The sequence below is a fragment of the Hydractinia symbiolongicarpus genome, chromosome 7, assembly GCF_029227915.1.
Source record: "Hydractinia symbiolongicarpus strain clone_291-10 chromosome 7, HSymV2.1, whole genome shotgun sequence".
NCBI classification, from domain to species: domain Eukaryota; kingdom Metazoa; phylum Cnidaria; class Hydrozoa; order Anthoathecata; family Hydractiniidae; genus Hydractinia; species Hydractinia symbiolongicarpus.
In genome coordinates this window covers 17417153-17561331 of record NC_079881.1, presented here as the reverse complement: position 1 = coordinate 17561331, position 144179 = coordinate 17417153, and the positions used below count along the sequence as shown (strand labels likewise).

Genomic DNA, 144179 nt, shown 5'->3' with positions numbered 1-144179 from the left:
TGGAGGCTATTAGGAAAATGAAGATTGGCAAGGCTGCAGGAGTATCAGGTATTGTTGCAGAGATGGTAAAAGCATCTGGATATATGGGAGTTGAGCTTATTACAAGTTTTGCTAATCAGATTATAAAGGATGGTGCTATTCAGAGTGAGTGGCAGTCAAGTGTAATAGTGAATTGTTTCAAAGGCAAGGGTGATGCATTAGAAAGAGGTAACTATAGAGGTTTGAAGTTGGTTGATCAAGTAATGAAAGTTATTGAAAGAGTGATGGAAAGTTACTTAGAGAAAGAATTGATATAGATAAGATGCAATTTGGTTTTGTTCCAGGGCGTGGCACTACTGATGCAATATTTTTACTCAGACAGCTTCAGGAAAAGTATTTAGGAAAGAGAAAGAATCTCTATTTTGTCTTTGTAGATTTAGAGAAAGCTTTTGATAGAGTGCCACGTAAATTAATTTGGTGGGCTATGAGAAAATTAGGTGTGGATGAGTGGCTAGTTACGATAATACAGTCTATGTACAGCAACGCTAGAAGTCGTGTCAGGATTAACGATTCACTTAGTGATTAATTTAGTGTAAATGTTGGTGTACATCAGGGTTCTGTACTTAGTCCTTTGTTGTTTGTTCTAGTCTTAGAAGCGCTGTCGATGGAGTTGAGAACAGGTTGTCCATAAGTTATTGTATGCAGATGATTTGGTTCTCATAGCAGAGTCGATGGAAGAATTAGTTGAAAAGTTTGAGAAGTGGAAAAAGGACTAGAAGAAAAAGGGCTAAGGGTGAACACAGCAAAGTCTAAAGTCATGATTGATAGCACTGCAGCCAAGGGTGACCTTGTAGTTGGAAAGTGGCCTTGTGGAGTTTGCAGCAAAGGGGTTGGTAGTAGCTCAATTTTTTGTCAGACTTGCAAGCATTGGGTACATAAGAAGTGCAGTAGTATTGGTGGAAGGTTAAGAGCTGACATCCAGTTTGTATGCAAGCGTTGCAAAGGTGAGATTATAGAGAATGAAGTATTTCCAGCTTCAATGATGTACAAAAGTGGCTCGTTGGATAAAGTTGAGAACTTCTGTTACTTAGGTGATATGTTGGACAGGGAAGTGTTACTTGCAGAATAGGTTCTGCTTGGAAAAAGTTCAGAGAGTTACTTCCTTTGTTGACTAGCAGAGTCTTGTCAATTGAGGTAAAAGGTAGGTTGTATGAGGCCTGTGTAAGAAGTGTTATGTTGTACAGTAGTGAGACATGAGCATTGAAGCAGGAAGATCTTGACCTTTAGAAAGGAATGATATGACAATGGTTAGGTGGATGTCTAAAGCCAGTCTGAGAGACAGAAAGAGTTCAGATGAGCTAAGAGGCAGGCTAAGTATCCGTAGAATTAAAGATGTTATCCAGATAAGAAGAATGAATTGCTTGGGGCAGTTGGAAGGAATGGAGGGGAATAATTGGGTAAGAAAGTGTAGAGACTTGATAGTTCCTGGGGCAACGCCCAGAGGCAGACCGAGAAAGACTTGGCAGGAGGTTATAAGGACAGACTTGATACAGAGGAAGTTGAGTTTAGTTCTAACACAGTCTAGATCAGATTGGAAGAGGGTTATTAATATACCCTGTCCAACCCATGCTAGCATGGAAAACGGACGTTAAGCCGAGAATGATGATGATAATGAATAACATGGTATGATCGTATCGCACGAGCAAAATTTATCCTACGGGGACAGCAATGACAGCAAAAAGAAAATGGTGATGTGAAAAACGAGTATGATTTCTTGCAACGTATCTATATGTTTATTTGATTAAATACACGACTATCACATGTGAAAAAGCAGGAAACGAAAAAACGCACTACAAATCATACCATATATATGGTATCAAGGTATCATAAGAGATTCATGAAGATATTACCTGCTTCGTGACTGCGAGTTTCATTGTTAAATTTCTATGTTTTTCTCATATTTTAACTGACAAGAAGACAAATTTTTAAGACAAAGTTTCTTCTCTAGCTAATAATTCGCAACTTTAATGTCAAATCTTGCAAACAAATCAAAACAAGCATTTTTTTTCGTGATTAGTATACAACACTGAAGTTAATTTTTGGTTTATTTTTTTTAAGTGGGAGGTAAGGTTTAAAAGAGTAAGATATGCTATCTTTGTACTCATTATTTGATTAATTCCGTGTTAGCTGGGGGTGGATTTGAATTTTAGGGATTTGTTTGTTTCTAAGCTATCATATAGGAAATTAATTAACCTCCAAGAAAGTTTCGAAGTTAATAAAACTAGGCTACAACCATTAACAAGGTATAAGGAGCTATGAATTTTTTTTTGTGCATGGTTATCAGGATATCACTGTTAAGAGGGATGGAGTCTGTAATTTACAAAATAATCGTTAAGAACTCAAGTACTCAAACAACTTTTCAAGAAACTCTAAAAAAATTTTTTTTTAATTTTTGTTGCTTTGTTTAAAGTAAAAAATTAGAACTGATATTTTAAAACTTTGCACTAAGAATCAGTTTCGTCATCGGTATCTCCATCTTCACCAATGTACAACTGAATATTGCTACCACAACAATTCAAATTCTTTTGCCGTTATGTTTACCACCGGTCGCGAACACTCCGCCTGTTTCAGCACAAAATAGAGAAAAGAAGAAAGCTGCGACAAGTAGTGGGGAAAATAAAGATATCAGAGAAATATTTAGCATGACAAAAACAAAGAAAGAGGCAAGAGTTTTTGTGTATATAAAAGATTGTTACACTGAAAAAAGGAGATGATTGTATACATATAAATAATATCCATCCATATGTCATTGATTTTTTTAACAACTCTTACAGGGGCTAAGCTCCCCTAGCCGCCACCCCTGCTTACATTTGCTTAAAAAAAGATTTTTTGCATAATAAAAACATTGCGTCTTTTAAATTGGCTATGATTTCACAGAAAAAAAAACTATTGCGTTTTTCTGATGTGAAATTTCCAAAGGCAAACACTTTTGTAAAAAGGGGCCAAAAACGCGAAAGTTTCTGCCCTACAAGTCTGATCACAAACTGTTTTTCAAAGCCCCTCTAACTCAGAACAGCTCACAGAATCTTCCAATATGTTTAGCTATAGAGACCAGCAATGGCTTAGCACATATCTTTCTCAAAAAAAATTTTAAACAATATTTCTAATTAGGCCATTATCAAAAATATATAATGTTCGGGTCCTCCGACTGACTCGCTTGTGGTATTAAAAAACTGAGTCCGCAAGTCAGAAAGAAACACGGAAAAAATTTGAGAGGGGGTGGGCAGTACTGTTTTTTGGTCCTGGGAACGAAGGATTTTACTTGCTCCGATCGGAAAATCCTGGGAAGAAATCTGACTGCCCGACGGAATCACTTTTGCAGGGACTTCAAGAGGCGAACATAACATATTTTTGATGGCAGCCTTATTATTTTGTACAAATTTGTGTTTGAGCGTTCTAAAAATCCTAAGGAGTTGCGAGTTACAGGTAAAGAGTTTACAAGGATGAACTACTAAACATAAAGCTAGCTTGTACATTTAGGTCGGAGAGACACATTTTAGCAGCTAATGTTTAGCAATTTGCCAACCAAACCAAAGGAGTTGTTATTAGCTAGCTAGCTAACAAATGAATGAAATAGCTGGCAAGTATGCCGTGGTAATCATAAAACAAGAATAAAATATTTAGCTAGCTAGCTCTAATTCTATTCATTGGATATTATTACCCTACGTCCCTGCTAAAGGTAGACAATCTCAATGCACAAACAGTCACCATCAACATACTCACATTCAGTATATTGTTTACCACGGTCCGTATATGTGTGATGTGACGTTTATGTTTTTACGGAAACTAAACTGAAGATAATCATGGGTTACCGAGACAAAAAAATGTTTTTTCACTTTTTTTCCAACAAGCTCTGTTTACACTATGTTCTAAAATCAGTTCGCGGTCTCACTAATGCAGTTTCAGGTCTTTTGTAATATAAAGCAAACAAATTCTGTTTATACCTGAAATTCCAGTTTTATAACCGAATGTGTCTTGAATTTTTTTTTCAGGAATATATTGTCATTGCGTGTTTCTCATCACAGACGTTCCGGTTGTTAATGCCGTTGCGGTTCCGGTGAAGAAAGGCCCAATAACTTTTTTATTAGTAGAAATCAATGTAGAAAGTGTTGCGGAGAGGTTGCCAAGGCAAAGGCATTAAGCACGGCAAGGAAAGGGCAAAGGCAGGCAAGGAAATAGGAAGAGGAATCAGGAAGGCAGGGGTAGGCAAGGCATGGGAGCCACAGGCAAGGACATAGTAGGCAGGCACCAGAAAAGGCATAGGAATGGTAGGCAAAGAAAGGCACGGTCAGTGCTGGCAAGGCAATGGAACGGCAAGGCAGGGGTGCATGACTTTAATAGAAAATCTCCACCTTACAACTCAAAGATTGCGTATACTCAATATTATCAAATTTATCTCAGGTCAATATACAGTGAATCATAGCCATTACAAGTATTTAAACAATCGGTCATAACGACATATCATTTTTTGATAAATCTGAGATTAACTTGGTTCCAATGACAACAACATTAAAAAGTCAAGATATAGAAATAATCAGAGAAGTCTTACTTAAAGATTACCTATTATATGAAAACCTGGTTGTTGTAGGTGCAAGATAATTATGTTTTCCTAGCCCTGTCCAGGATTTGAACCTGGATCTCTCATTTGCATGAGTGTCATAGCCATTAGACCAGCAGGGCATAAACATAAATATATATACAAAACTTTACAGGTGAGTATTATATACACTTAGGAATTTACGCTGGTTAAGCCACAATTAACTGTGTTACCTGGTGTTAAACGCTTTATGGAACAATTAATACAAATTTTAAACTGTACCACACAATCATAAATCGAGTGAAACACACAACATTTAAGGTGTGTCGGGTGTGTAATTATATTTTTCAGATTCACAAAATATATATTTCCTTCAACTTTAGCTTGAATAGAAACACAATTTACATATTGTGCCATGTCATAGCGAAAACTGTTTCACAAAATGTTCCCGGTAAAACGTAAAATATATATGTACTTTAATCTGTGGTACGCCATTAGTATAGGTAAACAAACCCTTTCAAAAAAACTTTAGCACAACTTCTGTTAAATAGAAACACAGGTAATAGCTTGTCGTTAACACTAGGCTGAGTGATTAGTACAAATATACTGTGGGGCACATCCGAAAAACTTTGGTTCAAATAAACAGACAGTAAACACCCTGTTGTTATCCTACACAGCTAAAACAATCATGCAGCACTTTTATTTTGCGGAAAAGTTTTTGTAACATTTAAAAATAAAAACACTGCTTAAAACCTGTTTTTATGCTCCTAAAGAATCCTGCAATATTTTATGGGAAAAGTTTGTGCTAGATCAAAAATTAATCATAAAATCGAACAGCCGTAATACATTTTTAAAAAAACCTTTACTGCAACTTCGGTTTAAAAAAACACAGCGGAAACAGCCTGTTGTTAGCCTGTGCAGCTAAAAATCAAATAGCAGTATATGTTTTGTTTGCAAACAAGTTTTTATGACAGTAGGATAAAAATCTCTTATTCCAGACTGAACAAAAACATCATTAGAGCCACATGTGTAAGGATCGGGTCAAGTTACAAAAACAGAAATTATTGGGACATTATTTGTATACATATCGTGAGATTAGGTAAAAAATAATGAATACACTTGGAGATTTTCAATACATGTTGACGATTGAACGAGATATCTATCTACATCTACATCTATCTATCTATTTATATATATATATTGAAATAATTTTCGCTTCTGCAACTTAAGCCGCACTGATGTATGCTCAGTGGCAGGGTTAAAAAAGTTTATTTCCTGACGTGTGTACAATATATATATAGCTAGCTACAACCGTCCACGAAAATATAGCTCTCTATTCCCCCTTAATGTTAAGAACTGCCAATTTGTGGCTAAGCAACGTAAACAATTACACGTGACATACCTGTATATAAACATTTACTATCTGCAAAATATCTAGCTGAACATATGGCTCTCACCCCCTCTATAAAATTCAATGTTATAAAATACCCAACTTGACCTCGTAAGTGGGAAGGGAAGTATCTGTAGAATTATATATAGGTATGTACTTTTGCTGATTTCGCTAAACATATTTTGCCCTTGAACTTTGGTCTAAAATTGGACCATTGTGGATTGTCGCTAGAACAAGCTATGTAATGGGACATTCCTAATCAGAGTAGAATTGTATCACTTATATACTGTGTCATAAGTATAAGCTAGGTGGCCTATCTCATTGAAAATCTGTCCAAAAGAATTTTTCTATACTAGCTATGTAGATAATTTTATGCTAGCCTAATTAGCTAATTTTATGCCAGCTAAGTAGTTAAATTTATGCTAGCTCTGTAGCCAGTTTTATGCTAGCTGTATATGTTATATGTTTGTTCTATTGCTCTATTTTATGCCAGCCAGCTCAGTCAGTAGTTTTATGCTAGCTAGCCTTAAGTGTGAGTGAGAATAAGAAAGAGTTCATTACATGTAAAGGAATAGTGATATACTAGCTAGCTAAAAACATACCCTTTCTTCGTTTTCTTGAACAAGCCCTTCCGTCAGCTGCGATATAGCTTAGATGAACGAAAGTTTGAGTTTGAGGCGCTATGTGTCCGAGAAAAAAGTCATGTGATATTAGTGAAATTAATATGTGTATCACGTGACTAAAAATTGTAAGCAAACTTAATCTCAACTGGAAACAGCACTATTTACGCTTGGTTAAAAAACAACACAAACTCCATCGCCGTGCTAAAACATATTGTCTCGCTTACTAAAAAATGTACTAGAGAATGACCATATTAAATTGCTGGATTACTATGATCCTTTGGACGAAATTTTAATATTTCCATAGTAACCATGATAATTTGGATGTATAGGGGCGAAATCCTATATACTCTCCACCGTACTTACATTTCCTTTATATTTGGCTTATATAATGAGGAAATAGGCTCCGCTTCTCTCCGCAAAAAGAGTATCATTGAAAAGAGGAAATATCTAAAAAAGATTTGTGGCAGTAATTCATTAAACCATCAAGAACCTAAAATAAGTCAGAATTTCTGCTGGTGATTAATTTTGCAAAAAAAAAAAAACGTGACATGCAAACATACTCACGGCGGCCATCAGGACACGCAAAGACACGCAGCTTACGGCAGCCAGGACGCAGTTCAATAATTGCAATAATTTATATAAATGACCAATCAGAAAAAGTTCAATAATTGCAATGAACGTAGATGTAAACCAGGTTTTTAGTCACGTGACAAGCTTAAAACGACTCAAAATGGTAGCGTTATCTGCGAAGTTCAAGGCTCAATTCAATGCACTCTAGTAATGTGAGACTTGTACACCAGAGCTAGCTATAGGGTTTATTGAAATAATACACTTCTTAAGTGTACCTTAAGAACTTATTTTTAATTTATGTAAAGATTTACTAAGGTAACCTCCAGAAAGGAACGCGTTACGAGCACCAACACATCGTCTATTCTGTGTAAATGGATGGAGTACTGCTACTGCTAGCAGGTAAAATGCTATAGCTATAATTGATTATTTTGTGGAAAAGAATTCTTTAGACTGGCACTGACAAAACATAAAGATTAAACCTCTTTATCACAGAGCATGTGTTTTTCTGCTATTCTAAGAAAAAAGCACCAGGAAAATTTAGCAAAGGAATGGGTGTATTTTTGTAAGCTTACTGGTAAGGTAAGTTCATCACTTGCACAATTAAGCTTCCTAAGAATTCCTAACAAGTCTATTTTAATATATTTTATAAAAATAATAGTCTAGCTGTCCTGTAGCTAAGGTACTTGACACAGCATCATGTTTCGGCTTAAAAGCACGCATGTCTGATGATAAGAGAGAAGTCTTTTTGATCGGTTTAATAATTAATCAAAAAGGTGCTAGCGATTATTCTTGCTCACAGTCAGTCTATAACTTATATAAATATATATAAATATAATATTATGTAATAAATATAATTCATGTTTTGTTTGTTTAAAATAACTGTTCTTCAGGGATTATGCATATTCTCTCAAATGAGGTATACTTACAGTATTTCAATTGTGCCGTCTTTGGTTTTAGTAAGTACTAGTCGATAAAGCCCGTGGAAAAATAAACTGAAGCAGGATAAAAATGAATAAAAAAATGTCATTTGAATTTTGATGACGTCAGCAACCTATCTACAAAAATAAAATAGAACCTCGTTTTCAGGTTGCCTCTATTGTGTAGAACTTAAACTGCTGATAAGGAAAATGTATATGATAATATGCTTTTGATGAATAGTTAATGTGATATAACACAGTTTAAAAATTATGCTGACATCAGCCTACCCCAAAAATTTTTTAAAAATTAGTATCCTCGTTGCCTTCCTCGTATAGATTTGGAAACGGTGATCAAGAAAATGTATAGGATCATGTACTTTTGACAAACGGTTGCTGATATATTAGGGTTTAAAGGTTTTTTGATGATATCATCAACCCATTCATTCCGAAACGGATTTGGGGACCCAGGTTTGGGAAACCCACCCAAATTGGTCCTAGGTGGTCCCTAGTTACCCACGCGGAGAAAAATCATTGACGTCACTACCTCATTTCTTAGTTATTTGACCTCAAAGTTTTAGGTGCACTGTAATGGCTTCATTAATTTAATATAGGATATTGACGTTAAAGTGGTGTTATTTTCGTCACACGGTAACGTCAGAAAGTTTAACATATTAGACATGCATTTTTCGGCAACATCAAAGGAAAATGAACACATCCACTTCGCCTGTTACAAACAGACACAGTATCTGTATTATTATAAGAGATCTAAATACCACAGGAAACAACAGGGATAGATATTTTCTGAGCTTCTAACCAGAACCAAACAAGACATTGTCCCACCCCGTCCCATCCATGTTCCATCATTTTACCTAGTGAAAATCTTCTATTATTAAACAACAGTTTTAAAAGGATTGTTGCATGGAAAATTATCAGAAATTCAAAAACTTATACTTTATCTATCATCTATCTATATGGCTATCACATAAACAGCTTCAAATATAACAATTGAGGGATCCCTCAGTTATGCGTTATTCCTGAATGTCTGTTGAGTTCAAAACAAAGTTGTAAACAACCTTGGTCCATGATAAATATGTTTATGGTTGCTTTATTTTGTGAAGTTTGTTCTTTAGTATTAAATTTCTATCATTGAGTCATATTACTTTGCTTGGCAGGTAAGTTCATCACCAACAACATTAAGATTTCCACCAACCACTACCACGTCCATATTTTTATAAAATTGAAAAATGATATTTGTCCCACTGCTATTACCATATATATAGTATGCAACATAGCATATAGCAAGGATTACAGCAAGATGCACTGACGGTCATTAAATATTACATGCTGGATGTATAAGTTTGCTCAGTTCTTATAGCTTATATAGTTTTAATTACTTTTACTGCCCCTTTTCTTGTTATTAATATACATTAATGTTTATTTAAACGATTACATTGTCATTAATATAGATTAATCATTATTTAAACCATTTGAACACAATAAGAGACTGTCAAAAAAATATGGCAAATTCACATGTAGTATGGCAAACCTATAGGTCTTCAATCAGGTAGATAGTTCTACAATTAATGGAAGGCAGATCAGGTGGAGTATGCAACCAATACAAGAGTAATGTCACTCAGCCTGAGTTTATGTTTAGTAAGGTAAAGCGACATTATAAAAGCGTAAAGAATGTTTGCTTTTTCCATTCAATTAAAAAATTGTTTATATACTTGAACGGTTCTGACATATACACTGCCCAGAAAGCAGAAATTTTCCCAATTGCAAAAAATGTTTTTCACAAAATGCTTGTCATGTTAAACATTAACTTTGTTGATCAAAATTTCAAGTATTGTGGCTTAGCTAGCTTTTATTATTCAGGCTATAGTTTTATTTTTTAACTCACCACTGAAGGTTAGTAAACTGTACATTATATAAGTACATTATATTATAGTCATACAAACATTGAGGTTTGGCTACCGTTTTGACAGAATACATGTAATAATATAGGAGATTGTATCTTTCACCAAAAAATATCTTCCACTGGTGACTTCATATTGAATCTAAAAGCTAAGATGTTTTCATATTAGGAAAAGTCTATTTATTTAACACATAAACTTAATTGCTTTCTATTGTTACCTTAATGCAAACACTATATGGTGAAGTTTTTCTTCTCACATGTAACATGCAAGTTTAAAAGTGCTAACAATAACAAGAAATATTAAAGTTTATATATATATAGATTATGAATTTTAAATATATAATTTTAATGCTGCAAATTTTATATAATTTAAATATTATCAACTAAACTATAGTCCGTAAAACAATTTTGCACATAAATTTAGATTTTTTTTAGAGATTTGCGCAAGAAATACTAAAAGAACACTAAAATTTATTATAAAAATAATTTCCCTGTTTTTTTTTTACTATTTCAACTGGGAAGGAGAATAACTGGCTGTTATAAATTTTAAAGAAACTCAAGTATAAATTCTGTACTTTTCATAAGCATCCTTAAGCCTTATTTTGGAATTTCAATTCTAATGATTAAACATCCACTTATATGAAACGCAAAAATTTTTTGTAGACTGACTATTGACAATACCAGTGATTTTTAGAGCTTATGAAATTGATGTTGTCGTTATGGAACCCAGTGTTTTTGACATCTTAGAACAAAATATATGGCAATTTTTCAGCTTTGTTATTTTAAAGAATTGCAGTGTCTTTAAAACACTGTGGGAACATTTTTGTCAATTTAACACAAATTAAGACAATTTTAAAACTCTGTAAGGTAGCATTTAAAAATTATTATATATAAGTGTGCTTCATCTGTTTGTCTACTTGTACGTATTAAGATTTTACCTCCAGCAAAAAACAAAATAAGGACATGTTTTAAAAGAAAACGTATTTGTTTTTGTGCTAAACTCCTTAACAAATGAACAAGAAGTAAGCCCTTGCAACGCTACTAACATGTTTCGAAGATTAGTTAATTGTAATTTTTGTAATTTATTGCTGAGAACAACATTGTAACTAATCAAAAGCAAGCAAAAAATAGAAAGAAAAAATGTATAATAAGTATGGCAACTTGAGATCTATGTACAGATGTTTTGTCAACCTTAAATTTAAATTATAACTCCATAACAGTATAATTTTTATCGTTTTAGCACCTTATGTGCAATGTTGCCACCTGTTTGTTTGTTAAAATTAGGATCACTAACAGAATTTAACAAAATAGAAATATTTTTTAATGTTAAATGTCTTCATTTGTTTTAGGTTTATAGATTTAACATAATGGCAAACACCAATGGTCTAGGTACAATTAAGGTTGGAAGTGTTTCGGAACTTGCCAACCTTCTTACTGGCATGTCACCAGAACAATTGCAAAATGTCAGGTTGGATCCAACACTTTATAATGCGCTCTCCCAAACAATCAATCCTGCAACACAAGTGGAAAATGCAGACATTTTCGATATCCAACCATCAAACTCTGTAATTCTATCAGATAACGGTATAAACCAAGTGCTAACAGAAACTGTTGCTGCAATAAATCAAGGAAATGCTACAAGTCTTATTGAAGCAATTTCAATCAATGAACCAGTAACTGTAATAAGCACATCCAACCAAAAGGTAATGACAACAAATTTTGTTTCAAGTCAGTTAGTTTCACAACCATTAAACCAACCACTTCCAATACTTTCCTCAGTTGATCATGTGCAACCATTTTTTTTGTCACCAATTGAAGCTTCAGTTGTCAATAATCTACAACAGGAGAATCAACCACTTATTATATCAAATATGAACCAGTCCACCTTACTTGGTGTTGCAAATGGCCAACATTTATCAAATACACAAACACCTATCAATTTGCAAGGGATATTACCAGGTCAAGGCTCGTCATTAATTGTCACTCCTACAGTTATGTCACAAGTGCAACCTACAGCCACTATACAAACACTAAAGTTCACAGATATTGTTGAAACTTCAGATTCTACAGCTCTAGACGTTAATTCTCACTTAATAAATCAATCTTACATCACTACTACTGATCCCATGCAAACATTTAGCTTGAATAATCAAGTCATCAACACTTCATTATCCAACAGCATCTTGCCAAGCACTGTCAATATTAATCCGACTATTGTTGCAAACACGTTACAAAGCACTAATGCTGTAAATAATGCAGTAATACCTAATTTAATTAATGTATCTCAAGGTCAACAGATTGTTATCAATGGAGGTACCATTGTTGGTAATATGCTTCCAAACACAGTGCCTACCCAGCAAATGCTAGTTCCGGGTATTGTGGAGACAGGGCAACAAGTTCTTGTTAATGAAATGCCTCAACAAGCAGTTTTGATTCCAGAATCACATCAGCAAGTTATGGTTAATGAAATTCCACCACAAACAGTTTTTGTGCCAGCCCAATCTCTCAACCCCAATCCAACTACTGCCAATCCTATATTGCTTTCTAATAATCTAGCTGGAACTGGGCAACTAGTTCTAAATACATCTCAACCAGTCATAACATCACCACAAAATAATACACTTCAACCACAAATAAATGTGGGTGGCAAAACAGCATCAGCTAATATAATATTTCAAAATGGCACTAAATTAGCATTGTCTGCGCAACAGTTTGCAAGTTTACTGAAAGGTAAACAAGGAGATTTTATGCTTCCTGTCAATCCGAAGAAAGTTCCCCAGTCTTTGAATCAATCGAGCATTTCTGTGAAATCTACAAGAAGCAACATCAAGACATCGATTGTGAGAAAACCTGTTGTTGTTACTTCCACTTTCAGTACAAAGTCCAAACCAAATATTGTTGTCAAAACGGTTAATGTGATATCCAAGCCAGAAGCACATGTCGTGCAAATGAAACCAAAGAGTGTGGAACAAGTGCAACCAGGTGTGTTCAAGTTCCAATTGACAGCAATTGACGATAACGATAAAGGTCAAGATGGCTCAAATATAGTTAATGTTAGTAAGATGGTATCAACAACAAGAATTTTACAACCTGTATTAAAACAGAATATCGTTGAAGGTAAAAAACACAAATTTCACGACTACAGTTTACCTAAAGATGGAGCCTCATGGAAATCTAGTGTTCCATCAATCAACCCTCCTGGACCATCCAATTTAGGTGAAATTAAGAAAAACATGTTGCCATCTCCAAGTAAGAACCAAAAGTCAGCATCAACCTCAAATACTTCTAAAACGGTAAATCCAACATCAGCAAAAACAACCAGCAACAACAACGAAATGTCGACTGCTAAATTGCTTGAAATTGCTAAGAAAATCAATGTTAAAAGTTCAACATCATTACTAAATGTTAAGCCTATATCTGGTAGCAATTCAGTATCTACTGGAAGTAGTACTTTCAAACAATTACCTGGATCAAAGGCGAATATTGTGAAAGCAAAACTTAAGACCAATCACAGCAGTATCACACCTGTTAATTTTCCAGCAACCGCATTAGTTAGGAAACCTCAAACAGATTCAGTTTTTGTTAGAGTTACGAAAAATAATACAAGTCGGTCAACAGCTACTGTTGAACTAATCAAGACAAGTAGTAGTAGTGTCATGGCTTCTGCAAAAGCATCATCGGAAAGTTTAATCATACAAAAACATGCTGAAAAAATACAAACATCAACATCACCTAGGAAAGAGCCGATAAAAATATTAACATCTCCAGAAAAAACTTCTCCTAAACAGGTTGTCAGTTCTGTTAGCACAGCTAAAAAAGATAACTTACCAAAAACACTGGCCAATTCTAATAGCCAAAAAAGGCGATCCAACTCTATAGATAGGGAACTTGAAGAGCCTTTGGATCATCAACTGGAGTGTAACGAACGGGACTTTGTGTCTCCTAGTGAAAGTCCTCTAAAGACATTAACATTATTTAATCGTAGTTTTAAAAAAACAGGATCAAGTCAAGTTGAAAACAAAACTACTGAAGTTGTTACCACTTGTACCGATGCAACACTTTCTAAAGAAGTGACTGAAATTATATCTTTTCGTGAAGCTATTCAGTCATCCAAGGTGGGTGGTGAGGAAGCCATGAGACAGTTAGCAAAACTAGAGATCGAAAACCAGCTGAAGCGATTTCATAAGAGTGTTGAAAAAAATGACGATAAGACAGCAAATACCACAAAACAAAGCGATCAGAAAAAGATGTTGAGCTGTAAAAAAACACATGTAAGCACTGCTGGTGAACATGAAAGAAAATCACTGAAAGTCATTGAAGAAACTGATTGTCTGAATAAAACTAATGCACCGAATGCTAGTCTAACATCTAACCGTCCTGTAAAAGAAGTCCTTATTAAGGAGAAAGAAGAACTTGAGGAAGTAACAAAGAAAAATAATACCAAAAGTGTCGACACTACCAGAGTAAATGTTGCCAAAATGAAAACAGCAAAAGTGAAAATTATGCAAGCAAAATGTAACTTTGAAAGTAGAAAAAGGGAACGGCCTAAAAAATTTGATGATTTTGTTCTTCCCGTTAAACCAAAGAAAGAGAAAAAAAGTAGAAAGTTTTTCTTCCCGAAATGTGAAGATGAGGAAAGTAACAAAGACTTGAGTCTTGATTCAAATGAACCAATAATCAACAAGTCCATGGATTTGACAGATCATGCTGAAACAACCACAGAGATATCAACCAGTGTCCAAGAGCGACAAATTAGTAAGATTTCTGATAACAAAAACGAAAATATAAATAAAACAACAAACTCCAAAAAAATACCAAAAAAACGTAAGCACAAGCAACACCAGTTGGCAATCGAACCAGAAGTTTTACCCGCACATCTAAAAACGAAACCTAAAAAAAGAGTGCTTGAGGATGCTGTGATTGACCTAACAAAAGTGAGATTAAAAAGTGCTTTTGCAGAAACTGTGTTTACTTTGAATGACACTGTAGAATATAAGACATACAAGTTATTGTCAAAATCAAAGTGCGTGTGTACACTGTGTGGCAAGCCGGGGAATCTCGGCAATTTGGACGTTTTGTTTGGGCCATATAAATTAAAGGTCAGAACTAAAGATGTTTCTAAAAACATTGTTATGAATGTGTGGGTGCATCGTGATTGTGCGATATGGACATCCAGTGTTTGTTTATCCAATCAGATGCTGTGTGGCTTGGGCGATGCATTAGAAACTGCAGCCAGAACAGTAAGTTTATGTTGTGTTTAATAACTCAATTTCTTGATGTATCTTTGCGTAAAGGTAACCTGGTTTTCTGGGCTAAGGGTTGATGATATCTGCAGTCTTGATCTTTTATAAACAGCGCCTTAAAAGTGAATAATTAGACATTTTATTTTATTTTAAAATCAGGAATGTATCTATAAATTTCCTTTCGTCTTTTGATTGTTTATTTACTCTGTGTAGAGTTTTGGAACTATTCTGAGTTCAATTCGGCATGATTTTTTTTAGGCATGCGCACTGTGTTCTCAAGTGGGTGCAACATTGGAATGTGGTTTTAAACAGTGCAGAGATGGCTACCATTTTGTTTGTGCAAAGCAGAGAGGTAAGTTGGGTGTTTGTTTTTATTTGTTGTGTGTATTTTATGTGCGTTGTTTGTTTGTTTGTGAGATTTTTGGTCACTACAGTGGGACCTTCGCAATGCAGGCATTCTTTAGAGTAGACACTTCCATAAGCGCTTCAAAATCTACGCTTGTAGCTAAAATGGTTTGTTTAACATTTATGTATGGCTAGTAAACTTCACAATATATTTATCTTAACCTGTAAAAAATATAAAAAACAAAAACTGAAAGGTCAAAAAAAACTTACAAACCTTCCCCATAAATGCCATCACTAAATACATAGATCGGCCAGAACTATCGCTAGAATGTTAACGTTGTACTCATCAAAGGAACTAAACACAGGGTGTACGGGGGTTCATATTTAAATAACTTTGCAACAAGATAAAAAATGCCGCTACTCGGCGTACCATTTTGCGTTGCAGAAAGCTGGTATTAGTAATATAGAGATTACTTCTGGGCCTTCAGAGAAGATATGGTTTACGAGACGGGATATCATAGCTAGCAGGGCTGCAAATGTCAATCTAAGTTATTAAGTTCTGAAGCCACGTTTCTCTTTAATTCCGCACGTTTTTTATATGAAGATAAAAGCAAAATATACAAACGAACAAAAAATTCACGTTCGAAAGTCTTTCTGCAAATTTTGCATAAACCTCGTCTCTTGCAAGAGTTCGTGTCTAGAAATTTGCGGGTTTTTTCCTAAGGAAAAATTTCTTGCCTTCGAAAGTATAATACTATTTTCATCTTTTTTTTTATATAAACCTAGGTTGCTCGTTTAAAATGGAGAATTTTACAATCGTTTGTCCGAAACACAGATAAATGTACAGGTAAGATTTTTGATCATGGATATTTTTTGAGGTAAATTCGAATTATGTCAATACAAGAAAGAAGTTTATTTTAATTCTATTTAGCGGGTCTTGTAAAACAGACCATTCTTGTCTTTATCTGTTGTTTCTGTTTTTGCTTTGAAGTGACAACTTCTTAAGTTTTTAAAAATAGAGCGCTTTATAAATATAAATTTCCTACACTAGTATCTTAAATTTGATATCCCTTGATTGACTGAATCAGCAAAAATTCTGAGTTGAAGTGTATAGTAAACAAGAAATATTAACCTCTGTGGGCTTCCATTTTTACACATTTTTTGAATTGCATATTTTTTTACCTAGTTTTAAACGTAGTTCACGTGGCCAATTTTCCTGGAAACTCCTGAGAAAGACTATATTCTCCTGGAGAGTTTTAAAAAATGGTAAAACTCCTAGGAAATAATTCTTCTGTATCTATTATCTATTATTTATTTTCCTAAACGTTTTAGTCGTCAAATCATGGAGAGCATTTATGTTTTTTCATTAAAATTTCTATTTTGCCGAACGAAATTACATGTAGCAAAATTTAATAAAAGGTCCTAAAATAGTCCTGGAAAAGTCCTGGGATTATTTTGTGAAATTTAATGAAATGTATTGATTTGTTGAGATGAGCAAAGTATTTAGATAATAGTTAAATGGTCATGGCCGTAAAAAATGTATGAAGAAACCCATCATAATCACAAAATTAATTAAAAAAAAATTTAATTAAAAAAAAAATCCAAAAAAGTTTTCAATAAAAAAATGCTTCATTTAGTAAAGTGGAATAATTCGGACACTCAATAAGACGACCAAATTTTGTTTGCACCAAATTAAATTTCTCACTATAAATCTGCCCTAGAAGAAAGAAAGAAAAAAGAATACTTTCTTATCTTCCATAGTTTATTTTTGCTATCTTTAATCTTATATGTCCAAATGCTTATTTGATTCTCGTCAGGTGAAGCTTGAAAAAGATTTTTAGGTCAAAATTCTGCCAAAATTACCCAAAATTCAACTGTATACACATCTTTCAGTCAAGTGTCTAAACTTTTAGACGCTTGACTGAAAACTGCACTGAAACTGATTGGTAAAATATCAATTTCGAAACAATCACTAATTTAAAATTTTATAGATGTTTTTATGAGAAATGGATTCGTTAATTTCAAGGCAGGTGGTTAATTAGTCGTGACTTTAGCAAAAAAAACTTTTGCTGATTTTTTTAAAAATTAAACGAAACGTTATTAACGTTTTGATTAGCTTTTGTATGCAAAAGCATACAAAAGCTAATAAAAACAAATGTTTGCTATCAAATCATCCACTTTGCCTCTTAGAGACAGAACTGGCGTATTAATATAATAGACTAGTTGCTTAAACCCATGGAAGAACAAAACAATTAGTTGTTAATTGCAGACTGCATATAAAACGTTTATACGAAACGAAATTGACAACTAACATGACAAAGTTTGATTGACCGTGACTGTGACCATACCCTAATTTATAACAAACCAATGACACTCCCTGTGTTTTTAAAACCTGTCCCAATAAAACGGTGCATATATAGTTTAGTATGTTTTGCCTTTATTTGTTTTTCAAATTAAGTTGTTAAGTGAACTAATTGCGAACTTGATGTAAAAGAAAAAATATAAAAATTGCGTTTATTTGCTACACGTTAGGTACCCATCGAAAAGAACCTGTCCACTGCAGTAACCTTTTTAGCAACCATATTTAGCCAGTTCGTTTGTAAAAATAACCTATTTGTATATTTTGTTCTGCATTAACAACTGTTTGCCATTTTTGTTGATTCTTTTTTGTAGCTCTAAATGAAAAACCTGGTCGATGGATGCTGAATGCGTTATCTGCCCTACACTAAAAACCGTCCGTCGAACGTTTTCCAATCTATATCACATTTCACATTTTGGAAAATATGTTTATACTTGGACTTTTTTTATTTGCTTGCTTTGTATCTAGCTCTATGGAATTTCTCTCCGCGGTACTTTAAATGTTGGGACGACATATTAACGCCCGTGGTAAATACGCCTTCGATGTTAGCTATTGCACCTTTATTATATACGCCTTTATCATTTACGCCCCGACTTGCGCCAGACAAATGTTGTGTCACCAGGGTGTTCACGGCTTGCATAGCTTGAACTCATTTTACACCTTAAGAGCTATGTTGACTTACTTGACTTCACGCTAAATAAAAATGCTGTTTATACTGATTTAAGATAAACGCATACTAAGTACCTAAAACGTATCAATTTTCGCGAGATTATGAAATACAGGTTTTTTGTGCGTATTAAATTTCGCGAATCAAAAATGTTTATGCATGTATCGTTGTCACTTACTTTTTGGCTATTCATTAGGTGTTTTTGCAAAAGAAATTCTCGAAACGCGTTGTAATTTACGAAACCCGCGAAAATTAATACGTTCCGAAATAAGAACATTGCTATTGTGGATTGAAATGTTCTTCATGAAAATTAAGTGTCACGGAATTTAACGAAAAATCAGGAATACTTACTTAATTTTTGTAGAAACAAGGCAAAATGTGGGAGCTAGGGCATAACTAATATAAACGATGTCAACTGATATCTAATCAGGAGAATGTTTAGACGAATCTGTTCAGTAATATTGATTACCCGTCCTTACCCCAAATTGCTCAAAAACCCCAGCATCCTTGGAATAGGGTATAATATCTGGAATGTATTAAGAGTAAATCAAGGAAATTCAGCCTAAGATTTTAGCAAACAACCTGAATGTACAACAAATGGGTAGTCCAAGTTTTTTCAAACTCTTTGTATCACTAGGACTAACGAAGTCAGCAAAACATACCTCGAATTAAAGTTGCGAAGGACTTTAAGGACACTGTATATGAGTTTTAAAGTGATTTCTTAACTGTGATAAATCAAAATCTGTCCACATAAAACTGACAAAACTATCCCAAGCTTAGCTGTAAAAAAGTAGGAGACTCGGCGACATTTTTTAAAGCGCAGTTCTCTCAAACCTGCTTCTTATTCCATGTGTTTTCCGTTTTATTAATTGTAATTTGTCGAGTTCACGTGTATTTGTATTATGATATATTTAAAAGTTGAAATAATTTAAGATTTCTGTTGTGTTAAATTTTATACGAAAACTTATACATGTATTGAAAATGTATTTCCAAGCAGTTTTATACAAAGAATTTCACAGAAATCATCTGCGAGTCTGATGAAGTTATTTTTTTATTTTTTTCCCCACCAGTTTTATCTTTATCCCGCCAGATAAAAACTACTTTGTAAAAGAACGGTTCTTCATCGTAGAGCGTCTTTAATTTTTTTTTCTGTTTTTGCCTATGATGTTGTATAGAAGATCTGTTCGCATTGTTAATAATGCAATACACGGGTTTCTTATTAAACTTTGTTTTGATGCTGTGTTACGATGCACGAAAATTACGAGTACACATTAGTGGTTCAAACCAGTTTCAAAAGTGAAAAAGCCTTTTATTCTTATACAAGCTTTTTTAAATATTCACGTAATATCAAAAACCTATTTATTTTTTTAGGAAAGCAACTAAATAAATGAAATAAATTTACTTTGTGTGATGGCATCATCTTCAACCAATCAAAAGCATGTTTATTATTTTGCATTCGGTTCGAATATGAATCCAAAACGAATGCACGACCGAAAAGCGTACTTTACAGACCGTTGTTTAGCTAAGTTGACTGATTACGAGTTTGTGCTAAACAAAAAGCGGATTAATAAAACTGCCGCTGCAAATATTCGCCCAAAGGAGGAGAGTGTTGTTTATGGCGCTCTGTATACGTGCACTGAAGATACGTTGAAAGTTCTTGACAAGTTTGAAGGAGTGAAAAAGAAAATGTATTATCGCGCCAAAATTACGGTAAAACTTCAAGATGGTAGCACTTTGGATGCGATAACTTACATTGCGCACGAACACGGGTGCAACAATGAATTAAAATTAGTCGAGCGAGAGTACTTGGATCATGTTTTGGGAGGACGAGACATACTGCCGAAAGATTATGTTGGATTTCTAGAATCGTTTTCTTCTTGGTGCAGTTCTTGAATATTTTAACAATATTTTAATAAATATAAACTATAATACACATGTTTGTTTGTTTGTTTGTTTGTTTTTTACGTCTCATTACCGTTTTTCTATCAGTGTTAACGTAATGGAAATCAATTTCCCACTTGAATGAAAAATAAAATGTCTGCCGTAAACGAAAGAAACGTTTTGTCAGGAAATTTGAAATAATAACAACTTTTATTTTATTGCAGCGTGTTAAATGAAGACGTTAACAGGAAACAACAACAACAACAAAAAAAGGATGAGCAAACCTTTTCAGGAAAAAGGGAAGAGTGTTTATCTAATTTTTAGTTTATAAATTTAACTTCTACCAAAGTTTTCTCCAAAATTCCCATAGTCTAGTTAGTAAGCTTTCTTCGAGGATATCAGTTTCTCTCAAACAAAAGCTCAGACGCAAACAAATGTCAAAACAAATCCTTAAAATTCAAATTCACTTCACAGCAAACCCCTCATTATAATCAACCAATCAGCACAAAGTCGTCGTGGTCACGTCCTAATTTGTCTGAGGTCGTTCACGTCAAAACAAAGGATTTCCCAGTATTGACCACGTGAGCAAAGAACAATAGAATTAACCAATCAAAGAGAGTAATCAGTATTCTGACCGCAGAAAAATATCGCTTTAGAACCAGCGTAATTTTTTCCACCTTAACTTATCCGATTTCCTGGTGGTAAGAAAAGTTATACTGGGTTTGCGGCTACATTTACCATAATTTGCTTGAAAATGGTTGTGCAATAAATTAAGAATGTCTTAATCGACAAATTCAACCCTCATATAATGCAGTAATTTGTATACTACTGTAATACAGTAAAAAGACGTCTTGTACTACTTTTGATTTAATACTGGTGACACTGGCACATGTAATTTTATGAACATTATATTGTTTCTACGCGTTAAGGCTTTTTCATAAGAAGCAGTAAAATTTGATCTGGATATTTTTCGAGACATTTTTAGCCTGATTTGTTTTTAATTCGTTAATAAAAAAAAGAGCCCCAGTTTATTCTTATTTATGGATTTTAAAATTTCTAAAATTTATTTTTATTTTTTCTGTTTACATAAAAGAATAGGGCGGCCCAAACCTTAGTCGACCCTAAAAATCATTTTTGTTTTACCTAAACTTTAGTTAATGAGGGCAAACGACAAATAATTTGGACCCTAAAAGCTCTTGTTATCCATATGCAAAAGTAGAATTCATTGATTCGAACATTGTCGTTTAGGTGGCAAAGAAAAGGAAAAGGAAACCTGTAGTAGTATTCTATCAAAAGACAGGTTAAGGTTTTCCGCTGCTAAAAGTTTCCCGAGGCTAAAATCATCCTCTGGCTATAAGCATTCACTGGCTGAAAGATTTCCACGGCTAAAAGTTACCCCTGGTTAAAATAACAACAATCACGTAATATGTTTATATTTATTTTAGGAATGGGTTCATGACAACCAGTCTCTCATGTTTTTTTCAAAACGCCCACAGCCTGCATGAACATATTAACCTAACCGTATTAGGCCGATAATTTTTTATGTTAGTGTAACATAAAAGCGAAGTATGCATGTCAACCTCGTTTAAAGGGCATTTTTCCTTTTTAATTAATTTTAAAACAGCCACAGGACCCTGGCGACGAGGTTATATGAATGTGTGTAACCTTCGCGAAATTAATGGAACAAATTCGCGGAAAAAACTTTCGAAAATCGAAGAAAAATGTTATTTTTGTGTAAAAAAACTTTCGCAAATGAGCGAAAATAAATATAATATCCATCAATGTGTCATTGATTTTTTTTTTTTTTTTTTTTGATAACAACGAATTTCAGAAAAAGGCCTAAAATTTGCTTGGAAAAAAGAGATTTTTTCGCGTAAAAAGCTTTAGCGTTTTGTTATTTTGAAATTTCCAAAGTCAAAAACTTTTGTGAAAAAGGGCCAAAAATGCGAAAATTTCTCCACGCGAAAGTTTCTGCGCTAAAAGTAAGAATCGTGATTTTTCAAATATTCACGTTAATTTGCTACGTGGTATTTTGTTGGAATAAATTATTGTTTTTACCTGGGTCCCAACTAGCAACTCATTTTATGTGACTATAGTTTTTCCTGATTGACGTGACACGGCCTCGGATAAATCAAGAGGTGATAGAAGAAATACGCTTTTATTACCTGACAACAAGACAATTTTCTTACCGAGATTAACCGATACGAACTATTTCCACTCAAAAATAACATAATAACGCGAGCAGCATTTTTAATCATCTTTTTGTCAAAATAAATGGCTCTGTGCCAGTAATTATTAATACATTGTTACCAACGGAATCGATCGGAAAGGCATTTTATAAGAATAGTTCAAAACGCTTTTATAGACATGAGGCCATAATCACAAATCTAATAACCGCACAATCGATAGTCGACGAGGTTCGTGCAAATAAGAGGGGTCGAGGGCAAAAATAACAAAGCAAAATAAATCAGAAACACACGGATGAAACGCTCAATTCTGGCGTCTTAAATTTTGCAACTTTATTTTGCGTCAGACAGCTTAAAAAATATGAAATTATTGGAAACACCATAAAGGTAAAACCGTACTAAATTTTATACGCACTGTCAGAAACTTTTAGGTAAAAACGTGAGCTCCAGTTAGACTGCCTCTGAAATAAACATTCTTATAAGCTATACAAATATTCCCTCCCATGAAAGCATCATGATCACTCACAATTTACAAAACTCGGAATATCAAACTCCTTGCTTATTCGGTTTTCTTCGCTCAAATGTACGTGGAGAATCCTTGAAATTTGCTTTGGTATATGTTAATTACTATTGATCCGTTAACTGTTTAACCGTACTAAACACGAGTTTTCTTTGTTTAAACATGTTTGCATTTTTTAATTGCAGCCTTCATTTAAATGATACATCTTGTTATAGCTAGTCTGTAGGATTTCAAGGGATATATTCCCCCGTTACTAAAAATACTGTCATTCACTAGCAATCCTAAGAGATTTAACACTAAAAACAAAATGCTAGTCAATATTTTATTGCTCATTCGCCTCACTCAAGATAATAATAGCAACTTTTAATAGATCTTCACAAGTATCCACATGCAGCAAAAATTAAGCAATATGAATGTCAAATTTAATTTAATACAGCATGACTTCATATATTCCATGCGAATCAAAATTAAATTAAAAGTAATGTGGTATCTAACGTGGTGTCATTTATGATCGATATCAATTTTGAATTTTTAAACGCATTGGCATCATTACTTTTAATCTTCCTCCTTGTTTACTGTGACTTGTGTCGCTCGAAAGTTTCTGTCTGTTCTCATTCATTAGAAGAATGATATTTTGTCTTTTCTTTCGGAATGACTTCTCGATTAATTAATGCTGGATGAATAAACAAGTTCGTCAAAACTGGACTAATAAGAAGGTGGTAAGTTATAATTATTTCCATAATGCATATTGTCCAAGCAACAAGTTCAAACAGGAAGGAAAAGAGCTTCGAGAACAAATCGCAACTCTGACTCGAAAATTAGCTACCACAATTGTAGACCCTAATACAATCGATTCTCTTGTCGCATGTAATTTAATCCCGTTGAACAAAAACCCTGGTGTCAGACCCATTGGAGTTGGTGAGACGTTGCGCCGTATAATGGGCAAAGCCATCGGCTGGACTCTCAAAAAAGACATACAAATAGCCGCAGGTCCACTTCAAGTCGCCACAGGTGTCGAAAGTGGCGCCGAAGCTGCTATTCATGCAATGAGAACTATTTTCGAGACCGAACAATGCGAGGCTGTCATACTGGTAGATGCGAGTAATGCGTTCAACACACTAAACCGTAATATTGCACTTCATAATGTACAATATATTTGTCCACACTTTGCCACGATACTAATCAATACCTACAGAAAGGCATCGAGACTTATTGTACGAAATGGAACTGAGTTATTATCACAAGAAGGCACAACTCAGGGAGACAATCTTGCTATGTCCTTTTACGCGATCAGTACCGTTATTATACAGGATCGATTGAGATCTATCGCTTCCGTAAAGCAGGTCTGGTTGGCGGACGATGCTACAGGTGCTGGCACTGTGAACGGTTTACTCCGATGGTGGAACTTAGTGATATCTGAAGGACGCAAATACGGATACCATGTTAATGAATCGAAATCGTGGTTAATAGCGAAGGACGATAGGGTACTCGAACTTGCCAAAAAAGAATTTAGTGGCTCCTCTATTAAATACACAATAGACGGAAAACGTCACTTAGGAGCTGTAATTGGTAGTGCAGATTATAAAAAGCAGTATGCAACGGAAAAAGTGGATCAGTGGTGCAATGAAATGAGAAAATTAGCTGAGATCGCAATTAGCGAACCACAAGCCGCATTTGCTGCTTATACTCATGGCGAAATGCATAAATTCAATTATTTTATGAGAACTATTCCAAATATGGAGGATTTCCTCACACCACTTGATAAAGTCATCGAGGACGAATTCCTGCCTGCTTTGTTTGGAGAGACCATATCTGAAACTGATCGTAAACTGTTCAAATTACCAATTCGAGATGGCGGAATGGGCATACCTGTGTTGACTCAAAAAGCGAAAATTGATTGTAGTTCATCATTGGCCATATCTGCACCCCTTGTTGAAGTGATTGTATCTCAAGGTAACGACATCCCTTCAAAAGAAACTGTAAGACAAGTTCGCCATGACAGAACGGAATTAGTCACAGCCTTACAGAGACAAGAACGTGAGAATGTAATCAGTGAACTTGATAATAAATTGTCAAGAGTTCTTTCTCAGAATTGCGAAAAAGGCGCATCAAGTTGGCTTACTGTCCTCCCCCTGAAAGACCAAGGATTTGATTTATCAAAGGACGAATTCCGTGATGCATTGGCTTTAAGATATAATTGCAAAGTCAAGAACTTACCATCAAAGTGTGCATGTGGACAACCATTCGATACGAATCATGCCATGAACTGCAAAAAGGAAGGATTTGTTTTTATTCGTCACGACAACGTAAGAGATTTTGAGGCAAACCTTCTTAAAATGGCATGCAATGACGTTGAAATTGAACCGAAACTACAACCGGTTGAAAATGATGAAGCCCGACTAGATATACGAGCTCGCGGTTTTTGGCGTCCGGGACAATCCGCTTATTTCGACGTTCGAATTACCAATGTCAACTCCAACTCACAAGCGAACATTCCAGTAGCAGCAATATATAGGAATCACGAGAGCGAAAAGAAGAGGAAATATAACGACCGCGTCATCAACCTTGAACATGGCTCATTCACTCCACTTGTTTTTTCCATTTATGGAGGTATGAGTCAAGAAGGTACCATATTTCACAAACATCTCGCTGAAAAGATTGCTAACAAGACGGGACAAAAGTATGAACGAATAATGTCATGGATAAGATGTAAATTAAGTTTTGTAATAATGCGTTCTGCTTTGTTGTGTCTGAGGGGTAGTCGTTCTGTGAAGGTTAACGTGGAGCCAGCTGATGACTTCAGCTTCGCATGTGACAAAGCCAGGCTTTGACATTCTGTTTTAGTTAATATATTGTTTTTTATATTGTTTGTTGTTTCAATATTTATTTTTGTTGTTTGTTTGTTCTAATCGCTGGCACACATTAGGCATCAAGTCCCCAACAGTCCTCTCTTTTTTCGTTCTCGCAGCTATCTCCTTCTCGAATCTTTTTTTAGTCTACATCATCTTCACGAAAAATTTTTAACTCGTTTTTATATAATATATAAATAATTTTATTACTTTTATTTATTACTGTACATATTAAAATATATTGCCCCGTTGGTCGTTTCATGCGCAATTTAGATGCTAAGGTACATTCTTGATGCAAAATGCTCAACTTGCAAAAATGAAATTGCAGAACGAATGAAAATCAAAAACAGCATGGTAATGGTGGACGTGAGTACATACATGTGAAGTAATTTTATTTGCAACTTTAAAAAATTTTTTAAAGCTTTTTTATTTATTTCATAAGTACTCACACATCACTTATGTTATTTTTATATATTTTATATTGAAAGTTTTTTTTTTTTATCTCTCTTTCAGTTTTTTAAAATGGCGCCAAATAGAAATGAGTATTGTCCAAAGTTTCTTAAAAACGGGAAAATCTTCAGAATACTTAATTTATGACATAGACACTTTATATCAGAAATGCTCTCATTCCAGCAAAATTTGATTTTTGTTGTTTATAAATACACACACATTTGTATAAAACAGCTTTCTATATTTGAATATTTATACACGCGGCCTGTGTTATCAACGTAAATTCTGCATTCTAAATGAAGATGCATATTGGCATTGTCAGCACAAGTTTCATCGCATGGCAGGATTGACCCGTCGTGCTTCCACCCATTCATGTTATGTTTTTTTAACTGGATTTTTTTATCCAGTTTAGTATTAGACCTTTTAACATAGCTAATGTTGTTTATGTGTTATGTTAACCAATTTGATAGTTACTATGGTGCAGCTTGGTTGTTTTGCGGCTTTGATGAACAGTGAAAATAGCTACATAGTTACCTTAAGCTTTAGTTGGTTGTAAAATAATTATCCTATGTTTAGCTTAGCCTATCTTACCCTTGACAGTAAAACTGAGAAGAAATTTTATTGATACGATGAAAAGTGATGACAATTAAAAATATGAACATATAAACGTCATAAAAACGACAACGTTTTAACGACGTGTCGGATGTTTCATTTTCAAGTCTAGTAAAAAATTTTATAATTTGTCGTAAATTTATGTAAAAAATAAAACGCTGATAATTAGCTATTCAGTTAAATAAATACAATGACGCTGATGTGATATTGTTGTTTAGCAAAATACTATATCGTAGTATGAATAAACTTTTCTTTATTTAGAGAGAGAAACGATTACTTCCATGAGTGAGTATGCCAAAATCGCTAAAAGATGATACGTCATCACATATCTGTAGATGTTCCTTAATTGCTGATTGGCTAGATGACGTAGATATCTTACCTGTAAGAGAAGCAACATCCATGTGTTCAGTTGCCCAAACATTGAGTTGTCGTAAAGTTTTTTTGACATAGGTGGCATTGCAGCTAGATGTTCCTTAAGTGCTGTCACCACGACATCAATCTTTTTGACTGTCCTAACGCTATCTAAAAAATGATGAAAAGTAATCAAATTTCAGCTCCTAAAACGGTATGCTTTAGCAGTAATGTCCAAAAAATTTGGAAGGAAGGTGTGGAATCGCGAGACTATGTACATATATAAATATTTGTATAGGGCTTTTGTCGTCATTGTGTACTTACCTTTTATCACGTGACTTTGTTTATTATCGGCTGTGTTTGCCGCCATATTTTCAAACATTAGAAATAGATACGAAAGGGATAACACATGCCTTTTATTTATCAGCTTGTTTACATTTTTTTATTATACAGTCCTTAAAGTTACACAGAGGGTAAAGCGCTAGCCGTTACTGGAAAATGTTTTTAAAATAATGATTCAACAGATGTGTTTTGTACAATAACTGTGCGGAACGATTTCTTGTTTTTAATTAGCGCTTCAATGCAGCTTGTCCATTAATTTATTTTTCCTAGCGCATTGAAAAAATAATGCCTATCTGATATACTTTTATACTCCGACGCAACGTTTATTGTCTACAGACTAGCACACGGCATATGAGTTTTGCTTAGATAACGGTAAAGCGAAGTATGGGAACTACAGATTCATAGCAATGCGTTTACTAGTATTTCTGTGTTTTCTACAAATTAAATAAAAGAGTGGAATGAGGAATAAAAAAAATATACTAATTTACTTTTTTATTATTTATTATTTTTATTATTATTGGTATTGTTATTGTTATTTTTATTTTCTGATTAAATCTTAAGACGATTAAAATATAAAACATGTCAGGGTGGATGAAACTCCATTACGCTTGCTAAGCACATCAATTAACTCATAGTGCAAATAAAAAGGAAAAATATGTTCACAGTTCACAAAAATTGTGTTCTGAGGAGGAGAGGTGGTTATATTGAAAAATAATTTTGGCTTATATCCAAGAAAACGTCTTTAAGGTCGGTTCATAGTAGGTGGGCCTATATTATGGTGGGCTTAAAACTGGATTTTTTTTTTTTAAGTCGAGCCAAAGTTTCTTGAATCCACTTGATTTCTCTTTTTGTTTACGATTATTGAGAGGACTGCATAAAATAAGAGGACTTTTAGAAGAAAGTCATGCAAAACAGCCTCATTTTTCAAAAGTTAAATCAAACAGAAATATTTTAAAACAGAAACAAATATATATATATATATATACAAAGGTTATCAAAGTCACGTGCTTCTTTCATCAATTTCATACGAAAGAGCTTGAAAAGTTCTCCCTATAAATTTGTACATCTTTTTTTGAAAAACCTTGATTTTAAACCTTGGTTTCAAAGTTTTGGAGTTTAAACTAATTATGCGTGACGTCATCAAGTTTCCTAAGTGGATTGTTGTATTTAAGAAAGAAAGTAGAAAACTAGAACTATCAGAAAGCGCAGCGCCGTTGAGAAGCAAATAGTCCTGGGGAGGAGGTTGCTGTTTTGCCAAAGTATATAAAGTTGGAGATATTTTTAGCCATTAAATTTGACGTTTCAAACCTTTTACAAAAATTATAATAAAACTATGATTGATAACAGCAATTGTATGCTTCGGGGTGCCTAATAATGTCGTAATTTTGCACAATTAGCGACAATTTTAAGTCCTCTACCTCGAAACCCAAGAAAAAGTTTAGTAGACAAGTTTTTTCATGAGAAATAAACTTCTTTTAAGTGGAAGGTAACTTTAAAGAATCTAAGTATTTCATCAAAGGCAGTCATTGTGGATTTTACGCTTGAATAAGATTGAAGCTGATTTTCTCGCAATGGCGAAAAAATTATTGTCCTATACGGCGACTGTTTCTGTCCCTTTTGTAAGATTTCTTCAGAATACGTTTAGGTCTTGAAAAGCGAGCGAAGTTCACCCTTTGTTATTCAAGCATGTTTTAAAGCACATAATTAATAACTATAAGCGAACGTAAATCATCAAATATTTCTATTGTCTTTATTCTCCAATATTAAATGATACCATAACAACAGCCTGTTATTGTCTTTTTTAGTTTACCTGAAAGTCATACACCTAAATCACAATCGAAAAGTAACCAAGCACGCATAATTTTATAATCTGTGCAGTATTTATGCGACTTCTATTATTCTGGTGTGTGCATGCTTTATGGTAATTTAGTCTAATTTGTGCTGGATGTTAACGGCTGTCATATTGTTTTTACAGTATGACAAAATAGTGACTTTTCGGGTTTAATTATTTTGTCGATAAAAAACAATCTACTAGTTAACTAGTACCACCATCTAAAATCTTTGTAAATGACCGTTTTTTGATTATCTCCATTGCCATGCGAATATGTAGGCTATGTAAGCAATTTGCGCATTGCACTGCTGACAATTTTGTGATATCCACAACATAAACAATGGACAGGTTAATCAAGAAAATGTCGGCGTAGAAAAATGTAGCTAGTAAATCACTAATCGGTGAAACGAGGGAAGAGTGACTTACAATGTTTAATAATAAAAACAAGTTATTCTATATATTTGTTTTCTCTTGGCTACTTCCCAAAATTTTTATAATTAGTGTTTTAAAATCTTTTTTGTTTATTTCCAGATGATCGTTTGCGGTAACTCGCACAGCATTTTTGCCATTTAGCCATTGAGTAACTAAGGAGTCTCCATTTTCTCAAAATTTAGAAATTCTTGCAAATTCATTATAGCTGGTATACTTGCAATTATTTTTATATGTCAATATTAATACTTTGGACACATAACAGCGTGGCCTTGCGCGGGCATGTTTGGCATGTGTCTTCATCACAGCTACTAGCCAACCCATACCATTTGAGGGAAATTGGGTAGGCAATGGGGAAAATATAATAACTCTTGTTAGGATTATAGTTAACACACACGTGATTATTCCGATTTTTCGATTTTTTTTCGGATTTTACCCGAAAATCGGAAAAACCGGATTTCAGGGCAATTTTAAAATCCCGATTTGCTGATTGATTTTTGCTTTCTTCGAAAAATGACTTCCGGTGAAATCATTCCCTTGATTATAATATGTTCGAAATACCCCGGACCAAACGCAAACTTAAATAGTATTAATAAATATGCAAGCAGCTTAAACATTTCATGACTGTGTAAATACCCAGGTTACACACAGAACTTTGATGTTATAAAACTTTCATTATAACATTTAAAACAATATTTGAACTGAGTTTATTCTTTTTTTTTTCTATTTTACTTATAATAAATTAATTTTTTTTGAATTTCTAAATAACATAGCAATAACAGCGTCATCATTGTTGGACTCCATCTTTTTGTACAACTCTCCTCGAATAAGTACTCCTGTCACGTAATGGTGCTATAAAACTTCTATATAAAGCCTATACTAATTAATTTTTCTGATAACGTTTAATCTCAACATAATCTCAAGAGGCCAAAGTGCAGGAATACACGTAGTTTTTTTATAAACAACTTTGAAATAGTACAATGAAAGCTCAATAATGCATTTTTGAAACAGAGAAATGCTGTTTCGATCTTAAGAAAAGAAGATGTGTATACGCACATCGTTTCTCTCACATAGCAATGGGATATGACAGAAACCTGTTTGGGACCGCAGGAACCAGTTATAGAGGCAAAAAACGCTGCTTAACACACGATGCGGAATTTTTAAGACTAACGCTTATCTGATCTATCTGATGTTGTTCTATTCAAACGGTATGTGTGAGGTTATGTGTGAGGTGGCCAACATAATGCGAATGTTTTCGAGATCTGATTACTCATTGACGCTAAATTAATACCTGAGGTAATGATTGTTGGCACTCTTCCTGTACGAACAATCAACCCCGTAGCTTATTGTTGTTCGCAACAAATTTATAAACCGTGCTGCATGGAACACACGGTGAGAATTTAATATGCAAAGACTTTATCATAAGCTGCAATAAAAGTGTTTCACTGCAATTATTTTTGGCGAAGATAATGAGAATTTAATATTTAATATTTTCGTCATGGCAATGTGTGCAAATAACACTAGCTTTGACAAAGAATAAAAATGCATGCCTGCACAATTCTCTGCCGACTTCCCAAGCTGAATGTCCTTGTTTACGTGAGAACGTTCCGGGTGTTAAATTCCATTCAATTTTTGGTATAAAAGTGGAGAAATTGTCTAACATCTCTCAGTATAAAGTTAAGAAATTCAGATCGATTGAAGAAGAATAAATTTTTGAAACACTTAATTTATCAAGTTCTTTACAGAGGTTAGCATGATATAAATTATTTATCTATTTATTTACTGCTTTGTTCATTTCTGTGAGTTAACAAAAGCTGCGTTGTAGCATTCGTACCATCCTGCGAACATAGTCAACAGCATCACAGACATTACATTATATCGTATGCATTTAAACATTTTATATAGTACTGATTGTGCATAATGGATGCTGCACTGTAGTCCGTAGCATATGCTTTAGAATCGTACTGTAGCATGTATACCGTAAAATTGTATGGGGTATAGCTGCCATAGCATGTGTATTGCACATGTAAATATATATTTCATTTTAAACAATCTTTATACAGGATAAGTATTTCAATATATATAACATTGCTATTAATACCATCCTGTTAAAATAATAAAAATTTAAAAAGGTACAAACAAATGCAAAAAAAGATAAGAATTTGCAGTTATAGCAGAAGTTATGTATCCCAAACGGAACATGACATTGAAACAATGTCCATACAATACGTTGTATAGACATCAGAAATAGAATAGCGTTAGGAACACTATATGGACACTGTTTCAACGGTGTATACTGGTTGGGAATAGAAGAGAAAGACATGTTATTTTTAAAAAAATTTAATTGGTTTTTAGCAAAATGGAGACATTAAAGAATGCCAGCCGCGCCCCTAATCCCTCAAAAGATGCAAACCTATTATCAAAGTTCTTATTATGGTATGTCAATTTATAAATGTTAAATGTTTATTAAAAACGAATCATCTCGTCATGAAAAGTATTGTAATGAAGAATCTGTGAGAGACTTAGCAATTTTCAAACTTATTTTTCAGGTACATGAATAAAACCTTTTCATTGGGTAGTTCTCGTCCACTTGAAAAAGGTGATGTCCATGATATAACAGATGAAGATTCATCAGAACTTTTGTCTGAAGAATTAGAAAGGTACTTTATTAAGGAGTTTCTCTCCCAGCATTTAGCATCCAAGAATTCGCAAAATATTTTTTTTTCTGGTTGCAACGCCTGCATTTTGGCAACTTTGAATGTTAAGATTAGTCAATTGCTAAGCGCTTACAAATGACCACTCCCTTAACAACCAATAGAAATGCCTAAAACGTTACCATCTTTAGTACAATAATTATAGTGTGCAATAATTAACATCTTAAATGGCGACTTTGAAACGCTAAAGCTGCGGCTATAAACGTTTTAACAGAAAGCGGACTTTAATTACTGTAAAACCAAAGGATATCACTCCTATGTGTTATACAACTTTTAACAATTCTTCCTCAAAGATTCAACTACAGTCTTGGTCAAAATATATTGAAGCAAAATAGCTAATTTCGCCACCGCAAGTAATTGCGTAGTCTATTTGTATACTAGATTTAAGCATTTCAAACTTGTTAAAGTTCACTTGCCAATGTTCAGAATGGACTTAGAATCTTAGATTATTTGGTTAAGTTCAAACTCTTAAAATGTGCTTATTGTTGCTGACGTCAGCATGGCCATTTTTCACGAATTTGGGGCCTTCGTGGGCCTCAACATTCGTAGATGTAGTTAAATGTCCAATTATATACATTTAGAATGTGGCAAAAGGAAAAGAAATGCAAAGAGAATCCGAGCCTTTTGAAATGTCTTTGGAAGATGAGAGGTTGGACTCTGTTGTTGTGTGGTTTCTTAGTTTTTGCAATTGTAAGTTGCTCTTAGCTGTCATTTTTTATTTCTTTTGTTATTTGTTGTAATTACATAAACTGTTATAAAATTCAATTTTCCTTGTTCTTCATGTTAGTGTTCACGCTTTTCATTATGAGCATATGAAAATTCTAACCGAACCGATCATTATTCTTATTTTTCTATTGTTGGAAACAATAGACCCATTGTTTTTAACCAAAAACGATCCTCTTATGAAGCACATTCTTATAAAAGAAAAGCATGTATTTCAGTTTGTTTACACTGTTTAATTTCGCAAGAAACAACTTAAGTAAAAACTTTCTTCTTCATAGGAGTCATTAAGGATATGCCAAACTGTTTTCCTGAAACAGCTCATCCAAAGTCTCTCAGAGCCGGATTTTGGCAAAGACAATTCTGCATACATTTGGGCAACATGTCTTACATCGTGTTTCGTGATTGCGTGGGGATTGCTGCACCATACCTTTCTACTTATTGAGAAAACTGGAGCTCGACTGAAAAGTGCATGCGTTGCAATGATCTATAAAAAGGTAGGGAAACTTTCTTAAGTAGGAATTAGCATAACAAGAATAATATATTATAAAATGAATAATATAAAAAAAATACCTGCTATAAATCGCTCTTTTTTTATTTTTAAAAAAGATATTATTTTAAAGCGTGTGAATACATTTGTTTGTATGTTATGTACACATTAAAATATATGAGGTTAGAAGAGGGTACGACTAAGCTCTTCTTCATTATCCATTCACACACTCCTAACATTAGCTTGATAAGAAACAAATAAAAGATCAAGCCACAATTGCATGCACGTTGTAGCTATGACAATCTGTTTACAAATAATTACTTTTGTTATGATGCATTTACTATTTTTTTTCTGATATTAATAGTAACACGAATTATGATTATGTCAACTGGCTTTATGTATTGCTTGTATGCTTGTACAAAAATTTGAAGAACTAGTCGGTGGCTTGTGGAAAAATCCACGGGATACCGGTATTATAATAGAGATATAGCTAGCTAGGTCAAAACAACGGAAATGCTTATATCGATTAAACAATAGACACCAAATACACTTTGAAAACGCTTTTTTATTTTTAGCTATTTTCGGATGTCCAATATAATATTTAAGTTAATTAAGGTCTTATTTTGACTTCGGTGTTTTTTGTCGCTATTAATTTTTGTGTTAATAAAATCAAAAATGAACACCCATTTAAAATTACCAAAAAACATAAAAAAATAAAAACAATACGAAACAAAAAAATAACTTTTGGTATATTTTAATTATGACTTTAATAGTTTAACAAGAGGTCTAATCACGAAAACTATAAGTTTCTTAAATCCAAATGAACATGTAAAACTTTGAAGTTTCTTTTAGGTCCTCCGCCTTAGTAACCAATCGTTGGCAAAAATAACTTCTGGTCATATAGTGACATTAATCTCATCTGATGTCCATAAAGTGCAAGAAGTAAAGTCTTTTGCTTTTAAATACTGGTACTGGTTTGACATGACTGATATTTACCAATTCCATTTTTCATTTCTAGGGTTTCAGATTTGCTAATTACTTATGGATTTCACCATTACAGATAATAGCAGCCGTGGTAATACTATGGAAAGAGATAGGTCCATCTTGCCTCGCTGGCATTGGTGTATTTGTAATCACGATACCGATACAAACATGGTTTGGAAAGTTCTTTGCATACATGAGGTAGTTACTCATACAATACGTTTGTCTCTATACTAATAGATCTTGTGTATCTGTTTGTTTGCCAAAAGTGAGTCATGTTAAACCACGCACAAAGTCTTCAAGCTACAAATAGCAAATGCGATATATATTTGTCAACTTGCCACGAGCGAAGCACTGTGGATATTTCATGGGCTAACAACTAGTCTATGATACTAACTGTCTGTTTGATTATGGATATAAGATGATTGCTACGATGATAGCTACGAGTGCCAACTAGTCATTAGTATGTGTATATTTTCACGGACTGATAGCTAGTTTTATAAATTCTGTTAAGCAGTTTCCAAATCAAGGTAACTTCTGAAGAATCTTTTTCGTTATTACATTAACTTTTAATACGTAGATAAGCACTTCTAGGTTGTCTATAGCTTGAGTTTTTTTTTAAAGATCAAAAACTGTTGCAAAGACTGACCAGCGTGTCAACATTATGAATGAAGTCATCACATCAATGCAAGTCATCAAGATGTATGCATGGGAAGATTCGTTTGCTGAAATGGTCAATAAGGTCCGACGGTAAGGAAAATATTTAGGAAAGCAGGAAAAACATGCGCAATTTGAAATCGAATCATTGTAGTTTGTATGAGATTTATTATTGTTTTAAAGGCGTTCTTCTTGTAAGCATATAATGTTTTGTTTTGATACAACAGGGACGAGAGCAACCGCATTATGAAAACTGCTATCGCTCGTTCCATCAATGCAAGCATGTTCTCAGTCAGTCCGTATTTAGTTTCACTGGCAACGCTTGCACTTTTTCATATTTCTGGAAGGGAAATTTCATTGGCAGTGGTGTTTCTTGTGCTGACGATGTTCTTTACAATACGTTGGGGCGTTGTGTTGTATTTTCCACTTGCCATACAGATGATGACTGAATCTTATGTAAGCTGCAGGCGAATCCAGGTTAGATGATTGCAGTTATCAAACATTTATCATTAATTTGCTATTCCTCTTAAATACCCGTACAAACCTTGTAAGTGAGATGATAACTTTGTATTTTTATTCAGGCTTTCCTATCCGAGAAGGAACATAGCGAAGCACCAGCAACAAAAGCACCTTACCCAGACACACCCTGTCTATCAAAAACACCTGTGGAAATGGAACCTTCGGTACATTTTAAGAATGTAACTGCAGCTTGGAATGATGTAAGTGAATAGTATTGGTAATTTAATTCCCTATGTTTTGTCCTCATGATTAACCTTAATTTTTCTGCTTTATTTCAGGATTCAGAAGATGTAATTTGTAATTTATCTTTTAAAGCAGATTCACAAGTAAGAAATTAATTTGTCTGTCAGTATGATTTTACTATTATGGACACCATGGTTCTTACTTATTAACATTTAAACCGTTTTGCTGTGAGGGAAGAAAATATTTTCGCAAGCCATGTAGACACAAAAGTCACATATCGTATATTCATTGCTCAAAATTAAGACAAGTCTTCTCTTTTATGGTCTTGTTATGTAACATATATATGTACAGGCAAAACCACCACTAGGTTAGGTCATATTATTTTCTATCTTAATACGTTTTTCTTTGTTTCCTGTCTGTTAAAAATAATTCAAAATCATGCTAATACTTTATTTACTTTCAGAACTCGCTAGTGATGATTATTGGACCTGTTGGATCTGGAAAGGTAAATGCGCATAAGCAAAATTCTTTTTCCTTGATTATTTAGTTTCTGTTATTGAAGTAATTTTTAACAAATCCAAAGGCATGTAGTTTAAGTGTTCTTAGCTGGTAACACGGTTAATAACAACAACACGATAATATAATAACTTCTTTTAACGGGAGTTTCTTTACTTTGTGACAGAGTACGCAGGTGATGGCAATTTAGAAACAAGAGCATAAAATTGTTGATAAAAAAGTAAAGATAGATAACAAACAATATATTGAGTGCCATAAAAAAAAGACAGATGAATGTCACAGTTGTATAAAACCATCTAATTTTGTAGTCATCCATCTTAATGGCAGCCATGAACGAACTTCTTGTCAAAAAAGGAAAGATCATAAAAAATGGATCCATTGGATATGCTGCACAACAAGCATGGATATTTTCAGGCACGCTTCGAAGCAATATCTTGTTTGGACAAGTATTTGATAAGAAGCGATATGAGAAAACGATAACAGCATGCGCGTTGAAACAGGTTACAAGCCTTTCTCTCTTTTTTTATGTTTATCTTGAAGTAAAAATGTAATCAATGGTATTTCATTAGTGCCTGCAAATGCGATACAACTCTGTATGATGGTTGTAAATGAATTGCTCTTGCCACAAAATAAACGTATATCGCTTTGTGTTCGTAATTCAAAGAAAAAACAACTTGAGAGTACCTTATCTTTAATTTGTACTAGTGTATGTTTTGAATATTTCTTGAAATAACATTGTGATGGCTTTTAACTTCCAAAAACGATTTTAACATTCATTGCACAAGTTTAAATATGTTAGTTTTCATCAACTTATCCAACAGTTTGATGTTCTCAATATATATGATGAACTGATAATGGTAAGTTGCAGCTACAATTCTTACACTAAATATTATAATACTCTATCTTTGCAGGACATAGAATCGTTTGAAAATAAAGATTTGACATTAGTCGGCGAGCGGGGTGTGTCACTTAGTGGTGGACAAAGAGCTAGAATCAGTTTGGCAAGGTATGTATATTCTATTATATCTAAAATCGCTGCAAAATAAAGTTTATTTCTGCGAGAAGAAACTATCTGGATAGTTACTACTATAATAATAGCCGTATTCTGTGTGTGCAATGGTGCTACGCAACTGAAACACAAAGCAACATTACACACATCAAATTCATCTAGCTAAGCAGGCAGTACAGATGAACTAAATATCAATTATTCAATGTGGGGGTTAATAAACGTTTTCGTTTTTGCTTTTACAAAAGTTGTGGAAAGACCCGGTACCCATGAAAACTCACTCCTTAAATTATCTGCATTGCAATGCAAATAAGTAAAAAAAGAAGAACATTACAAGAAAGTATTCTACAACGTAACGCCAAAACATATTTAGAGCGGTTATTAAGTATTTATTTTTTAATTTCTTCAGGGCTGTCTATTCTGATGCTGACATCTATTTATTGGATGATCCATTAAGTGCAGTTGATGCTAAAGTTGGAAAACATATATTTGAAAAGTAAGTTAAAACGAAATGAAAGAAAGGGAAAAGGTTTAACTTCTGATTGAGGATAATGTATTTTTATTAGGCTGTGTTAATTGATAACAGTAATTAATACACTTATAGCAGTCACCTTCTTATAGGCTGCAAATTCGTTATGAGAAATCTATTGACACAGCCTATGACAAAGCGTTACTACCTTTTGGCATTGTTAACATGCTAAAACTTTTACCTAAAGTGATTTTGAGAAATCAGTTCTGGCAACACCATTTAAATAACCCCATCTTTATAATATTACTAATTACAAATTTTTATATTGTTTTCTTAGGTGCATTGAAGGTTTGCTTCGTGAAAAGGTTGTCATTCTTGCCACTCATCAGATTCAGTATTTGGAACATGCTACTAATATTGTTCGCTTGAAAGAGGTAGGAACACGATGTTGTAATGTTTGCTAGAAATCAGTTAAAATAAAGATTCACGAGTCTTTTTCTGCAATCGATGCGTTAATGTAATACTGCTCCTATCTCTGTGTAGAGTCTTTGACTTTTAGCGATTATGGGTGCAATAAACATGGTATTTTACGTTTTAAGGATGCCAATGGAGTAAATCTTCAACATGAACTGCCGCAAAAACGTGTTTCAAAACCACAACAGAAGAAGTTGGGCGGTGACTTAGCAAAAGGAGCTGAGGAAGAAATGGTATACGCGCACATTGATGGACAGAAAGATACTCTCTCGTTACCAACGTTTGGTATTGGGCAGATTAATAAAGGCTTGCAGGCGTCGTTCCGGTCAATCAATGTAATTTTTTTAATGCAGCAAGCTTGTGTATTGTTAGAGATGATGAGTTGTTTTAATATAACTTATATACGAAAGAAAGGTGTATTTTTCCAGTGTATAGTATTATATGTACCATAGAATTTAATGTTTACACTGTTCGCCTTCTAGAGTTTTCGCATGGACGATGAAATCATAGAGGAGGAAGAAGAAGAAGAAAGCAGAAAGCGAGGGACAGTTTCAGCAAATTTATATATGAAGTATATTATACAAGGTGTTGGGTATATTGCATCGCTGGTTCTCTTGCTGTCGTTGGCAGCTGGTCAGGTTGGTTAAGTAATTTTCTTTCTTCTTTGCAACAGGGTGGCCAACTGTAATCCACTAAGACTTGTTCTAGAAATAGTTTGAATTCAGAATTTTAACAAACGATGTCTTAGGTCACCCAACAACCAGTTTGTTTGCTTTCGTGGTCCATGTGCTCAAAAATATGGAAATGTACTAGAAACCACTCTGTTATAAACACATCGTTGTAACGAACACAAAAACTGTGTTTTAATTTCTACGTATGATAAAATGATTAATTCATAATAAAGCCATCCTTTCTTCAGGTGATGCTAACTCTGACAGACTTTTTCCTTGCTAATTGGTATGTATATTTCAGGAGGTTTTTTTTACTTCCTTCTGGGATCTTTATATTATTGATGTGAAAAGAATTTTCGTCAGTCATTAAGCACTGTTTTATATACCACTAGGCAAATCAAAGTTATAGTGTAAATATTCACTTTCTTTGACATATAGCGCCCGAGTTTTACATGTTGAAAGAAATGTCTGAAAAAAGTATCTATTATAATTTCCGTGTGTACTCACACAGGGAGTATTGTTACATTCATCCTATTTATGTTTTAAGATCTGTAAACTTTCTATAATCTTCCTTATTTTGCTGCGTTTTGCAACAGGAGTCGTGGCTACATAAGTATCCTTGTTTAAAAAAGTCTCAATATCTATACCTTAATCTGTTTATATCAATAGGGCGAGTGGTGAAGAACAAAGCAACGCAAATGTGACAATCACTGCCAGATATTATGTGAAAAGCAATCCTGAAATCAATATTTATATATTTGCTTCGCTTGTTGCTGCCAGCTTTTTGATGAATCTGTTCCGAACGATATACTTTTATGCCACATTTGTCAAGTGTAGCCGGAAATTGCATAACTCGATGTTTAAAGCAGTTTTGAAAGCACCCATACACTTCTTCAATACTAACCCAGTGGGTAAGTCATTTATGTAAATTGATAATTACATGATAGTTACTCATTTTACAAAGAAGATTATATTTGTCAATGTAACCATAACTAAAGAACATTCTACGTAAAGAATCGAAGCACTAATTGGCTCCACACGAGGAGACATTCCACCTATGCCATTATATAATACAATATTTGAAAAAAGACGAATTTTATGCCTCTGAAGGATCCTTTTTTACTTTTTTTTAAACTTAGTATATTCATATCCTTTACATCTAGGCCAAATTTTAAACCGTTTTTCCCGCGATGTGTACTTCATGGATGATGAACTACCTTGGACATTTTTTGATTTTTCTTTTGTAAGTATTTTTTTTTAATCTTGGCATTTCATTGTTCATTCGCTATGCACATATGGCTTTCGAAGTTAATTTGTCAGGAAAATAATAATAAATTCATCTAAGCCTTTAAATATTTTCTTTTCTTGTGTCTCTTTGTGAAGTGTTTGTCAATAATCTGTGTATACCAGTCAATACCTGTAAAATCCTGTTTATTTTATCTACAGTTCTCCTTGCTGACATTGGCCGTCATCATATTAAATTGTATCAGCGTCCCCTACTTGACGATCCTTCTGCTTCCTCTTCTGATCATATTCTTTTTTTCGAGAAGATACTACCTCAAGAGTTCTCGTGAGTTACGAAGACTGGAAGCTGTGTGTAAGTTACGTTTGTTAAACAATCCAGTTACATGTATTGTAGAAAAACAGAGGAATATTAGATGTTTAAGCAAGAAGATTTAACTTATTTTACAGGAAATTCTTTACATGTTTTTCCAAAAGAATTACGGCATTAAGATATTAAGGAACCTAAGAAAATACTAAAAAGGATTAAGAAAAACTTTCATTTACCCATGTGTAAACATCAGGAAAAGTTTTACTGTAACAACAAACCACCAGTATATAATATTGAAAAAACAGCACTGAAAAAACCTGAAATGCAATAGAATCATGCAACAACTATAACAAAGATTTTCTTTTCTGTATAGCACGGAGTCCACTGTATACACATGTTTCAGCAACATTAGCTGGTATAACAACTATCCGTTCCTTTAATATTCAAGATAAGATCCTCCGCGAATTTTACGCATGTCAAGATTATCAGACAGGAGCTTGGATTATGTTTTTGTTAGCAGCAAGATGGTTTTCGCAACGTTTGGATTTGTTGACCGTCTTGTTTTCGATCTGCTCGACATTTGCACCTATCGTTGCAGCTACGTACATAGGTTTGTTAGAAAATTAAGTTTTCCATTCGTGTATGCTATACTAACTGTTTCGACGATTTTCTGCATTTTACTTTTCTTTCGTTTAGTTTATTACGTGAACAAAATGTTACCAGTCTTTTTTTCTCTTGTAGATATCGATACAAATTTAGTTGCCGTGAGCTTGTCGTATATTTTGGTATTATGTGGTATGTTTCAATGGACTGTACGACAGAGTGTCGAAGTTGACAATATGGTAAGACTTCTGAGTCCGTTTTTGTGCTTCTTCAAATGAACCAGGTTACTGCTCATGCCACGAGACCTGCACAGGCTTTTTTATTAGAAGATTTTAATTTTATATATCAAGATTATAATTTTGAACTATCTTCCATCGCCAATTTCGAGTTCCGAAAATGCAATGAAATGCTGCACATTTAACTTAATGTAGCTGCGATTTCCAAATTAGATATAAACTAATGATGTTATCAGACAAAATTTAAATTTTCCAACAGCCAGCAGCAGATTAGATGTAAAACCAACAAGCTAAGATAGAAGATACCTATGTTATTTATAGATGACATCCGTAGAAAGAGTATTTGAATATACAAAGTTAGAACCTGAACCTGATAATGGCAATAGTAAAAAACTGAGGAAAACATGGCCAGAGCAAGGTTCGATATCTGGTACAGGAGCTTCGTTTACATATCATTCTTCACTACCACACGCTTTGAGAAAATTACATTTTGATATCCGACCCATGGAAAAGGTAAAATTCTTATACTTGCAATGCTCGAATGTATCACTAGCATTTGGTATTTTCAATAACGTTTTCACATCTTCAAATCATTTTCATCAAAGTCTTAGAAGACATGTTGCATAGTTGCGTTGCAAAAAGCGTTGGTCATGAAAAAAAACATAAACGAAAATCTTTAATTATTATAATGGTGTTGCTAAAATGCAAAAACTTTTTTCTCAGATTGGTATCGTCGGACGTACAGGTGCTGGTAAAAGCTCTCTATTCTCGATGTTGTTTCGAATGGGTAATGTTTCTGGAACTGTTAAAATTGATGGATATCCAATCGCAGATTTGAAACTAAAAGATTTACGAAGGAACATATCAATCATTCCACAGGCTAGTTAGTTATACCTTTAATGTCTCATATCTTGCATATTCAGTAAAATTACTAGAGGGATGAAAATAAACAGCTCCGTCTTCACTCACTGCAAGTGAGTTTATAAAAGAGCTGTGTTTTGATTCTAAGAATGTTGGGAAAATTTTAGCGTGTTTTGTAGTTAAGACAACTCTTTCTTACTTTTTAGGATCCTGTCATGTTTAGTGGAAGTTTGCGAAAAAATCTTGATCCGTTTAATGAGTATACGGATGCAGATGTATGGGAAGCTATAGAAGAGGTATAAAATAAAGAACAATTCAACAAGTTGTTAAGTTTCTAAGGGGAATGGAATACTTAATTGTCGAGAAAAAAATATTTGAATTGTATTTTGTTATCGCCAACTCTTCCTCAATTGGTTAATCTCAAATTTACCCTAATAAGAAAGGGAACAAACCGATTTTTCTCATTTGGGAAAAAAGAACCACTGGGTTTTATTGCATTGTCTGACTTTTTTAGCCATAGTACATAGACGTATATGATAACAAACAAAAAGTTTACTTTTTCAAAATAAACATAAAATATTCTTGAACAGGTACAACTGAAAGAAAACGTGGCAGAGTTACCAGGCAAATTGGAATCAGAGATAACTGAAGCAGGTTCCAACTTGAGTGTTGGAGAACGTCAACTGCTTTGCTTAGCACGTGCATTGTTGAAGAAGAACAAAATCATAGTGATCGATGAAGCCACGGCTAATGTCGACGTGGAGTAAGTTTTACTTTTACTTACGTGAAAGAAATTTCAAATATGAAATTTCTTCGTAAAGAAAAATGTTTGAAACTGATTAGCTAGTAGCGTTAGTCATGGAATATTTCTGCCTTAAACATATTCTGTTTGAAGAAAGAAATGCAAACAAACCACATTCATAAGTAATACACCTGCAAGAGAATAGTGCTGTAATTGCATTTCACTCTACTTACACAAGAAGAAAGGGTTTAACTTCTTTTTCAGTCAACTAGAATGCAGCTTATAGGTATAAATTTCTGCAATTTTATTCTTGCTTCTTCATAGAACCGATTCTTTGATCCAACAAACCATACGAGAAAAGTTTAAAGAATGTACCGTACTTACTGTGGCCCATCGATTAAACACTGTGATTGACTCTGATCGTGTCATGGTATGTGTGAACACGAATTTTACTTTTTTCTGCAACATAATGAATACTTAAAAGTAAAAAATTAAAAATTGGATTACATGGTTGCAAACAAGCGATGGGTGAAGAATTAAGTGGCGAAGGAACTTCAGTAGATTATTTGTCTTTTGCAATTTTCAACTAAAAAAATGTGTGACAAGTGAGGATATATCCTGCACTGGATATCTCGAAATATGAATAAAAGCTCTATACAAAACTTTGAAGGATATTTTTAACTAGTCACTTCAAATCTATAATTTTATTAATCTTAATTCCAAAATAAAATAAAACAAAATTAAAGATAACATCAACTTACTTTCTTGAGATTTCTATTTAAACTATCAATGGATAATATCTTTAGGTGCTGGAGGATGGAAACATAATGGAGTTCGACGAACCTTATGATCTTCTACAGAACAAGTCTGGATACTTTCGCAAATTGGTCGATCAAGTTGGTCTTGCAAAGGCAAACAAGTTGGAAATACTAGCAGAAGAATCGAAAAACTTGCGCAATCTAAGAAAATCTAATGTAACTAACATTGTAATTCCAACGGTTACGGTGGAAACATTTTAACGAAATTTTCTAGAAAGAAGGATTTTCCGTTTCCGACTGTGGAAATGAGAAATTATGGCGCTTTAGAAAGAGCGTAGAGAAATACGTTTAAAGTTAAAATGAGTTTGGTTGCATTATTTGTAACATATTAAGGTATGGCAACTAACTGCATATCACTAGAAAATAATGGTAGTTCCGAATGCGTTGTAGCGAAGAATTTGTTACATTTCATCACATGGTGAGATATGTGGAGGAGAGCGTTTGTCAAGGTGCATTTTGGTGGGAAACCTTGTTCATTTCGCAGTATTGTGTATTACGTAGAGGAAAGCATTACCACGCTTGTAAAGTTTGGAAAAAACTGAAAATGTCCACTTTATCAAGATAAAAAGAAAATTTTAGTTTTAAAATAGGATGAATTTAATATGTTAGAGTTTATTGTATAAAAAATTATATTTGTAAGTATATGTTTAATTTTATATTTTCTTCTTTCTTTCTCTACATGAAAACGTAACCAGCGTTATTAAAATTTCTATAATGTCATACGCTAGCTGTAAGCCAGTGGAAAAAATCCATAGAATGCACCTGTGGTGACAAAATCAATAAAAGGCGAACTTCTATAAAGTACTATATTGCGTCACAACTCGTACCAACATGAATTTAGCGACATTCTTCCGATATTACTGGGTTCCATCGCTATTATTTTTCCAAAGACTTAAGCTTTCCAACAAACGTGACCGCTGTGCTGGCTCTTTATTTTAAAATTAAGACGAATTAATCATTTTTTTGATGTGGTACAAATCCAATATATACAAACACACATATAATACGACTCGTCTCACTATCGGACTCGTCTCAAAACACGGTTACTACTATAGCGATATGATTCAAGATACTTTAAAACATATTTGACGCCACTTTTATTCAGAACTTTAAATGTATACATATTTTTTTTGAAGTCATACACATTGTACAAAACGTAATATAGATAAGAAAGTAATTAGAATGTTTTTGTAAATGGATCTTACAACGTAATTGTTTCACATGCAAAGGAACTTACTTTGTTAACTTGTATAAGGACCCTCCAGCTGCAGGATGTTGACCAACAGTTATAACATCACAAGAGACGCTACGGAGGAGATTCAGTCATGTTCTTCTACATAGGCTACAACTTTCTCCAATTCTTTTTGCGGAAAATGTTCAAAAGATAATCTCTCCCCGTCACGATAGTAAAATTCGTCATCGACAGTCAAACCAATATTGTTGCGTTTAAAATATGGATCACGGAAAGCGACAACTATTTCCACTCCTAGTTTTATTGAGTACCTTGCAAATAATCCAAAAAGCTGTTTATTCAAACCTTTACCTCTGTGCGAAGGCACTGTAAACCCTCTTTGCATTTCGACAACATTTGTTTTCGATACTAATTCCCTTATTTTCTCGTTTATTGAATGCTTTTCAATATCTAATCTGGCGTTTCCTCTTTTATACGATAACCGCGCACAAGCCACTAACCTGTCGTTATTAAAGGCACCACCCCAAACACAGTTTTTTTCCATAGCATCTATTATATAACTTTGACCATCTGTGTCATATTTTCTTTCCAGTCCTACGAATGAAAAATAAGATTCATATCTTTCTCTGTTTAAGGTCAATTTTCCATGTTTGCATGGGTTTGACGGGGTATACTAATGATATTCTTCTAATTTGATCTAGATCAAGTCTATCCTTATTACCTTCTGTCAATTCTTTTTCTGTCTACCTCTGGGCTATGTGCCAAGAAATATGAGGCCTCTATGCACAAGATAAAGAATTTTATAGCTTCATTGCCAACCTGAAAAATCGTCATAAAACAATGGAAGCGTACTTGAGAAATGTGTAAAGACATACCTGATGGATTATAACTTTCCTCCCATGTTACATTATTTTCATAAAACATCATTGACACCATTTTCTGTGCTTCCAAAATTTCTTTTTGATTTTCCAGCATCTTTAGTTGATAAGATGCATAAGTGATTGGTGTCTGGTTGCGCCTAACATCTTCCCAGAACTTGTGTTGGTCGTACATCATGTCGTGTGTACATTTTCTTATACCAGAGATGTGCTGGATTCTTTTTTGTAAAGAAGGTCCCCGGAAAATAATGCTTGTCAACATTACGGAGATCAAGTTTTGCGTGTTAACTCGTTTCGTTGAAAATTGAATGACGCATTTGCAGTAAACAAGTAATTTACTTAATCTGATATTTGTTGATAACACACAATGAAGGTAGACATATAGATTAAACTCTTCTATGTCTGGTGAAGTAATCAATAATACCATCAGTTGAAAACCTATTCATGCGTGTCAGTTTGTTATAAAAAGCTTTAAATTTCATTGGTCGTGAAAACAATCCATATTTTAATCACTTTATTAATAGTCGTCTTCTGTCTGTCTGTTCAAAAAGGTTACCTATATTCTTTTGATCTTTCCGCGAGTTTTTAGAAACCAGGGGGTTCTTCAATCGAAAATCTAATTATTTATTACTAGTTATTTAAACCCGTGGAATAATCCACTTAAATTTAATTTATTTGTTCGTTTTAAACGAAACCCGTGGAGATATCCACTCAAAAACATTTAAAATTTATTCTATGTTTCTGATCACAAAATCATTTGTTGTCAGTTTCATTTGAAGACGCAAGCAATTAAAACTTTTGAGCGAAATTGACAACTATAATAACAACGTTAATGACTTTACTCGTATAACAATTTATAACAAAGCTCCCGTCACGGTAAATTTAAATTCGCATGCAATAAAATTCCTAACTAATAAAATCACTTTATTTTATCACATGATTTGATTTAGCCGAACAGCGAAATTCATTGTTCTTTTCGTTTTGTTGTTAATTCCATTTAAGTGGGAATAAATAAAACCAATATGTTTTTCATATAACAGTAGACACGTGCTTAAGGGAATAATAAAAATTAATTACCCGTGACTTTTGTGTAATAAAGTTTACATAATTACACAAAGGTTTTTAGGAGAACAATAAAATAAATTAACTGTGACTTTACAAAAGACAGAAGAAAAATAAATGTTTAGCAAAAGTGACATGTTACCGCGGCTGTTTCTTTAGAAAAAACAACACATCCACTTTGCCTTTTACAGACACACGGAACTGGCATATTATTATAGAGACTAGTCGTTGCCCGTGGAAAAATCCACGTGTTCGCCCGTCCTTTATATTTACCCGTCGCAACAAAGCGGATAAAAATATATCGCATTTGATATTCGTGTTTCCGTAACATCGTTTTCTAACTCAGCGGGGGGTCCGCGCAGAGACAGACAGACGACGGCTATTATTATAGAGATAATAAATTTGAGAAATTAATTTATTTCGTTTCCTAAGTTAATTATTTTAATTTATTAACTTGACGAAGAGAAATAAATTAAGTGATTAAAATAAGTGCTTTATTTTAATACGCCATTTTTAATAATAATTACCCCCGTGATGTTAAGCTAAAAATATCATGAATAATCTTGGTCATTCAATGTCAAGAAAAGTTTTGTGGTTCATGCGTTTACCTTCTAAAAAATCGCTTGATGAAAGATAGAGATAAACTTACAGAAAGAGAGACAGCGCGGAGTCCAAATGCCTGTTGTTGCTAATTTGTTGAACCCTCGTCGCCAGGGTTTTGTGCCTTCTTGAGCGATTTTGACCAATACATAAAACAAAATAAAAATTAATTTCATATTTGATTCAGCAACATCAATACACTAATTAACGTAAGCAACCTTTAAAAGATGAAAATGTATTACCGATAAGTGATTATCCCCGATGAATGTTGAGGAATTTGAAATAATATTTGTAGAATAAGTTCGCGGATTTAAGTGTCTTGGAACACTCGAAAAGTTTCAAAGACAGTCTCACTAAATAAAGAGTTTGTAGGGAAATTGCTAAGAAATTTTAGAAGAATACTTAAAAATAATTTTGTTTATCGTATTTATATGTCATGAAGTTCTAAGCACATGCTCACTGTCAATTATTTTATATCAAATTTGTGTTATTGAATATAAAATTGAGTGAGTCGCCATCGATCGGGAATGGTCGCATTTAATTGGAAATCAATTTTAATAAAAACGCCATCGATCGATTCGACCACATTTATTTAAGCGTTAAGACAGCTTCAGATTATAACAGCCTGCCTTCTCTGTCATCAGGATAAATCTTAAGTGGAGTTATGGGTCATAAATCAATTGGAAATGAAGTTTATAATATAGACCAAAAGCTTTTATGATTGGTGTAATTGTCAAGGTCTTGCTTTATGGATATTCAGTAATCTTTGTAAAATTTGTGATGAGCTAAAATTTTAGAGAAAAAAATTGTTTTCAAAAGATATCAGATAGCTCACAGAAGTTTCCGAACATTCTGTTATGTAAAAGAGCAGAACTATTTTCGAAACACTTTAAATTTTTACGAGAACTGTTTTTTTTGTAGTTAGCAAGTTTAAAATATCTAAGTGGGCTATAAAAAAATACTCTTTTGAAATCATACTTTTTGCCAAAAGTAAAATTGAAATAAAGACTTGAAACTTGGTATGAGATGTTTTTAGGCTGGTTTAAAAAAATTGCGTTACAAAATATTTTCACTATTATCATAGTTCCTGAGTTTGTGATTTTAGCCATTTTCAGAGACGTTGATAAACAAATTTTGACAGCATATCAATTTTAACAAAGATACATGGGCAAAAAATGTCAGAGTCAAGAAATGTTAGGGTCTTGATAAAAAAAATGTGTGCCATGTCTGATTTGTGCAACCCAATTTCATATTTTTAAAAGTCCTATCTTACTGATAGACAGTAAAACAAAACCATAATTGTGTTGTAAAATTCTGTTGCAGGATGCCCAATAAAAGAAAAGTCACCAAATGTCAGCTGCGGGTAGGTTGATTTTACTAGCCCCTGCATCAATACAGTTAGGGTAGTTATGAAATGTAGAGATTTCTCAGAGACGCTAGATCCCCCTTCTACAAGTTTTATTATTATATTTATTAAAATTCAACTCTTTTACAAACAAAAAATTGTGACAAAGAAAACCAGCAACTAACACTTCTTTTTGTTTTAATATAACGCATGTTTTTATCTTTTCTGTCCTCTAAAGCTTTTAAGATAAAATTGTAAGCAACATAAAAAATGAAAGAAAATCATTCCATCGCCAAATTAAAAACACATCAAATTTAAGTCAAAATAGCCATCGCTAAATTTTAACATAAGTTTTAACATAATTCTACCATCGTCAAATGAAATGCTCGCCAAAAAAATCAATTTAGTCCATCGCCAAATTAAAGGCTCACTAAAATTTGTACGAATAAGGTAGTGGTCTCTAAATTTTCAAATTTTACTTTGAAAAATGCTAGCTAGCTGGCTAATAGCTAAATGTAGTAAACAAAATACCAAGCTAAATATATAAAGCACGCTGTCATCGAAGCGTCTACATCAGGTTTTTGATCACCTACTACGTGCTAAACATATTAAGAACCTTCTCGTTAGATAGCTAGCTACATACACTTTGTTTTTTTCTTATTTTATCAGTCTACATTTTCATGTCGCTATCTTCTTTCTTATTGCACAACGCGACACCACAAACTAGTCAGTGATACTTTAATTAATCTAACAAAGTAACACCAAACGTTTTTTTTATAAATTTAGCTAGCTTTATAACATAATTTTGTTGTTAAGATATCGGATTATATCCGAGTTCTTAATAAAACGGGTTTGTTCTTCTCCTCCTTCTGCCTGTTCTTGTTCTTGTTCTTGTTCTTGTTCTTGTTCTTGTTCTTGTTCTTGTTCTTGTTCTTGTTCTTGTTCTTGTTCTTGTTCTTGTTCTTGTTCTTGTTCTTGTTCTTGTTCTTGTTCTTGTTCTTGTTCTTGTTCTTCTTCTTCTTCTTCTTCTTCTTCTTCTTTTTCTTCTTCTTCTTCTTCTTCTTCTTCTTCTTCTTCTTCTTCTTCTTCTTCTTCTTCTTCTTCTTCTTCTTCTTCTTCTTCTTCTTCTTCTTCTTCTTCTTCTTCTTCTTCTTCTTCTTCTTCTTCTTCTTCTTCTTCTTCTTCTTCTTCTTCTTCTTCTTCTTCTTCTTCTTCTTCTTCTTCTTCTTCTTCTTCTTCTTCTTCGATCAATTTTTTAACCGATTGCCGTAACGTCACGACTTTTAAAGTCCGACCTGACCTCGCGACCAAGCACTACGCCGGCTGTGTGCGTATCTTGATATTTGTGAAATTGGGAAAAGAATGAAGACTGCGATACGAATTTGATCACACATTTTGTTAAAGACTGTCATTTTGATATTATTTGATGAACTGTATTAGATACTTCTTTAAATTTTCGTTTCCAGTTATGCTTTTACCAAAGCGGGTTTTGTTCAAATAAACTAAAGCGGGTTTTGTTCAACTAGGGCGTTAAGATACAAGTCGTTCCTTTCGAGGCACCGAGTTCAAGGACGCCATATTTATTATACTCCAACTTCTTCACTAATCTGCGAATCAAAAATTTTTGAAGCAAAGAGGAACATTTGGTTGGGTTAGCATAATTATTTAACTGGCTAAATTTCATTTCTATCAACGTTTAAGATATTCTCTTCCTTGTGTCTATGTTTTCACATAATAAGATGAAAATATTATCACGTTTTCTAGTCATATGTAAACCTGAAACAAGCCAATTTCAAAATTTTAGTTACAAACGTAGATTTCAAGGCAGCATACTGCTGAAGCCAGCTAGCTGTAGCTAGCTTTATTTATTCTTATTATTTTAAAGTTTGATATATTATTATTCATTTTTATATTGAGGTTGTGCCCCCCTAGCTAGCTAGCTCTTTAGCTACTTCTGGCTGAAGAGTAAAAGTAGCCAAATTCAATTTGGCTAGCTACAACAAAATTCTTAATCAATATTTCTTATGATAAATGCAGTTAGTAGGTAGCGACATCTTTTATTACTGTCATGAAAACTTTCTCCGCAAAATAAAATTATTGAGTGATGTTTTTAGCGGGAAGGGGTAACGACAGGCTGTTTCCTGTGTTTTTATTTAAGTTACGATAAAGTTTTTTTCCAAAAAAGGGTGTTATGTTTATATGAATATGCGACATTGTTTGCCTGTACTAATCCCTCAGCCCGGAGTAATATTTATATTTGAACTTTTAGCGGGAAGGTTATCTGGAAATTTAAAGAGGTTGGCCAACTGTTTTTGCTATGACAGGGTAGCAACGAGTGAATGTGAACTGTGTTTTTATTTCAGCTAAAGTTGTGGAAAGTTATTTTTTTAAAAAATATATTACACCGGAAACACCGTAATCTTTTGCGCCTCACTCGATTTATGACATACTATACTAAAGTGCTGCACCTGAATGTGTGGCACAGTTTACAGTTCTTATTAATCGCTCTTCCTGGCGTTCAACGCACTTTAACGCCGTGTAAGACAGTTACTTGTGACTTAACCCGGCGTTTCGAGTCCCCCGGGTAGTCTAAATATTAATACCACGGAATCGCATTTTGGATTTAGTCTCTTATTTCTTTAACTTTATGTTCAAATCTTAGATATCTTAAACTTTATAACGATTTTAGTCATATCGCAGGTATATATGATAAAACATTTCCAGAATATCGCCACACCACAAGCAATAATATTTAATAAATTGATATGCTAAAACGTCTTTGTTTCTTTCTTAAGCATGTTAAGTGAAGTGCAGTATTGTTAAAGTATTAATTTTCACCAATTACTTTTTCTGCATTTGAGGAGACCTTAATTCTGCTATAATTTTAAAACTTAAAAGATTCACAATGAGTTGCGTTACGGTGGTGTATTGTTGAGAAAACATATTTCATGGAGAAGGGGATGACCAACAAAAAAATGTGCTAATGCAGTTATTCTGTGGGGCTACATCCACTGTCCGACGTCGGGCCCCAGCTAGTATTTCTAAGTATTACTATAAATATTTAAACTAATAATGTAAAAGTGATTTTGAGAACAGGTTGAAAAAAATCAAAAAATTATAACCTCAAAAGATTTAAGCAATTTGGTTGGCGCGTGGCAAACGGCACTGGAATAGGATTGGATCCTACTCTTCCGCCTGGTCGCTGCGACCAGACGAAATGTTTTTATGAGCATCTGACTCTAAAGTCTGATCGGCTTGTGTTTTTACCGCTTTGGGCTACTTAAACTTATGACTGTTGCTTTGCCCACTAACAGTAACGCGTTGGTTTATTCTAGCCTGTATGTATGGGATAATACCTATTTATTTAAACTGAAGAAACAACATTGTAGAAGTGCTGTACAAAACAGGCTATTGGCAACTTGAAAAGGTATAGGGAACAAAAAATTACACACGAATAAGAATCCAAAATATTTAGCTTGCAAGGGCTTTTCATTTACAAATATAATCGACCACGGTTCTATGCGTCATTTTAATCTTGAACGGAAAAAGTCGGAATAATTATGCGAAATGTGAAAGCCAATAATATTATAATATCCGGTCACCTATACCAGTGTATTTTTCGCCGTCATCTCCCATATCAAGAAGCCAAAAAAAAGGGATCAATCCCTCACGAAAATTATCCAGACTGCAATTAATAAGATGTGACTTGGTTTGTATGATAGCTTCCCCCCTCCCATACCTCAATGTTGAATGTGAAACTAACAGAATGTGTGTAGCGAAGTCAAACCTGCACTTCAGAGACGTCAACTTTAAATTTAGGGAGGGAGGGGAGGCAGGCTCGGAATTTTTGTGAGGGATTGCAGATTGTTCCGTAGACCATCCGCAGCCATTGCCAAAAACTCTATTATTTCACTTTTTCTTATTTGTAGTTGGTGATAGACATTAAGATTAGGATTAATACTTAAATTTTATAAATCGATGGCCCCTTCTGTATTCTGTACTTTTTGCAATTATGGAGTTTTATACTTCGTAGATCTGGGCTAGCAAAGCGCTTGTAGGGACAAATGTTTATGCCCCCCGCAGAGCGTAGGGCATTTGCTAGGGAAAACATGCAGCACGCAGAGAATTAGTCACTTTTTCCTTTGTACTGACATAAGAGTGTATATTATGAAAGTTCAAGACCTAAATGAAAAGTTAGTAGTCAAAAGAGTAGCTAGTTATGACATAGATTTTTACTATTGTCTTAAAAATATAATATGCCTTTATCAAACTTAATTTGTTATTTATTGCCTTATACCCAAGAAAATATTTGCTAATTAACTATGAAAAGGCAAACCTATAAAGAATTCATTAAAAATATCACAGTGCTGATCAAAGAGAAATTGCTAGCATGTCATGCAAGATTTCTATAGCTACTAGGACAGGAAAAATATTGTAGCTCATTAAAGAAAAACCTATAATATTAAAAAACAATTCTAAAAGTTCCTGTTGTGTGTTTACTAGAAACTTTATTCAACTAATCAGGGCTGGGCTACCTACATTTTCCATACACTAAATTAAGAATTGTGAAACCTGGCTGTATCTGTCTCAAATTTTTCTTAGCTAGTTAATAGGGGTCACACTGTGTTACTCATATATATCACTTTTTGATTTTTAGGGCTTATTCGTACAGTAATCGGATAGCTATATAGGTGGGCAAGTGTCTAGATGCTAAAAATAGGATCATAAAAACTCATTTCTAATATCACTCAACTTCAAGAAACTTAAAAAGTGCAGTTTGAACACCAACGTAACCTTAAAAATTGCTAGGCCTCAGTTTTGCATGAGAAAAATACAAAGTTTCAACCGCTGTGAAAAATAAAATAATATATTGTGGTTAAAATAAACAAATAAATGGAAAATAACTTTTTAAACAATTTTAGTGATTTTTAACTGTTTTCATCAAAATGTTTCAGTAGCCAATTCGCAGAATTGTGCAAGATATGTGCAAAAATTTTTCTGTACCAAAATTACAATAGCTGTCACAAATTTAGAAAGTGGACCTTGTCAAAACTTATTCTTGCATTTACCAAAATTAAGAACAAAAAAAATAACACTAACACAGCGTAACATGCTATTATATATATCCCTTCCTAGGTAATTATTTAATATATATATAGTATATCTCTATCTATATAATAATACGCTAAGTGTGTCTGCCTGTGTGTGACAGGCCAGGTTGATGTGGTAATTTTCCTTTGATGTTGCCGAAAAATTATGTCTCAAATTTTAAATTTTCTGACGTTACGGCGCGACATCAATAACACTACTTTAACGTCAATATCCTACTAGCCGAATTCCCGTGAAAGAATCCACTCTATTTCTCATTTAATTCATGGAACAGATATACCATTAAAAAGCAAACAATACAGCAGTGCGAATTTTACAATCTGCAATAATATATAAATGACCAAAAAATTTAAGGTGTCCAACAACTGCAGTATATATGTGATATTTTAAATCTAAATCTACTAAAATACTTACTCTGACCCTCCGACAATGCGAAAATTATTTGCTAAAATTATTAGTAAAGAAGTTTGTCAAAGCATTTCAAAACACATCTTACTAAATATCTCCATGAAATGCGTGTAAGGGATACCAACTAATAACATGCAACATGGTAATTTGAATTTTTAAAACTTACAATCCAACCTCGCCCTTTGTCTGTTTTTATAACGGGACGAAAAAAAGAGAGAAAAGGCCCTGGTATTGAGGTTGTTCACAGTCTGCATTACTTTATATTTATATCCATTGAAATCAAAAACGTTAAAAATATAAGCAGATATAACAAAGAAAAAGAAAGCAAATGCAAAATGTCCAACAAACTCAAAGGCGTGTAACAGCTGTTAATAAAAAGCGAAATCTGCTAAAATTTATACTTGCTTTGCCACGCCAGAAGTACACCAGAAACAAAAGTATGTCAGACAACACAGTAATTTGAATTTTCAAAACTCACATTTCAACCTCGACCCCGTGCTCTTTGTCTCTTTTGTAACGAGATAACAAGAAAAGAAAAGCCCTGGGGGTCGAGGTTGCTCACAATCTGCATTATTCTATGTTTATAACCGCTAAAACAAAACTTCTAAATACATAAGCATGTGCGAAAAAAAATATATATAAAAAATAAAAATGGGAAATGTCCAAAAAAATCAAAGGTGTCTAACAACCGTTGCGTAAAATGTTAAATACGCTAAAACTACACCAGGGAAAAAAGGAATACCAAACGATTAACAAGAAGCCCGATGGCTTGAAGACTTCCGCCATCAACATAGATAATAAATATGGAAGTGAAATAAGTCATATAGTGCGAGACTACCCTCAGAGAACAAAAAACGCGATGCATGCAACCATATTTTGAACGATAAAGTAAACCCAACGTAAATATATTTCATTCTAAGAAAGAAATTGATTTTAAGTAGCCCTTCTAGAAGGTTTTGTAAACATCTATGTTAGAGAAGGTTTAAGCCTGACTACGTCATGATCACTGAAATACACATTTTTGACGAGGGTCTCGACGTCAAAAGTGTTGAGGACATTCTCATGGACATAGATGTGGTCAATAAGCGAACCGTATATATGAGTTGGAGAGGTTACAACTTGTTTATATTCAGTAAGGAAATCAAGAAAATAGTTTTCTTCGCTAAATGCATTCACATTGAAATCTCCGAGTATAACATCAACGTTTCCATTTCCCAGATAATGCTGACTAAGGTATAATGACTGCTCTCGGTTAAGAGAATTTTTACGATATAGAAGTAGAAAACTAATATCGTTTTCATGAAACGTTGTTTTCGTCATTCTAAAAAATATTGCACCTGGAATTTTTACAATATCAAACAATTCTATAGTTTCGTTATGACCAACTAAAAGACTAGAAAACCTATCCACATTGTTGTTTGGAATTAAAGTAAAGTAATCTAGTTTTGTGTCGCAGTATGAATTAAATGATATCTGAGTTTCTGTTAATCATAATAAATCACTTTCCATGAGAACGCGGTCGGACTTAATATCATTTTTATGTTTGTTGTAGGATCTTGTATTAAGCAAAGTTACTATTATAGAATTTTCACTAATTACGCCAGTGTCTTTTGATATCAACTTCGAATGTTCTCGCATATACTTGTATTGCTCGGTTGTTTGGGAATCTGATTTAATAGCTGATCTGGTAAATGTTCCCGTTAGATATAAACCCTCTAGGCTTGTGACTAGACTTAATGCAACATATATCTGTCCTGAGTGAAAGGCTCGTTGCTTTATTAAATCAAAACAGACAATAATTTTATCAAACGTTTTACCTTGAACCTTAAGAACAGTACAGGCTCATAACAGCAAAAGTCAAGGGTTTCCCGATACACGTGATGGAACAATAGAACAATAGAAGTAACTAATTAAAATGCGCAATCGACCGTAGAAAATTCGTTTGCGACCCAGCGTAATTTTCCAACATTCACGTCTTCAAATTCCAGGAAAAATCACGCTGGCTCTCTTGGCTACTTTTGGATGGGTTTATACGAATTCATATGAGCAATTTCATTGTTATTCTAAAATCACATGATTTATTATTACATACAAAAATGTTGAGAAATATCATTCGTCAAAGTATATATTCTCTAAAAAAAATAAAAACTTTACTCGATGTCTTTTTATGTAAAATTTTACTTCTGAACAAGTTCATTGAATGTAGCAGTATTTAGGCAGTACTCTTCTCTTCTCCTCAAAATTTTGAAAATGCTGACAGTGGGTGTTTTGATAAAGGCTGATCTAAAAGAAACATTCAAAGGGTGAGGAACAAGAATACATTTGTAGGACAAACCGAGTTAAAACCAGCTTATTGTCTCTTTAAGACATCACTTCAATAATTTGAAGAGGGCATCTTATAAAAAGAGACAAATTAATACTTCATGTGATGCAAAAGGTATAAAAATCTTTATCTAGTTGATCCATAATTATTTTATCATTTTGAGTAAAACATTGCTAGGAAGTGCAGAATTAATTAGTGCGTTTTCATGGGATATTTTAGCAGTATTTAAGCATGTAACTAATTCAGTTTACGTTAGTGTAAATTTTAATTTTTTTTTGCATAGCGCAAAACTTAAGTGTATATAAATTCCCATTTTTGGGGTGTTTGTGCAGAATAGTTAATGCAATTTTTACCCCAATTCACACAAAGTTCCACACCTTATATTCTACACGCTTTTATTCTCACAATTAATTTTTTTTACCCTCAACAAGTTGACGATGGAGTCTTTGCCCAGGACAGTGGCTGGAAAATCCCCCTTGTTCAAATGCACCAAATTTTTCTTGGAAACTCTGGGGGTCACAGAAAGCGTATTATACATATGGTATTTTACACATATTTCACATGTAACAAAGACTCGTACAATTATGACTACTTGTGAAAATATTTGTTTTTTTTAGACGAAACACGAAAAAAAACATTTTCTTCAAAGTTTAAACCTGCTTTTCATCTTAATAGGGCCACTTTTTTATAATAACGTCTAAATTTTAGCTGAGGTTGGATGTCCCTATCCTTTACGCTTTTCAGCCTCAAATGTTCTTTGTGTTATACCAATTGTAGACTCATTATTTTATTCCTATAGTCTATAAAGCCATTTAGGCTGAGTACATTATTATGTTCTTAATTTTTGCCAAAATCTCAGCCTTAACGTCCTTCTAAACTAGGTTCTTATAAAAAACTGTGTACCCAAATAAACCCCAATTATATAAATTTAAACATCGGCCTTTCTAATTCAATTTATTACACGTCAGCAAAAAATTGCCAACGTTGCCTGCTCTACGTCAGCAAACTTGTGTTTCAAATTGACAATTTATTTTGTTTGCAATTGCATTATCCCATATACGAATACCAGTTAAATTCAGAGAGAAATTAATGAAAAAATGAGAACAAAACTTTTATAAGTTTAAGTCACATCTAAATGAAATAAAAACCACGTCGGCAAATATATGCCGACGTGAATCAAGAATTTTTGTTATCAACTCACCAATTGCCAGGTGTCGATCTGAATTAGAAGGACTTAACGTATCTGGGATCTGGAACCAAGCAGGTTTGACAAAGTCTGAAATTCAACGAAATGAATGAAATAAAAGTCTTGTAAAACTAAAGAAAAAGGCGTACCTACGTCCAGTTGGCTAACTAGTAATCCAAATAAAAACTTTGCTTTTCTGGTAGCTCTCTACTATAATTATTCTATAGCTTAGTGACTAGACAAAGACATGTGCAGATCAGCTAAAAAACAGTAACATAATCTCACTCAGCTAGCTAACCAAAATACGATTCTTACCTGCGAAGTTCCCGTGATCAAACTACACGATTTGAACAGATAATATCATATCGAGTATACTAAAATATAAACTATTCTGGAATTCCCACCAACCATCCAACTCTAAAAGAAATTTCTCACATCCAAAGGACGATTCAGTTCAACTAAAATTCAAGGTGCTTTTGGTCATAGTCCAAGCAACTATAACAAGGAACGTAGAATACTAGAAGATCGTATTAGTTGAAAAGAAGCTTTCCTATTGGCTTATCGGGTACTAATGACCAGGGTCTGTGCAAATGTTTTAGCCTAAATATGACAACCCCGTACGTCCAGCCTAGCTGCACTGTCTCTCCCTGTATTCCTCAAGGCGATTTTAAAGATTCCGCCTCGCGTAGCGGTCGGCGGAAATAAAAAACACCCAACATTTTTCATTATTTGAAGTCGGTTTGTCTGTTCAGTATTTATATTACTTTGGGAAGTTTATCATTTCTTGAACAAGATAGTTTAGTAGGCGACGTTTTGGGAGATCCTTCTCCCATTATCGGGCAAAGTAAAATGATGTTGAGCATGTATTTATATATATAGTGAGAAACGGAAATGCGAAGAAAAACAACCTACTTCCATTATCCTTGTGACTAAGTGGATTTCTCCACGGGCCTAATCTACTGTTTAATAATACCCGTATTCCGTCTGTCTGTTTGTCCGCGAAAGCGGTGTCGTGTGGCGGAAACACAAAATTTATAAAATGCGCACTAATACCAAATGCGATATTTTTTTGCCGACTTTGTTTCCACCGCTCGCGCGTAGTATACTAATCACGACGCCTGATTCTTTAAAAAAACAATCCATGAGTTTCGCGACCAGAAAGAATCCAAGATTTTCAATTCAATATATTTTCGCGGCTCAATGAACGAAGGCCATTTTGATTATAAAAATGGTCATGTACAGTGTGTGTTCAGTGTGTGAGAGGTTTGTAGGTCTATTAAGACTTTTTTATCTTCTGAAAGCTTTATATATTTTTAATATTTGTTCTCTGTTCCTTTTCAATGTTGAGATAAATATTGTGTCACGTTTCTTAGCTACGTACAGAACTTAAACGCACCAGTTTTAAGTTTTTTGGCTAGGAACGAAGATTTTGAAGGCTAGCTAGCTTAGCTAGCTAGAGCCTCACTCTTTACCATTTCGGAGATTATGCGCCATTATGGATTTTCGAAGCCCGGTGGTGCAATTTAACTTTGAACCCTATTTGCCGTAGTACAAAACTGTCTTAAAACACACAAAAAGAAACGAGTTTTGTATACACTCTTAGCGTGTTTAGGTCTTTGTAATGTTTTAATATAAGTAACAGGGGATAACACCAGACAACATTTATTTAAGCGTATTCCTTTAATTTATTAGGAAAATTATAAATAGCAATTAAATACACGTGTAGGACGTAGGTAATACTGAGTGTTTTTTATTATTATTTTTGACTCTTATTTAATACATTTAAAATTTAACGCTAAAGTGGAATATTTAACCCTATTCATACCGTGCCGCGCTGTTGCAGCACATATTGTTTTTAAAAAGCCGCCATTATTTTTTGAGGAGAAGATGCAAAATTTGTATTGAAGGGATGGAACATGGTGTAACTCAAGACAAATTACTAAGTCAAAAATCGTTATGTCAATCGTGCGGTAATAGTACATGTCAGAAACATCTTGTCCGTATTTGCTATAGTAGTATGGACTAACTTTTGAATGCGCAATTGACTGTTTTCATCCAGTTGTCTTGTTTTTTTTTATTTTACTACTTTAGGAACTAGTTTTACTAAATTTCCTCTGCTTTTTATATATTTTACTGATATATAGTATGGAAATTTACTTCGTTTACCCTGATTTTCCTACTTTTTACGTATAAAATTTTGGAAAATGTTGATTTATTTGATAATTTTTCAGACTAATTTAGCTTTTTCTGATTCTTGTGGTTTCATTAGGTATTGTGAATACTTCATACAAAATTTCAGATCAAGAAAAATATTTTTTATTCAGTTGTAGGCCCAATAGTGATGTACCTCAACCGTGCAATATTCATACTTGACCGTAATAATTTTTTCATATTTCTCGCTTTTTCATGAGAGATTTTGGAGGCCTAAAATCACGTTTTCTTGAATCAAATTTGATTTTAGGTTAATTTAGTATATATTATTTGCCTAGAACGAAGTTATATTATTTTTTCAATTTTTTTCCATCCGTCCCGTTGATTTAGGGACGACATAGATATTTTACTGTTTTCGGCTGACCGCGATTACTCCCAGGTCATTTTATGGATAATTTTGTAAGTTTATATGCTTTTTATTATCTCAAAGGATTCATTTTATGTTAAATAAAGTGTATCCAAAATTTCAAATCAAAAGGACTTGTCGTTCCAGAGTTATGGCATCCGTGCTGTTAGAGCGCGGCACGGTACCAGTTAGACCCCGGTGACACGGTATGAATAGGGTTAATCAAATTTAAACATATTTTTACGATCGAATTATGCCTCTTACAACGTATGAAGATTTTAGATCTTTTAGAACTTAGTGTGCTGCTGACTGACTTCTTGTCAGTTCGTGGACTGAATAATAGTTGTTAATCGCCAGAGCTTTTTCTTAATGGAACTTAATAAATAATTCAAGCGAGCTTCACAGAGTAATTTATTTATTTATCATACACTTTAGTAATAAATTACTGCTATAATAAAAATAAAAAAATCATGTACATTGTGACTGAAACAAAAAACATAGAAAAACAAAAAATCGAATACCACTTTAGTCTAGTAAACTAAACTCATCATTTTTCCCTTTTTAATAATTTTCAATAAGGGCAGCGTGCAAAAAAAATTTTATATAGGGCAATAGCGAAAGCAGGGAAGAAAGACAGGTATTCTTTCTAATACCACTCTTGAAAGACTCAAGGATAAGAGTGTTTAAGACGAATCAAGGGACAAACATACAGATTACTGTAATTATCATCGAAAAACAAAATTGTAAAGATAATAAAAATTATTTGCGATTAAAATGACTAATGACTCTATTCCTAAAATCTGCGAATGACTCTGTTCACCGTATCTCTATGGGCAGTGTATTGAAAATTTTTACACCCATCATAGAGAAGAACCCAGATTATTTTGCGAACTTAAGTTTCACTTTAGGAATAGATAACATTGTAGAGTTTTGACAAGTACTTTTACAACGGATTATAACTCTCTAGATCTTTACAAATGTTACAACCTAAACATTTTTTTACAAAAACATAGTTCAAGTCCAAATCCAGTAAGGTATTTCCAAAATCAATAATTTCTCTCTAAAGTAAAGTATAATGCAAGTTAAAAATCCAATGCCAATATCTTTTTAATGCACAAAGCAGCTACATAATTTTAAATATATAAATATAAAATGAAATTACCTTTAACCAAGCATTAATTTTATACTAATTACAGCCTTATAGCTAGCTACAGTACAGTGTCCTAAAAGCAATTTTGGGAGACCTCTAGCTAGCTAGCTAGGTAGTTTAAAGGTTTTTAGGATATATTAAGTTGCCTTTATTGTACAAAAAGAAATTAAAAGTACAAGTAAGTGCCTCATAAAAGTATTTTTCAAAATATATATCATAAAATTAGTGTCACGAAGATAAAAGCAGATAACAAAAAGCAAAACTGTCCTGCCGCCAGCAGTTTCGTAAGGCAAAAAACTGAAAAAACGTGAAGTCCAAAGTTCAACTTGCACCACCGAGTTCCGCAAATTCATAATGGCGGATAATCTCCGAAATGGTGTATTTAGCTAGCTCCTATATATATTTGGCTAAATGTGACAGCATAAAAATGCAATTTGGCTACAACAATATTCTTAGCAATAATTCTTATGCTGAATGCAGTTAGCTAGGTAGCTACAACTTTTATTATTTTCCTGAAAACCTTTTCTGAAAATAAAATGGCTGAGCAATTACTTTAGCTAGAGGGGTAATGACAGGCTATTTCCTGTGTTTTCATTTAAATCGAAGTTGCGATGAAGTTTTTTTTGGAAAAGGGTATTATGTCAGTTCAGCTCTGTTTCACTGTACTAAGCAGTTAGCCCAGTGTGAACAACATACTGCTTTTTGTAAAAGGTTGTTATGCCTATGTTGAACACGGTTTACCTGTACTAAGGGATCAGCCCACTGTGACAAATAATTTTTGAACCTTCTCTGTAATCACATCTGTACGAATGTCCAACACTGTTTACTTGGAGTAACCGCTAAGCCCTGTGTCAGCAATGGACAGTTTCTTGCGTTTTTATTTAAACAGAGTCTGAAAGAAAGTTTTATTCAAAAGGGTATTATCCCTATGAGCCCGCGCAACATGGTTTAACTGTACTAAGCGCTCAGCCAGTGTCACGATAAAATTTTTAATTTTCACAAAAACTTATTCCGCAAAATAAAATAATATTGACCGATTGTTTTTGCTATAATGGAACAACAACGGTTTTTAAACTCTGTTTTTATTTATTTTTATAAATTTAAGTTATTTTTAAAAAAAATATGTTACAGTCGCAACACTATAATGGTGTATGCGCTTCACTTGATTTACGACATACTGTATGCCATACTGTATACCAGTACTAAAGCGCTTCACCTGATCGTGTGCAACTGTTTACGACTACTATTAATTGTTCCACCGGTGTGTTCAAAGCTGTTTTCCTGTACTAGGCGTTCAACCTGGTTGCACAAATAATTTTATATTTACGCCGAAACTTATTCTGCAAAATTAAATAATATTGACCGATTGTTTTTGTTATGACGGAGTAAAAATGGTTTGTAGAACTCTGTTTTTATTTCAGCTATTGTTGTAGCAACGGTGTATGCGTTGCAATTGACTTATAACATACTGCATACCTCTACTAAAACTCTTTACTTGATCGTATGAAACAATCTACAGCTCTTATTAAGCGCTTCACAGAATGTTCAACGCCGGGTCACACCTTAATTTGTGGCTTACCACGGCGTCTCTACGCCGGATTTCCCGGCTAGTCTCTATAATAGTACGCTAAGTGTGTCTGTGTGTCTGTGACAAAGTGGATCTCTTCATTTTTCTTTGATGTTGCCGACAAAAAATCTTTGATGTTGCCTTAAAATATATGTCTTCTTTGTCGTGAAAAGCTGCGAGTTTTGTGCGGTTTGTTAAATGAAGTTCTAGCACAAAGTAACGGAAATTGTGTTTGCAAAAAAGATAGCTGTTCTTTTTAAGCATTTGTCTTTTCTTGCCTTCAAAATAAATCTACAAAAAGCTTTGAAAGAGGGCATGGTATGTAAATGAAGTATAGCAAGGTTTCAAAGGTTTGTTCACGTTTTTTTCAGTTCTAATGATATTATTGATGCGAGACATGTTGGTTAGCTAGCATCATAAAGCCAACCACACCTCCCAATATCAACCTAATAGCTAACCAGCTCGGAATTTATAAATATGTAGCCATGTTCTTTATACCTAGCTAAGTCTCCAGTTTATATTCAACTGACCAGCTATTAGCTCCTGTAACTAGCTCATGTTAGCTTTAGTTTTATGTTGCTTTTTACATGTAAGCTAGCTAACGTAGTTATTTAGCGGTCTTTGCTAAGAAAGTGACTGTAACTTATTTCACTTGACATTTTAAGCTTAAATTACCAAACCACAACAACTTTTAAAAAAGTATTACATAATAATCTATTACATAATATTTAAGAACTAGTCGTTATCCCGTGGAAAATCCACGGGTTCGCCCGTCCTTTTTATACAGCATTGCGTGCTTCTCGCTATTGCGCAGCTAAGCTACCATTTTGCGTGACAGACAGACAGACGTATACGGGTATTATAATATAATTAGCAAATATTTCTTGGGTTTAAGGCAATAAATAACAAATTAAATTTTGATAAATTTTCTCCCTGATCTTTGTCAGAGCATCTTCAGATCACAACTAAAAACGTCTTTTAACATGCATGTACAAAATGTTAAAAATTCTCTTGATAAAAATAAAATGTATAAAAATCGTTTATTAACAATAAAAGTCGTTAAAAATTATAATATGTTTTCCCAAATTTCAGATAATCGTCTTATTTCATCTTTTTTGTTCAATAAATCCGATTTATGTTGTTTAATCGCTAATGCCTCTTTAAATTTTCTTTTAATAAAATTGTTTTCCCTATAGAGAATTTCTATTTTTTCTCAAAGTTCATTTCGTGTTTTGTTTCTTTAATGTGTTTGGACATTCCAGAGACGTTTTCTTTATCGTTTTTTGCGCCATTTTTGTGTTCTTTCATTCGTGTTTTCAACTTCCTTCCTGTTTCTCCTATGTAATATTTTCCACAATCTCCACACGTTACTTTATATACAACACCTGATTCATTGTCTTGGTTTCCGTTTTTCAATATTTTGTCGCCTTTTACAACATTTTTTAGCGCTTTGTTTTTCGTATGTGTTAATTTTACATAAAATTTCTTGCATACTCTGGCGATTTGTTCTAAGATGCCTTTTTCATAGGGTAAAAACAATCGAATTGAATTCGTGTCGTCATCTGTCTGGTTTCTTCCATTACATTCTTTGTTTAATGTTTCTTTTATCGTTTTTGTTACGATGCTCTTGGGAAACTCATTTAATTGCATAGTTTTTTGTATATAATTCAATTCTTCTTTGAGGTCTGTTTCTTCTGTGCAAATGGTTTTGCTCTTCTCGTTAAAGTTTTAATTGTCGATAATTTTACGTGTAAAGGTTGGTTTGACGTATAATTAGTGTATTGTCCCGTATGCGTAGGTTTTTTATACACTTTTGTTTTCACTGTATTATCATCTTTTCTCATTATTAAACAATCCAAAAATGGGATCTGGTCATCCTTTTCTTCCTCCGCTGTGAATTTTACCTTTAAATGAATGTTATTCAGCTCATTTAAGGTGTCCTCGGTTTTATGTTTTGTAACAGTGAACGTATCGTCTACTTTTCTTAGCCAAATTCTTGGTGCGTGAAACATTGAGTAGATACTATTTTCTTCTATTCCTTGATTGTAACAAAAGTATCGTAACAAAAACGATAAAAGAAACATTAAACAAAGAATGTAATGGAAGAAACCAGACAGATGACGACACGAATTCAATTCGATTGTTTTTACCCTATGAAAAAGGCATCTTAGAACAAATCGCCAGAGTATGCAAGAATTTTTATGTAAAATTAACACATACGAAAAACAAAGCGCTAAAAAATGTTGTAAAAGGCAACAAAATATTGAAAAACGGAAACCAAGACAATGAATCAGGTGTTGTATATAAAGTAACGTGTGGAGATTGTGGAAAATATTACATAGGAGAAACAGGAAGGAAGTTGACAACACGAATAAAAGAACACAAAAATGGCGCAAAAAACGATAAAGAAAACGTCTCTGGAATGTCCAAACACATTAAAGAAACAAAACACGAAATGAACTTTGAGAAAATAGAAATTCTCTATAGGGAAAACAATTTTATTAAAAGAAAATTTAAAGAGGCATTAGCGATTAAACAACATAAATCGGATTTATTGAACAAAAAAGATGAAATAAGACGATTATCTGAAATTTGGGAAAACATATTATAATTTTTAACGACTTTTATTGTTAATAAACGATTTTTATACATTTTATTTTTATCAAGAGAATTTTTAACATTTTGTACATGCATGCTGAAAGACGTTTTTAGTTGTGATCTGAAGATGCTCTGACAAAGATCAGGGAGAAAATTTATCAAAATTTAATTTGTTATTTATTGCCTTAAACCCAAGAAATATTTGCTAATTAACTATGAAAAGGCAACCTATAAAGAATTCATTATAATATAGATAGTTTAAGGACTGTTTTTAAGCAAATAATGTATTTTTTACATTGTGTGTAACTAAACTTATATACATCCGTTACATGCAATATGACGAAGCCATTTTTATTTAACATGTAGTAATTCTAGTAGCTTAAGTGTAGTGATTTTTGTTGTTCTAGATGTTCTGACTAAAATGTTTTTGTTTATGACATTTTGTCTTATTTAAGAAAAGTTTCAATTTTTTGGAGAGAGTACACAACACCAAAAAAACTTGTGTTTTTTTTATAATTCTTATTTGACAGAGGTTTTTGACATTATGTTAAAACTTTACGTAGCTTTTTCACATTTTTTGATTTTGTTGCAGTATTTACATGGGTTGTTGATTATTTATTGTTTATTTTAATTTTTTTGGGAAAGGGAGCGGAAGGATTCCCATTTTTTACCCTAAATGTCAAAAATGTACATGAAAGGCTGGGGTAACTTAAATTAATAAAAAAGGCAAAATGCCTTGGAAACGAGGTTAGACTAAATGTAAACTGTTCGAGATATTGAAAAATCATCAAAACATGGGATGATAGCACTGTACTAAATATCGTAATTCTCAAATTTTCAACCCGCTTATCTCGAACACCTACTCTTCGCTGAACATGATATTTTTTATTTTGTGTTTGATTTCTGATAATTGTTGCTCTCATTTGCTCAAAGTGGTTTTACTTCCTTCATGTTATCACTCACTGTATTCTTGTACTCTTGTACCCTTGCATTCTTGTTCGTCATTACTACAAATATCCTTTCTTTTTTAGATCAGATATTTATAATAGCCAACAGCTTCTATCAGTATTTTACATCCTGATAGCAAGCGCGGATTTAGCCAACCCTGTGACCCAACGTATTAAAAGAATTTCACAAAATATTACGCCACGCAAAAAATAATCTCCGAGATCCCAGTGCAAATAATAGATAGATCGTATGACACATAACTTGAATTTGATCAACTGATGTTTAGCTTGGTAACTAGACTTTACATATAAACCCTGTCAAGGTTGTTATTAGGTATATGTTCTTCTGTAAGGATCTGACCATGAGACTAGTCTTCATGGCACACAAACCCTTATTATATTTCTGACGCAAATTTTATTCAGAACATTAAATATATACATATTGTTTTTGAAGTCATACACATTGTACAAAACGTAATATAGATAAGAAAGTAATTAGAATGTTTTTGTAAATGGATCTTACAACGTAATTGTTCCACATACCAAAAATTTTGACCAAAAAGCTTACTTTGTTAACTGTATAAGGACCCGCCAGCTTAGCTGCAGGACGTGTCCAATAGAATAACATCACAAGAAACGCTACGGGGGAGATTCAGTCATATTTTTTACATAAGCTACAACTTTCTCGAATTCATTTTGCGGAAAATGTTGAAAAGATAATCTCTCCCCGTCACGATAGTAAAATTCGTCGTCGACAATCAAACCAATGTTGTTGCGTTTAAAATAAGGATCAATAAAAGCGGTGACTATTTCTACTCTGACTTCTATTGAGTACCTTGCAAATAATCCAAAAAGCCGTTTATTTAAACCTTTACCTCTGTGTGAAGGCAGCGTAAACCCTCTTTGTAATTCGCCAACATTTGTTTTCGATACTAATTCTCTTATTTTCTCCTTTATTGGATGCTTTTCAATATCTAATCTGGCGTTTCCTCTTTTATACGATAACCGCAAGCAAGACACTAGCTCATTGTTCTTAAAGGCACCACCCCAAATGCAGCTTTTCTCCATAGCATCTATTATGTATCTTTGACCATCTGTGTCATATTTTCTTTCAAGTCCTACGAGTGAAAAATTAGATTCATATCTTTCTCGGCTTAACATCCATTCTCCATGCTTGCATGGGTTGGACAGGGTATATTAATGTTATTTTTCCAATCTGATCTAGACTGTGTAAGTTTAAATCTCGGTTTCCTTTACATCAAGTCTATCCCTATTACCTTCTGTCAATTCTTTGTCTGTCTTCCTCTGGGCTCTGTCTCAAGAAATATCAGGCCTCTATGCACACGATAAGAAATTAACCTACACTTCCTAAATTCACCACCAGTATAAAAAAATCTACATGAAAGATCGAAGTCTTTTTGAGAAATGTGTAAAAACTTACCTGACGGATTATTACTTTCCTCCCATGTTGTATTAAGTTCATAAAACATCATTGACACCATTTTCTGTGCCTGCAAAATTTCTTTTTGATTTTCCAGCAGCTTCAGTTGATAAGATGCATAAGTGATTGGTGTCTGGTTTCGCCTAACATCTTTCCAGGACTTGTGTTGGTCGTACATCATGTCGTGTGTGCATCGTCTTATACCAGAGATGTGCTGGAATTCTTTTTGCAAAGAAGGTCTCCGGAAAATCATTTTCGTTAACATTACGAATACAATTTTTTTCGTGCTAACTCTTTTCGTTGAGAAAGGAATGAAGCATTTGCTGTAAACAGGTAATTTACTTAGTCTGATATTTCTTAATAAAACAGAATGAACGTAGACATGATTGAAGTGTTCTGTGTCTGTTATAATCATTAATGGTACAATCAGTTGAAAGCTTATTTATGTTGTTCTTTTAAACTCTGCTGCATGTCAGTTGTTATAAAAAGCTTTGAATTTTATTGTGCAAGAAAACAATCTATATGTTAATCTCTATAATAAAAGCCGTCGTCGTCTGTGTGTTTGAAAGAGTTACCGATATTCCTGTGATCTTTCCGCAACTTTTTTAGGCACCAGGGGGTGATTTAGTCGAAAGCGTCATTGTTGATCGAAAGTAATTAATAAATTATTAATAATTAATTATTACTTAATCTAATTTAAAAAATAAGTCAAAATAATTAAGTGATTAAAATAACTGAAGAGCTTTGGCTACGACTTTGGCTACGAAACGAAGATTTTTTGGGATCATTTTATAGCCAACCTCGTCCCTAGACGCTCTTGCCTTTTTGAGATCGAGGCAGGCGACGAAGAAACCCCTAGTACAGGCTGGCGAGTTCTGTAATGCGATTGGTTCACATACCGATATAGATAATTTATTTATACGTCATAATATATGCGACGATATGTATATCGGATGGCGAATTTTGTTACAAGAACATAGAAATAAGAACATAGATAATAAGAAATGTTAAAAAAGATTGACCAAAAAAACGTTGAGTAAATAGTAAATAAAGTTGTTTTAGCAGATTTTTATTGTTGACATTTTAAATAGAAGGTTCTCTTAAAAGCTTTGAAATAAACATGACTTTTGTTTTAAAAATTTAGGTGGAAAAGCAAAAGGCAAGCTACGAAAGTCGTCAAAGCACAGCAATCGCTCAACTAGACAGCTGCCTAAGATATCAATCCTATTCTCTGTGTCTGTCTGTCTCTCTGTAACAGGCAAAGTGGATGAGCTCAGTTTCCTTTGATGTCGCCGAAAAAATGTCTCAAATGTTAAAATTTCTGACGTTTACGGCGCGATGTCAATAACACAACTTTACCTTCAATATCCTATAATAAATTGATGAAGCCATTACAATGTACCTAAAACTTTGAGGCCAAATAACTTGGGAACGAGGTGGTGACGTCAATGATTTTTCACCGCCTTGGTAACTAGGGACGACCTAGGACCAATTTCGGTAAATTTTCAAACCTGTGTCCCCAAATCCGTTTCGGAGTGGATGAAAAAATCTTTTAACCTCAATATCTCTCAAACCGTTTGTCAAAAGCACTTCATCCTATACATTTTCTTGATCAGGGTTTCAAGATCTATACGATGGAGGCAACGGGTATACACATTTCTGAAAAACTTCTAAACAAGCTCAATTTGAATATATGAAGTAGTTCATTGTTAATTAATTCTGCAAATATACATATTAGCATTAGAATATCTTTCAGCATTTAGGCCTTCAAAATTTACTCTCTGTTGAAGATTTTTTTGAAAGTGCTGATGGTGCATGGTTTGATAACCGCTGACCTGAAAAAGAAAGTACGTTTTAAAAATAAGAAACAAGAATACAATTTCACCATAAACTGCATTAAAACCAGGTTGTTTAATTATTGTCTCTTTAATCTCTTTTTGCCTCTTTGATTTAAAAAGGGAATTTAATACAAAGATACAAGTCCATAGGATGTGATGCACAAATATATTATATATATATATAAATATGTATATAAATTTAATCAGGCTGCCTTTTGATATCTTTGTTAAACAAGTAACAAATTAAGCAGGCGATGCATGATTTTAAAACCTGTGGACAACACAAGATTTATTTGTTGAAATCGATTTATTGAATTCAACAAATGTGATCGTTTATTATCCTTTTTTGATTTGAATTCTCAAATTTGAATTCTTTTCGGAGAGTCGGATTAGTTGCAATTTTTCAATTTTAGGAAACTGATTGGTCATTTTTTCGTTTGTCAACTCCAAAAAGTTAACATATCTAACTTCTGAAATTTGACAAATTGAATTCAACAGGTTAAAACAAAAAAAGGTAAACACACAATCAATAAATTTGTGGATTTGATAAATCGACAGTCATTTTCGTGAGATATTTAAAAATCAAGTCTTTTCTAAATCTTAGAAAAATATTTTGTGATACTTTGGGTTATTTCAAGAAAGATTTTTAAGCAAATTAGCCAGTAAAAGCAGTTAGCCGTTTTCAATGGTGCCGTAGCTTAGTGGTTATAACTCTGGCATTTTGTGCAGGAGAACAGGGTGCGATTCCCGTTGGCTGAGATTCAATATGGGCGAGTTAATGCTACCTAAGGCCCGGGTTAAGCTAAGCCATGTGAGGGGAATTGGGAAGAACGCACAGCGGATGAGCTGTTGAATGTTGCAGGGAGAGTAGAGAGTGGACCCTAATCGGGTCTGCGTTGCTTAAAATTAGCATTAAATACTCAACCATCTAAGCCATGGCCCCTCCTGGAAATAATAGAGGGGGGATATCCCTCAATATTTGCGAGGCTAGCCATATAGAATATACAGATCATCATTTTTATCTATGCAGAATAATTATATATACGGTGCATGCAGTGTAATTAACCGCCCATACAGCTACCCACACAATAGATATTTTTTTACTTAAATTTTCACATAAAGTTGTGCTTCAATTAAAACTAAAAAAGGAACAAGAAAAGATTCTGCAAAAAAGGTATTTTACTGTAGCTAGCAGTATGTCATTTTATTAAAAAAAAATAACTCAATAACTTCTCATAAGCTTGTCCAAATTGAATCAAATTTGCCACACTTATACTACCTGACAAACGGAACAAAATAACAGCAATAAAATTTTGCTTGTGTCAGCTTATTTTCTGTGACGTCATTAAAAACTTAAAATTTGTTCAAAATGGCATTATCTGCTTAAAATTCAATTACTTTAGCTCTAGAGCGAATTTTTTCATTCTTGTTTGAAGTTTCCCCGGTTTTTACATAGATCCTATGCAAAATTGCTAAATATTGCCCACAAATCTGTTTCTTTACGATTTTCGGGTAAAATCCGAGAAAATAGGGAAATCGGATTAATCACGTGACCAAAACATGCAAAACGATTCTTCTTGTAAAAACAAAGTTGTGTTGTAAGTTTCAAGTTCCAGACCTAATCCTAACAGGAATTAATATATTTTCCCTATTGCAAGGGTTTAATAGAGACTTTTAGGGGTTAATTCGAGTAATAAGCAATATCAAAGCCTCTGAAAGGTATGGTACCTAAAAAATTTGCATGCAGGTGTCTAATAGATAAATATTGAAAACCAGTAAGTATTGTAGCCATGCAACATGGCATTAAAAAGTTATTTAAAAAAAACGTCAGAGGCGCGGAATCCGCCTCCCCCCCCTGGACCAAATAGGGTTAAAGAACCCAAAGAAAATTTTAACGGCTAATTATATTATGCGTAGCATCTAATTATCCTGCATCAGCTATATATATATATATATTCGGTTACAGGCTAATCATCAGTTCACCCACTGTTTGGTACAAGCAACAATAAACTTTCTTAGTTTCAACAACTTTTCTGGAAAACATAAAAAAAAATCCTGTGCAAATATATCTTTTATCTGATAGAAGTAGCCCCACAAAGTGTCGTTTGGAAGTTATTTTTAGGCCCTATTTTTCTTATAGGAACAGGAGTTACCAAGAGTTGGGTGTCCAGCCATGGAAAAATTGCGCAAATCAGGACGGAGGTTTTTGTTGCTGGTTCTTTAAGAAAAAAAGGGACTCTAATCAAAGCACTATTTTATGTAGCTAGCTAGCTTGATAGCTAAGTAATTTCAGGACTATAAAAAGGGGTATGTCAAGCACCAAAGAAAAGGAGATCCAAGTCAGCACCAAAAATTGAGATAGCTAGCTAGACAACACACTTTTCTCACTTATAAGTAAAATAATTTTTACCTGATATAATAGACAAATTTAAAACATACCGTTTAGCTCCCCAGCTACATCAATAAAGCTACTACGACCTACCAGAGCAGCAAGGGGCGAACAACAAAATTTTAGTCATGGCCGTACACTGAATGTTCTGGCCACACAAAGAGTACATAATCTCTGTTCAGATGGTTTATTTAAGCGGCAAAGACTAAAATAAAACATCTTCTGGTAGCCTTGTGGTAGAGCGTTCGCTTACAGAGCGGGAGGTCTTGGGTTCAAACCCCGGCCGAAATCAATAAAAACCTCTCTCGTCGAGGTTAGAATCTCGACTTTGGATAGCCTTTGGAGTCTATCAGTTCTGATAAACTTCAGATTCAAATTTGATGGTAAGTTTATAACGCATAGATTCTTAATACATTTTTTTATTTTTGCATTCAATGCATCCGCTTGATTTTAATGCACATTAGTAATGACATAATTACTACTTGTGTGTGCTTTGCCAACACATGCAAGATAAAACAACAAACCCTTACGGTGAGATTATATTTTACAGAACTATATATTTTTGAGTTTCTGTTTTTTCTGTTCCGTTTTGACGATAATGCACTCTGGAGAACTTTATTCCGTGTTTTAAAACTCTCTAATTCGTTTGTATTGTATATAACTGTTTTTATACAATTATTTTCCGCTTTCAGGTTTAATAAATCTTGATTGCTTAAAGATGAGCAAATTAATGTACGTTATTAGAGGTTTCATTTATCATTCTATGACGTATAGTGGACGGGTTATGTACAGAAACATGAACTTCCTTAAAGGAGCAATCATAAAAAATTATATCTCCATGTTTTAAACAATCCTTATTTTTTACGTTAAATCGTATAGATTCTAAAGCAAGGAGTGATTTAAAAGACGTATTGAAACTTTAGAACTAAATTTGTATGAAACGTCAAGACGAAGTAAAGTTAACGTTCTACAACACCATTATCTCAAATTTTTCCAGTTTTTAAAAGTAGGAAATCTGTAGCATAGTACAGTAGGCCATCCAGCTTCATCTTACACAAAGTCTTACTTTCTTTCTATGACGGTGTTTTTACCAACATAACTACAGTTGCTGAGAACCACAACACGTGTTGCTACTTTATAACTTTATTCTAAATGTCAGAAATTTATCTAAAAATGGGTGATCACTTATCTGATAAAAGGATAAAACAAGTGTATACAATATGGTGGAATCTGTATAACGCGGAGACCCTTGGTGGAAAAAATGGCGGACGCCATAAGTAGAAAAAATGCGTCCCCTTTATAAAAAAGTCTGCTTTATAAAACCTTTTTTATTGCATGACATATACTCAATCAATCCGTTCTAAATAGTAAAGCTCTTATGTAAAGACATTCCTATTAAGGCCGTGTCCGTTTTTAATAAAATTTTCTCTGAATATCTATTTGTGATTGTTTTGTAAAGTAAAAATCTTGTATTGAAATCTATATTAGCATTAAAAATGGAAAAATTCAGTTCTGTTGAAATGAGACATTTTAAGTCAAATTTCCCTGAAAACAAACATTGTTATTGTGCCAGCTAGATAGGGTAGTAGCTACTACCTCCTGTGTCACAGAACTGTATTGAGATGTAGTTTCAGATTCCAAATTCTCGTGATTAGGTTGCATGTTAAATGAATACTATGATTTTTTTTAATGTTTTTAATTTTGTTAATCTTAAAAATGCATATTTTTAATCTTAAATGAGCTTCCAACTTGAATTTGCAAAATAGCATGGCAACTTTTATAATTTACTTTACACAAAACAGTTGCCACAGTGGTGGCAAAAAAAGAAAAGTTTAAAATGCAATAAATCATTTATTCGAATGCATGTCATCTTAAAACGTTTAAACAATTTCATTCTTAACGAAAAGTGAATCTTAAAAACATTGTGAAACTAAAACTATCTACAATGTTATCAAAAAGATCCTGTTTCTCTACGGAATATGGAAATGACCAAATCGTCATGACTGCGTCCATCTTAGTGTATAATGTGCTGACAGAAGCAAAAACAAGACGGTATGTGTCATCACCTACAATCTTAATAAAAAACTTTGAGGCAAAATTTGTCAGTTTTCTTTTCCATCTCTCGAATATGCATGCATAAGAGCGTCAAATAGCCAATGCTCTGTTTGAGTTTGTTTTTACCGGAAATATCCTAACTACGCTCTGTACATTGACAAGGCAATCAGATATAAAAATAACCTACAAATTAGTTATTGCGATGAACTTCAAAATTCGCTGTCTTGTCTCAGGATATTTACACCAGGATTACAGCCCCGAGCAGTTATTTGTTTTTATATGCAACTAGATTTTTAATTCAGTACTTCAGATGCATAAATTGATGGAAAAGTTGATTGTGCCTTTGATTTGGTACAATGTATTTTTACAACATTGGCTTAGAACTTAAAATTGTTGGTTGTATTAAAATATTGCTCATACTGAAATTGCTAAGCAATCTTGTAGATTTTACTAAAGTTGCTTTCAAACTGTTTGCTCAAAACAAAATTGGTCTAATACATTTTCCTAAAAGTTTTTTTGGCCAAGATTTCACGTTGCCTAGTTTTATTTGTTTATCGGTGTTTAAGAAGTTGTCCGAAAATTTTAGCACGAAATATCAATCTTATAAATGTGTCCGTTTCAGAGGATAAGCTACAAATTGGACTTTAAAGAGGTAGTTTCCACTGCTATGATATATCGTATATTATACAATTATTTATGTACTACAGTATATACTTGTGTACAATTCTGCGCGATTATATACGAGAAGGATATATATAGTTAAATGACGTTTTTACGTACGAAATTTCTTTATTCTTCCTTCCTTTCTTCCTTTGAATAAAATATATACATCTTTAGCTATTTCATTTTTCCAAAAATTTTAACTATAAAAGGTTGGTTCGTTTTGTTTTAATATTGCCTGCTTATAGTTAATATTCCAACTCTTCAAATACGCAAGTTATATCTCTGTAAACAATAAAAAACATTTTTATGTCAGTGTGAATTGACAAATTTCCATTCGTCTTGTACCTGTTCTGGCTCGTTTTTATATCAACCAGACAAATAAAGCTGCTGGAAATTTTACAAAGTTTGCTAACTTAGCTATTATTCAAATTCAAGCCTGTTGATTGGTTTATAAAGGTTATATTATTTTGGCGCAAAAGATTTTCCTTTGGGCACCTTAATAAAACTCGGTTGGGGGTATCGAATTGGCATAAATATATCGATTTTGCTGTTTCGTGCACAATTTTTCTGTGCGTCTTTTAGCACGAGATCATCTTGTGTTACAGACAGAGACGACTAGTAATAACGATACGGAAAGGCAAGCTGGATTTGTGACGATCAGTAACACTATGATGGATGGTTCGTGTTTAAGCAAAACTAATCTATAAAAGTCATTATATTCATGTCACTTTTATACATATTTATATTGACTAAAGTTATGCTTTATCTTACATGTGTAAGACGTGTGCATGGATATAGGAACAACGGTGCATATGTAAGATATATTGGTATAAGTAACTCTGAACATTATCATGCATTAATGTTTCGCAAAAAACGAAAGCTTTTGCACGTATACCTTGATTTCTCAATCCGCTACAAGTCACTCGTTCATTTCATGCTTATATTTTGTCGCAATTTAACTATTGCCCTCTTGTGTAGATATTTTGTAAGAAGGTCTCATCAACTCCTTACTAGTACCCACCGTCTGGCATTATCAGTCAGATACAGGGACTTCTCTCTTACTGGCTCAGTCTATTTGACTCGTATACATTACGACTCACTTCACCAGAAAAAAGTTCCGTGATCTAGTTATAGAAGTGTACAAATGTTAAAACCACATTGGGCCTAGCTTGTCAGCGTTCGATTTTTCAGTAACAATCTGTTCTGAATGTCTTTATAATTTTATATTTTAGTTTTTCCTACTATACATGTAAACGTTACTCTAAGTAAATAAATAAATGAAATAAATCTATCGAACAAGGTGCAGCAATTTGTAGCTTGTCAATAATTAAGATTCAGGTATAGCTTGATACATAACTCTGACATAAAGAGTATTGGGAAAATCTATTTCTAGTGTTTACTTGTTATACTTTTATACTTTTTAAGAAGATTTTCGTCATGTATCTCATTTCCATTCGTGATTAAAAATACCAGTGGTTAGCCTACATAAAATTTGGTGAAATTTCGCCCATCGCTACTCACAGCTGCCATTTTAGCTAATAGATAAACATGCAGTCAACATCAAAATATATCATGATGTAGAAAAGATAAAAAATGTTGAAATGTTATCGTACACGACTCTAAAGCGGAAGCTGTAAGTTCTGCTGCAATTACAAATATAAAAATGCTCACTTAATCGGATTCACTATAGACGGCAGGGTATGCTTAAAATGAGATTTGACTGCGAGCCAAAAATTGACGTCGCCGGAGATGCGTTTCTTTTATGCATGTAACAATACCACAAAACTCACCGGTTTGAAAGGAAGCAGCAGGAAATCCATTATTAGACCGGCTTTTTTTTATTCCGGGTGGCGACTTAAGATGCGCATAAAAGGCGCATCAAAATGTCAGAACGTTAAATAAGGCTGCTACACGAAAGAAAGGTGATTGATTTTTTACAAAAGAGGTGAGTTTGATATAGTAGTGTTTTTATTGTTGCATAATAAAATTGTGAAAGCGCCGATGGTAGGGTTTAGCGGTACTTCATTTTCTGGCTTAGCATTACTGTATTTCTGCGCCTTGTCAAATAGAGACGGGTGCCGGTAAACACTCTGTAGTTAAGGAAATAAATTCCTTGAAAAATCTTTCCTTTCTGATATTCCAGATATATATATGTATAATCAATTCTTTAAAACATGACTGCGCGATTGTTATCATACAAGTTTGTTTGAAAAATTCTCAAATCCTCAGCATTTTATACTAGAAAAAAATTGAACGACTTTTGTCCTGTTTATTATTTTTTTGGAAAGGCATTTCTCCTTTGCAAAATATAACACAACTCTAAAGAATAAGGTTATTGAGAGCCCATAGAACGTATGCTATCTCTCTTATTGAAATTAAAATTAAAACCTTTAAAACATCAATGTTAAAATTTTAAAATGCATTGCTAAACAAAGGTTTAAGTAGCCTGTATTTTGTAAAAGGTAGTTCAGAAGCAAAATAGTTCAACGCTACGGTTAGTGCGTGTATTTTGAAGAAGGAAAAAAGATGTAACTTGCTTAAGCACTATGCATAAGCTCTATACACACTGTGTGTTCTGTGACGTTGCCATTAGAAGCTAACCTGCCATAAGCCGCATTGATACATGCTTTACCTAAAGCGATCAAAGTCGCTGCTTTTGTATCCATAAATAAAATGTAATTTATGTAATTTTTAATGAGTAGTTTATTTAATAACATAATGTGTATACCAATTAGTGACTTTAAGAACATAAAACGCTCTATATTATAATTCTTGTTGTGCTTGTATGAGCTAAGTTTGGTATAGCTGCAAGAAACAACAGGCAAATTTCCGTGGGTTTTCGACGAATTACAACTAGTCTTACATAACAATACAATACATGTTTAGAGTAGAAGGTTTGTAAAAAGACCAAGAACTGCTTTTACATACAATCTTTCTATCTTTTATATTTTTGCTGCACCGACGATGCGCAAATGCAAAATGATTTATATCGTTAAAGGATAGTTGCGAAAAGTCATTCTTATACATCTACATTACAAATTTTAAAGTTGTTTAGAGAAATTACTTCAACTGTATGCGTCCGTGCATGAATTTCGTTCAATTAGTAGAATGACGTCTTTCATTTAATTGACAGGCCCGAGCTGTTACCATGGTATCGAAAAGTGCCACTGAAATCAACACAATAGATTTTTTTAATTAATTGGCGTCAATTATGTAGTCAAAAATAGAGATCAGAAATACAAGCTAGAACCATTTTTTTTAAAGCAACTTACATAACATAAGTTTTTTTATAACAACCTATATCAAATCGGGCTGTAATTTGTACCGGTATGAAAATCATACCGGTACAAATTACAGCCCGATTACCCCGATACCCCGATTTGATAGATATCATATAAGGTTAGGGTTAGATCCCATCCACTTTTAGAGCATATCGGGGCTAACAGACAATAAAAACACAAAGCTTAAAATTTGTAAGGACGTCATTAACAGGTTGCCCACATTCCAAAAAACGTAATGTAAATAAAGGCCTTTTATAAATTAGAACAGAAGTCATTTGGTCTGGAAAAAGTTAGGAATGCGCTCTATATTTTTGTTAAGACTTTACTTTGATGGCATGTTATACTATTTAAAAAAAATGGAAGCAAAAACTTTTAAACTTTCATTTAACTTGAAGCATGTAAAAATCTTTTTAGAGCAACGTGAAGAAAAAGATAACTTTGTTGGACTACGTTATTGGTTTATAACTGCAAGGTGAAAATTGTTTGTTGTATATAAATATGTTAGGATTTAGCTTAATGCAATAAAAAGGAATCTATAAACTTCAAACCCTTTCATAGTACTTCAAAATGGGTGTAGTGATTATTAATAATTAGAGCTTATAATTAGTAATAATTTTTTTAAAGGAATGGAAACCCTAAAAGATGCTACTCGCACCCCAAACCCATTGAAAGGTGCAAACTTCATATCAAGGTTCTTCTTGTGGTATGTACAATTTGTAATTATTTAAATCCTGTAGGAATTACTTTCTGTTTGTTTTTGTGTGAGCTGAATTTTAGTGGAAAGATTTTGACAATCAGAACCTTCAGATGTAGTTTAAAAAAATTGGTTCAATCCTTCGTTTGAATCAAACCGATCGAGGAATTAACATTATTTTTATGTTCTTTCATTTGAAAGAACAACAACATATTTTAAAATACAGGGAAAGGGACTAACAGCCAGTTACTTATTCGAAAAATGCACCCTTCTATTAATGTATTTTAATTTTCTTTTCTTAGGTACATGAATCAGGCCTTCGCATTGGGTAATTCGCGAACGCTTGAAAAAAGCGATGTGCATGATATAACTGATGAAGAATCGTCAGAGCTCCTGTCTGAAGAATTAGAAAAGTAATTTACTTCGATTTTGATTATAAATACTCTGTGTCGTTACAGCTAAAAAAAATAGTTTTACAACAAAAATCTGTTTGCTAATGTTAAATATATTTTTAGATATTTTAAAAAAGATTTCTTTAATATCCACTAAATGCTTATTGTTTACCTTTCAGAATGTGGCAACTGGAAAAGTTGGGAAAACGAAAACCCAGTTTTTTAAAGTGTCTTTGGAAAATGAAAGGATGTACACTATTGTTGTGTGGCTTCTCACAACTTCTAGTCGTAAGTTTTGCTTACAAGATCTCTTTAATTTTTGCAAATGTTAAGGTTAATTATTATAATGTTTTGCAAGGAACACATCAAAGAAATTCATTGGGTCATATCAACTGTATTTTAGCATTATCGAGGTGAAGAAGGTCGTACTATTAATTCAGTTCAGTTCCACCTTCCTATGTTAGGTGTTAGTTTGGAGCTCTTTTTCAGGTTATCAGTATCAATAGGAGCCTGTAGTAAAAAGGTATCAGGCTGACAGGATTACAAATAGAACACAATCTAATCATACGAATAGAATAACATAGCTATATTGTTATGCTGGATCGTTAACTGCATGCATATTTGTCTATATATTTATATGTCTATATATTTTTAATTGTGACTATTATTTACAACAATAAGAATCAGTCAAAGCTACCATAAACATATTTTAGGAGTTGCTAAGGATATCTCAAACTATTTTTCTACAAAAACTTGTACAGAACTTCTCAGATCCTGACTTTGGTAAAGACAATTCAGCATATTATTGGGCAGCCGCCCTTTCAGCTTGTTTGGTTCTTGGTTGGGCATTGCTTCATCAGACATTTCTTGTTTTGGAAAAAACTGGTACTCGATTAAAGACTGCTTGTATTGGTATGATTTATAAGAAAGTAAGGCATTCTGTTTTGATGTTACATTAGTTAAAACTTTGTACTAGGTATAAATATTAATCCCATATCTACTACAGTTCTTGCATAACTCTTAAAACGATGGTAACTGAATCATCATGTGGCATGTGTAATACATAATGTTGTAAGGCAGTAAGGCATATCACTCGATTTTTTGCTGTGACAATAACAACGCTATAAAAACTGTTACATTTTGTCACTGCAATTCTGATGCTTCCTATTATTTCATAGCATCATACACGAACAAATTAATGTGCATGAAAATGTTCAATTCATTTCCACCTCTAGAATTGTTTTTATTGGTGCTTTATTACCTCTGATAAACCCATCTTAATTTGAAACTATTCAAATGTTGTATTATTAAACGTCTCTCTTACAAGGTCCTCCGTCTGAGTAATCATTCATTATCAAAAGTAACCTCTGGCCATATAGTGACGTTAATCTCATCTGACGTCCATAAAGTGCAAGAGGTAAGGTCTTTTGTTTGTTTTAATTTCTTTGTTATATACTAGATTTTGATAGCTAAAACGACGGCTTTCAAAATATGCGCAATGCCTCTGAACACAATGATTATTAGGATTTGCAACAAGCTTGAAAATACAAGCAATAGGTACAATTTCTAATGGAATGACAGGAAAATCTAGAAAATTATTCAATTGTTTTCACTTTCTTTTATATTGCTGTGTCGCATAATTTTTTTTTTGAATGACTAACTTTTTGGTGGCAATGTAACAAACTACAAATGATGCCTAATTCTTACCTAATTTGGATGCGTTTTGTTTGCATACTGTAATACGGCTGCTTTCTATATTTTAGGGATTTAAATTTTCGAATTATTTATGGATTTCACCAATACAACTGATGGTCGCAGTTGTTATATTATGGAGAGAGATAGGTCCGTATTGTCTTGCTGGCATTGGTGTATTAGTTATCACAATACCTATTCAAATCTGGTTTGGCAAGTTTTTCGCACACATGAGGTACAAATGATGTTCTAAATTTTTTGTTTGTTTATAATTCGTAGGTCTATCAAAACGTCCGAAGTAGAATTTTTTAAGACATTTTGTTGCAGTATTGTTCAGAAACTTTCATTGATTGAACATAACGGTACTTTATTCCTTCTCCCAGGCCCATGATAATCCGATCGTTAAATCAATATCCAATGCATATCATATGCAAAACCTTTTAAATTTTTCAAAAGGAAGTATTGAAAAAGTAGTAAAATTGGTAAAAATGGTTTCTCATATATTTTTGTCAATGTTATAAATTTCTTTTAAGATCAAAAACTGTTGCAAAGACGGACCAGCGTGTCAACATCATGAATGAAGTCATCACATCAATGCAAGTTACAAAAATGTACACATGGGAAGATTCGTTTGCTCAAATGGTCAACGAAGTCCGAAAGTAAGGTCAAATTGCAATATGTATCTCAATTTCAAACTGATCTTTAATCTACATGGGATGGGATTTGTATTGTGATTAAACTTATACATTTTGTTCATTTTATTTTTTTATTTCAGAGACGAGAGCAACCGCATTATGAAAACAGCTCTTGCTCGTTCCATCAACAATACCATGTTCTCAGTCAGTCCATACTTGGTTTCTTTTGCAACATTCGCGCTCATTTATAAATATGGTGATGGAATTACATTATCAATAGTGTTTTTAGTACTGCCTCTATTTTTTGCAATCCGTCTGGGTGTCGTGTTGTTTTTTCCACTATCGATACAGATGCTTACTGAAGCTTACGTAAGCTGCAAAAGAATTCAGGTGAGATAATTAAACTATTTAAGAATGGATAGCTAAAGTAGATTGATCAATGTTTCTCATGACTAAACTTTTTTATTATTGCTGTGTTGTTATTGTTCTTGTTGTTGCAAATATAAGTCTCATGTATGTTACTATTTGTTTACTACGAGTAAATCTTTCCTTTCTTTTTTTTTGTTTATCTTATGATTTTTAATTTAGATGCAAACAATAATCAGTCCACGATCTAAACTTCTCTAAAAACAATTAGACTGTGCTTTGCTAGCCTGTCCGTGTATCAATATCTAATACTGGTCATATTATTAATGTATTTATTTTATGCCACACAGGAATATAATATGCTTTTAACTTGTAAACAGAAATACATCCTCCATTTTCTGCTATGTTGTATACTAACGATAGATTAGACTAACATTACATTGGATTCCTTACTTAGGCTTTTCTGTTGGAAGATGAACAAACTCAAGATAAATCGCTAACAACGAAACAATCTTACACTATCTTACCTTCAAGAAACGAGCCTTTATTACATTTTCAGAATGTCACTGCATCTTGGAACAATGTAGGTGTATAGAATATGTTACTCTGTCCTTGTCAAGTTTACATCAATCTTTGACACCAATCATCCTCTGTCTTATTTTAGGATTTAGAAGATGTAATTTTCGATTTATCTTTCAAAGCAGATTCGGAGGTAATAGCATGATATTGTAGGATTTTGTTTTGATTCGACTCTCTTCCAAACCTACTTAATAAAAAACATTAACCAGGTGTGAAGTGTTTAAGAAAGGCAAATGTACAAAAACATCTTATTAATGTTAGAACTGTTTATGCCTAATTTATACAGGTTCTTTTTTTTTTTTTAAGAAATGAAAGTAATGGGAATGTATTGGTTACTTTTAGAATTCTTTAGTGATGGTTGTTGGACCTGTTGGTTCTGGAAAAGTATGTTAATGAAATCTTACTAACGTTTAAAACCCTGTATTATATATCCACTGGTGTAGCACAGTTTAAACAAAGCAAAATATTGATTTACTAGTTAATTAATGTTTACTTTAAATGTTAATGTCTTTAGAGTAAGAATTAGGTTTAGATATAAATATATTAAAAAGATTACATAATTATAATGGTGCAGAAGCTTTATAGTTAAAACTATTGATTTTGTAGTCATCCGTCTTGACAGCAGCAATGAATGAAATTAACATAAAGAAAGGAAATGTCACCAGGAATGGAACCATTGGATACGCTGCACAGCAAGCATGGATATTCTCAGGAACAATTCGAAGCAATATTCTTTTTGGGCAAGCATTCGATAAGGAACGTTATGAAAGAACAATAACTGCATGTGCTTTGACACAGGTAATCTTTTTAATTTCTCTCCTTTTGCATCCTTGTTCAGTTTAATGTTATTGCTTGTAAAATTTTTACTCCTGCAAAATGATACAACTGTATAAGTTCCATGTGAGAAGGTTTCTTTTGACATTATCGATGAGGAATATGTGTGCTACTTTTCTATGCTAACAATTATTACCAGTTTGATTGAGCATGGAGCAAAAGCTATATAACTTTTGTTCTTTCGCAGGACATCAAATCATTTGCAAAGGGAGATTTAACATTAGTTGGCGAGCGAGGTGTATCACTAAGTGGTGGACAGAAAGCTAGAGTTAGTTTAGCAAGGTATGTCTGCTCCTTTAATTATACTGCTTAAAATGTCAATGCTTCGACGGGATAGATTCTTCTGAATCAATACAGTTACAGAAGAAGTACTCGTCTTATTAGGTCTGCCTACTGAGACAGTGATCTAATAATTTGCGTAACAGGTTAACTCAAACTATTTCATTCACTGATGCATAAAAATATTCCATTTCCGATGTATTTAAAAAAATAAATCTAAAAACTAAAAAATACTGAAATCTATTATTGTATTCCTGGAATTTTTTTTGTAAATGAATGTTTACTTTGCACGGAAAAGGTCTTGAATCCCGACAAAGTTACTAACTTTTTGTTTTTCACAAACATTTAGGGCAGTTTATGCTAATGCTGATATCTATCTATTGGATGATCCGTTAAGTGCAGTTGATACGAAAGTTGGAAAATATATTTTTGAAAAGTAAGTTCTGACAAAAATGAGCTTGATGTATTGGGATTCACGTTGTTTTTTGCTGATTTGCTGATAGGATTCTTAGGGAGCATAGTAGTTTTGGAGGGGCAATGTTATACCATTTATCAAAGGAGTGACCATGATTAGCCCCGAGGTGTAGAAAATTCTGCAAAATGTTCTGCTTAAAGCGTCTAAAAAATACCATTTATGTATTACAGAACCTATTGCTTGTGCTTTTGGAGGAAAAGGTTTCTTCTTCCAATTATTCTGGCATAAATTGCCCCTCTGTCACCCCACCTTTTTTTTCTGCTGGTTCCTGAGAATTAGTAATGACGTCGCAATACACGTTGAATTATTTCATAGGTGTATCAATGGTTTGCTACGCAAAAAGATTGTTGTTCTTGCCACGCATCAGATTCAGTACTTAAAATATGCAACAGATATTGTCTGCTTGAAAAAGGTAAGGTATCTCCCACACTTATATGCCTCACGTACGTCTATCCAACTAAATTAATATTTTTCATGCGTATCTTATTCCCAGGATTCCACAACCATTACTGGCTCTCTACAAGAGTTGTCTAAAAATGGTGTGAATCTAATTAGTATCCTACATGAAGAATCACACGAAAAGGAGTGGGAACACGACTCAGCTATAGAAACTGAAGATCACATTGAATACATGCACGTTGACCGAAACGAAATTGGTCTATCCAAAGTAATTACCGACATTGGACAGACTAATAAAGGCTTACATGGTTCACTCGAGTCGTTAAATGTAATGTTTATTTATATACAACCTTCCTTTAAGATACAACACAGCATATGCAAGTCCATTGTTACACTGACATTGATTGTTTAAAACCGAAAATGAGTTTTACCATAAAGATTAGTGCTTCGTTAGGACACTACACAAAATGCCCAACAATGAAAAGACTAATGACCTACATCAACTTCATTAGTTTCTACTTACTTTTCTGCAACGCCTTAAGAATATTCTTTAAGACTTATCAACCAAAATTTATCGATTATTCGTTGTTCTAGAGCTTTGATGTAGACTCTGGAAAAAACGAAGAAGTTGAAGAAGACGAAGAAGAAGAAAGTAGGAAACGTGGCTCAATTTCAGCTAAATTGTATCTTCAGTACTTTTTAAAAGGCGTTGGTTGGCTCGCTACATTGGCATTGGTTTTATCATTGATAGCAGGCCAGGTTCGTTAAGCATTTTTAATTTTACAGGATTCTGATAAAACAAAGGTTTAGGTTTTTCTGTCACGTGCTTGGATATTTTAGTACAAGCATGTCGTTTTCACGAATGCTGTATGAACTCAATAATGTGTACAATACAAAAGAATAGTTAAATATTTCTGAAAATTTACTTCTTTTTCATTATAAAGTAATGGTTAAGATGGTAAATACTTCTTTTTATATTTTTCTAGGTGATGTTAACTCTGACTGATTATTACCTTGCCGAATGGTAAGGTTTTTACTACTTTTGCCAGAGTTAATCTTTACACATTCTCACTATTAAGACTGATTTTTGGTAACGAGTTTCTCTTCGCAGTGAAAAATGTTTGTAAAGGAAGTCTTGTTCAAAACTTGTTGAAACAAACTATTTGACAATTAGACTAATTTTTTCAACTTTGAAATTTGGAAATTGTGTAAATTTAATACGTTTACGAAATAAGTCGAAAATTAAAGTTTTTTGTTATTACATCCTCTTAAATAAAATTTTGTTTTCATTCTGTTTTAGGGCGAACGGTGAAGAGCAACGCAATAAGAATGTCACAATTACTGCAAAGTTTTATGTTGAAAGTGATCCACACATCAACGTTTATATCTTCGCCTCCCTTGTTGCTGTTAGCTTTCTGATGAACTTCTTCCGGACGACATATTTGTATGCCATACTTGTCAGATGTAGTCGACAGTTACATAACTTGATGTTTAAAGCTGTTCTAAAGGCACCCATGTACTTCTTCAACACGAATCCAGTAGGTAAGTCTCTGTGAACAAAAGAGGGGATCAATGTCAACTAATATTTTAAGCAGTTGTCTCAGCCTTGCTCTGTGTAAAGCCGTCATTAGAATCCTCGGATCTTATTTAAAAAATGTCATCAATACGTCGTGCTTAACTACTGCAACTAATATAATCAAATTCAGTTTGAATGGTTCAATAAAGAGACTAACCAGTCAATATAACCAGTGTCTTTCTAGAGATTTCGAAGTGCAACTTAGTAATTGGTAAAATAAGAACATTTATGTGCATCATATCACAAGTACTAGTTAGAGTTGATATCATTTATAGTTTATCTTCATCATTCAGCATCTTTTGTTCATGTTTAGGCCAAATATTAAACCGATTCTCTCGTGATGTGTATTTCATGGACGATGAACTACCTTGGACATTCTTTGATTTAGCTTATGTAAGTATTTCTAATTGAAGACATTTTTGACTCCTTGCAGATGATTTGTTCCACAGAAGCTACCATAATAACACTGTGTAAACTTCTATTCTTTTGATCAGAACCCTTCTCCTACTCTTAAAAACGCTACTAGGTTCATATTACATATTCATTATAATGATATAATTGGACTTACTTTACCATTGTGTTTCCCAACACAGTTGTGAAGGCCTTATTGATTGATTATAAGCATCGAATGTTGAAATTATAACGATGTCAAGGACACAAATAAAACACATATTTTCCAAGTTAAAAGGTATTAAAAAGTCAAAAATAATTATGTCTACACAGATCTTACACCTACAATTCTTTTATTTATAGCTCTCCTTATTAACATTGGCGATAATCATATTAAACTGTATCAGCGTTCCATATCTAACAGTTCTTGTCATTCCATTGATGATCATATTTTTCTACGCAAGACGTTATTACATGAAGAGTTCTCGTGAATTACGAAGATTGGAAGCTGTGTGTAAGTCATTTTTGTTAAGAAATGCTACAAAACATTTTTGCTTAACAAAATACAATAATTGCATGCGTTATAATTTGCGCATACTTAGCTTGTCTAGTACACTTAAATTCGTGTTGTTTTTATTAGATATATAGTGTATTAGTAATTGATCATCTATATTGTTTAGCCCGAAGTCCGCTATACACACACATTTCAGCTACGCTAGCTGGCATCACAACTATCCGCTCCTTCGATATTCAAGATAAAGTTGTGCAAGAGTTTTATACTTGCCAAGATTATCAAACTGGAGCGGGGTTTATGTTTTTATCAGGTTCAAGATGGTTTTCCCAACGTCTGGATTTGTTGACTGTCTTGTTTTCAATCTGTTCAATATTTGCACCAATAATTGCAGCTTCATACATAGGTAGGTAAAGATCTATCTGCTTGTGTGTTTTTGGGTCATCTTCAATAAATTTCTGGTTTTTGTCTCTTCTTGAGTTTCATTGTTTGGTTTAAGAAACAAAAAAAAACGAAAACAACAATGTAAGAATAATATTAAAATTCAAATACTTATTCTGATACAATTGCTTTGTTAGGTTAAAAAAATATTTCTAAATGATAAAAACGTATTTTTGACGTAAAATCATAAAGCTAATCTACAAAGCAGGTTTAAGATTTGTTCTGTTTCGCTCTGGAGTGAGAATGTATATTAATATTACATTTTTACAATCATTGTGCAATGAAACACTTTTCTTATTATCTAGACATTGATACAGGCTTAGTTGCTGTCAGTTTGTCATATATCTTGTTGCTGTGTGGCGTGTTTCAGTGGACTGTGCGGCAAAGTGCTGAAGTTGACAATATGGTATGTGTTATTTTGTCTGTCTTTTTCAATTGCGTCCTATGTTTTTTTTGCATATATACTTCGCCCTTCTTGACATCATCGATTACTAATTTAAACACCATTTTTGTCTGATTTATCAGGTAGTGTAAATAAGTTTACAAACATTTTCTAAAATACCTTTAAAATGAGCGCTAGTATTTCCATTCCAGCAAAAAATGGATTAAATTTGAATGTTATATGTTTTTTATAGATGACATCTGTAGAGAGGGTATTTGAATATACAAAGCTAGAACCTGAACCTGATAATGGTACTAATAAAGGCTTGAGAGAAACATGGCCAGAGAAGGGTTCAATAACCAGTGAGGGAGCTTCCTTTAGCTACCACACATCGCTTCCCTGTGTTTTAAAGAAGATGGATTTTTGCATTAGGCCGATGGAAAAGGTAAACCCTAAAATGAATAACTTCGACTTTTTTGGCGCATTTAAAGGACTAGTTTGCTAGACCTAAATTGATATTATTAATTACTGAACTCGTATTCTATTTTTATCTCATTAAAACATAACTAATTTTTGAATATATCATATTCTTGGTGTATTATGCAGTAACATTTTGACTATAATTATTCCTAGAAGTTGAAAACATTTTTTACTATATTCACCAGTTACACTGTACATCTGTACACAGTACAAGCAGTACTTAAAACCAATGCAATGTCACGAAGATCACAAACCCACATGACTTTTATGCGGGCGATATGGTAATAACTCTTTCTCTTCAGATTGGTATAGTCGGACGTACGGGCGCGGGCAAAAGCTCTCTTCTTTCCATGTTGTTTTGTATGGGTCATCTTAGCGGAACAGTTCGAATCGATGGATATCCTATTTCTGATTTAAAGTTAAAAGATTTAAGAAAGACGATATCAATTATCCCACAGGTTAGTAAAAAAAATAGTTACCCTCTTAATACTGTACTGTTTTAGCACCAAAACTAAAAATTTTAACTAAAACTTATTAGTATGTTAAAATTGTCGATTTTGGGTACACCAGATTATTTCTGCTTTTATAGCCTTCTTTACTTTTTTTACAGCGATACATCATCACTTCTGTTGCAATTTTTTTCTTGATAACCTGTCTTGATTTTTAGATAAAAATATTTGCATTGATGCAGGTGATATTATAGATCATCTTATTACTTTTTTAGGATCCTGTTATGTTTAGTGGAAGTTTGAGAAGAAATCTTGATCCGTTTAATGAGTATGCAGATGCTGATATATGGCAAGCTATAGCCGAGGTAGACATTACAAACTGGAGTTATTTTTTTCTACATTTTTTTCTGGCAACCTTGAATCGCAGGCTGGTCAAACAATATTTCCTAGGGTAAATCATCAGAGACTCTGAGTTTAATTTTTTTTGCTTTTGGTTTGTTGTATACTAAAAATTACAGAGATCATTCATCATGCTTAATTTGTCCTAAACAGGTTCAGTTGAAAGAACATGTGATGGAATTACCAGGCAAATTGGAATCAGAGATAACTGAAGCAGGTTCCAACTTGAGTGTTGGAGAACGTCAACTACTTTGCTTAGCACGTGCATTGTTGAAGAAGAACAAAATATTAGTGGTTGATGAAGCAACTGCTAATGTGGACATGGAGTAAGTCTTATCTTCGTTGTGCTATTTTACAGTGTCCTGAATTTGTGTTCGTTTCCACTGTTTCAATTTTGTGCTGTCTAAAAAGAAATTTGCGATATGATTTAAGGAAGCAGAACTGTTCACATTACCAAACTTTTAAATATAAACACAAAAAGTTGATATATTAACTACTAATTCTTATTTCCAACCTTGTAACTGGACGTTCTAAAAAGGCTACATCAAAGATGCTTCTTGCATAAATACAATATTTTTAATGTTATGTCTTTCATAGAACTGATGCTCTGATCCAACAAACCATCCGAAAAAAGTTTAAAGAATGCACCGTGCTCACTGTGGCCCATCGATTAAACACAGTTATGGATTCTGATCGTGTCATGGTATGTGTGAACACTATTGTTTGATCAACATTTAATTTTTCTTTCCAATATTATTATATTATGGAAACTGAATAACACTTATATTTGTCATAACAGGTAATGGAAGACGGAAGTGTATTAGAATTTGACGAACCGTATCAGCTTTTACAAAATTCAACAGGCTCCTTTCGCAAACTGGTCGATCAAGCAGGCATCAACGAGGCCAACAGGCTAGAAACACTCGCAAAGGAAGCGAATCAATTACGCTATCGGAGCGAATCAAGACGACATGATGACTCTTATCTGGGTTCTTTGATTGAAAGAGAGTTTGAACAACGAGCACAGAACTGGGAAATTTCATTGTTTAAAAGTTCCATTTAAATTTTTGTTGGACGATATTTCTGTTATTTTAGATCTATATTCATACTAATTAATTTTTAAAAGATTAGGTTTCTAGATGTTGTGAGATCAGCGGGGGGGGGGGGGGGGGGGGGGGTGGGGGGAGCTTTTGTTAAAGATAGGTATTCCAATATTCATCATTTTTTAATTCGATCCTTTCCTTTTACCAACAACAGGTGAATAGTTAATTCTGTGTGAACTCATTCACTAAAAGCCTGAAGAACTTGATGAAACCTAAAAAAAGTAGGAATATCTGCAGATCGATGGAATTGCCTTTTGTCGAATTTTCTTTTTTTTTTTACTTTGTATTGAAAAGCTGGATTTCAATTAATGTTCCATTGGATTGTACATATGATTTTGTAGATATATAGTTTATTATACCCACCAGTGTCTTTTTGATTACTGAAATGTAAAATATCATTTTCACATTCTTCTCCTGATCAGTTAAAAGGCTATTCGATGAGATCCTCATCTTTGATGCAAACAGTATGAGAGTATTATGTGTGAAAACTGATGCATACACTTAAGTAAAATGTTCTTGTTCTTTTTACAAGAAAGCATAGATTTGTAATCTTGTATTTTTTTTCATATCATTAATTTACACAACAAAATGATAGGGTGTTCGGTTCAGACGTCGCTTGTGATGCACAAAGTAAATATATTTATTTGTTTGAGTGATGTGGCTAGTAAGAATTGAAAACATAAACTTTTATTTGAATCCAATTTTGACAGAACTCCACTGTTTAGATAAAATATGTTATAACAAACAAGAAAAAGATTTAAGAAAAATAATTAAATGCCGATTAGGTTTTTGGCGTTCTTGACTAATCTTTTGGGAATTCAATGTTTTCAAAGTGCAGACAGACATTCTTTGAGTGACGTTTCTTGCTAGATAAAAAACAATAGCATTGACCTTAAATGGTAATATGCTCATTTTCGGCACCTATAATTGCCATCGAACGTTATTTTCCCTTTATCTAAACGTGTTTTTTACAAATTTTTTACAAGAAAATTCTTATAAAATAATCCTGATTTCTACAAACCCAAACAAAATAGCTATCAGTTAATCAATAGAAACTGTTTTATCTATCTCTATTGAGAAATATTACCCCCGGCTCGGTCTATACTTTTGACCTCAGGTTATATTTTTTAATATAGATAAATAAACAGGTTATATTGTATTATGATAGCCCTGTCGTCTGACCAGACCAGAAACCAACCTGCAAAGGGTTACCATGGATGGAGGGATATAAAAGTGGGGGGTCGGCAGCCTATGTCAAACATTCTGTAAACTAGGCTACAGTAATAAACAAGACGTATAGTATACGTAAACTAGCTCGTCAACAAAGTTTATAAAAAGCTGTCTATGAAATTGTGATTTCTGATACGAAGTTAGACACGACATATTTTGCTATTTGGATAGGCAATAATATTAATAAAAAATTCCTCGAAACTTCAATTTTCGTTAGGTCAGTCAGGAGTAAACTGACTGACAGGAAGAAGAAAGACCACAAGCTCCACCTAAAATCTTTGAAATTCAGTAATTCAGTAACCCCCCCCCCCCCTCCCCCCCCTCTCCCCAAAAAAACAAAGTCACTCAGTGAAAAAAAGCAAAATAAAGAAAAATAATATACGATCTTAATTGTTCGAAAAAGGAAATAGCTTCAGTTAAAAAAACCATATTACTAGAAAAAAGAAAAATACAGCCTATCATTCATGGTTGAAAGTTAACATTTTGATGTCACTATCATGTTCAGCATTAGCCGATGACTTCTAAGGAGTTAGAGAGTTTAGGTATAAAGTTTAAATTTGTGACGTTGCAATTGACCATTTGGTTAGTTAGTTAGTTACGAGTTGGAAACACATCCTCGCAGGCGAGATAGTAAAATTTAAAAAAAAAGTAAAAATAGTTACCAAGATGAGATTCGAACGCATGACTACTCCCGTGTCAGTGCTCAGAGAGGCAAAAATTTCCATTTTGGGACGGACAGCTGTATTAGAAGACCCTAGCATAAGCGAGCTAGTGTAACTATGATCAACCTAGCTTTTTTGAATGATTTAATTTTCCACAAGATACAGAAAAAAGGATTTTAGTGTTCTTTTATGCCCATTTTTAGATTTAAAAATACGCAAAATCTACACCACGATAGTCGAAGTCACACTAGTTAATTTGAAAATAAGTTAAATGTTTATATAACGGGTAATCAAGCGTTAAGTCTCGCCGATATGTTCAGGACATTGATCCTGCAAATACACTTTAACATATTTTCGTTACCATGGTCAATATTTTCGAGCAAGTTTTATTAGCTAGCTACTGGTAGTAATAGTTTGACGTCATTAATAATTTCCCTTCGTTTCATGTCTCCATGGAAATTAAGGACAAATAATAACCCGTTTGCGATGAAATTTCACAATTATTACTCCAGGCAATAAAATGGAGATTTTATGATAATGATGCAAATCTTACAAGTGTGTATGGGAAAACAAACAGATTTTTAGACGAGGGGTTATTTGGCGAAAATGATGATTCTATGCCACAGTAACAGACTGTTAACTCTTATTTTGTCAGACTGTAAACTCTTATTTAGTCCTTTTTCAAATCTTTTATGCAGTGATTTTACGAACGATGAAAGCGCTTCATTTCTGTCAAGTTCACAGCAGCTCTCCCAACAGTATAATCTTACACAAGGAGGCATTTGCAAATGATAACAAAGTTGGCAAGTAACTAATTAATATAGTACAGTATTAAATCATTGCATTTATTTTGTCTTTCTGTGTAATTGCTCAATCATTGTTTCTCAGCAAGTATTTGTTAATGCTAAAGACAAACATCTTTTACTGTGAGTTCTTTAAATGAATTCATGCAATGAAACACACCTCCTAAAAACAGAGACTTACAAACATTTAGCTATTATTTGACAGCAATTGCTTCCTAATCCTTCAAATGGAATTATATCGTCGTGTGCGTACGCTTATACTTTTGGCAGTTGTGCATTTTGCTCTGTTGCTATAGCATTTAAACCTAAATCCTTTAAGCAGTATTTTTGTTTTGAAAATAAAAATAGAAACCCTAAACGGCATACGTCAATGTATATTAAACACAGTACACGAAAACATGTCTTATTCAGGCAACACCAATGTGGAATACAGGCCCCTACCTTTAGAAAACAGACAATGGAGCGACAACATCCTGTAACCACTTTTCTGAAACTGTAAAATTTTGCATTATAAGGTTTTATGCTTTACACTCCCATGTAGATGCGTGAGTGTCCGCTTGAGTAATGTTGCATAGAGGTGTCTTATTCAAAGTATGTTCTCATCTACATTATAATACCCGTATACGTCTGTCTGTCTGTTTGTCACGCAAAATGGTAGCTTAGCTGCGCAATAGCGGGAAGCACGCAATGCGGTATAAAAAGGACGGGCAAACCCGTGGATTTTTCACGGGCTAACGACTAGTTACGGTAAATTTTTACTAAAAAATAGAATTGATCGGATCGGATTGGATCGGATCGGATGGCGATGAAAACATTAGTAATGAAGATCACAGAAAGCAACGAAGAAAAACCACTCATGGTGGGCCATAGTCACTTCAATTTGTTTCGAATCGCGAATCACCAGTTTGAAAAGATTTCCCACGTCACTGCGCAGAGACAAAAATTATATTGTAATTGGTTCTCTTTATATCTTTATATTTTTTACCTTTATATTAATTCCCTAGCGTGAGTGAACATGATTGTTCGCGCCACTAGGATCATCAGTCACTTTTTACGGCACATGTATTACTACCATAAAGCATGACGCGACGCTAGAATTTAGTTAAATAAAAAAAATCGCAAAACGAGACATATAGACATATATATCTATAGACATTTAGACGTACGGCTATGTAAGAATTAATGGGCTTATATGTTCACACACCATACGGACTCTTAAATAAAATTGTTAGCGCAAGTAACAGAAATTGTTGTGTTCAAAAAAGATGGGTGCTTTTTCAACCTTTCTTTACACATCTCCTTAAAATAAATTTTTATAAAAACATTGAAGAAAACGTTGTTATAGAAATACACCTTAACAAGTTTTATTTAAATTTTGTTCATGTTTTTCCAGCTTGGATGATGTTGTAAATATAAAACAAACAAAAAACACGAGCTAGTTATACAAAAACACGCAATAGAAGAAGTCTGGAATATGTCTTATTTTAAAGACAGAGAAAATTTTTACTATGTTACATGACCTGTGACTGAAATAGGAATAGGCGAAGGGGTAGAACAAACTGCAATGGGAGGGGACTATTATTCAGCATTTTAGAGGATAGAAAAAATTTTAGTTAGCTAGTCATTGTTTAAAATTATAATTAGAAAACAAAAGTAAATATATTTGGAATTATAAAAATATCAGATGTATCACCTATGAAGCTATTGATGACTATAACGTTAAATTAATGCCAAAAATTTACTACTTATCTTAACAAGAATATTAAAACAGTATTTATCAAGGTATATTTTCTAAATGTGATTGATAATAACGTCCTTAATTCCTAATCAATCCCCCTAAGAATTTGATTTGTATTTTTAAAAATGTACCTTTCGTCACTCATCGTTTATACGTTATAGCTGTACCTACAGAATACCAACTGAAAGAATACTATGAAAAATGAGAATAACGTCACTGGAATAAATTCAAAGCCGAAGGTATAGATAAATATGGAAATCTCCAACATTGTACACATCAGTTATAATCTTCTTAAAATAATTCAACAGGTATAGCAAGAAGAACTTGTTGTGTTAGTTTCCATGTTGACTACCGCATGTGGAGGCGATGTGTGAGTTATTAAAAAGGCGTCATTCTACTACAATAGGTGAAAACATAAGTTTTTGTGTTGGTCACATACCGTGTTTTGGACAAAAACTTCACGATTTAATCCCACCCCTTTAAAATGTCCTTTTTTCAAACCCTCAACATGCCTCATTTTATGTGCTATTTTTATTTCAATTGGCAGAGGCAAAAAAAATCAATTTTTTAAAATTTAATAGTCACAACAATTTTAACAAAAAAGAAACAATGCTGCATTTACAAATTCCAGGCTTGACATTGTTTTCCATGAGTTATAACGTTGCTGCTGCATACTGTTGCAAAAAAAGCATCAGAACTTCTCCAATTTAATTCTCTTTTCTGATCCTTAATTTAAGGGTAGTTTAATTTTAACGTCCATGGACTCTGATCAAAGAGCCTCGAGTAAAAGTACCCGCTGCTCGCTGCTGATTTCTTGCTAAATGCTAAAACAATCCGCTGTCATTTTCCTATAACGATGTCTTGATATTAGCTAATCAAACGGAAATATATAGATCCAGTTAAAAAAATGCAAATTTTCTATAATTAACATTTGAATTTTTAAATAGCATTTGACAATGCTAATTACGCAGTAGTTCCAAAATATGTTAGCAGAATCACAAATATTGTCAGCATGTCGGCGGAACATACTGTGATAGAAATATATATTTAAATGTGTTGGCATGAAAGGTGTTCCGATTTAATCTACTCTTCTCGTTTCGGCACAGTTTTTATACAAGATAATGGCTGGGCAGAAAATTTTCCTTGTTATGGGAGGTCCGGCAGTTAGCTCCTTTTGAACGAAATTCTTATAAATAGCCGAGATAAGTTATATAGCTTAACAGAATCAGAAATTTACGATTCCTTATAAAACATTTTATAAGTTATACAACTTATCATCTTTACAATCACACAACAACATGAGTGTCAAAGATTTTTCAGAGATAATCAAAAAACAATGGGCTGCTTTCATTGACTTCAAAAGAAAGGGAAGTTCTGGAATGACAGTGATGAGCACTAAAAGTAATGACATCACTGATCTACTTCCAGGAGACTACGATCTAGTCCAGTTAGTGCAGACGCAGTATCATGAAATTCCAACGATCGCAACACCTCGCCATGCGGTGTTAAAAGGATCGAAATGGATAGAAGCTAAGAAAGGTGAAAGAGAAGGAAAATTTTTTTGCTCACTTGACTGGAATGGTACCATTCCTGTTGAGTTTGGAACTAACCATCTTTTAGCGTATTATGGAGCTAGTCTTGTGGGACAGAAGGATGAAAGAATATCTGTGTCACAAAGACATTGTACCGTTAATTTTACCTACTCAAAATGTAAGTTTTTATTTTAATTTATTTTCATCGCTTTTGATAAAACTTGCTGCAGACAATGAATTTTTGTAAGACGTCGTTAACACACCTTCGCAAAAAAATTATCTAAGTTGTCGAATTTTTAAATGATATTCCCGGCAAGCCACTGTATGCAGTTATTTTCTTTTGGTTAAAGAACAAAAATATTGTCGTAGGTGATTAAAATATTCAGAAATTATCGCCATCGTCATTTTTTTGCTTCCTCTTTTGTTCACAGCACCAACTTTTTGGTGATAATTGGCATGACATGAAATGTGCTTACAAGGGCAAAAACATCAAATTTTACATTCGTTTATCAGGTTCCCTAGTTTATCATTTCATAAGGGAATACCTGATATTATATGCTTATATTTTCATGTTTTTTTTCTCTATCACAGCTTATCACGAAGATTACGTTGTAACTACATGTGGCGGCAATGGTCTCCAGCAACATGCGTTTCATCACATGGAATGTCCACTTGATGACGATTCTGGATTCTTCCTTCTTGGGAAGTGGGTTGAAAAAGACGAATTGCATTTAACAGGTAATTTTTTTGCTGTTTTTTTCCTAAATAGAATGTAAGCATTACTTTAGATGAATCTAACCAATTGTTTAAAAGCATTTATCTTTAGTCAATTTTTCCGACTAAAATGTTGCACATTTTTAGCCTTCAAGATTCTCAAGAATCACATTGTGTACGTTCCAGCCAACACAATACATTCAAATGATCATCTTCTTGGAACTTGGAGAACTATGCTTTCAGATGCTGACGATGCTCCTGTCAATCATGTGATTATGTATACAAGTGAAGACAAAGAAGATAAGACTTCTAGGCCGGTTGATGTTACCTTCGACACAAGTATCGCACACTTCGGTAGAAGTCTAGAGAAAAAATCGTGTCAAAATTGTTCTAACAGGACACGAAACCGAGAAATGTAAACAAGATAGTTGAATAGCTATGAAGATTTGTGATCGATTGGTGTAAACTAAATGAAAAACGAATAAAATGGGATGAATAAGAAGAAAAAGGTTTAGTAAAAACTTTACCAGAGACGACGCTAATGAATGCAAAAACCTGCTTAAAATAGCAAATATATATGTACTACATCTTTGGGTGGCAAGCGAGTCCTTACGCACACATATTTATGCAAATTTTTGGAAATATCTATAGTTTATTTATTAGGGATGAAAATATGTATATGTAAATGATATAAAAATCTGACAGAATTTGAGTATCGTTATATTTTGTGTTAAATCTCTCATAGTGTAGGCAATTAAAGATATGATTTCGAACAATTTTTTTTTTCCATTACAGACATTTAAAAAACCTATTAACATAAGAAAATATTCAAGTCGCCTATAATTATACTTTGAGTTGTTTAACTCCATTTATACTGGGCTTGTGGACTGTGGATGAGGGAGACAAAGTCAGTATAAAATATGAATCAACAAAAGAAATCAAGTTATGGCAGCTTTTCTGCCAGGTCACTTAATTTTCGCGTCTGTATTTTGTTAACGAAACATTTTAAGCATGGCTTTTCTCTGTGAAGTGTGATCCCAGCGCCTGTTGTCTTCTTTATATAAAACAAGACAATAATTGTTGTTAATTTAGTTGAACGTCTTAACCCTGCTGGGCCCTTTAGGGGCTCCTCAATGATGGGAGGTGGAGGAGGGGAAATCATACGAATCCTCCGGTGCAATTTCTACAATTTTTGTCCGTTGGTCTTAAAACTTATCACAATTTGGTGAAAAAAATTTGATGACGTCAGCATTTTTGATGATGACGTCATCAAATTTGGTGTCATATAGAAAAGCTCTAACTTTGTTAATTCTTTTATTATTGCGATGAATTTTGTAACAATTGTAATAGAAACACAAAGTAATATAACAATACAAGCTAAGAAGCCACATAAAGCTTTTAAACACATTTAGTAAAAGATTTTTTACGGAATTTTACTCAACATAAAAAACTGTTGCCATTATAATAGTGTTAAGTAAAACTTAGGAAGAGTCACAAAATTTGAAGGTGTAACTATAAACATCTAAAAAGTTATTAAAAAAGTTCAGGAGGGGGGGAGCTGGGGGTCTAAATCAGCAATCAATTCAACACTTCTTAACCAATTAGAATGCGTGATTTGTAATCACCTTGCTTCCTCACTCAAATAAAAACAAAGTAACCTTAACATTATTTTAATATTTAATCGAAGCAAGAAGGTTTCTATAACTTTTCAGTTATCCATATAATTCAGGGCAAATTATTTACATTTTCGAGTAAAAAATTTTTTTAGAACAACCAGCTTCACAAAGTATATGCGAAAAAACCCCAGGTTTTTTAGGAAGTTTTCTGAAGTGTCTTTTGGGGAAAACTTTTCATTTGCTTGCCGCCGCGTTTTTTGATTGGCTGGCGGAATACATCGTCACAACCTTATTATAAAAACATTCAAGAAGCCAAATCACTTCACGCCGCCACTTTTGCATTAAGAATAAACTGATATGCGAACTTTCTTGAAAAAATATACTAAAGAAAAAACAGGGTAAATTGTATAAAATTTAACAAAAAAGTAAAAACATTTGGAGGATGTAAAAGTTAGGAACAACGATGATCGACTTAAAATTGTTGTCTTTTTGTAAAAAAAAACGCTATTGTGAAAAAAAACACGATCTGCAGGAAACGGTGAATAAATATTTTGTGGTATACAGTTACTTTAATAGTTATGCATTGCTGTAGGTTAATGATACAGAAAAGGAATTATGAGCACTTATTCAGTCCTTTATTTAAATTTTTGGAACGCACATAAAAACGCTTGTCATGAATGCAATCATCTTTAAAGAATCTCTTGTTACAATATAATATTTTCTAAGGATGTATTTACAAGAGATAACAAAGTTGGCAAGCAACTAATTCATTCTACCGTATTGAATAAATTTTGCCTTTCTGTGTAATTGTTCAATCATTTTTTCAGCAGGTAGAGCTTTAAAATGAGTTTATGCCATCTTGTGCATGCACTTATGTTCTTGGCAGATGTGCATGTTGTGTTTACATTGTTGCTATGGTATTTAAATCTAAATCATTTCAGCAGCATTTTTTTTGATTTTGATATGCGTCTTTTAGTTTGCTGTCTACTAAAGCGAAATTCAATAAAAGCCCCGTTAAACAGACTTTTAAGAAACAGGCCATTTAACCGCTTTGGAGAGGTGGCTGCTTTAAAAAAGGCTTGATCTAAAACTCACAGAAACGATATAGATGGCTTATATTTGAAATCACACGGAAACACGCAGGTGTTCTCTTAGGGAGGCTATGCATTAAACATTTCTTTAAGATTCATATGGGTTATAACCTTTCCGTCTTATAGTGGTCTCCGTTTTAAAGAATGCCCTTTTTATGTTCTTGCATTTGTGTTAAATGTTATGTAACTCATCCTGTTTTATTCTTGAGTATATTTTCATGAAAATTAACATGGTTGTAAAATGAAATCAGAACTTCGTTTTTTTATTTTCAATACAAAATAGTGGCTCCAAGTGAATTAAATGTTTCTATTGTTCTTATAAATAAGATTGTCAGCCAAGGTGTCGGTCAGGCGGATTAAGTCAAGCTTTCCTCGAATGATATCGGGTAAATTGACTGTTTCTGCACAAAACATTTTTTTTTTTAGTTTTTGTCAAAATACATCTAGACAGCTGTTCATTCTTTACACACTTCTTTATTCCCACGGAAATCTGAAGGCAGGAGAGAGGTATGGAAACAACTAAAGTATTCAAAAGAGCAGGCGAAAAAACCATAATCTTTTCAGGAAAAGCTATTACGGCCAACAGCTGTACCTACAAAAATAAACCCATGCAAGTTCAGGATAGGCAGCACGACATATAATGTTGGAGGTCTAGGATGTTAACCAAGATTTCGCCCATCGTTGTTGGAAAGTAATAAATTTCACTCCGAAAATACACTGCATCCCGTAAAGAGCCTTTTTTTAATTTGAAACATACATTGTCTAGAAAATCACTGAAATCATTTAATCATTTCCACGACCTTCAAGTGCTACAAAAAATGTTTTCTTTGATCCTTGACCAATGATTCGCATGACATAAGGTTACAGAAAGTAAATCTTTTAAAAAGAAAAGAAGTGACAAACTTTTGAAAGTCATTTCGATACACGTTCATATGTTAAAAATATATTATACCTTGTCCTACCTTCGCATTCAATTCTCACAGTCCGATCTCTGATGTTGAGTTAGGGTTTGAGTTATGATGCCAATATGAAATTTTTTATTGTTTCTCATTTTTGTGTCGTACATAAAATACCATAATTTGACTTTCTCTGCAATGTCATGCGTTTGCACAAACTCTTTAGAAAATCCTATAAACTGCATGAAGAAAAATGAGAGAAGAAGGGAAATGGAAACTTCTGCAAAAAGTATAAATTTGAAGTGCAATAAAATTGTCCAAGAAAATCAGAAATTCAGTTAAGTGCATTTGAAAATAAATGCATGACAATTCACAAGTGATGGTGCTTTTAATATCAAAAAATCAAAAACTGCTCAGGAAAGGAACAGAAAATGATCGGGTCCTTGATTATCACATTCAGGTCCCTCTACTATCTAAAGACAGTTATGATAAAATGATCTCAGAAGTAAACATGGAAGATCGATACACCTGTTAACACGTAAAAAGAAAAGCTGCTTCAAAGTCCACACATCATTTTTTGTCGCTTAAATTTATTTTGTCTCTTCTTAACCCTATTTGTAGCGGGACTTTTTTGAGGTTCAAATCCTAGGGGCGCGCTGTTTGAGCGCACCCCCCAAGAAAATCTTTCACCTAAAGCGGTGAACCTGATTTCTTTACAGTGAAATTATGTTTCTATGTTGTACCAAAAAACACTTATTTTAGGTGTTTTCAAGCTAAAGTACATTCTCACTCCCCCAATCAACATGACCGGCTAAAAAAAGGGCAAAAACGAGGGTTTTTTCAAAAAAATCGTTTTGCGATTTTTTTAAATAACTAAATTTTAGCGTCGCGTCATGCATTATGGGAGTAATCTATGAGCCGTAAAAAGCGACTCATGATTCTTGTGTCGCCAACAACCATGTTCACTCACGCTAGAGAATTAATACAAAGAACGAATTACAATAGTTTTTATTTCTGCACAGTTAATTGATTAAAATATATAAATTCTTGAACTGTTGATATGCGTTTTGAAACAAATTGAAGTGATTGTAGCCCATTATGGGTGATTTTTCTTTGTTACCTTCTCTGATATTTAATACTGATGTTTGCATCGCCATGTTTATTTCTACTCTAATTTTTGGCGATAAACGCAACTACCATAATGCATTGCGAAATTTAAAAAAAAATTAAAACACAAACGTAATGACATCGGCAATAAGTTTATCTGTATAAGCATTACACATATCCCTACATTGAAAAACATTGAAAGAAGCGAGAGAGCGAAAATCTCAAGGCGAATGAAGATAACAAAAATGATGGCAAAACTATAATTTGTCGTTGGAAAAAGGAAATAAATTAGTGGGATGGTACATTTACACGTAGGTCTTAACGATCTTTATATACAATGAAATCCCCTTTAACGTAAAATTCCACTTAAAAAGAAAACAAAACAGAATAATAAATTAATTATTCTTTCATTTTCATAATTTTTAGCTTTCTTGTTTGCTAGAAAAGATAAAATTATTTCACCTCTCAGTATGGAACGAAATATTTTATTAAGTATTTAACTTGCCTAAATTACAATTGTTTGGTCAGATTCCATCTGATCTGTTCAATCCTATTCTTGAGTGAAAATTTACCTTAATAAGGACATCTTTTGAAGCGGAAACCTCTAAGCACCATTAATTAGGCGCACACTCCCGTTTCTACATGGGGCCGTAAAGCATAAAACCTTATAATGTAAAATCTTACAGTTTTAGATAGTCTGTGTGTGCAAAGCAGACACCTCTTCGAAGCGGTTACAGGATGGTGTCGCTCAATTGTCTGTTTTCTAAAGGTAGCACTGTATTTCAGTTCGGCGGATGCTTAAATAAAACATGTTTTCGAGCACATGTTTTGATATACACTGACGTATGCCATGTTAACTTTTTATTTTTACTTTCAGAACAAAAATGCGGCTGAAAAGATTCCGGTTTAAATGCCATAGCAACAATGCGGGATGCACAACTGCGAAAGTTATAAGCATACGCACACGACGATATAAATTCACCTGCTGTGAAACATTGGCTAAATTCTTGATTCTCAAGTCTCTGTTTTTAGGAGGTATTTCGTTCCAGTGGTCAGCCAACTTAAGAAATTTGTGACATATTCTAACATTCATTTACGCATACTTAAAAACCAATGCTGCTAAAATTAAGTTCAAATACCGAAAAAACAATGCAAAGATCACAAATGGCAAAATATAAGCGCATGTACACGATTGCATGAATTCATGTAAAAAACTCACAGTAAAAATGTATGTCTTTAGCATTAGCAAATACTTGCTGAGAAACAATGAATGAGCAATTACACAGAAAGACAAAATAAATGCAATGATTTAATACTGTACAATATTAATTAGTTACTTTTCATGATTGGGCAAAGATCTAAGAACCTATTATGGGCTTATGTTATTTTCAATGTTTTTTATGAGTCCGTTGCTGCCAAAATTAGATTTAGATAAATAGTTGATAATTTCAATTCTTACTGGCATCGTCTTTTACATACAACGAATAAGCAAATTATTATATTTGAGGACACACGATTATATGTGGTTGTGTAGATTAATGATACTAACTGGAACATTTTAAATGAACAGAAAACAAATGCGAAAATCATCTTTCACACTTCAGAAATTAAGAGTTTTGTAGGTATAATAAACTATGTATTAACGAAATGTTTTCTACAATCTAATGTAACAAAAATTAATATAACGCTTCTAAATAAAAACTATAGAAAAGAAAATTCAATAAAAGGCAATCCGTTGATCTTCAAACATTCCTCCTTTTTCTTTCTTCACGAAGACCTCCAGGCTTTCAATAACTGATTAGAATATCCGCAATGGCTTTCTTTCACGAAGAATTAACTATTTACTTTTTGTTGGTACATAAAAAAGCATTGATTTAAAAAGTAATTAATTTTGTAAGGCCTATATGCAATACAGGCCTAATCTCATAAAAATTAATTAATATGAATTAATTGGGTGATAAAACTTTACGCTGACCTTTCAGAAAAAGATATTTCCCAGTTTTGGGTTTGTTGCTCGTTCTCTCTTTCAGTATAGGATCGCGGATATGTGTCGTTATGTTGTCGTGATTCGCTCCGACAGCGTAATTGATTTGCTTTTTTTGCAAGTGTTTCTAGTCTCTTGGCTTCGTGGCTGCCTGCTTGATCGACCAATTTGCGAAAGGAGCCTGTTGAATCTTGTAAAAGCTGATACGGTTCGTCAAATTCTATTACACTTCCATCCTCCATCACCTGTTATGACAAATAAAAGTTTCATTCAGTTTTAATAATGTGACAATATTGGGAAGAAAGATTGAATGTTGACCAAACAACATTCATTTTCACACTCACCATAACACGATCAGAATCCATTACAGTGTTTAATCGATGGGCAACAGTGAGCACGGTGCATTCTTTAAACTTTTCTCGTATGGTTTGCTGGATCAGAGCATCAGTTCTATGAAAGACATAACAATGTAAATAATACTGTAGTGTATTTATGCAAATAGTATCCTAGAAGCAGTATCTAAAGAGCGTCGATGCCAAGGTTGGGAATGCGAATTTATGTTTAATATATCGACTGTTTTTTGTGTAAATATTTAAGTCGAAACAAATAACATTGAGGACACTGTGAAACAGGTAAAGAAAATACGACTTACTCCATGTCCACATTAGCAGTTGCTTCATCAATCACTATAATCTTGTTCTTCTTTAACAATGCACGTGCTAAGCAAAGTAGTTGACGTTCTCCAACACTCAAGTTGGAACCTGCTTCAGTTATCTCTGATTGCAGTCTGCCTGGTAACTCCATCACACTATCTTTCAATTGAACCTGTTGAATGACAATTAAATGAAAATAATTGTTTTGCAATTGTTAAGTGGGTCAATCAAGTTGAGGTATGCTATGTACACTTTATAAAAGAGTTACTATTCCATTCCCCTTAGAAACTTATCGACTAATTAAATTGTTCTTTTACTTATACCTCTTCTATAGCTTCCCAAACATCTGCATCCGTATACTCATTAAACGGATCAAGATTCTTTCGCAAACTTCCACTAAACATAACAGGATCCTAAAAAGTTACGGAAACTCTTTTGAATAGAAAACATTTTTTTGGAAAACTTGTCATATTGTACAGAGGATATTTTCGTATTTTTTTAAAAAATGAGAAATATTTGAGCATGCCCCAAATAAAGAACAAATTTTCTATGCATTTTTGAAATGAAAAACATGCGAGAGGTTATGAATCAGAGAAGATTTAAAGCTCCTAAAAATCCAGAAGAGATTTGCGGGGTTTTTAAAATCGACGGTAACGGAAAACCATTTCTTGTCTCCCCCCTCGCCCCCTTATTTAACCTTTAGTGTGAAGATTCACAAATAAGGTAACTACTAAAAATACTGATAACAGAAGACAAAAACTCATTTTTCTTTTTTTTATTGCCAGTAAATACATGTTATAACAACTTCCGGACTTCTCTGATGAAAATTTTGCATCTCTCGCCAATAAGTTCATATCGAGCTACTGTTCTACTGCTAACATCCTTAACAATGCATATTATATATGCGTTGCAATATGAAATACATAAAAAGATTTTTTTAACCTTGGTCATTTGAATCGTGTGAATTCGTGTTCTACTTTACATCAAATGAAAATAATTGGAAAAATTGTTCTGTTACTTGTCTGCAAACGTTTTACTAACCTGTGGAATAATTGATATCGACTTTCTCAAGTCTTTTAATTTTAAACCAGAAATTGGATATCCATCGATTTGAACTGTTCCAGTAATATTACCCATTCGAAACAACATGGAAAGAAATGAGCTTTTGCCTGCACCAGTCCGTCCGACAATACCAACCTATGAAAGATATTCCTGGCATTATTACTGACGCAATATTCGCTACAAACCGCTACTTCTTGTTATTACATCGGTTCAATTACTTGTGTGTTGTGATTGCGTGATTTATATAAACAAAGCACACAATCTGGTAAAAGCTACAAGCTTTAAAAAGTTTCGCGTTTGTTTTAAAACAGATTTCAAGTAAAACCAATGGATTAGTCCTTTTTTTTGCTAACGCAGAAGATGCAAAATGTTTGATTAGTTAAGCCTGTATTAACAATAAAATTTAAATTCACGGATTCATGAATAACAGTGCTAGCAGAATCGAGTAACTAAGGTTTCCTGAAAAAAAATTAGGTTGTATCCAGGGCCTAATATCGCACAGACGTACTATACCAGGCCTGTCTGTGTAAAATATATTGGTCCCATAAATTGCACAGGTTTATCAAAGTTGTGGGTGTATACACTGTATACAAATGGCTTTACCCACTAAAGATCACAAAGGGTTAAGGCAAAATGATAGTTCACTTCGCATCATTTGATAGGTATTTTTATACGGATAAAAAGCTTAAAATAAGTTATACTCGTAGGTGACTATGTAGCAATATTCCACTACTCATATATGCACTATTAATGTGGACATAAATGATATAATCGCCATATATATGCTGCGTAATTCTTCATATATAATCAATGATGTAGCTGATTACTTAGCTATGATGTAACCGACCATATGGAAGATATGTAACTCATCATATATATTATCAATGATGTAACTGATTGCATATATGATGATGTAACTGACTATGTATATGATATTGCCGATCATATATATGATACGACCTCTGTGGAGTATAACAGTGGAACGGGTGGAAAGTTTTTGCTTATTTATTTAGCTATATTTATATACATTTACATATTTTAAGTGGAATCTTTATCACTTATTTAAATCTTGAATCTATGTTGAGGTGTTGCATGTGAAGAACCCTCGACTTATGTTTTCGAATTATCCAAGCCACTTGTGATTTTTTATCTAGCTACATTGAATCATTTTTCATACTTTAGTTAAAAGTGAAAGTACCTTTGGACGTTTTTGTGTTTCACTGCGTTTAACTTGGAACATGTGCTTAGTAGCTAGACATTTGGATAGCGATTCAAAACCATAACTAAGCAGCATAAATTCTTCTTCCAATCAAAGCAAGAAAATACTTTTAGTATCCGGTAGTAATATTATTATCGCCTAAGTTTAAAGAAATGATACGGCAGTAAATGAAGGCTTCAAAATAGGTCAAACTCTATTTTATTTTCTTCATAGACCCCCATTTTATTCTGAAATATATAACCAACATTTACAGAGGAATATTTATAATTATCTTTTAATTTTAGTTTCAGATATCAATATCGAAAGATTAAACGTTGGGATTCTTCAATAGGTGTGTGCGTGTGTTCTGAAGCGGCAAACTTTGAAAGGAATACCTGAAAACACTGAGTAGATTTGCTTGAATGGGTCGGGAATTTATTTCACGAATCATATATATCGTTCATGCATTATATATGGAATTATATATTCATCATGAGTTATCATGTATTGGTATATACGGGTTGTTAAATATTGCTATACATGAGCAACCATAGGTAACATGCAATACAGTGCTGGCCTAAAGAGATTGTGAATTAAATTTTAATTTTGCTTTGTAATTTCTTGCTTTACCAGGTTGAAGCATTCAGATGTTCCTGTATCCAAAATTCTCTGGCCACACTCTGTAAACAAATAAAATATTTAATTTGCCCAGGGTAGTACAACAGATTTGCGTACGCTTCAAAAATGGCAAGGAACTTTAAAAAAAATGGCTTACACATATTGAAAATCAATACAAAACTGGTAAGATTTTAACCACAAAAAACTTTGTTGAATTATCTTAGTCAAATTAAATACCATAGAGATACAACTGAGTTAAGCATTCAACAAAAAATGAAACTAGCTGCTTTAACTCACGGTTTGTGATAATTGCAAGAGAAGTTATTGTGTAACATTAATTAATTATTATTGAAGATATTATTTCGGTTTGTCTGTTCAGTATTCATATTACTGTGGAAACTTTATCATTTCTTGAACAAGATAGTTTAGTAGGCGACGTTTCGGGAGATCCTTCTCCCATCATCAGACAAAGTAAAATGATGTGCATGTATTTATATAATTGCAGAGGATCGAAATTCATAAAAATTAACCAATCAGAAACGAGCTGATAATTACAGTTAATTACGTTATTTAACATTTCCGGACCTAGATGTAGGTAAGTACTTCTTCTGTAGATTCCTGAGATTTGGTTACCAGCCCTAACCATTCATCGAAGTATCCATGGACATCAAAGATCCCAAAACTTTACAAAAGAAATACCATTATTGGTGATCTTAGTCGCCCATACCGAATTTCTTCAGATTTTGAGCAAGAAAAATCAATAATAAGAAAAAAGTTCGAGAAAGCACTGTACCCAGTCAGATTCGTCAACAGTGTGTACAATCAATTCAAAGATCGCTTGGTTATATCTGATGACGAATTCATTATACTGCCTGATTTTTTCGAAGCTCCGAAAATGTTTCTCCTAATAGAACTTCCATACTGTGAAGAAAACGACTTAATTTCCAGGAGGTTTTTAAGAAAGTTTCACGAATTTACAAATGGTAAATTTGACATAACTATTTCGTGGAAAACTAAGAAAGTTAAACAGCTATGCACTTTGAAAGAACAAAATCCCTATTCGTCATGTAAAATATAGGAAGGAGTGTGCTCTTGTACAGCAATTTATATTGGAGAGACAAAAAGAAATGTTGTAACACGGTATAATGAGTATAACCACATTAGAAAGGAATCAGAACCAGCAAAACACTTGCTAAACAATACAGGTCATCAATTTTTCTGGAGGGTTATTTTATCAGCACTTCTAAACACTAAAACACGGAAAAATTTAGAAGCATCAATAATTGCATTGAAAAAACCCGTATTTAATGACAAACTTGATTCAAAAAAGCTTCTTTTATTTAGAAATGGCGTGACGTGATCTGTTAATTATTTTTCTGTTTATTTTGTATGTTCTCTTAGGACCATTATGCTTTTATTTTGTATATACTGACTGAAAAATTGTAACTTTGTAACATTTTATATGCACTGACGATGGTTTTATTATACCGAAAAGCTTTTACAATTGTTTTTACTTTTCCTTTCATTTGCTTGCATAAAGATTTTTTGTGACCGTTAACAGAGGTGAAATTAGACATTGGGACAATAGAAAGTGGACTTTTGGCCGTTGATTGGGGTGACCAATGTATGGAGGGTTTTTTTATAACAGTTTGGCCATGAATTCGGCAGGGATTTTCTTTTCTGGCGGCTTATCAGGAGGTGACGGATGTATGGAGTTGACCGTTAATAGAGGTTCCACTGTACCGAAAAGCTTTTGCTTTATTTTAACTTGTTTGATTTTACTTTTTTAACCCCTCTGTAAATTACTAATGTTTTTGGTAAGGGGAGATAGAATTCTACGGTATATTTGTTGGTTTTGCAATGTAGATGCGCAATTCGAAGTTGATTACCTTTGAATTAGAAAAAATGGGTTAAAGAGGTTAGCAATAACATATTGTCTGCAAAAATAAATCTAAGAATCTCGACATACTTAACCTTCATAAAAAGTATCATAAAACTCAGCTTATTTGAAAATGGCTAGCCTTTTGTATAAGCCCACCCTTGACATTGTGGAAAACTTTCTTTAAAGATGGAGCATTTATTTAACCTAATTTTGTAACAGATAAAACCAGTGCTACATTAAATTTGACTTTAAAACTGAACTTATCACGCTCAAACCTAAAGAAGAAAAATCGTAACATTTTTCGGGTACAACAGAAACTTCAGTGGAATGGAAATGAGCCTTTAAAGTAATAAAGGCTTGTTTTCATTAACTTAAAAACAGGAGTAAATACTACACTGGCTTAAGCACAAATAATTTGTTTAACACTTACCTTTTCCATGGGTTGAATACAGAAATATAAGTTTTTCAAAACATACGGCAGTGATGAATGATATGCAAACGAAGCTCCTTCGCCAGATATTAATCCATACTCTGGCCATGTTTCTCTCAAATCCTTACTTGCGCCATTATCAGGTTCAGGTTCTAGCTTTGTATATTCAAACACCCTCTCTACAGATGTCATCTGTAAAAAAGAGTTAAAGTTTGCTTCTTTTTTTTCTTCCACTAATCCATAGAAATCGATTACTTTTATATTATAACTCTTTTAGGGGGCGTTCTCGGGATAATATCACAACTTTATTGCGGGTAAATATAACAGCCTCGGGCGTTAATTCAAATTATTAGCCCTGTGTTTTTGTTGCGTTCAAAAAATGCGGGCCGATAATGGATTTACAGCCCGCTTCCAGGGTTATAATGTTGTTATCAGCCCGCAAACTACAAAAGAATGTCTTCTGTTTTTTTCGATCGAACATTTGAATTTTTTGTTTCTCGAAAACAAAAAACAAAACAAAAAAATCTGGCGAGAAACAACATTAGCAGCAAAATGGCACAAGAACAGGACAAGAAAAAAGAATTTGACTTTAGTTTTCTAAAAAAAAGGCATTTTAAAATGATCACTGTTACGGCTACTTTCAGGAATTTTGAAATACGAAAAAAAGAAAAAGAAAAACAACTTTGCTTTAAAGATATTGAAATAGGTTATAATAGTATTAGCATTAAATTTTCGTTTAATATTTATATTTACTTCGCCCTTGGAATGAAATTTTCAGCCCTCCACTGTCATTTACACCCTCTGCTTCGAATCGGGCGTAAATGATACTGTCGGGCTGAAAATTTGACTCTGCGGGCGGTAAATAAAAATATTGCCCTCAAAATGAACGCTATTCTTATATTATATACTAAAGCACAATGTTAATGTTAAGTACATTAACATTGCTGATGTATTACCTGAATTAGAAAAAAATTCCATTGCCACTCCTAGGTCTAATAGACTTAGCATCTGTGGGGTTTGAAAAAGTGCCTTATGGTGTTCTGCAGACCAAATATATGAAAATCAAGTTTGTGTACCTCCTCCTGCACAAGTAAGTTTTTTATCATCAAAAATCTATTTGTACCATTTATCTTTTGCTTACTAAGTAATGTGTCCACTCAGCGCCACAGTAAATATTTTTTAAGATTACAAAGGTTTAGTATATTCTCTACAAAATTTACCGTGCCTTCATGTTTATTAAAAAGAGAAAATGCCGCGCAACAAATTATATATCGCTTTGTTGTGCAACATGTGTGTCCAATAATCGTTAAAGCACCTTGGCAAAACTTACAAACTCGAGAACTCTTATCATAGGGCTCCTGCAGACTTCCTTCAGTCCTTTTGCATTGCCACACGTTCACCCCTACAGGAATGAAATACCACGTCTGGCTCAGGAGTACTAACTCGATTAGACGTATTGAGTGTTTAAAATATCCTAATCACAAAAATTCGCACGCCATTACGTAACACTGATATCAAGTTAGAACCGTGCTGTGGCAGGATCGTTTCAAGAGCTAGTAAGTGTTTCAATAGGCTATCATCAAAATAAAGAACAAACACGTTCATTCCACCTTCTGTAAAACCGTTAAAACCTACTTGCTGGACGTTGCAGTGGCAAGATCTCTTGCAAGAAACTGATTTATTTACTTTTTTCTGATTTATATCTCAAGTTTTTTCTTCTAATGCATGTTTGACCTATATCTTGTGTGCTAGTTTCTCGTACGTTCCATTCTATGTTATGCATTAGCCGTGATTGCCTTATTGTTTCTCCTGCTCTATTACTTTTAATAACATTTTATCACCATTTATTCGTATTTTATCGGTCATTTCTCTAGTTTACTTATTAGGATGAAAAACTATTTTATTGTAAATGGATAAACTCTGAAATTACATTTTACTTTATTTTTATTATATACAAATGACAAACATAAAATGACACTTTTAGTTTTATATATTTGTTAGCCTAAGTCTTACAACCTTTTTTCAAGCGTAAAAAATTTTGTACAGAAACTTTGTACATAAACCTCTGAAGTTCTTATTGCGTATTTGAAATGCCCAATGCAAGTTGATCTATTAACTTTAAAAAAATATATACAGGAACATACCAAATTGTCTACTTCTGCACTTTGCCGTACACACCATTGAAACATACCACATAACATCAAGATATATGACAAACTGACAGCAGCCAGACCTGCGTCAATGTCTAAATAAAAAACGACTTTCGGTATTATATGTATGAACAATGGCAATAATAGAAAACAAAAAAATATGCAAGAAGTACAAATTTTACGTACCTATGTATGGAGCAGCAACTATTGGTGCAAATGTGGAGCAAATCGAGAAGACAACAGTCAAAAGATCCAAACGCTGGGAAAACCACCTGGAGCCTGATAAAAACATAAACCAAGCTCCTGTCTGATAATCTTGACATGCATAAAATTCGTGAAGAATTTTCTCTTGAATATCAAACGAGCGGACAGTTGTGATGCCAGCTAATGTTGCAGAAATGTGTGTGTACAATGGACTCCGAGCTGAAAATAGGTTTTAACCATAAGCTAATAAAATTTGTTTCAAATACCCAATTATGTAGTGAGATCAAAGTTGACGAAGTTTAGAGTAATGGTTTTCAATCCCATGAAGTCATAATCGAGAGGTTTGCAGTTCGAACTTAATACTGATAATATGGTAAAACAAGCTTGCCCTGAGATGTATTTTAGAATCTGTATATAAGTAGTAGGTTGACTGCTGTTGAGAAGGTATAGCAAATAAGAAAAATATTGCATCCCAAAGATGTTATGAAAAATTTTAAATCCATCAGATCACAAGCAACTTACATACAGCTTCCAATCTTCGTAATTCACGAGAACTTTTCATGTAATAACGTCTTGCATAGAAGAATATGATCATCAATGGAATGACAAGAACTGTTAGATATGGAACGCTGACACAGTTTAATATGATTATCGCTAATGTTAATAAGGAGAGCTATAAACAAACGAAATTAATTGCGCAAAACTTTAAAAAAAGAACTATTCCTGTTTTTTTTCCAGACATAGTAACCTGAAAATCAAGCAAATATTAAGAAAAATTGACATTATGCTACAACGTGGCAAAAGCATTGAAAATTACGTTTATGACCAAATGCAGGGCAAGCATAAAATATTGAAATTTTTCTATAGTTTTTTTTGATAGCATTATATTTTTGTTGTAGGTCTTTCTTATCCTCCAGACTTTGGGTATAATTGTCTTATAAGTTATTTTGCCTACCCTTTTCATTGATCTCAAGAATCAGAACATATGGCAAAAAATGAATTTAAAACTGTATTTAATATTGTTCACATCTTGCAACGTAATTAGAAGAATTAATCTTAAAAGTATCATAGAATAGAGCTGCAATATTGATATTATCATTTTCAACGCTTTTCTGGAATATTGTTAAATACTCTTATGAATAATCAGAAGGCCAAGAGCAGATGTACCACTTTGAAAGTGTAGAGAAGCTTTTCTTCGAATACAAAGATCTTCGTCACTTACAGAAGCAAAATCAAAGAATGTCCATGGTAGCTCATCATCCATGAAATACACATCACGAGAAAAACGGTTTAAAATTTGGCCTAAAAAAAGAAAATGAAATAGCAAGATCAAATTCATTTTTGTTGATTAATATCTCGGTAATTCGTCTGAAAAATCATCAAAAGCCTTTTCAAAGCTTTACTATGAAATAGAAATTTTTTTATGATTTTATGAATTTAGATCAAACTCTGTAGTGAATAAACCTTAACCAAGCTCCATATTTGCTCATGTATTAAAGTTTGGCGTAGTGCCAGTTTAAAACTGCAACTCATTCATTTCATAAAATTGGCTTGTAGGTAAATTTCCAACTGAACTTGTCGTTAGAAAGTACAGTTGTTAATGCAAAATACAATCAGGATATAGTGTCAAAAGTTCAGGCTTTTAACATGATTGTTGGTAAAAAGCAACATTAGTAAAACATTGATTACATTTTACTAGCATGGAACTTCCATAAATGTATTAGGAACTTACCTACTGGATTGGTATCGAAGAAGTATATAGGTGCTTTTAAAACTGCTTTAAACATCAAGTTATGTAACTCTCGACTGCACTTGACAAGTGTGGCATAAAAATATGTTGTGCGGAAGAAGTTTATCAGAAAGCAGGCAACCACAAGGGAGGCGAGTACATATACATTAATGTCTGGATCACTGTTAACATAAAACTTGGCAGTAATTGTGACATTTCCATTGCGCTGTTCTTCACCACTTGCCCTATAGATTTAAAAGAGATTAATTGACAGACTTATGTTTGTAAAAAGAAAACAAAAATTTACGCATCTTACTTTACTTAAAAGATATAACATGGTTTTCCATGTGGCAAATTTTAGACTCAGAAATATTGAAACCATAACCACTGTTAACTTTGTTTTCCTATTCCTAGAACGTTTAAGTTTTCCTAAGAAAAGGAATATAAACACAATGGGTTACTGCAACAGCACAATTTACAGTGTCTTAAACTCATCTGCATTTCAAGAAAAATATTTAGTCTTTTCGTCCCAAACTACTACAACTGGACAGGCATGCCTGTGGTGATTTTTCATGTTCAGCTTTTATGGTTTTGTTCTGAATAATGATGGGTAACAAAGGATTTTAAGGCCGCCAAACGTAAAGCTTTTAACAAACATCTTTCAACTACTTTAGACACTTTTTTTCAGTATATATTTAATATAATGAACGCTAAAATCCTAAACTTCTATAATCAAATTTGAACATTTTTCCTATATCAGTGTTTGAAATTTTTAAAAATGCTTTGTTTATGGTTACAAAAGGCATACATATTTTACTTTATGTATTTTTACATTTTCAAACAACTCTCTGTAAAGCCGTAACAAAAAAATGCATGCCAACAAAACAACTAGACGACTGATGGCCAGTATTGCCCAAAAAAATGTACTGGATCAACGCTGCATTTACATTCCAATCTTTATTTTTTATTTAAAATTCTTAGCTGACATAAAGCTAACAAAACTTTCGTTTTTGTAATTGATTTAGCTTAATACGTTATGAAATAAAAAAACTGGTCATCTGATTGAGTATCTACATTTCTGCCAGTAATTTTCTTCACATTTTGCAAGAAAATATTTTGTTGCAAAAGGCGAGGACACACCTTCAATAAAAATTTTTTAGGGTGCAACATAAATACAATGTGAAGATTGACAGTGTTAGCATCAAATAACCATACCATTCAGCAAGATAATAATCAGTAAAAGTTAACATCACCTGAAAATAATAAAAGACAGATAGGCATCTAAGTATGCCATTTTAGCAAAAGAAGGACCATTTTCCAAATAGTATTAACAAGTGCGAATATATTTCGTAAATTCTCACGTTTATTTTACCAAGCAAAATAACCAAAGGTGCTAGTTTTAAAATTGTTAATTAGAACGACAATGTTAAATGTGTACCAAGAACAAGGAAAAAAATAATAGAAGTCTAAACAAAAAAAAATATATGGTAAGTTCATTAAAAAGAGGTTGACAAAAAGGGATTTCCTTTTTTGTTAATGAATGAAAATTATAAAAAATAGCAGAAAGGCACTGTTTTTAGGATAAAATTAAGAAACCCAAAACGTATAATTGTCTTACCTTTATGAATAAAACTTAGCTACATGAAAAATATTAAATCATTTCTAATTGCAATTCTATAAAAACAGTCTCGACGAACCTGACTAGCCACCAAAGATAAAAGCAATGCTAATGTTGAAATCCACCCAACACCTTGTATGAAGTACTCCAAGTACAATTTGGCTGGGATGGCACCACGATTTCTATTTTCTTCTTCCTCCGTCTCTTCCTCCTTCTCATAGTTGCTATGAAAACTCTATAAGGCTACATCATTATTAACAGCAAAAAAAAAACCCCTATATAATGCTCAGTTAGAAAGGAGGTTTGTATAACAATTCACAATGGCCTTGACAAGGCAAGCTTATAACAAAGCACTTTTATAACAATTTTTTCTTACAAAAAACGTTTTACCTAGCTTAATATTAAAAAGTGAATACGTTGTCTAAAGTCTTTTGGTATTGTACATTTGGTTAAACAATGTCGATAAACGAAAATCACATTTTCATGAACTTAAGAATGCGTTTTACTGTGTTATGCACGAAAAATGCTTACGTTTAATGACTGAATTGATCCATGTAGTCTTTTATTTTTCTCTCCAATATCTAAAGTTATTCCTGAAAGGGTGTCATTTTGTCCACCCATGTGCTCATCTTCGGCTTCTATTGCTGCATCGTGATTCTGCCTCTTCTCTTGTGATTCTGAATCAAGAATACTGACCAAATTCACACCTTTCTCGGACAACTCGTGTACAGAACTTGCTACTGTACTGGAGTCCTAAAAGTAAGAAACATATTGCATTAACAAGTTGTGTAGCTTTTTAAACCTTTTAAAGCTACCTGGTTATAAGTTCATCATCCAATTTTGCTGGTTAATTCTGATATTGTCAGATGCTGCAACCTTTTTTGAAATGGTTCAAAAAAGAATAACTATTCGTGTGAATAACATGAAGTTATATGCCTTAGATATACTCCCTTCTTTGTGCAAGGAAAAACATAAAGATTTCCTTTTTATAAAACTTTTTTTGAGACGCAACAATGGACTCTTTTATCATTGGATTATGGTTATACATAAAAACATTTTACCGGATCTTTGTTATTTACCCAGGATGGCCTGTTCAGTTTCTAATGGTACTGTCATCAATGAAGTTCCTGTGAAGAGCGTCCTAGCACTCTGGTATGACTTGGCCTTCTGTAATAACGGTAAACGCTCTACCACAAAGCCTCTCACCTCTTTCAAGCAAACAATATTAGTCGCGTGCTGCAAATACTGAATTTGATGGGTGGCAAGAATAACAACTTTATTCCGAAGCAAACCTCTAATACATCTAATAAAAAAGTATTTTTAAAAAAAAAATTCAAAATTCAAAACTATAAAACAAAATTTTTAAAAGCGTAAGTAAAAAATATCCCAATGTTACCATATAACAATAATTTTGCAGGCGTCATCAATATTTGCTCGCATTTTTTATTTTTTGCCTATTGATGCCATTATTACGTACGTGAATGATACTGAGAGGCTACGAATGTAAGATAAAAGTCTTAAGTATTGATAATAGCCAAATAAAATTTATAACCTTATTACTGTTCTAACTCATATTTGCTTTTTTATACGTATGTGAAAATATAATAATATGGTACAAGTAGTTTACACCTACAACAAGCGAAATATGTGTTATGTATATATGAAGTCCGTTGTAGGCTGACGAAAATTTAAAATTTTTTTTAATCACAACTTACTTTTCAAAGATATATTTTCCAACTTTAGCATCAACTGCACTTAACGGGTCATCCAGTAAATAGATATCTGCATTAGAATAAACTGCCCTAAAATTTTACAAGAAATTAAATCAGTACTTTCGTAAAATAAAAAAAAAACATGAGAAAATCATTTTTTAAAGACAATTACTCGGATTGCAAATCGAAAAACTTTTTGCTCATTCGCAACACCTAAACCATTTTAAACTACTCTCTCCCGACCTTTCTACAAACTGGTGCTATAAGCCCATTTTCATATTGATACGTATATTTTATGTTACAGTCACAATTATGTTACAATAATTCCTCATATCATAGACAGACATACCTAGCTAAACTGATTCTGGCTTTCTGACCACCACTTAGTGACACACCCCGCTCACCAACCAATGTCAAATCTCCTTTCGCAAATGATTCTAGGTCCTGAAATAAAAATAAAGATAAGTATTTAGGTTATCATTTCACTAAGAAAAATAATGTTAAAAAAGTTATTGCTTGTGTTAAATCAATGCTTTGTACTGAACTGTGAGTGCATCTATCATCAATTGGCATGCGTTTAGGAATAAAGTCATTTCTTTCACAGGCCATGCTATGTTCTTGGTAACCTAATTGTAGAAGAGGGAAACAACACCAAATTTTGGAACGTTTTACTACTTATTTCAATTATTTAACCCCTCCCCCACCCCTCAGATTAAAAACAATCATAAAATCCACAAAATTTCCAATACAAAATATTACCAATACCAAAATTACTCAATAAACCCCCATACAGTTAGGTTATCAGTAGTAGAATAAAAATAATTTCAGTAATCAATTTCAAAACTGCTACTATTGATAAAATTCAAAGTTCTCAAATTTGTAATTTGAACCTTAAAAGCAGTAAAACACGATAAGCTAGAAAAGATTGTGACCTGTTTCAAAGCACATGCTGTTATTGTTTTCTCATATCGCTTTTTATCAAATTCTTGTCCAAACAAAACATTGCTCCGAAGTGTCCCTGAAAATATCCATGCTTGTTGTGCAGCATATCCAAGAGATCCATTTTTTATGATGTTTCCTTTTTTGACATAAAGTTCATTCATTGCTGCCATTAAGATGGATGACTAAACACAACAAAGCTATTATTTTAAATTTCAATTCGTTAAATATCTGCTTTTAACAGAAACCATTTCACGAAGTAAGAAATGACTTATTTACACACACTTATTTTTTTGGTGGAAATCTCCTTTATTGCAATTGTGAGACAATGAAGACTAATTTATATTTTGGCAACTTTTGCAGAGATTAACCGAATACTTTAGAAGCAAGAATTTTTTCGTATTTAAAAAGTGTTTAATAATCTCTGTTTTGAATTTCTAACTCTGTTATTCTTTTTGACAATGATACATATTAACTTTACTAATAAATAGGGTGAAGAACCTAAAAACAATCCTCAGTATCATCATCAGCATTCATTCATTAGAAAGGATGATACATTAAAAGAATGATAACTATTGATTTAATTTTCAAGATCATATTAACATTTAAAATTGTAAATGTGAACAAGCATACTTTTAATTTTAGCAATCAGTGAAATTACAGATTTATATCACTCGGAAGAAGGCACTTGTTCAAAAAGGCAATAACGCAATCTAAATATCTGACATTAAGACGTGTTGTCTCTCTCTAGGCCCTTTAGCGGTGTTACATATATACAGAAAAAAAACAGGGTAAGTTAGACAGAGCAAAACTGGATAGATGAACTTGTGAGTTACTGGTTGGTCTAAAATAGTCTGTATTTACCTTCCCTGTTCCAACCGTTCCGACAATCATAACCAAGCAATTCTGAAAGGAAAAAACATTTAAATTACTGTATTTAATTCCCAACTAGCAAGATAATAGAAATCTAAAATACAAAGGACCCTAGTGACCGAAAATACTCTATTAAATTTTTTGATTCTTTCAGGGGGTCCTAATTCGGTATAACAGCCAGTCGCAACATTTTGCAGCTCTGAAACTGATTTTAATGTATCAAAGTTTATCAAAGGCAATGATGTGACAACAAAATTGAGCAGCATTTGTTCATTTCGCAGTTTATTGTTAAAATCAGTGATCATTTCTTTGTTTTCCACCTATGTGCATTTTCCTACAGGCTCGGCAGCAGTTTCCGTTGATGTATCATATTTTTATCGATGAACATGAACATATTTTTTATCGACGTACAATTATAGGGACCAACTGCAACTAAATAAAGCATTTAATGACAGCAATTACATGACTTGGATAGAAATATACCGCTCAACTGCAAGACTACCAGGTGATACAACCATCTTAAACGATTGGGAATTTTTCGGGTCCCCAAAATGATTGGTGATCTTTTCCCGTCCTACAATCCCCCTTATATCTCCAACATCTGTTTGTACTTGTAGTTTTTATGCTACAATGTCCTACCAAACGACCAACTCTTATAATCTATGCTAACCTTTAAATCTGCTTTGAAGGATAAATCACATATTACATCTTCTAAATCCTGAAAGAAAGTGGACAGACAAGGGTCATGTGCTCAAAACATGCCAATGAAAAAAACGCAGAAAAAATAAATTATAAACTCCAACTGCTCACATTATTCCAAGCTGCAGTTACATTTTCGAAATGCATCAAAGCTTCTGTTTTTAAAGGCGCCTCAGGATAAGTTTGTCCTGCAGTACTGGATTTGATCTGGGCTTGTTCGTTCTCAAGTAAAAAGGCCTAAAAACAGCTTACAATATCACAAGTGTATATATATAACAACCGTGATTTATACCTTGCATTAAGTTAGTTATAGCTCACATTTAGAAGTCATAAACACTTGAATAATTGGGTATTAAAATATGATCAACTTGTTTTATAGTGATAATTAGACCTTATATAGTAAGCAGCAGAAAGAGCATATCAACACACAAATTCAATAAATAAAATTTTGATATTTTTAAAAATTAAATATTTATTCAGAACGCATGTACACAGAACATAAAAAACACATTAAATGGTATGCTGTATTTGAGCTCTTGGTGACTGTACTAATCATTCTATAGCGAATACAACATTTTAAATTATGCCACATTTTCTCTGAACTGCTTTAAACATTATGTTTTGGTCCGCAATTGTTTTTGTTATTTAGTTCGTAGTTATTCACAATAGGTGTGATATTTCATGTTATAGCTATTTTCAGGACACAATGAAAAGGGTTTTTATCCAGAAAGGGTTTTTATTTTTGTAAATAGAACTTTAACAAGGACGTGAACTTAAAAACTTACAATCTTAATGAAATAACTTTGAACAATTGGAAAATAGGTGTAAGAAAAGGTTTTAGCAGATTTAAAAAAAAAGACTGGTCTTACTAGTGGATTGAAATTTCATTAAACATATAAAAAAATAAAAAAATTTCTTACCTTTTGTGTATTTTTTGTATCAAAAAGAAAAACAGGAAAGAAGAAAATATATTTTTACCTGAATTCTCTTGCAGCTTACATAAGATTCTGTTAGCATCAGTATTTCCATTGGAAAAAATAATACAACACTTAAACGGATCGTGAAGAATATATTTAAAACTAGAAACACCTTTGCCAGTGTAATGCCACTTCCATACACATAAAACAACGAAAATGTTGCTAATGAAACCAAGTACGGACTGACAGAGAACATGGTGTTATTGAGAGAACGAGCCATAGCAGTTTTCAAAATACGATTACTCTCATCACTAAAACAAACAAAAAACAAAAATCAAATGATTTCAAAAAGAAAAAAACACCATTATTATCAAAAAAATTCATAGTTCTGTAAGGTGTCGTTCTTACCATCGCACTTTGTTGACCATTTCAGCAAATGAATCTTCCCATGTATACATTTTTGTAACTTGCATTGACGTGATGACTTCATTCATGATGTTGACACGCTGATCTGTCTTAGCTACCGTTTTTGACCTGCAAATAAATTTAAATCTCATACTAGAAATGTAGTTGCCATTTTTTGACTCCTTATTTATAAAAGAATGTTTTATTGAACATGTTATTTAAGGCATTTCCACAACCCACTGCACTAAAGAAGAAACAAGAGCAACACATAAAAAAGTAAATAATATTTCGCTTTAGGATTGAACACCCTGATATCCAACAACAATAAAATGCCACGATATATTGACAGCATCACTTTTTTAAAGTTCAGTTAACATCCAGATTTAGTATAACCCACATTGGCAAACACTTACTGTTGTAAATTATGAACTTCTTATCTATCTCAGCATCTTCTGAGAATTGTCATATACATCAAACTTTGACTAATTTACATGCAGAATGGGTCTTACTTAAAAATTAGATCTTTTCTGCACAGTACATTAAAAATTGACCTGGCATTAATTCCATGCCTTCAAAAAAAGTATTCTTTTGTTTTCCTGTGACACCTCAGAAATTTCAAATGTAAAATTGGAGAAAAAAAATTTTGTTGAAAAAACAAACAATAAAAAATGTAACATCATAAGTTGGAAAAAGGTTTAGCCAAAACATATATTTCGAACAGAGGAAATGAAAGATACTAAGATTTCTTGGCATAATTTTTACCTCATATACGCAAAAAACTTCCCAAACCATATCTGAATAGGTATGGTGATAATCAATACACCAATACCAGCAAGACAAGATGGACCTATCTCTCTCCATAATATAACAACTCCAATTGCTAGTAGTATTGGTGAAATCCACAAATAACACAAAAAATTGAATCCCTAGATATATGAAATATTAAAGCTCTTTAGCACTATGTATAACATTGACAACACATATGTAACAGACCTGCTCATATAAAGCATGCAATAACGTGCCCACATCAAGTATGAGCTGCACATGTTTTTGAAGGTACACCATGGGAGATTTTGAATTATTGGTAAGGAATTACAAAATCAAGTAGCCATGCCTTCATTACCTTCTGCAACAAACAGCCATTTTTTAGGGTGGTGGATGACAACTAGCATAAAGGGTTGTTCTTATACGTCATAAAAATATACAAAGGTACATTTATTTTTATACAAAAAATTTGTGCTTGTCTTTTTATGTGTAAAACTTATATCATAAAATTTCTTCTTAGGTGCAATATGTTTTTCACACTGCATAATTTGAAAAAAGGCAACAATGGCACTCTCTTTTTTTCCGAAATGTAGTGGCGGGGAGAGGGATTTTGCCAACTGTTACAGTAGTTAATAATATTTGCATCCTGGACAATGTTTTTAGATCTAAAATAACATACCTCTTGAACTTTATGAACATCAGATGAGATTAATGTCACTATATGACCAGATGTTATTCTGGCCAAAGAATGATTACTTAGGCGAAGAACCTAAAATAAATTAAACAAAATTATATAAAAGGCCGCATAAACTAAACTGATAACAATCTAACAGAAATAAGATCTTTTTTAGGCAATAATATGACTTAAGAGGGTGTCAAATTTCAAGTATTGGAAACTAAAGATAATTCAAAAAATTACTTAAAAGTTCATAACTTTGCTACACTCTTTTTATATTGCCAGAAAAAGATAACCAATGAAAAATTAAAACATAACGCTTGAAAAAAGGGTGTTAGAATAAAGAGGAGCACAAGTTACAGAAAATAATATGTCATTTAAAATTAATCAGTGTGTATGTGTGTGTTTCAGTGAAACATTGGGTTAATACATTCTTAAAACAGGACATATAATTTTGAAGTCAAAATAATAAATTAGCAACAGAAAAAAGATCAGATCGTTAAGGACGGGCATCTTTGGAAGCAAAATCTGATTAAGGTTGTCATTAAAAACCTTCCTAATAAATCGTACTCATCAGCTTCACACAATAGAAGATAAGTTTAAAACTGTTTATCACATTTTCCATTTATACTACAACGAAAAAAACATTATTTCTAACCTTTTTATAGATCACACCAATACAAGCAATCTTTAGTCGAGTGCCAGTTTTTTCCACTACATGAAATGAATGATGAAGTAATGCCCAACAAGCAATCAAACAAGCTGAAAGCGAAACTGCCCAGAAATATGCCGAATTGTCTTTACCAAAGTCAGAATCTGAGAAGTTCTGTATAAGTTGTTGTAGAAAAACTGTCTGACATATCTTTAATAACTCCTACAAAAAATTTGATGTACTATTAAGTAAAATATACAAATCAATTCTCTCACTCTTAAAACATTTAAACGCTTGTCCGTTTTGGGAGAAAGTTATTGGTTTAGGATTTTCTTTCACGTTGTTTTCTATCGGATCAAAAAGGCCAGTTAAAGATTTGAAGATATTTTATAGTTACTAGAACTGGAAATAATGGAATTTTAATTTTTTTAAGTTTCTTGTCGTTTCTTTCCAGTCGCCTTATTTAACGATTTCTTTAATTACGGATTCTACGAAAATTTGTTTTTAAAAAATCCAGCCACAACAATCGGATGTAAAGAAGAAAATCACAGTATAATGCAGGAAGTAAGCCAGATAACGAAAAAAGCAGAAAAGCAACAAACAATGGAAACTACAAGAGAAGACATAGTGAAAGTAATAAAAAAACTGAAAAGAAAGAAGGCCCTAGATGTAGAGTGTTGGAAGAAAAAAATCATACTGATTGGAACAGAAGATATGGTTGAAGCAATTACAATATTTAACCAAATTACGATGGGGAATAAAGGACCAACAAATTGGGAAGTAATAAAGAGAAAGTCCCCGCATAAAAACAGGTTCAAGCCAAGAATTAAAAAACAAAGGTGTCAGTTTCATCAGTATAATAATCCAGCTATTTGACCTAACAATGAAAGAGAAAATATATGGGATAAGAAAAAGTCCACAAAAAACAACTGCATGACAACAATGGCTGTAATGCAAGGAAACAGGAGAAACAAACAAGAAACGTACATGATAATCACAAACACTAAAAATTGTTGACACATCCACGTCCGCACAGTCATTTCTTCTGACTCTTAGTACATCTTTAGGTCATGTTACTTTTTTCCATAATGAAAACATTGCAGCAACTGTGATTAGGACATTATTAACATGTTTTACCATACATAAGAGAATATCTATCATGGCACATCCGTATTTCATTCTCACGGATGTGCTATCTTATATATAATAATACGGAGAGTGTGTCTGTGTGTCTGTAACAGGCAAAGTGGATGTGTTCATTTTCTTTTGATGTTGCCGAAAAATGCATGTCTAATATGTTAAATTTTCTGACGTTACGACGCGATTAAAATAACACTACTTTAACATCAATATCCTATATTAAATTAATGAAGCCATTATAGTGTACCTAAAACTTTGAGGTCAAATAACTTGGAAACGAGGTGGTGACATCAATGATTTTCACCGCGTGGGTAACTAGGGACCACTTAGAACCAATTTGGGTAAATTTCGCAAACCTGGGTCCCCAAATCCGTTTCAGAATGGACGGGTTGATGACGTCATCAAAAAACCTTCAAACCCTAATATCTCTGCAACCGTTTATCAAAAGTACATGATGCTATACATTTTCTTTATCAGATTTTCAAGATCTACGCGATGAAGGCAACAGTATAAAAATTTTCTAAAAAAATATTTTAGGTTTTGACGGGCCATTGCTGACGTCAGCAAATGTTTTAAACCCTTATATCTCATTAACCGCTCATTAAAAGCACATGATCATATACATTTTCTTAATCAGCGGTTTAAGCTCTACACAATAGAGGCAATGTGAAAACAAGCTTCTGAATTATTTTTTTTTGTAGTTCGGTTGCTGACGTCATCAAAATTCAAATAACGCTTCTTTTTCATTTTTATACTGCCCAGTGGATTTTTCCATGGGCCTTATCGACTAGTCTATATAATAATACGCCAGTTCCGTGCATCTGTAACAGGCAAAGTGGATGTGTTTTTTTTTAAAGAAACAGCCGCGGTAACATGTCACTTTTGCTAAAATTTTATTTTTATTATGTCTTTTGTGTGCTTTTTCAAACTGATTTAAAATTTCTGTTTTAAAAAAGTCATGATTAATTTATTTTATTGTTCTCATAAAAACCTTTGTGTAATGATGTGAACTTTATTTCACAAAAGTCAAGGGTAATTAATTTTTATTATTCCTTAAAGCACGTGTCTGTTGTTTACTGTTATATGAAAAACTATAAACTAAAAAAAATATTTATTTTATTTATTCCCTCTTGAATGGAATTAACAACAAAAGCGTTTTTGACAAAAAGAGCAATGAATTTTGCTGTTTTTTTATTCGGTATCTATAGTGGATTCTTCCACAGGACTAAATACTATGATAAATATTCACCTATGTATACACACCATTCGGATAAACTATCTGAGTTCATCACTAACATATTGCCGCACGTAGTGTAGTGGGTTTGTCTGCGACTCCCAGTTTTGGGAACCACGGATCGAATCCCGCTTACTGCTAAGCAGTCTGTTAGTGATTAACAAAGTAGTTCTTCTGCAATATGTTTTACCATCTTAGATAGTTTTTACAGCCATTAAAAGGCCAAGCATTGGTTATGCAATTCTTCTCGTCTATTTTAAGAAACTTCCAAAGAAAGTCATTTCATGACAAATTAAAAGCATGACTGCTAACTTTGTAGTTAATTTTAATTTTATCAAATTTTCGGATCGCAAAATTTTGTCATGGTAACGAGAAAACTAAGTAAAAAGTACAAAAAATCGAAATCAAAATCAAAATTTGTTCAGGAAAAGGTAATTTTAGGAATGGATCACTCCTTTACAGCGGAAGATTTTCTTGCTGAGTTATTAGAAGTTAAAACTTGTATACAATTTCCATGCATGAAATAAATACACTTAACGAAAAGAGGCTCAGTCTTTTAATCATTAGGGTTAGGGCAAATACCTTGGAGATACTTAAGGATTGAGGGCTATGTTAGAAAAGTAAAAAAAAATATGAGTGATGGAGAGAAGCATTGTACAACAAACTCGCTTGAAAACCAATGGTACAAATTGATACTTTTCCCTTTAGACGAGATATTAACTAATTAAAGTAATAACAAATCATAGCTGTGGAGGAGCTTGAGTTATACCAGTGATATTGTTTAATGGTTACATTGGAGAACATTGTTAATTGCTAATCGTCGTGTTAATGATATTAATAGTGGTGTTATTGAGAGTTAATTAATTGTTTGGTTTCACTTGGATTATTTGACTGGAGAAATTGTTTTCTGTTCAAGGTAACTAACATTTAGTACTAATTTTCATGGTAGCAGAGAAAAATGGCAACGTCGGTGTCATACAATAAAGCTCCTCCTCTGCTATCCCAAAGTAAGAACTATGAGGATTGGAAGAAATTAATTGGAATTTGGATGGAGCTTACAACACTAGATAAAAAGAAACAAGGACCGTCCCTTGTACTTACTCTTGATGGGAAATCACAGGAAGCTGCATTGGAACTTCCATCTGAACAAATATCATCTGAAGACGGAGTTAAGAATATCTTAAAGAGGCTCGATAAGATATATGCAAAGGATAAACTGACAGAAAAATTTGATGCAATTGAAAAATTTGAGACTTATAAACGAACAAAAGAGAAGAAGATTCGAGATTTCTTAACAGAGTTTGAAAAGAGGTACTATAAGATAAAGGCTTACATCAATTACCCAGATGACCTGCTAGCCTATAGATTATTAAAGGCTGCTAATCTTGACAGTTCTCATGAAAGACTCATAAAAGCAACAATAACAAACTTAGTTTATGATGATGTGAGACAGAAATTGATAAAAGTATTTGCCGAAGAATCAATTGATGGTGACTTAGACAGTAGTATGTCCTCCATCAAAATCAAAGCAGAACCATCGTTTTATGCTAATGAAGCATACCCAGACGAGTGTCAACAATCATCATCAGATGAAGAAGGGATATATTACACCAAACGTAATCTAAATCAAAGATTTGCATCATCATCAAGATACAACAAAAAAGGGAATACATGGCGCCAAGATAAACATGCTTCTCGACCCAAAGCAGATGGCACAAGAAAACCTACTAAAAACCCACTTGACAGGAATGGTCGTGTATCTCGATGTGCGATATGCGAAAGTGTTTTTCATTGGCAACAAGACTGTCCGGAAAAGCAAAATGATACATACATGGTTCATGAAATCGTCCTTCTCAACGAAAGCGATAAACCAGGTCAACTCAAACATCTAGTATCAGAAACATGGAATTGTGGCCTACTCGATTGCGGTGCCAGTAAAACCGTTTGTGGGGATGTTTGGTTAGATCAATACATAAGCTCTCTATCTGATGAAGAAAAGAGGGAAGTAAAACATCACCATAGCAAAAGTTTATATCGCTTCGGAGACGGTGAACAAGTCCAAGCTTGTGGAAGAGCATCTATTCCTGCTATCATTGGCAACACAAAGGTAAAAATAAATACAGATGTGATACCAAAAGTCCTACCCCTGTTACTATCAAAATCGTTTATGAAAAGGGCCGATATGATTCTTGACTTCCAGAGTGACACTGCAAAAGCATTGGGAGAAACTGTTCACTTGGCCACAACCTCAAGTGGACATTATACCATTCCTTTGACTCGACCGCGTCAAGTAATTGCATCAATCGACAAACCTTATGAATGCAATTTTGTTTTTATCTCAAGGGAAGACAACAACATGACTGTAATCGCCGACAGTTTGCTCACCCATCTCTCAATCAACTCATGTCATTGATCAATAAGGCAGGACCACCATGGAACAACAATAAAGAATTGATATCAGAAGTAAAAAGAATTGATAAAGAATGTAAAACATGCCAAATCTACCGACGACCACCACCTCGCCCTGTAGTAGGATTACCCATGGGATCTAAGTTCCTTGAAACCGTTGCGATGGATCTAAAATTCTACGACAAGAAAATCATCCTTCACCTAATCGATCTCTGTACTCGCCTATCTGCTGCAACAATAATAAAGGACAAAAACCCGACCACTGTTATTGAAGCAATACTAAAGACATGGATATCTGTTTATGGCTTGTGTGATAAATTTTTAGTCGACAATGGCGGTGAATTTGCTAACGAAGAACTCATCAATCTAGCAGAACAATTTGGCATCACAATTAAGACAACTGCCGCGGAATCCCCTTGGTCAAATGGTATTGTTGAGAGACACAACCAAACACTATCCAACATGCTAGACAAGGTGCTCAATGATACAAGTTGCAGCTTGAATATTGCTCTTTATTGGTGTGTAAATGCAAAGAATTCACTACATAATGCACACGGTTTTACACCATATCAGTTAGCAATTGGAACGAATCCACGTCTACCATCACTAATGGATGACAAACCACCAGCCTTGTCAGGAAAACCAGCAACGCAGTTAATGAGAGAGAATCTGGAAGCCCTTCACAAGGCTCGAGAAGCATTTATTGCAAGTGAGCACTCAGAAAGAATCAGAAGGGCACTATCTCACAACATTAGATCTTCAGGAGAAACCAAATATCTTACAGGTGATAATGTTTACTATAAACGGAACGATAGCAACGAATGGAAAGGTCCTGGCACTGTGCTTGGTCAGGACGGCCAACAAATTTTGATCAAACATGGAAGCTATTACGTTCGGGTCCATCCTTGTCATGTAAAATTGGTACATGACGGCGGCTGTGGTTCATCAGAAAAAACGACAGAGGCAGGGGACAACACCTTCACTGAGGAACAACCACCTAGATTCCAAGAATCAGAATCAGAATCAGGATCTGGCAATGAAAATGAAGATCATTCGTCTGAAAAATCAGAAAATGAAGATCAATCGTCTGAAAAATCAGAGCCTTTAAACAATGATGCACCAGCTCATCAGACACAGCCAATTTCTGCTGAAGCACATAGCATGCTGCCGAGGGAGAAGCCGAAATTAAGACCGAATCTTTGTCTAAAGTATAAGGACAAAGGTGGGGAATGGAAAAAGGCTAAAATCATATCAAGAGCAGGGAAAGTTGGAGGCAAGCATGATGGCTGGTTTAATGTAGAAACAGAAACTGGTATGAAGAGAGCGGTAAACTTTGCAAACATCAAGGATATTGAAATCAATGATGACCCTTCAGAAGTCACTCTGATCACCAACAGCAGTGAAGTACTGTCAGCAAAGTCAAAAGAACTACAGTCATGGATTAACAATTCAGTCTACATCGAGATACCTAATGAAGGACAAGAAACTATGAGTCTACGATGGGTTGTAACACCAAAGATTATTGATGGCCAACCTTCAGTTAAGGCACGACTTGTGGCACGTGGTTTTGAAGAAGTCCAAAATTTTAAAACAGACAGTCCAACGTGCTCTAAGGAAGGATTGAGATTAGCATTGACGATAATTTCATCCAAAAATTGGATGTTGAATTCTCTGGACATCAAAACAGCATTCCTTCAAGGAAAGAAGATTGACAGAGAAGTCATTGTTCTGCCGCCGAAGGAGGCTAATACCAAAAACCTTTGGAAGTTGTCAAAAACGGTGTATGGTCTTGCTGACGCAAGTCGTAGCTGGTACCTAAAACTGCGAAGTGAATTAATTCAACTCGGTGGAAAGCCTATTGAACTAGATCAAGGAATATTCATCTGGTCTTCAAATACATTGATTTTCAGAATATTGGTATGTTTCGTTGATGACGTGATTTGGGCAGGAAGTTCTACCTTCGTTAATGTGGTATCAAAGTTGAAGAGTATCTTCAAGACCAGTAGTGAACATATGCGACACTTCAAATATATTGGTATTGACCTCGATCAAAATGAAGATGGAACAATCACCATCAAACAAGCCGATTATATCAATGAGCTAGAGCCAATCACTCTCAGTATGGAGAGAATAAAATGTTCTAAGGATGAACCAATCAATGAAGTTGAAAGATCTAAAATGAGACAATCAATTGGGAAGCTCAATTGGTTGGCATGTATGTCAAGACCAGAAATTAGCTTCACCGTAAGCGATGTGTCATCAAGAGTAACAACAGCTACTCTAGCTGATATTAAACTCATCAATAAGACGATAAAGTTCTTGAAATCTCAAGATTGCCACATTACTGTGCCAAAACTTACCTTGAATAACCTAAGCATCAAGGTTTTCACTGATGCCAGCTTCAACAATCTCGAAGGAGGTCAAAGTCAAGGTGGTCATATCGCCTTCTTAACTGATGGTTCAGGAAAATCATCACCAATTTCCTGGAGCTCAAATAAAGTTCGTCGTGTAGTACGTTCAACTCTTTCAGCGAAGTCACTAGCTTCTGTAGATGGAGCTGACACAGCATTCTTCTTGGCTAAAATGATTGAAGAGTCTTTAGCCGAAAAACCTGAAGTTGTATGTTTAACTGATAGTAGATCACTCTTCGAATGTGCTGGTTCAACCAAGACAGTATCAGACAAACGACTCCGAGTGGAAATAAATGCCTTAAGGCAGATGATCAACAACGATGAAGTCACCCTACGATGGATCGATGGAAAACATCAAATAGCCGATGTGCTGACAAAGAAAGGGGCATCTCCTTTTTCCCTGATGGAAGTTCTCAAGTCAGGGGATTTAACATCGGTCATTGATGGTGAAAAATAGACATTTCACCATTGTTTGTGTTAAAAAAAAAAAAAAAAAAAAAAAAAAAAGGGCAAATTGCAAATTTATGTTATAATTGCTCATAGAAATTTGTTATTGAAAAGACGTTGATTTTCGTTGATAGACATCTCGTTGATAGATTGTTGTAAAAGGGACATTGAGATTGACATTCATTTTCGGGAGATAGCTAACCATGAGACTATGGCCTGATACTGTGAATGCAATTGATACGAATTTACAATCAACGAAAAGAAGAAAAGAAGGGAGATTGATACTTTTCCCTTTAGACGAGATATTAACTAATTAAAGTAATAACAAATCATAGCTGTGGAGGAGCTTGAGTTATACCAGTGATATTGTTTAATGGTTACATTGGAGAACATTGTTAATTGCTAATCGTCGTGTTAATGATATTAATAGTGGTGTTATTGAGAGTTAATTAATTGTTTGGTTTCACTTGGATTATTTGACTGGAGAAATTGTTTTCTGTTCAAGGTAACTAACATTTAGTACTAATTTTCACAAATTTCTCATTAGAAGAATATGTTCAGAATGTGCCTAAACAATACAAAACAAAACTAATTACTTTATTTGTATATATTTATTATTATTTATTATTTTCTTGCAGTTGCATCTTCCAGAGGAAATTATTCTATTAAAAAATGATTTAATAGGCGTGAAAAAAACCGGAAAAATCTTTAATTTTTTGAAACTCTGTATCACTATAAAATGTCATTGTAGATTATTAAATACATTGGTAGGTGAAAATTTGCCTATTTTGGTCCATAAACAAGACCAATACTCTTTTATAAAGGAATAATTGTATTTAAACTTCACGTTCCATTCTAAAATAATCTAAACGTACAGTGATGAATAGCATAAAACCACAAAGTAATAGGATACATCCTCTCATTTTCAAAAGACAGAAGAATAAACTTGGATTTTTCTTTGCAGTCTTTTCCACTAGCCAATTTCTAAAAAAATAAACAAATATCAGCATGTGAAATATATAGTGGTTATAAAATATATCTTATAAAAGGCTTAATGATTACTTAATGATACCAAAGCTGCTTTAGCATTACCTAGCTGCGTATTTGAATTGAAAAAGATACCACCTTACTTTAAATGATAACAATAGATTTTGGAATAGTTGAAACTGCAAAGAGGATAGGTAAACAAAGGGTAAATCTCAGGCATAGTAAACATTTACTTGCAACATATGTTGTTTAATATAAAAGCCATCCATTTAAGAGTTAATTTTCAAATTTCCTCACCTACTTTTTCTTAAAATTATAGATGATAAAATAGCTGATTGTACAAGGGTGAAGAAAAAAAGCAGTGTATGTAGATCTAAACCTATCAAGTGGAAGTTGTTTCTATTAAACAGAAAATCAATAACATTATTCTTCCTACATAAAGATAAAGTGTTAAGAGTAGAGTTAAGAATTTCTTGTGAAAAGAAGCTGATTTATGACCACGCTTGTTTAAAACAGTAACTTCAAAGCTGTCCCTTAGAATTAACTCCAAAAATTAAATCATAAATAAATACCTTTCTAATTCTTCAGACAAAAGTTCTGACGATTCTTTATCTGTTATATCATGGACATCACCTTTTTCGAGTGGACGAGAACTACCCAATGAAAAGGTTTTATTCATGTACCTATAAAAAAAAAAAACAATGAGGTTAATCAGCAAATAATACAACACTAGGTAAGTCAACAATAGATAACATGCTCAAATTATACTAGCCCCTACTTGCATCAGTTCTAATTGGCTGTTATGCAGTTGCCGGAATCAACAATCAAAGAGCGGTAACAGTGGTTTTAACTAGAGAGCATCTGTTATAGACACAAACAATATTCTGACATACCAGAAAAAGAACTGTGATAATAAATTTGCATTCTTTAATGGGTTAGGTGTTCGGTTTGGATCTTTTAGGAATTCCATTGTCCTGAAAATAAGAAAATCATTCTTTAAATGAAATATAACCCCACTAGATTTGATCATCGGCAATAATAGCTATGCTAAACTAAATTTTTTTTCAGTAATGCTTTTTTCAGGGTTGCCGCTGAAAATTCAATTTTCATTCCAGCAAGTATATTTCAGCACTTTTTCAATTATATGTATTTAATGCCTAAGTACCATAATAATCAAATTAACACCACTTGTTTAACACCCCTCTCGGTTGAGCACCGCTGTAAATATCTAAGAGTACAAAGTTCCGTTATATTCTTGACCACTGCGTTGAGTGGGAAATGCCTGATAGAACAGTATTTAAAATATAAGAGATTTTGTATTCTGTGAAAAGATAAAAACTCTTTGTTTTATTTTAGCTTTGGATTATAAAAGAACTTGAAAGAAAAGGATGCTTGTGGTTTTTCCTTTTCTCCTCTCTTTGTCTGTCGAAAAAAAACATATTCTATCAATCATTTTGTTGCTTCATGTCTCTATAATAAAATTTTGATAATGGTTGAGCAGCTGAAGGCGAATGTGACAAAGGTTCATTGTTTACATTATTTTACATGGTTATACCTTAAAGTGCCTTTATAAACAAAACTCCTTAATCACTTTCCACAGGTTGCTCACATATTTTTGCAAAGTTTTACAGCAGGAACTTCAATGAAGAAATGTATATATACAGCTTTTAAACATCATGACTAAGGAGAAGACAGACCTAACTGCAAAAATAGATTGTAATAAATGATAGACCGATTAATTTGTTTACAAATTTTCTATGTAATGCGCATGCGCGATAAACAAGGCAGGCAAAACAAACGCGCAACAAGCCATTTTTAGTTGGAACACAAGGAACACAGTAGGAGCATAAATTTATTTAGCAACTTCTCTCAAAAAATTATGGATGCTCTTGATAAAGGAAATTATGCATGTGGAGTGTTTATTGATCTCCAGAAGGCTTTTGATACTGTTGATCATGAAATTCTGCTTACAATGAAATTCGTGGTAATGCTCTCTCTTTATTCAGGTCCTACTTAATAGGACGTCAACAATTTGTATCTTTAAATGGAGCTAGATCAGCAAATAATCTTACCAGACATGGTGTCCCTTAAGGCTCTGTTTTAGGACCACTTTTATTTTTAATTTATATAAACGAATTGAATTGTGCAATTAACTATTCTATGGTACACCACTTTGCTGATGATACAAACCTCCTGCATTTCAGTGACTCTTTGAAACAACTGGCCAAACAAATGAATTTAGACCTCAAGCTTCTCCGCCATTGGCCGAATGCTAATAAGATTTCTCTTAATGCTAGCAAGACAGAGTACATTATATTTAAACATGCACACAAACCTCTTAAATATGATGTTAGGCTTGTCATCAATGGTAAAAGGCTTATGCCTAGTGATTCTATTAAATATCTTGGTGTTCTATTAGATTCTGATTTAAGCTGGAAGACTCAGATCAATAATACTGTTGCCAAGTTCAAGAGGGCTAGTGGAGCTTTAGCTAAACTTCATCATTTTGTGCCTCAAAATGTCCTTATCCTAGTCTACTATGCCATTTTTCATTCCCACCTGCAATATTGTAATCAAATCTGGAGTCAACCAAACAGTCTTGATGTTAATCGTATTGCTGTTTTACAAAATTTTGCTATCGGACTAATGACTTTTAAATCTCGAAGAGCATCATCTAGTATCATCTATGGCAATCTGGACATCCTCAAATTCAATGATATTGTCCAGTGTCAGAACATTCTGTTTTTGCATAAGCTCTTTCATGATAAAATGCCTGCTAATATCCAGAATACTTTTGCGGTTGACTTTAACCATTCCCAGAGCACTCCTGCAGAAAAGGCTGGATTAATCAATCTTCCTACTGTCAATACCGTTTGTTTTGGTAAAAATTCTATTAGATTTAACACCATCTCAATCCACCATCAAAATCCTAGAATAAGATACAGACATCAATGACTAAAAAATTTGTTTCCATAGATTACTTTGGTCTTAAAAGTGATCTAATGAAGTATTTTATTGCCTCTTATTAATTTGTAACAAATTTTTCCTTTGTTCTCACACGGTTCATTTATCTGGTGATTATATATGTTCGTGCCGTCTTGTGTGTCCTGTGCCATCTATTGTACTCGTCCAAGGGTGGCCTTATCCTTGTCTTAGCTTCTGCTATTAGGTTAAGGTCTCCCTTCAAAAATAGTTTTTTTGTTGTTTTTTTTTCTCTCTTCATATTACCAATTTATTTAATTATTTGAACTGAACAGCTATTAACTTATCTCATCTTTACAGTTATATTTACTTATTTCATTTTAAAACGTTCATTTACGGGATGTCTGATAGTTGTTGTGCTGTTGGCTGTGCAACCAGGAGAGAGAAGCGTAGTGTTAAAAGTTTTTACCACATTCCTGATAGAAGACATGGTAATCAAAGAAAGCTCTGGTTAACAGCGATTAAAAGGGAGAATTGGTCGGAGAAACAAATTAAATCTGCTTGTATTTGTGGAGATCATTTTATCACTGGTTTGTAAACTATCCTTTCCAATAGATTATAAATGGTTATTAGCTAGCTCTAAAGGCTTTGGTAAAAATTATCTTTTTTAGGTCATCGATCAGATGACCCCAGCAATCCAGATTATGTTCCATCTGTATTTACTCATAAAAAACTTGACCAAAAAACTAAACAGCAAAAAGTTGAAAGACATAAAAGATTGTTGGAAAGAAAAAAATTGAATCAAAAGAGGTAGGACAGGAAGATGAGAAGGAGGTGTTTGAGTCAAGTAGTTCAGAAAACAGCAATAATGATAAAGGTAAAAAAAATGACTTTTATGTGTATCATAGAAAAAAGAAAATTTAGTGTGTATTTTTATCTATTTTTATACTTTCAGGTGTTCAAGTTGGATCATCAGAAAGACTGAAACTGGTTTTGTATAAAAAGAAGATATTTTGTCTCAAAAAAGAATTAAATATTGCTAAAAAGGACCTATTTTTATACTGGCATAACAAAAAAAGTATTTACGTGGATACTTTCAAATGTACAACATTTTTCAAGCTGCGTCTAACCAAAGAGGATAATCTCCTGATTGTCCTAATGAAACTTAAATTGGCATTTTTAATAAAGATATTGCATATCGATTTGGTGTCAAGCCTGTTATTATATCAAAAATTGTTCGGGATTGGTAGCAAAGTTGGCATATGAGTTAAAGTCCTTTATAGTTTGGCTGGAACGTGATGTGGTGAGAAAAAATTTACCAAATTGACAATCTGGATAAAAGTTCTAGATTGTGCTTCTAATTTTGTAGAATAAGGCATTTTAGATATGGATGCTGTGATTCTCCCACTTCTATGTACATTCCATTTATCCGATAATTTTTGCTTTTTTGTTATTTCACATAGGTTTTTTAGCTGATGCTAGATAGATGTGCATATTTTACATGACTAGCCTCACAAATATCGAGGGATATACCCTGTCTATTATTTCCAGAAGGGGCCATGGCGTAGATGGAGAGTCCTAGAGTATTTAATGCTCATTTTGAGCTACGCAGACCCAATTGGAGCCCGCGCTCTACTAGACAACTCCCGGCAACATCCAACGGCCCACACAGTGTGCCATCTTCCCAATTTCCCTCACATGGCTTGGGTTAACCCGGGGCTATGGTAACATTCACTCGCCCATGTTGAATCGCCGTCAAGAGGAATCGAACCCCGGTCTCCCGCACAGAGTACGAGAGCTATAACCACTAATCTACGGCGCCACAAATGAAATAAGTAAATATAACTGTAAAGATGAGATAAGTTAATAGCTGTTCAGTTCAAATAATTATGCTCATATGTTGATTGTATATATTCCTTGTAATATCTAGTGCTTTTATTTATTAGTTCATCATGAGTCAAATTTATTGAACTAGAATCAAAAAGTGATGTAAGAGGCTCTGGCAAGCTATTTGTTTCTGTCTTGCATCTGTATCCGTTTCACTTGTATCTCTATTCATTATGCTGTTACTATTAGTAAAGTCATATGATAAACTTTTAAAAATTGCTGCCTTTGGTGCAACTTGAAACAATTTTGTGAATTTTTGTCTTTCATGACCATCATGTAAGGTTGGATCATAGCAGCTGCTGTAACATTTGACTATGTTTTCCTGTTTCTTTTTTCCAAGTTAGTAAAACAATCGTGTTTCTTAGGTCTTTTGAATATGATATTTTTTAATTGAGTTGGTTCAACTTGGCGTCTTGATTTCTTCCACGAACACAATGTGCTAGTACAAGCAATTTTATTCAGTTCCAAATGAACACATGTTTGTAGTTTAAATAAGAGGGCAGCCACATGACTGCAAGCTCTCGCTCTCGTACTCTGTGCAGGAGACCGGGGTTCGATTCCTCTTGACGGCGATTCAACATGGGCGAGTGAATGTTAACATAGCCCCGGGTTAACCCAAGCCATGTGAGGGAATTTGGGAAGATGGCACACTGTGTGGGCCGTTGGATGTTGCCGGGAGTTGTCTAGTAGAGCGCTGGCTCTAATTGGGTCTGCGTAGCTCAAAATGAGCATTAAATACTCTAGGACTCTCCATCTACGCCATGGCCCCTCCTGGAAATAATAGACAGGGTATATCCCTCGATATTTGTGAGGCTAGCCATGTAAAATATGCACATCTATCTATCTATCTAGCTGCACCAAGTCTAAATAACAAGTTTGTAAATAGCTAATACATTAATATTTATATAGTTTAAGTAATCTATCTTATTTTTCTTACCCTGCCATGCATGTACAGTTGGCAGTGAAAATCCATCTTCAACTATATAATTTTTGCTATTGTCTTTGACTTAGCAGTATTATTAAACATAAACTTTAGTTTCTTAAAGAATGTCTCATAAACGAATTGAAATACTTTAATTCACCCACCTCTGATTTTATGAAACAGAAATCTGTATCACTAATAACGTGGTGGTAGACATCTTGTACGTGCCCACAAATAAAAAAAATTATAGGCCTCTAAAGATTTGTACGCTTTCAAAGACTCTTGAGTAAACTCATTGGGAGAGTGTATTAAATAGTGCTCCATATCTCCCTATCCCATGTTTGGAAGGTTAAAAACATCACAGTCCCAATTTTTTAAAGAACATGGGTCGGGTAATTTACTTCCATCTTTCAATGTAAGTTTTTTATCATATATTTTTTTTGTTTTCATCGTCTAAGTTATCATAATATTCGCTCGCCATCTTCTCCACGTGCTTTTTGAAGAAGCGGGAATAAACAACATCGCTTGGCAGCATTTTTCGGTTCCGTAATTAAAATTCTGCTTTTTTCAGCGATTTATGTTTTAGGTTGTTTTACGCTTTTTATCATTCAACAGGCCTCAGTGGAAGTACAAGGCATTGGGGAACATGCAGGAATTCATTAAGTTGTGCGTCATTTTTGTTTATGTTTTGCCTGCCAGTTTGAGTAAAGACCTAGGACCGAATATTGGGAAACCCGTCTATATCTTAGAGGATTTCAAAAAGGTCCTGAATTTATCAATTTTCCTAGATGTTTTTTCCAGAAGTATATTCCACTACCACGGGTTTTAAAAAAGTTCTAAGATTTGTGGTCACCATATCCCTGATTTGCATTGTCTTTATCTATAGCTATAAACTCAACTTTCCTTTGAGCCGTAAATAGTAACTTCGAACTTCTGTAGAATTTCCTGAAGAGGGAATTGCCATGAATTTCCACTGATTTATAATTTGTTTTTTTTTTAAATATTTAATCTGGTGGGTAAGCAGCAGTTTATTAGAGTCACATTGAAATTTTCCAAATTTACTTTACTTTCTTCGTTTTGTTCTCAAATGCAAACAAGTGTACAGTTGATCATATTTAACTATCCAAAAGCCATACATAATCTGTTATTGTGAAAGATTTTTTATCTTTTAGTTATCATATAGTTAGTTTTTCTCGCCCCGTTATTGGCTTATCTACCCAAAATATAAGCTTTCTTTTCTACCGAGAAACGAGTGCAATTTTTACTTGTTTTTCAATTCTACTGTGCAAACAGCTGATATTTTTCTCTGGTTGGCTGAAATAGCGTGCTAAAAGCCGATATTTTTTCCTGATTGTTTAATAACTCGCTGGGAAAGTGTTTCCTTGAAAAACGAGAACTTGTCGGTAAATTTGTTTCATAATTCAAGAAACAAACTGACAATCAATCATAAATATGCACAGTTCAATTATTCTTTTGTTTCGACATAGTCAATAAAGAAAAGTACTAATGCGCTCCATCGTAAAGATTTTTAGTTCAACTATGACTTTAGGTTAGAGAGGTTATATTTATAGCGCGTTGAAGGAGTTTTGTGTTTAATTTGATTGTTTAACTTAACTCGTTATACATCAGCATTATTTACTAGGCATACGTAAATATTTTTACGAGAGAAACGCAATATTGAACGATTTTTTACCACAAGCTAAGATGGAAATCACTGCTTTTGCTTAACTAATTTATATTGAACAAGAAGCCCTGGGGGCTCTAAGAATTTCCGCTCGCTACCAAAATATTTAATGACAACCTGCTACGTGCCAAACATTCGGAGAGGTTTGGTGCATGAAGCTCTGAAGATAAAGCACACAAGTGACATATCATACAACAAACGCAAACAAAACGAAACGTGTCATAATAAACTCACATTTTAAAAGAAATTGCTAAGAAATTGCTAACAAAAAATACAGCCTAATGGTTGAAAGTCCTGCGATTGAAACGTTTGTTGTCTTAAACGGCATTTAGTTGACAAAAAAATCAAACTTTTGTATCATCATCATTTTCAGCATACTTTACTTGTTAACTGTGCCAAATTTGGCCGAAATTAAAGTGGTTTTAATTTTTGGACCAATTTTGGCCTAAAATGGCATTTAGGTGACAAAAATCAAAATTTTTATGTCACCATTATGTTCAGCATACTTTTTTTATTAACTGTGCCAAATTTTGTCAAAAATGAAGTAGTTTTAATTTTTGGACCAATTTTGGCCTAAAATGACATTTAGGTAACAAGAAATCAAAACTTTGATGCCACCATCATGTTCAGCATACTTCATTTGTTAACTGTGCCAAATTTTGTTGAAAATAAAGTAGTTTTAATTATTGGACCAATTTTGGCCTAAAATGACATTTAGGTGACAAAAATCAAAATTATGATGTCACCATTATGTTCAGCATACTTTTTTTGTTAACTGTGCCAAATTTTGTCGAAAACAAATACCAATTTCGGCCTGAAACGTCATTTAGATGACTTTCCAGTACTTGGGAGCTTGGGTACGAAGTTTAAATCTGTGACGTTGCATTTGACCATTTGGGACAGGGTTAGTTAGTTAGTCGGTTATACCAATACTATCCTCCTCTCAGAAGAACGTGAAATCCCAGGGTCGATTTTTTCTCAAAAAATGCTCCGAAAGAAAAAAACGACGGTGTTAAAGAATTTCCTACGCCTTCGGGCGCGGAAATTCAATTAACATGAATATAATACTTTAAAATTTATTTATTTAATTTCATTAAGGCGTGACATAAACAAGCTTTGTTTTTCATTTAAAACAATTACCATCTCGCGCATAATTTATCATAAATGTAAAACAATTATTATAAATTAAAAACATGATCACGCATATTCCCTTGCAATAAAATTTTTTCCTGTTGAACCTCGCAAACCGTGATTGAAATTGAACAATGTTCTACTGAGTGTATCAATTATGCTCGGCTTATATGATAAACTAGTTATCGCACTTGCTATTGAACTTGTTTTTTAGTTTTCGTATATTTCACTCACCTACAGGCTCGTGAAATATGTAAACGAAAACATAGAAACTCCTAAATGTATTTCCGATATTCTTCTTGGCACAGTGCGATAACTACTACTTATTTTCTTTTCCTCCCAAACACAACGATACAAACATTTTTAAACCTGGCGATGTACTTTTATAACAAACATGATTGTATTGCATCCCTGGTGCAATAAATATTTTGGTTCTATTGTAAATAAATAAACCAACGAAAACCTATTTAAAGCTAACCTATACATCCCAGCTAATCCATTCTCTCCTGTCCCAGGTACAGAATTACGTAGAATAAGATACTATCACAGGCTTATCAGTATCACGGTTGTATTCTCGTCTAAGTCTTGTAGGGCTGTTCTCTCGTCATTTTAGAACAAATGATGACGATTTTTAGACATTGCACGGCCACTTAATTGTAATTTCAAAACGAAAAAAGAGGATTTTGCATTTTGTGCGATGTGTTTTTGTTTTTTTACGACGACTATTCACTTGGTCTTCTTTTATGTATTTCATACCATAACGCTTTGATAGTTTAATGTAACAATAGGTTTTGCAAAGTTTAGGTGAGCTAATTAAAGTTTCTGTGTGAGACAAAAACTCCGACATGCAAAAATAACTCATCTATTTAACAATAGTTTCACAATGACAACGAAAGTTCTGACTCTGCCTAAAGCTCGTGAAAAGGTGATGACTATCGTATTCATGTAAAGTTACAATTAGGCATTACTGTGTACACTTAACATACAAAAATCAAAATCAAATGTATTTAAAACAAAATCATTTACAGGGCTTACCATATCCTCGATCATTCCAAAAAATAATTACATAACATTTTTTTTTTTACCTTTTATTTGCATGCCGATAATTTTAAGTTTATTTTTTAATTGTTGATCCAAAATAAATTGTTAATTAAAAAAATAACACGACATTTTAAAAGTAAAATACCAAGCATAAACGATAAAAAACCAAAAAGATTAACACATGAGAGAACCTTTTCGTAAACATTATTTACATCATCAGTCTCTATGTACAACTAAACTCTTATAATAAAATCAAGCTTCTTTGAATTTCCGCGCCCGCAGGCGTAGGAAATTCTTTAAAACCGTCGTTTTTTTCTTTCGGAGCATTTTTTGAGAAAAAATCGACCCTGGGATTTCACGTTCCTCCGTCACAGATTCAAACTTCTTACCCAAGCTCCCTAACTACTGGGAAGTCATCTAAATGACGTTTCAGGCCAAAATTGGTATTTGTTTTCGACAAAATTTGGCACAGTTAACAAAAAAAGTGTGTTAAACATAATGGTGACATAATAATTTTGATTTTTTTTCACCTAAATGTCATTTTAGGCCAAAATTGGTCCAAAAAGTAAAACTACTTTATTTTCAACAAAATTTGGCACAGTTAATAAAAAAAGTATGCTGAAAATGATGGTCACATCAAAATTTTGATTTTTTGTCAACTAAATGCTGTTTAAAACCATAAACGTTTCAAGCGCAAGACTTTTAACTATGAATGATCAGAGCTTCATGCACCAAACCTCTTCGAATGTCTGGCACGATAACACAACGAATTAGCAGGTTGTCATCAAATATTTTGGTAGCGAGCGGAAATTCTTAGAGCCCCCAGGGCTTCTTGTTTAAACTTTCAACCATCCATAAATATTCAAAAGCACGATTAATTACGTAAATTTAGGTAATCCCATTGCGAAAAAGTGACAATGATTAGTGATCTACCTGATCATTTAATTCCAGTTTGCGTAGAGTAATAAAGAAAGCCTCGAAAATTTTTCTTTTGCGGACGTAAGAGGGCGCAGGAGACAAAATTTAATTTTAAAAAGGGAAAATCCGAATCTTGTGCGCCCTCTCACTTCCGAAAAAGAAAAATTTTCAAAGATTTAGCATTTACAAAGTTTACAAGTACCTAATGCATTTTGTGCAATATAAAACAATGCATTTATTTTGTCTTTTTGTCTAGCTTATTGCTCAATCAATGTTTCTCAGCGGGCGAATGTAAAAGTCAGAGTAACGATTCTCAATCTAAAGTTCCGCATAACAAACGGAATTTTTCGAAAAAGAAAATCGTAAGGAGGTTGTCTGCACGTCAAGAAGACGTTTAGCCTACACTTTTCGATTTTTTGGTCTTCACATCACAGTAAATAAATATTCTGGCATATACCTTTGGAACACCTATGTTGCAGGCAACAAAAGCACTTGTCATGAACGTAATAACGCAGTCATCACTATTGTTAAAACAGCTCTCATAATACTATAAAATATACCAAAGATGCATTAACAAATTACTAATTTATTTTGGAAAGCATTAATTTTTGTCTTTCTGTGCAATTGCTCGACTATTGTTTCACAAATTGGGCTTGTTAATGCTTTAAATGAACTTATATCGTCATGTGTTATATTTTAGCAGTCGTGCATGTAATACTTGTATCATTACAATGATGACAGTTACCATGGCATTTAAACTTTATTCATATTAGCAGCGTTACTGTTTTTTTGATTAATGCATTAGTGTGCACGACAATATCTCTTCGCTGGGTGTCCGTTAAAGCAAAATACAGTGAGACCTCCCTAAAGCAGACACTTGACAAATGAATTTTAGCAGCTTCGGAGAGAGGGTTTCTTTCTAGAAGACTGATCTAGAAATCCAGAACTTCATAGATAGTTTTACGTTTACAATGTCATATACGCAGGTATCTGCCTAGTATGGTTGCGCTGTAAACATTTCTTAAGAAATTTATCAAGCCATAAAAGCTTCTGTCCGTATTATAGAGCTGTCCGCTTTAAAGGATTTCGTTTTCGAGAAATTTTACTGCACCTAAAGTATAGAAAGAGGTCTTTTAGTATTAGTCCTTATGGTTGGCAGTTAAATACACTTAAACTTCTCTCAAAGTGGATTATTTTAAAAAACATGTATATTTTATGCATTACCGGGGAATAGTGGCCTCTGTTAACATATTGTGTTCGCAACACTTCCTATCAGTTCTTGATATTCTAAATATAAATGCACACAGGATGGTTACAAATAATCATTTATGTTATAAAGAAAAATTAAATTTATTTAAAAGATGACAAAAAATAATTCTTCTTTTTGACATGTTCCATTCTCTGATTGTTTGCACTCAATGAACGCGTGAGAGCGTTCTAGTTCTCTCAATATGAGTTGTTTTCTAATTTCAAAGATTCCAAAATGTTGTATCGTAGAGAACTTGTGTTTTCAAAAACTAAAGAAACAATAAATTTCTGTACCATGACTTTTAAATTT

At 33.4% G+C, this 144179-nt stretch overlaps 7 protein-coding genes across 12 annotated transcripts; 4 read left to right on the top strand and 3 right to left on the bottom strand.

The window, feature by feature from the left end:
* Positions 1–7320: 7320 nt before the first annotated feature.
* Positions 7321–19647, top strand: LOC130649545 (mucin-2-like). The gene is made up of 5 exons (XM_057455840.1): positions 7321–7558; positions 11341–15231; positions 15493–15586; positions 16366–16426; positions 18253–19647. The coding sequence occupies exons 2-4, from the start codon at positions 11359–11361 to the stop codon at positions 16416–16418; spliced, it is 4020 nt and encodes a 1339-aa protein (XP_057311823.1). The 5' UTR covers positions 7321–7558; positions 11341–11358; the 3' UTR covers positions 16419–16426; positions 18253–19647.
* Positions 19648–19795: 148 nt separating this feature from the next.
* Positions 19796–20538, top strand: LOC130649547 (gamma-glutamylcyclotransferase-like). The gene has a single exon (XM_057455842.1). The coding sequence runs from the start codon at positions 20016–20018 to the stop codon at positions 20496–20498; it is 483 nt and encodes a 160-aa protein (XP_057311825.1). The 5' UTR covers positions 19796–20015; the 3' UTR covers positions 20499–20538.
* A 6711-nt stretch (positions 20539–27249) lies between these two features.
* LOC130648702 (uncharacterized) lies at positions 27250–47104 on the bottom strand. 4 transcript variants are annotated; one of them, XM_057454765.1, is made up of 4 exons: positions 46336–47102; positions 44212–46054; positions 43835–43926; positions 40903–42687 (listed from the first exon to the last, which is right to left on the bottom strand). In XM_057454765.1, exons 1-2 carry the CDS (start codon positions 46763–46765, stop codon positions 45588–45590), a joined length of 897 nt encoding a protein of 298 aa, XP_057310748.1. In that variant the 5' UTR covers positions 46766–47102; the 3' UTR covers positions 40903–42687; positions 43835–43926; positions 44212–45587. The 4 variants fall into 4 exon arrangements, with proteins under 4 accessions (XP_057310751.1, XP_057310750.1, XP_057310748.1 ...); XM_057454768.1 differs by lacking the exons at positions 40903–42687; positions 43835–43926 and adding an exon at positions 27250–27625 and having other exon boundaries at positions 45506–46054; positions 46336–47104; XM_057454767.1 differs by lacking the exons at positions 40903–42687; positions 43835–43926 and adding an exon at positions 33834–33977 and having other exon boundaries at positions 45506–46054; positions 46336–47104.
* On the top strand, positions 31533–45034 carry LOC130648560 (ATP-binding cassette sub-family C member 4-like). Its single transcript, XM_057454613.1, has 30 exons — positions 31533–31803; positions 32412–32492; positions 32606–32716; positions 33352–33460; positions 33772–33987; positions 34833–34922; positions 34999–35162; positions 35586–35711; positions 35846–36095; positions 36200–36337; positions 36416–36463; positions 36784–36825; positions 37145–37336; positions 37748–37842; positions 38252–38338; positions 38649–38745; positions 38911–39120; positions 39268–39423; positions 39705–39742; positions 40126–40367; positions 40620–40699; positions 40903–41053; positions 41382–41618; positions 41705–41850; positions 42169–42360; positions 42571–42726; positions 42915–43004; positions 43299–43471; positions 43775–43880; positions 44257–45034. The coding sequence occupies exons 2-30, from the start codon at positions 32416–32418 to the stop codon at positions 44467–44469; spliced, it is 4032 nt and encodes a 1343-aa protein (XP_057310596.1). The 5' UTR covers positions 31533–31803; positions 32412–32415; the 3' UTR covers positions 44470–45034.
* A 19534-nt stretch (positions 47105–66638) lies between the features above and the next one.
* On the bottom strand, positions 66639–69926 carry LOC130648701 (uncharacterized). Its single transcript, XM_057454763.1, has 2 exons — positions 68632–69926; positions 66639–68308 (listed from the first exon to the last, which is right to left on the bottom strand). The coding sequence occupies exons 1-2, from the start codon at positions 69044–69046 to the stop codon at positions 67830–67832; spliced, it is 894 nt and encodes a 297-aa protein (XP_057310746.1). The 5' UTR covers positions 69047–69926; the 3' UTR covers positions 66639–67829.
* Positions 69927–80149: 10223 nt separating this feature from the next.
* LOC130648559 (ATP-binding cassette sub-family C member 4-like) lies at positions 80150–90986 on the top strand. Its single transcript, XM_057454612.1, has 28 exons — positions 80150–80231; positions 80657–80872; positions 81271–81360; positions 81707–81872; positions 81915–81933; positions 82124–82294; positions 82411–82660; positions 83094–83219; positions 83301–83348; positions 83558–83599; positions 83822–84013; positions 84237–84331; positions 84678–84764; positions 85119–85215; positions 85297–85530; positions 85797–85961; positions 86189–86226; positions 86503–86744; positions 87092–87171; positions 87532–87682; positions 87849–88085; positions 88426–88526; positions 88756–88947; positions 89285–89440; positions 89707–89796; positions 89984–90156; positions 90428–90533; positions 90630–90986. The coding sequence occupies exons 1-28, from the start codon at positions 80184–80186 to the stop codon at positions 90891–90893; spliced, it is 3876 nt and encodes a 1291-aa protein (XP_057310595.1). The 5' UTR covers positions 80150–80183; the 3' UTR covers positions 90894–90986.
* A 12893-nt stretch (positions 90987–103879) lies between these two features.
* Positions 103880–143743, bottom strand: LOC130648371 (ATP-binding cassette sub-family C member 4-like). 3 transcript variants are annotated; one of them, XM_057454406.1, is made up of 31 exons: positions 138012–138356; positions 134452–135045; positions 133010–133090; positions 132689–132799; positions 132005–132113; positions 123495–123710; positions 122840–122929; positions 122158–122321; positions 121399–121524; positions 121052–121301; positions 120185–120310; positions 120045–120092; positions 119366–119407; positions 118495–118686; positions 117912–118006; positions 117566–117652; positions 117057–117153; positions 116382–116603; positions 115930–116085; positions 115448–115485; positions 114236–114477; positions 113726–113805; positions 113026–113176; positions 112486–112722; positions 112294–112394; positions 110150–110341; positions 106001–106156; positions 105283–105372; positions 104959–105131; positions 104651–104756; positions 103880–104551 (listed from the first exon to the last, which is right to left on the bottom strand). In XM_057454406.1, the coding sequence occupies exons 3-31, from the start codon at positions 133084–133086 to the stop codon at positions 104288–104290; spliced, it is 4038 nt and encodes a 1345-aa protein (XP_057310389.1). In that variant the 5' UTR covers positions 133087–133090; positions 134452–135045; positions 138012–138356; the 3' UTR covers positions 103880–104287. The 3 variants fall into 3 exon arrangements, with proteins under 3 accessions (XP_057310389.1, XP_057310387.1, XP_057310388.1); XM_057454404.1 differs by lacking the exons at positions 134452–135045; positions 138012–138356 and adding an exon at positions 143079–143743 and having other exon boundaries at positions 103881–104551; XM_057454405.1 differs by lacking the exon at positions 134452–135045 and having other exon boundaries at positions 103881–104551.
* Positions 143744–144179: the final 436 nt, after the last annotated feature.

Coding starts and splice junctions, on each gene's coding strand:
- LOC130648702 (XM_057454768.1), bottom strand. CDS start 46,765: ATGGTATTATTGATTACTTCACCAGACATAGAAGAGTTTAATCTATAT. Junction 46,055..46,335: donor GGAAAGTTATAATCCATCAG/GTATGTCTTTAC, acceptor TTTCATTCGTAG/GACTGGAAAGAAAATATGAC.
- LOC130649547 (XM_057455842.1), top strand. CDS start 20,016: ATGGCATCATCTTCAACCAATCAAAAGCATGTTTATTATTTTGCATTC.
- LOC130648371 (XM_057454404.1), bottom strand. CDS start 133,086: ATGGAATTCCTAAAAGATCCAAACCGAACACCTAACCCATTAAAGAAT. Junction 121,302..121,398: donor ATGGTCAACAAAGTGCGATG/GTAAGAACGACA, acceptor TGTTTGTTTTAG/TGATGAGAGTAATCGTATTT. Junction 116,604..117,056: donor ATATTGTTTGCTTGAAAGAG/GTGAGAGGCTTT, acceptor TCTTACTTTTAG/GACTCCAGTACAGTAGCAAG.
- LOC130649545 (XM_057455840.1), top strand. CDS start 11,359: ATGGCAAACACCAATGGTCTAGGTACAATTAAGGTTGGAAGTGTTTCG. Junction 15,232..15,492: donor TAGAAACTGCAGCCAGAACA/GTAAGTTTATGT, acceptor GATTTTTTTTAG/GCATGCGCACTGTGTTCTCA. Junction 15,587..16,365: donor TGTTTGTGCAAAGCAGAGAG/GTAAGTTGGGTG, acceptor ATATAAACCTAG/GTTGCTCGTTTAAAATGGAG.
- LOC130648559 (XM_057454612.1), top strand. CDS start 80,184: ATGAAAGGATGTACACTATTGTTGTGTGGCTTCTCACAACTTCTAGTC. Junction 82,295..82,410: donor ATGGTCAACGAAGTCCGAAA/GTAAGGTCAAAT, acceptor TTTTTATTTCAG/AGACGAGAGCAACCGCATTA. Junction 87,683..87,848: donor ACGAAGATTGGAAGCTGTGT/GTAAGTCATTTT, acceptor TATATTGTTTAG/CCCGAAGTCCGCTATACACA.
- LOC130648560 (XM_057454613.1), top strand. CDS start 32,416: ATGGAGACATTAAAGAATGCCAGCCGCGCCCCTAATCCCTCAAAAGAT. Junction 38,339..38,648: donor GGAAAACATATATTTGAAAA/GTAAGTTAAAAC, acceptor TTGTTTTCTTAG/GTGCATTGAAGGTTTGCTTC. Junction 41,851..42,168: donor GTGTCGAAGTTGACAATATG/GTAAGACTTCTG, acceptor TGTTATTTATAG/ATGACATCCGTAGAAAGAGT.
- LOC130648701 (XM_057454763.1), bottom strand. CDS start 69,046: ATGATTATAACAGACACAGAACACTTCAATCATGTCTACGTTCATTCT. Junction 68,309..68,631: donor GGAAAGTAATAATCCGTCAG/GTAAGTTTTTAC, acceptor TTTCACTCGTAG/GACTTGAAAGAAAATATGAC.